Genomic DNA, 137,688 nt, shown 5'->3' with positions numbered 1-137,688 from the left:
AGGCTAGATCCCTGGACCCTGGGATTATGACCTGAGCCAAGGGCAAACACTTCACCAACTGAGCCACTCAGGTACCCCTCATAGAACTGATTTAAATAGTAAATAAAAATTTCAAGTTAAGAGCTAGCAGAGACTTTTATTTTCGGCAATAAGGTTGACTATAGGTCCAGAGAAACCCTTCTGGTACAAAACAAACTAGAAGTGCTAGATAAAGTGTGTGCATGTGTGTGGGCGTGTGCACACGCGTGTGTGTCTGTGTCTGTGCACATGCGTGCACATGATATTTTCAATACAAGGCCAAGCTTGCAAGAAAAGAAAATCCCCAAAATCACAAATCCAGAATGGAACGTGACAAAATCTGGGGCCTGGTAAGGTAGGAGGAGCAGACACAAATCTGCTCCTCTCCAAAGTCAAGGGACCCAAAAGGTAACATCGTTGGGTAAACATGAAAGAAAAAACCCACCTTGCTGAGAGAGAGAATGAGATACTTGCTTGCCTCAATTTATTAAGAACGTATAACTATGCTGCAGTTATATGCACCTAATAACATAACTTCAAAATCATAAAGAGAAATAATGGGAAACACGGACAAGTCCAGCAATATAAAAGAATATTTAAATCACTTCCCTCTGGAATCGGTAGTTTAAGCAGGCAAACAAACAAATAAACAACAACAACAACAAAAATCAGTAAGTGTGTAGAAGATTTGAACAATATAACTGACAGGCTTAATTTGATTGAATACTTGGATTTCTCCAGTCAACAACTGGCAAACACACTTCTGCTTTCAGGCACACACTTACCAAAGTGACCACATATTAGATCACAAGGCAAGTTCCGACCAATTCAAAATAATCCAGCAGACCTCATTATCTGACAGCAATATAATTAAATTAGAAATCAATAATCAAGGGGCGCCTGGCTGGCTCAGTGAGAGGAGCATGTGACTCTTAATCTTGAGAGCTATGAGTTTGAGCCCCACGTCAGGTACAGAGATTACTTAAAAATAAAATCTATGGGGGATGCCTGAGTGGCTCAGTCAATTATGCGGCTGCTTTCAGGTCATGATCCCAGGGTCCTGGAATTGAGTCCCACAAAGGGCTCCCTGATCAGCAGGGAGCCTGCTTCTCCCTCTCCTTCTGCCTGAGGCCTGCTGCTCCCTCTGCTTGTGGTCTCTCTTCCTCTCTGTCAAATAAATAAACAAATAAATAAAATCTTTTTTTTTTTTAAGATTTTATTTGTTTATTTGGCAGAGAGAAAGATCACAAGTAGGCAGAGAGGCAGGCAGAGAGAGGGGGAAGCAGGCTCCCCACTGAGCAGAGAGGCCGATGCAGGGCTCAATCCCAGGACCCTGGCATCATGACCTGAGCCGAAGGTAGAGGCTTTAACCCTCTGAGTCACCCAGGCACCCCAAATAAATAAAATCTTTAAAAAAATAAAAAAATTTTTTAAAGATCTTATTTATTTATTTGAGAAAGAGTGATAAAGAGAGAGAGAACACAAGCAGGGCGAGTGGCAGGCAGAGAGAAAGGGAAAGGCAGACTCCCCGCTGAGCAGGCAGCCTGATGAGGGGCTCCATCCCAGGACCCTGGGATCATCACCAGAGCCAAAGGCAGACAATGGACTGAGCCACCCGGATGTCCCTAAAAATAAAATCTTAAAAAGAACTCAATAATCAGGGCGCCTGGGTGGCTCAGTGGGTTAGGCAGCTGCCTTCGGCCCGGGTCATGATCTCAGGGTCCTGGGATCGAGTCCTGCATCGGGCTCTCTGCTCAGCAGGGAGCCTGTTTCCTCCTCTCTCTCTCTCTGCCTGCCTCTCTGCCTACTTGTGATCTCTCTCTGTCAAATAAATAAATAAAATCTTTAAAAAAAAAAAAAAAGAACTCAGTAATCAAAAGACAGCATAAAAAGAGAAGACAACCCCATGCATTTCAAAATGTCAAAATGTACTTCCGAATAATTCATGAGTTGAAGAACTCCTAACAGAAATTAGAAAATATTTGGAATAGAATATCGAAAGTATTATGTAGAGGGCACCTCAGTGGCTCAGTGGGTTAAGCGTCTGCCTCTGGCTCAGGTCACGATCTCAGGGTCCTGGGATGGAGCCCCACATCGGGCTCTCTGCTCAGCGGGGAAACTGCTTCCCTCTCTCTCTCTGCCTGCCTCCCTGCCTACTTGTAATCTCTCCCTCCCTGTCAAATAAATAAATAAAATCTTAAAAAAAAAATTATGTAGAAAGCTCTTGGCAGACAGGGCCCTAAAAATGGCAGGATGATGTGACTGTAGTTTGTGGAGGGAGAGGTGTGTGTAAAAAAAACTTGACAGTAGTTAGTTCTAAGGTCAAAGGAGGCGTGAAAACCAAAGGACGGAGTCTGGAGGTAACAAATGAGTCTGGGAAGAGGGGACCCAAAGGACGAGTTACAAACAACAGCCCTGCCAGCGAAAGATTATTCCGGTCCTATTTTCCTAATGAGGCTCCTGAGGCTGTTACCAGTGGGACAACTCAAGCTACCCAGTTAGAAAATGGCACAGCCAGGATTCAAACCCATGTTGGCCGGCTCACTTTTCCTGCTGCCCCTGAGGGAGGAAGGTAGAGACAAGCTTTTTGGCGAACACCAAGAAGGTATTTGGTCCCCTGTCAAGCTTTGGAGTGTGTCTGATCTAAGAGGCCATAGACCACAGCTGTCACCTTCATTGGTCTGTCTGTCTGTCTGTCCCAGCCAGCTCTGCTAGCCCACCCAAAGTAAAAAATGTTGTTTTGAGGGAAATTTCGTTTTTGAAGTCACGCAAACTAGGTCAGATGAGGCCCCAGCCAGCCAGCAGCCACATGAAAGGTGGTGCCTGTGTGCTCAGAGTTGCTGAGCTAAGACGGAGGCTTAGTGGGCTGAGGGAGCCAGTGGGAGCACCCAGGCCTATCAGGACTAGGGGGCACCTACAATGGGGAATGAAGCCTGTACTTGGCATACAGTAATTGCTGATTAAGGGTGCATTTATGGGAGACATAATGAAATACCAGGCATTGGGTCTGTGAGAGGGTCTCATTTATGTTGATCCTCTTCGTAACACACTGTAATTGGTGTTATTAGACCCATTTTTTTTTTTTTAAATGGAAGGGGAGATGGGGACTCAGAGAGTGACTTGTCCAAGGTCAAGAAAATGGCAGAACAAAGACAGGTCTGGGGGCACAGTGCCCCTGGCTGCTTTCGCTGGAGCAGGGACAGCCAGCTCTGGAAGACCCCACCCCAGCCCCCACTGCCAACGAGCCAGCTGACCCGCCAGCCAGCCAGCTGACCCCCTGGCCACTGTTATGAAAGCCAAGGCCTTGGGCCAGCAGCTGAGACTCTATACTCATTATCCAATGATGATTTATGGTGGGCCCACAGCGTACCAGGCCCCAGAATTAGTAGAATAGAATTCTCTAATTCGATTAGATTGGAATTAGACCCAGGCCTGCCTGGGAAGAGCCTACAACAGGGTGCATGAGGGGAGGTTCTGTGTGCCAGAGAGCTAGTTAGTGAAGAAACTAAGCTTAAACCCATTTCTGAGGGGCATCTGGGTGGCTCAGTCGTTAAGCATCTGCCTTTAGCTCAGGTCATGATCCCAGGGTCCAGGGATAGAGCCCCGCTTCAGGCTCCCTGCTCAGCAGGAGGCCTGCTTCTCCCTCTCCCACTCCCCCTGTTTATGCTCCCTCTCTCTCTGTCTCTTTACCAAATAAATAAAATCTTTTTTTAAAAAGAAACTAGGGGCACGTGGGTGGCTCAGTGGGTTTAGCCTCTGCCTTTGGCTTAGGTCATGATCTCAGGGTCTTGGGATTGAGCCCTACATCCAGCTCTCTGCTCAGTGGGGAGCCTGCTTCCTCATCTCTCTCTCTGCCTACTTGTGATCTCTCTCTCTCTCTGTCAAATAAATAAATAAAATCTTTAAAAAGAAAGAAAGAAAGAAAGAAAGGAAGGAAGAAAGAAAGAAAGAAAGAAAGAGAAAGAAAGAAAGAAAGACTAACCTTAAACCCACTTCTAAAGGGCATCTGGGTGGCTCAGTTGGTTAAGCCACCAACTCTTTGATTTCAGCTCTGGTCATGATCTCAGGGTCATGGAATAGAGCCCTCCCCACCTCCCCCCACCCACCCACCCTCTGGCTCAGCAGGGAGTCTGCTTGTCCCTCTCACTCTGCCCCTCCCACCCACCCCCACGCACATGCTTTCTCTCTCTAAAATAAATAAGTAAATCGTTTCTAAAATAAATAAATCTTTTTTTAAAAAAGATTTATTGGGGCACCTGGGAGCTTAGTGGGTTAAAGCCTCTGCCTTCGGCTCAGGTCATGATCCCAGGGTCCTGGGATCAAGCCCCGAATTGGGCTCTCTGCTCAGCGGGAAGCCTGCTTCCCCCTCTCTCTCTGCCTGCCTCTCTGCCTACTTGTGATCTCTGTCTGTCAAATAAATAAATAAAATCTAAATATATATGTGTGTGTGTGTGTATATATATATATATATATATATATAAAATTTATTTGAAAGAGAGCACAAGTCGGGAGAAGGAGCAGAGGGAAAGGGAGAAGCAGACTTGCCCTATCACAGGACCCTGGGATCATAACCTGAGCTGAAGGTAGACACTTAATGGACTGGGCCACCCAGGCACTCCAATAAATAAATAAATCTTTAAAAAACAAAACAAAAACCCACTCCTGAAATTTGTGGGTCAAGGGCCAGAAGTCCACTAGAGCCCACTTACAATTCATCTAAATATTTAAAAGTTATAAACCAAGCCAACACAAATAAATAAGTTTTATCTTCTTACCCTGGTAAGAAGAATATGCCCAAGGACTTGAAAACCCAAATTCAAATAAAAAATTCTAGGACTGGGGCACCTGGCTCTTTCAGTCGGTGGAACCTGTGACTCCTGATCTGGGGGTTCTCCCAGGAACTCCTGATCATGAGTTCAAGTCCCATGGTGGGCATGGGGCCTACTTAAAAAAAAATTCTGTGGTGCTTGGGTGGCTCAGATGGTTAAGCGTCTGCCTTCGGCTCAGGTCATGATCCTAGGGTCCTGGGATTAAGTCCCTCATTGGGCTCCCTGCTCAGTGGGGAGCCTGCTTCTCTCTCTCTCTCTCTCTCTCTCTCTCTCTCTCAGGAATAAATGAATAAAATCTTTAAAAAAGAAAAATAATAAAATTTAATATAATTTAATAAAAAAAATTTTAAAGCATTCTAGGACTATTCACTGGAACATGACGGTTCCCTTTCCACCCCAGGTGCTGTCCTGCATGAAGAGGAGCCACAATCACACACACACACACACACACACACACACACACACACACACACCAGGCCACATATCCAAGCCCCACCCACACCCCCATAAACAGCACCCTTACCCACATATACACACCAACTCTACAGTCTGTCCTTGGAAGAATAAACCTGGGACATAGTCTGTGCAAGCCCTGGAAACAGGGCTAGGGGCCCTCTGGGCAGGGAACCCCAAGACCCCAGGTACCTAAGACATGGTCAAGTTCTATGCTCTCCCAAAACAGTAGCCTCTAGCCACATATGACTACTTAAATTTTGACTTAAATTATTTTAAATGAAATAAAATTTAAAAAGTCAGTTCCGAGGCACGTGGGTGGCTCAGTGGGTTAAGCCTCTGCCTTCGGCTCGGGTCATGATCTCAGGGTCCTAGGATCGAGCTCCACATCGGGCTCTCTGCTCAGTGGGCCTGCTTTCTCCTTCTGCCTGCCTCTCTGCCTACTTGTGATCACTCTCTCTCTCTCTTAAATAAGTAAAATCTTTTTAATAAATAAATAAATAAAAAGTCAGTTCCGGGCCCTCTGGGTGGCTCAGTCAGTTGGATGTTTGCCTTTGGCTCAGGTCATAATCCCAGGGTCCAGGGATCGAGTCCCACGTCAGGCTTCCTGTTCAGCAGGGAAACTGCTTCTCCCTCTGCCTACTGCTGCCCCCTGCTTGTACTCTTCCTCCCTTTTTCTCTGGCAAATAAATAAATCTTTAAAAAAATAAAAATAAATTTAAAGTCAGTTCCTAAGTCACAGTGAGCCACATTCCAATGCTCAATAGCCACATGTGGCTAGTGGCTACCATACTGCACAGGCGCAGATGGAGAACAATTGCATCATCACAGAAAATGCCATTGGACAGTGCTCTCCCAGTGGGCTCCTCCCCTTCTGCGGAGGAATAGAGCTGGAGGAGGCCAGAGCTGGACCCCTCTTTCCCAGATACAAGTGTAGAACTACCAGAAGATGTCAGAAAGTCTTCACAGAGAGAGTGACAGTAGAGCATTTGACCAAATTAGTGGGAGGGGGTAGAAAAGGGCGGTGAACGGCCCCTCAAATAGAAAAACCCTGTGCAAAAGTCCAGTGGCAATGATAGGCTGGGAGAAACACAACAGACTGGGTATGACTGGAATGCAGGGCGTGGACCTAGAAGGGGGAGGATGGGAGTCTGGAAGGATCCACTGCCAGACCTCTCAAGGTGTGGGAGCCATGCTAACACGATGAGTCTGAAGCCTCGTCATTGGTGGGATCAGGCGTAGCTTGAGGGACTGGACCAGCTGGGCACATCGGAAAGAAATGGTAAAACTGAAGACCAGTTACAGACTTAAAAACAAAACAAGAGACCAGGAGAGAAGCGGAAGGGAGATATCTTTTAGAGGAAAGATAATGGCTTTGATGTAAGGGTGAAAGCTCATGCTTGAAGCTTCAAGCTCGTGCTTGAAGAGCAGGTGACAGAGAGCGAGTGAGTCAGTGGAAGAGAAGTAAACAGTTTCTTAGAAGTGGGATTCTTAGAAGCTGAAGGGCATCCACAGGGCCAGTCCAGACAGAGGAGTGGAGATTCAGGGCTGCACTACTAAGTGGGTGAAGAAGAAAGGGATGTGGAAGCCACTAGGAGCCTGAGCTCTGGGGCACCTGAGTGGTTTCGTGGGTTAGGTGTCTGACTCTCGATTTCAGCTCAGGTCTTGATCTCAGGGTCGTGAGTTCAAGCCCCTCCATGCTGGGTGTGGAGTCTACTTTTAAAAAAAAAAAAAGAAGAAGAAGAAGAAGGCGGCGGCGGCTGAGCTCTCCCACGGAGGTAAACAAGCCCCGAGACCCAGCTTTGGATTAAAACTAGGAGGATGCCTCCACTGAGGTTTCAGGAGGCCACAAGAAAAACCAGGACCTGCCGATTTCCCCAGATAAACCGCCTTCCGCAGGACCGACTCCCAGAGCACCCAGCAGCCACAAGCTACCATTCTGTCATTTGCTGGTCATTTGAGGATGGGTGGAGGCTGAGGCAGCCCAGCTCCGGGAGGTTTCAGGGAGGAAGAAGAGTGAGTCCCAGGCACTGTGAGGCAGTCAAGAGGGTAAGGACTATGAAGACACTGGACAGGGGCGCCTGGGTGGTTCAGCAGGTTAAGCTGCCTTCCTTCCGGTCAGGTCATGATCCCAGAGTCTTGGAACTGAGCCAAGCATGGGCTTCCTGCTCAGCAGGAGGCCTGCTTCTCCTTCTCTCCCTCCACCTGGTTGTGTTCCCGCTCTCCCTTTATTTAAGATAAATACAATATCTTTAAAAAAAAAAAGACATTGGACAAGTACGGTGTACCTAATGGCCTTCAAAAAGAATAATGCTTTCAACAGGAACTGCTGAATTTCAAAGGCAGTTTGGAGGCAGAAGGGAGAAAGGGGGAGAAAAAGGGGGGGCAGAGCCTGAGCCTAAGTCTATCTTCAACAGAAAGAAAACACACATATAATTAATAGTGTCATTCTTAACCTGTGTTGAAAATCTGATAGGAGTTTTTACAGATAACTCCGGGGGTTAGTCCTTAGAAATTCAGGATTCAGGGGCGCCTTGGGTGGCTCAGTGGGTTAAAGCCTCTGCCTTCGGCTCAGGTCCCCCTCTCTGTGCCTGCCTCTCTACCTACTTGTGATCTCTCTCTCTCTCTCTGTCAAATAAATAAATAAATAAATAAGAAATTCAGGATTCAGCGGTTCCAAAAACCCCTTAAGGTGGAGATCCCCGGGCGCCTGGGTGGCTCAGTGGGTTAAGCCACTGCCTTCGGCTCAGGTCATGATCTCAGGGTCCTGGGATCGAGTCCCGCATCGGGCTCTCTGCTCAGCAGGGAGCCTGCTTCCTCCTCTCTCTCTCTCTGCCTGCCTCTCTGCCTACTTGTGATGTCTCTCTGTCAAATAAATAAATAAAATCTTTAAAAAAAAAAAAAAGGTGGAGATCCCCATCCCCAAGAACATAATGTTGCTTACGCAATATTTCCAACAAGAGTGTGGGGCCTGACCAGACAAAGCCAAACTGAGGAGCACTCAACTAAAAGAAAGCGGGGGAGGGGTGGGGGAGCTCTACTCTGAAAAATTGTGAAAGATGGAAAAAGATAAGGAATTTCTCCCAATTGAAGAGGCTTCAAGAAATGTAACGTGTGATCCTAGTCTGGATCCTACGGAAAATGCTCTAAGGGACCTTCACTCCATCGATTGATAACGTTGGAATATGCACGGTCAATTAGTTACAAGCATTGGATCAAGGTTAAATTTCCGCAAAGTTATGCAAGGGAATGCCCTCGTTCTTAGGAAATAGCCCTTGAAGTATTTTTGAGCAAAGGACAGTAATGGTGGCCACTCTCAGTTTGGGAGGGAAAAAATACACACACACACACACACACAGTGAGAGCTGAAGCAAACAGGACAAAATTTTAACAACTGGTGATGGCATACGGGTATTTTGGTATATGGTATATTTTAGCGACTCGGTAAGTGGTATGTGGAGGATTTTTGTCTAGTTCTTGCAACTCTCCTGTAAGCTTGAAATTTTTCCAGATAAGAAGTTTAAAAAAAAAATGTTAAAAAACAAAACAAAACAAAACCCTTCTACCCAAACCGGAGGCTCTGAAGTTAGGGACTTTTATCCCGCTCTTCCCCAGCACTGTCCCTGGATCGGCCCCGTGGCAGATCCTCGGTCGGGATGCTGAGTCTATCCGGCAGAATCAGGGGCACAGGTGGTGACTGGAAGGGCCGAGGCCGCCGCTTGGGGACATTCCTCGCCCCCGACATTTTCTGACCTGACAGCTGACGCCGCCGAGGACTTGAGCCCAGTGACTCACCCGCGGGGCTCCCTGGGCGGAGGGAGAGCCCCGCCCCGCAAGGAGGGCCCCGGCCAGCAGGTGCCGCTGTTGAGCCAGCTCTGGCCGACCCTGGCGGAGGCACAGCCGGGACCTGGAGGTGGTCAGCCCACCGGGTGTCTTCCAGATCTCGGCGCAGGGGTCTGTAAGCCGGCTCGCTCATCCTTGCCGGGGTCTAAATTCACATTCTCAAGCCCTCAGCTTCCCCGCACCCCTTCACCCACCGCGGATGCCCCAAAACTACTCCCTAGGATGACGCCTGGTGGAGGAAGGGAGAGGATAAGCAGGAAGAGGCTTCAGTCCTTGGCCCTAGAGTCTGAGTAGCAAATTAATCCTCTCTTTTCTTGGCCCCATCTTTTCTTCTTCCTACCCCTCCCCCGTTCACTCCCTCCTCCTTTTTTCCCTCCTCTCCCTCCTCTTCCCCTCCTCCTCCCCGGACTCGAGCAGCACCAGGCTTTCAAAACAAACACACACCCCTCCTCAACCCGTCCCCAGCCCGCCAGGGCCTTTCGCAAGAAGTTGTTGCTCCTGGACTCCAGTTCCTTCTGCTGGTCTGGGAATCCGGATGGAGCTGGGGAGGGGGTATCAGGGTGCCGAGGCGGGCCGGGAGAGGCCCTGTGGTGGTTCTTCTTCCTGGGTAGAAAGGAGTTGCTCTCCCACTGCCTGGCTGGCTCACTTGATCTCAGGTCGTGAGTTGGAGCCCCACATGGGGCATAGAGATTACTAACATAAATTAAGAAAAACAAGGACGGGGGCGGGGGGAGGGAAGAAGGAAGGGAGGAAGGAAAGGAGGGAGGGGGGAGAGGGAAGGAAGGAATGAAGGAAAGAGTTGCTCTCACACAGCCCCTCCTACAGCAGAGTGGGCTGGGCTGGGGAGGTGGGGTTGTGGGAGTCCTTCCTGCCTGCGACGGTGGAGGGTTCGTTTACTCCCGCTCTCTCCTGGCTTTCCCAGACTCAGGATGAAAGGGGCCTACAGCGGTCGTTTTATCCATCCCCCTGGTTCCAGGAAGGACCATAACCTTGTGAAACTCTCCCAGTGCTCCATGTTCACTAGTTCTTTTTTTTTTTTTTTTTTTTTTAAAATTTTGTTTATTTATTTGACAGATTACATGTAGGCAGAGAGGCAGGCAGAGAGAGAGGAGGAAGCAGGCTCCCTGCTGAGCAGAGAGCCCGATGCGGGGCTCGATCCCAGGACCCTGAGACCATGACCTGAGCTGAAGGCAGAGGCTTAACCCACTGAGCCACCCAGGCGCCCCTAGTTCTTGAACAACCCTCCACCGAACACCAGCTTTGTACAAGGTCCCAGGAGCTTTCCCTGATGCCAGCACCTAAACCTCATTAGGACCCCTGGAGGTGGGCGCTGTGCGGCTGCACTGACTTGTCCAAGGATCCAGTTCAATGCAGGGCTCTGCTGTGGCTCCTTCTGACTCACCCAGTGGGACCGACCTCCTTTAGCTTTGGGGTCACCACGGTACCTCGAACAAGGTACTTCCAGCATGTGTCTCACCGCCTCCCAGGGATGTATTTTGTTGGGTCCGCCACCTCTGCCAGACAGGGCTCCAGACCACAGCGGCTGGAGACCGTGAAGCTTGGGGGCCCTGCTCTAGCCCTCACTGGGCAGCCTTGAGGAAGTTTCTTAAGACCTTCAAGATCAGTTTTCTGATCTGTAAAACAGAGATAACGGCCATACCCTCCTCATGGGTTGGATGTGATGGGAAAAAAAGAAGAGGCCCTATAAAGTGCCTAGTAGAGTTTAGCTTTAAAAAGAGAAGGCCTGGGACGCCTGGGTGGCTCAGTTGGTTGGACGACTGACTTCGGCTCAGGTCATGATCCTGGAGTCCCGGGATCGAGTCCCACATCGGGCTCCCAGCTCCATGGGGAGTCTGCTTCGCTCTGACCTTCTCCTCGCTCATGCTCTCTCTCACTGTCTCTCTCTCAAATAAATAAATAAAATCCTAAAAAAAATAATAAAAATAAAAATAAAAAGAGAAGCCCTGGGGTGTCAGGGCAGCTCAGTGGGTTGAGCATCTGGCTCTTTTTTTTTTTTCCCCCTTCTTTAAAGATTTTATTTATTTATTTAACAGAGAGAGAGAGATCACAATGGGGGGGGGGGGGGGAGCAGGCTCCCCGCTGATCAGAAAGCCTGATGCGGGCTCGATCGCAGGACTCTGGGATCATGACTTGACCCTAACGTAAAGGCTTAACCCACTGAGCCACCCAGGCTCCCAGAGAATCTGGCTCTTGATTTCAGGTCAGGTCATGATCTCAGGGTCCTGGGATCAAGCCCCACATCAGGCTCTGTGCTCAGAAGGGAGTCCGCTTGCAATTCTCTCCCTTCCTCCCTCTGCCCCACACTGCACTCTCTCTCTGCCTGTCAAATAATAAATAAATCTTTTATAAATAAATAAATAAGCCCATCCCCACCATGGATGTGGAGCAAAGGAATTCTCACAGTCAACTGGTAGAGAAATTTAGCAGTTCCCTTTCCAGCTGAATAAATGCATTCGGTAGCACCTGGCAGTTTCGTTCCCAGATACAGGGCCAAGAGGTAATCTTTATACCCAACATGGGGGGCGGGGGGAGTTCAAATTCATGACCCCAAGATCAAGAGTCATACACTCCACCAGCTGAGCCAGCTAGGTGCCCCCACAGGAATTTTAAAGTGCCTACCACGCCAGGGGCTCCTGGCTGGCTCAGTCTGTAGAGCATGCCAACTCTTGATTTCAAGGTTGTGAGTTCGAGCCCCACACTGGGTGTTGAGATTACTAAAAAAAAAAAAAAAAAAAAAAATTATTGAACTTACCAAACAAAACTACTTACCATTACATGTTATTTACACATACATCCCTAGGGAGTACAAATAGTAGACATACAGGGGGAGATGATAAATACCAAATGCAGAACAGAGGTACCATTTGAGTGGGAGAGAGGGGACTGAGATAGGCAGGAAAGATTTCACAGGTTTTTCTAGTTTTCTTAAACCAGGTGGTTCTTATCATAGCTCTTCATTTTATTATTCTTATTGCTTTATACTTTTCTGATTGCCCGACATATTTCATAGTTAAAAATACTTCTCGGGGGGCGCCTGGGTGGCTCAGTGGGTTAAAGCCTCTGCCTTCAGTTCAGGTCATGATCTCAGGGTCCTGGGATCGAGCCCAGCATCGGGCTCTCTGCTCAGCAGGGAGCCTGTTTTCTCCTCTCTCTCTGCCTGCCTCTCTGCCTACTTGTGATCTCTGTCAAATAAATAAATAAAATCTTTAAAAAAAAAAATACTTCTTGGGGCCTCTGGATGGCTGAGTGAGTTAAGCATTTGAATCTTGGTTTCAGCTCAAGTCATGATCTCAAGGTCATTGAGTCCCACGTTGGGCTCCACGCAGAGCATGGACCTGCTTTGGATTCTCTCTCTCTTTCTCTCTCTGCCCCTCCCCACCCGTCTCTCTCTCTCTTTCTCTCTCTCTAAAAATAAGTAAATAAGGGGCGCCTGGGTGGCTGAGTGGGTTAAGCCTCTGCCTTCGGCTCATGTCATGATCTCAGGATCCTCGGGCTCTCTGCTTGGCAGGGAGCCTGCTTCCTCCTCTCTCTCTCTGCCTGCCTCTCTGCCTATTTGTGATCTCTGTCACATAAATAAAATCTTTTAAAATAAGTAAATAAATAAATAAATAAATAATAACAAAACATAAAAATACTCCTCAGTGTCAAACAAAAAGGGGGAGGGGCAGGAGAGGGAAGAAATTGTGTCTGATTCATTTTTGACTTTCCAGCGCCAGCCTAGTGCTAGGTAGTCCATAAATATTTGGTGAATGAGCACCACTGGGCCAGTAAAAGCCTCAGAGCCAAGGTTCATGTCCAGTCTTTCCACGCCAAATCCCAAGTCCAGGGCATGCCCCACCACACCCCTCCCCCACCCTGCCACAAGTTGGGGGGCACCTGTGGAGGGGCTGCAACAAAGGAGCCCCCGCCCTACTCAGCACTCTGCATATCTATACTGAATTACAGGAAACAGAGAAGCAAGGCACAAAACAACTTCACTAATCCGCATTCTGCAAATTCAGAATCACACTGCCCAAGTCCTTTCCTAACCTGCTCTTTATCCGAAACCTTTTAAGACTTATCTGTATGACAGCTTGATGCTTTCGTCTTTTTCATATTAGCCCACTCATCCCTTCCGTGGGACAGAAAAGGGGGCTTTCTAAGCCAAGGTTTGGTTAAAAGAGGATAGGATAGTGGTGCACACATCCGGCTGGGAAGCGAGAGCAAACAGCCAGCCCCCAGCTCGTGAATTCTTTGCGCACAAAGAGATGCCATTAATTGCAGACGCATTCTATCTGTTTGTTAGGCCCTGTGTGGAATGCAGCCTCTGAGAACAGCACTTCTCACCACTCAAAACCCACCCAAGCATGCCCAGCCCCGAGAGGGGCTTCTAGGAATGCAAACGATGGGCTGCCGGGGTACCAGTAAGCAGACTTAACAGCATAGCGAGCACACACAGGGCGGGGACTCGAAGGCTTGGAGGGTTGTTTTTAAGGAAAAGAAATAGGTCCAATCCTGTGGGAGGCTGATTATCTGCTTCCCTCCAACCAGAGCTAAGAGTTTAAAGGGTTTCAAATGACACCGGTGTGGCTGAAGCTGCTGGAAGCCCGTCCATGCGGTCGTCCACATCACCAAACATCGGTCTACACAGCGAATCTTCACCCTTAACTGATTTGCGTTAAGAAGCACGGCCTCTGGCATGGATGGAGGCAGTGGCGTCCTGCACTTGGTGTAGGAAAATGATAATTCTCTACAAAAACACTCCCGCTCAGACTTCCCATTCTGATTGTCCTCTTGCCACGAGCAGCAGCTCCCCACCCCCGCAGGGCAGGCTGAAATCAATGGAACAGCTCTTCATTCACTCATTTAATCAATTTAATATTTGATTTTTAAAAATTAATCTGTGCCCGCCATTGTGTCAGATGCTAGAATGGCAAAGATGATTAATAGGGTCCCTACCCTTAGGATCTCAGAGTCATGCAAACAAATAATTAGGATTCCGGGTGATTAGGGCAATGACAGAGGGAAATTCAGAAGGGAAGTCCCCAAGGAGGGCAGGGATGGCTGTTTATCTTCCCAAGCTCCTCACCTCTCCTCCCAAAGTTGCCCAACAGCTGCTTTCTGAGCTCATTCCTCGGAGTCTCTGCCCTACTGTTCTCTCTGCTAGTGATGTCCTTGCCCACACACAGATGACTCTGGCCCCTCGCTTCTCCCCCAAGTTTCAGCTCCAAAGGATAAGCCCCAAATTCAGGTGGCTGGTTCATCGGGAAGGACTCCATCAGGGAGGAAAACCCTGGAGATCATTTTTAATGTTTCATTTCCTGAGCAGAGAGGTTCCTTCTCTCATTCTATAGGCCTTTCTGTGTCTGAAGTATTTTGGCATAATATATTTGCAAAAGAGATCCGGTTCAAGCTACACCTCCACCTTGATTCCCCACCTCCTGCTATGTTTTCTTGTCAAGAATCAAGCTCACAAATTCCTACTGTCAGTCAAAAGCAACTCTGTGTTTCTACAGATGCATGGAAATGATTGTCACCAATCTAGGATTCTGGGTGCACCCCCCCAGGGGGCAGAATGCAAGTGGGGTGTGATAAGATGCTAGGGCTTCGGGGCACCTGGGTGGCTCAGTGGGTTAAAGCCTCTGCCTTCGGCTCAGGTCATGATCCCAGGGTCCTGGGATCGAGCCCCGAATCGGGCTCTCCACTCAGCAGGGAGCCTGCTTCCCCCGCTCTCTCTGCCTGCCTGTCTGCCTACTTGTGATCTCTATCTGTCAAATAAATAAATAAAATCTTTAAAAAAAAAAAAAAAGATGCTAGGACTTCAACAGTAAACTGGGTGGTGCATACATGTGTGTTTGTTTGATGTCTAAAATATTGTATATAGGGACGCCTGGATGACTCGGTCATTAATCGTCTGCCTTCGGCTCAGGTCATGGTCCCAGGGTCCTAGGATCAAGCCCTGCATCAGGCTCCCTGCTCAGCAGGAGCCTCACTTCTCCCTCTCCCACTCCCCCTCATGCTGTGTCTCTCTCTGTCAAATAGACAAATAGAAATCTATTTTTTTAATAAAATATTATGTATAATAAATAAGACATTTGAAAAAGCAACTTTGTCTGGAGTGAGAAGGAACGGGAGGGAAGAAGAGGAAGAGAGAAGGAGTTCAGAGAACTTGGATAAGGAAGAGCAGAGAGTGGCTCTCTGCTAGGCATGGAAAGTACACGAGTAATCAGGCTTGACTTGCTGGTGTAGAGCAGAGAGCAGCAAAAAAGGTATAAGGTCATGTCTCACTGTAGAGAACTATATGGTGGTGGCAGAGAGCATGGAAGCAGGCATTGGACCATCTAGGTTCAAATCCCAGTGCAATCTTCTATTAGCCTCACGGCACTGGGCAACTTACTTCAATTCCCTCACCCCAAAAAATGTCTGTGGCAATCAGATGAGATGAAGTGTGTGAGGTCACACTGGCTGGTATCCAGCAAGAGCTGAATTTGATTGTTAACTTGTATTATTACTTGTTAGTCATGTGACCATGAACAGGTCACTTCTGTCCTCCAAGACTCAGTCTCTCCATCCGTGAAATGGGAATCCTATCATATCGCCCAAATACACTCTTGAAAGAAAGCAGCTTGAACACTCCAGGCTACTCAGGGTATTTGTGAGCAAGAGTTATAATTAAGGAGCGCCTGAGTGACTCAGTCAGTTAAAGGTCCAACTTGATTTCTGCTCTGGTCATGAACTCAGGGTCATGGGATCTAGCCAGCCCCGTGTGGGGCTCCACGCTTAGCTGGGAGTCTGCAGGACATTCTCTCTCCCTCTCCCTCTGCCCATCACCCTGCTCTTTCCCTCTCTTAAATAAATAAATACATACATACTTTTTTTTTTTTGAAGAGTTAGAATTAAATAATGAGCTATAGCTGGAATGATCACCCAGCTTGCTCAGTTGGTATAACGCACAGGACTCTTTTTTTCTTCTTTTTAAAGGATTTTTTAAAATTTTATTTATTTGTTTGACAGATTACAAGTAGGCAGAGAGGCACACAGAGAGAGAGAGAGGAGGAGGCAGGCTCCCTGCTGAGCAAAGAGGGGAGGCTCAATCCCAGGACCCTGGGACCCTGAGCCTAAGGCAGAGGCTTTAAACCACTGAGCCACCCAGGTGCCCCTTTAAAAGATTTTATTTATTGCAGCACCTGGGTGGCTCAGTCAGTTGGGCATCTGCCTTCAGCTCAGGTCATGATCCTCGAGTCCTGGGATTGAGTCCCACATCGGGCTTTCTGCTCAGCAGGGAGCCTGCTTCTCCCTCTGCCCCTCACCCCACTTGTGCTCTCTCTCTCTCAAATTAAAAAAAAAAAATGTTCGGGGCGCCTGAGTGGCTCAGTGGGTTAAAGCTTCTGCTTTCGGCTCGGGTCATGATCCTGGGGTCCTGGGATCAAGCCCCGAATCGGGCTCTCTGCTCAGCAGGGAGCCTGCGTACCCCTTTCTCTCTCTCTGCCTGCCTCTCTGCCTACTTGTGATCTCTCTCTGTCAAATAAATAAAATCTTAAAAAAATTCAAAAAATAAAAAAAATAAAGATTTTATTTATTTGACACAATGAGAGAGCTAGCGAGAGAGAGAGAACATGCAGGGGGAGTGGCAGGCAGAGGCAGAGGGAGAAGCAGGCTCCCTGCCCAAAGCAGGACTCAATCCCAGGACTCTGGGATCATGAGCTGAAGGTAGACACAACTGACTGAACCACCCAGGTGCCCCTGAACAGGACTGTTGATCTCTGGGTTGTGAGTTCAAGCCCCACATTTGGTGTGGAGCCTACTTTTTTAAAATAATTAATTAATTAATTAAAAATTCTTTTAAAAGGGAAGAAGAAGCTATAGGTTAACACAAGAGAGGATAAGGTCCATGAGGACAGTGAGTATGTTCATCAGGCCTCCTGTAACATCCCTAGTGACCGGCACAGTGCTGGGCACCGCATGGACACCCGGAGTTACCGACTGACTTAAGTCCCCCCACCACCCGCCCACAAACAAGATATGTTGAAATCCAGATCCCCAATACCTTAGAATACAACCTTTACATAGGAAATCAGGTTGAAAGGAGGTAATTGCGGTGTCCTTCTATTTTACTATATGTGCTGCGAGAGCGAGCACAAGGGTGTTCTCATACAAAGGGGACATTTGGACACAGACAGACACGCAGAGATTGAAGTGATACAGCCATAAACCAAGGGACACTACCGATGGCCAGGCCAGCGAAGCACCAGAAGCTAAGGAGAGGCAGGGAGCGCTTCTTGCCCTGCAGGTTTTGGAGGGAGCCCGGCCCTCCCCACGCCTTGGGTCCGGACTTCTAGACACCAGAGCCATGTGAAAACATATTTCCATTGCTCCAAACCACCCAGTTCATGGTGCCTTGTTCCCGAGGCCCTAGAACACCAAACAGCCAGTGAGTATCTGTCGGAGGGACGGTACGGCTCCTGGTGTGTCTAGAGAGACATGCCATCTCTTCGCCCACAGAGGAGGGTGTGGGTGCCCAGACAGGCCATGGAGAAGGCGCCTGTCCTTGCTCTGTGTGGGCAGGGAGCCGCTGTGGGCAGAATAAGGTAGGATTTAAACCCGGGGAAGAGTCTGTGCTCTTCATTTCCACCCTGGAGTAGCCCAGGGGCTCTAGAAAACCCTCCTGGCCCAAGCTTCCAAGGGGCCTCTTCCTGTCCTCCCTCTGCTCTGGGTGAGCACAAAGAAATGGGGCTTAGTTTCCCAGTAAAAATGGAAGCAAGGATAGCATTTGATTCTGAAAGTCCTGGCAAACACACACACACACACTGGCGCTCTCTCTCTCTCTCTCTCTCTCTCTCTCTCTCTCTCTCTCGGCACTTGTTCACAGCTGGACGCCCATAGCAGGAGGCCTGGGTAAACTCCCAGTCTGGAGCCCCCCCCCCCCGCCCGCCCAGATAGGGCAGAAGTCATCATCATGCACACACGCCGTGGGCGGCTTTGCTGTGGCCGCGGCCAGCCGTGAGGCAACAGATCCTTGCCAGGCGAGATTTCAAAATCTGACTGCTGGAGGGGCCCGCAGCATGTTTTCTGCTCTTACCTCATAAGCCCTGGCACATCCATGAAGGCCAGGAGTCTCGGGAGAGATTGATGGAAATACATCCTTCATCTTTTTTTCCTCCCCCCAAGATATAGTTATTTATTTGACAGAGAGAAAGCACAGGTCACAGAGAGAGAGAGAGGAGAAAGCTGGTCACAAACAGACAAAGAGAGAAAGAGAGAATCTCCAGCAGACTTCATGCTGAGCATGGAGCCTGAGGCAGGGCTTCATCTCATGACCTTGACCTTGAGATCATGACCCTGAGATCATGACCCTGAGATCACGACCAAAACCAAGAGCTGGAGGTTTAACAGACTGTGCTATCCAGGCGCCCTCATACCTCCTCCTTCTTTAATCCGAACTCTGTCTTCCAGGGCTCCCCAAACATCCCACCTCCTTGTCTGGCATATGCAAACTGGAGGTCATGACCTAGGAGTCCTCCTGAGGATGTGGGCAAGTGAGAGGTACCCCACACACGGGTTATGTGGCCACAGACAGCGGGGCATAGAGAATGTTTGGAGTGCTTAGAACTGTGGTTCTCAGCCCGGGCTGCACAGGAGAATCCCCCTTAAAAACCCTGATGCCTGGACAGCATCACCAGACCAATTATATCAGAATTCCCCGGGGAGGGCAGCACCCAGACATCAGAGCTTTAAAATGTTTTCCCAGGTGATTCCAATGGGCAGTGAGGTTGAAGAGAAATAATTTGTTGGACAAAGGAGCTGGGCAAGGAGAGGCGAGCTGTACTCCAGCTGGATGGAAAGCAGCGGGGAAGCGATCATCTCAAAAGGCTTCTAGAAAAGAAGAATGGTGGTTGCCAGGGGCTGGGGGCGGGTGGGATAGGGAGTTATTGTTGAGTGGATACGGAGTCTGAGTTTGGGCAGATGAAAAGAAAAAAGTTCTGGAAACGGATGGTGGTGATGGATACGGACAACTTGAGTGTACTTAATGCCACTGAACTACACCCTTACAAACAGTTACAGAATGCAAGAGACAGAGTTGCGGATTTAGAAAGGAAATCCAGCCTCAAGATTGATGTTGAATTAGGAGATGTCTAGAAATCTCTTGAAGATACCTACATCTATGTCGATATCTGCTTATCTATCTGTATCTTTGTAGATAGATAGATGATAGGTAAATAGATAAGAGACATGCTTTGCGGGGTAAAAAAAAGATGTGCTTTGGGGAGGGGATCCGGACAAAATGCTTTTTTTTTTTTTTTTTAAAGATTTTATTTATTTATTTGACAGAGAGAGATCACAAGTAGGCAGAGAGGCAGGCAGAGAGAGAGAGGAGGAAGCAGGCTCCCCGCTGAGCAGAGAGCCCGATGCGGGACTCGATCCCAGGACTCCGAGATCATGACCTGAGCCGAAGGCAGCGGCCCAACCCACTGAGCCACCCAGGCACCCGTTTTTAAGATTTTATTTATTTATTTGACAGATTGAGATGACAAATAGGCAGAAAGGCAGGCAGAGAGAGAGAGAGGAGAAAGCAGGCTCCCTGCTGAGCAGACAGCCCGATGTGGGGCTCGATCCCTTGACCCTGGAATCATGACCCGAGCCGAAGGCAGAGACTTTAACCCACTGAGCCACCCAGGCGCCCCAACAAGCTGCTTTTAAATGTACTTTATAAAACAAAAAACAAAAAACAAAAAACAACTAAGGATATCCAGGGATCTTTAGTAAAAAAAAAAAAAAAAAGTGTAATGAGACAGAATAGAGCTATCAAAGTATATTATGCAGCATAATAAGTTTTTTTAAGATTTTATTTATTTATTTGAGAGAGAGAACGAGCTGTGGAGAGGAGCAGAGGGAGAGAAAGCAGCAGACTCCCCACTGAGCAGGGAGCCCAATGGTCTCGATCCCTGCAGCCGGAGATCATGAGCTGAGCTGAGAGCAAATGCTTAACCAACTGAGCCACCTAGGCGTCCTGCAGCATAATAATCTTTTTTTAAGATTTTATTTATTTATTTGACAGAATGAGAGAGATCACAAGTAGGTAAGAGGCAGGCAGAGAGAGAGAGAGGAAGAAGCAGGCTCCCCACTGAGCAGAGAGGCTCCCCGAGAGCCTAATGCCGGGCTTGATCCCAGGACTCTGAAGGCAGAGGCTTTTTTTTTTTTTTTTTTTTTTAAAGATTTTATTTATTTATTTGTCAGAGAGAGATTACAAGTAGGCAGAGAGGCAGGCAGAGAGAGAGAGGAGGAAGCAGGCTCCCTGCTGAGCAGAGAGCCCGATGAGGGACTCGATCCCAGGACCCTGAGATCATGACCTGAGCCGAAGGCAGCGGCTTAACCCACTGAGCCACCCAGGCGCCCCTGAAGGCAGAGGCTTTAACCCACTGAGCCACCCAGGCGCCCCGCATAATAATTTTTTTAAGTGTGGTTACTTTGTCACTAAATGAGATAGGGGGGCACATGGGTGCTTCAATGGGTCCAAAGTCGGACCTCTGATTTTGGATCAGGTCTCGTAGCCTCAGGGTCCTGCATGGAGCCTGAACTGGGCTCCCAGTTTAGCAGGGAGTCAGCTCCGGGATTCTCTCTCCTGCTGTCCCTCCCTTCCCAGGGCCCGCACATGCATGCACGCTCATGCTCTCTCTCTCTCTCGCTAACAAATAAATAAATCTTTTTAAGAAAATGAGTTAGAGGGGCACCTGGGTGGCTCAGTGGGTTAAAGCCTCTGCCTTTGTCTCGGGTCATGATCCCAGGGTCCTGGGATCGAGCCCCGAATCGGGCTCTCTGCTCAGCAAAGAGTCTGCTTCCCTTCCTCTCTCTCTGCCTGCCTCTCTGTTTACTTGTGATCTCTGTCTGTCAAATAAATAAATAAAATCTTTTAAAAAAAGAAAATGAGTTGGAGAACTAGTAGAATGGAAAACTCACAAACGGACATGTGAAAGTAGTTTATGATTAATGTGGCATTTCAAATGGTGGTGAAAAAAATTTTTCGAGGGTGTTAGGACCACACTTGTGTAGACATTTGTGGGGGAAGGGGCAAGGCCCCCAGCACCTGGAGCCTGGGGAGGGGGGAGGAGAGGCAGCTGAGGAGTGCTGCCCAGGGAGGTCAGGAAGCTAGAGTTGCTCAGGGGGCATTGCGAGTGGGATGAGTCCCAGGAGACATCCCAGGAGATGCCTGTGGCTACAGATACAGCTGATGGGAATTACAAGAGAGGACAGTTGGGCTAGGGGCCCAGAGGAAAAGGATCTTCCTTTCAAAGGCCCAAGGAGGAACAACTGAGGCTGGGATTGAGAAGCAAAGGAAGGGGGGCGTCTAGGCAGGACAGTGGGGCCTGAAGACCCAGTGGGAAGAGAGGGAGTAGGCCAGACCAGCAGCCACCGGGCTCAGTTTCAGGCACAAAGGTGCGGACCTGTGACCAGATCCTCACGCTGTGGTATAGGAGTCTGAGCGTCTGATAGGGTGTGTGTGGACAGAAGGTGAGCCCAAGGGATGGGGAAGGAAGGCAGAAGGGGTAAAAGCCAGGGGAATTATGAGCCCATGGAGACCCCTTTCCCTTCCTTTCCTCTGGAATGACAGGCTGTGGCAGAGGCCCGCTCTGGATGCCCCACGTGGCTCATAATGTGTCCCTCATGACTTAGTCTTTCTCGAACCTTCCTCTCAGAGCCCCTGCAGTAAGGACAAAGCAGGACAGGGCACCCATGCCAGTCATCATGAGGGCTGATCTGGGCAGCCCATCTTGGATGGGGTCCAGAGAGGATCTCTGGGGCAGGTGGGCTCTGGAATGTCCGCACCCACAGGCAGCCAGGACACTGCGGCCAACTGGGAACCAGCTGCTCACCCTGTCCCACCGCCAGGCAAGGCCTGTGCTGTCCCCTCCCTTCCCTGGGTCCACAAAGGCCTTTCTGTTTTGGGTCAGCCGTGGAGACATGAGTGAACTGAGTTCCAGGTGAAGGCAGCAATGGTATCTTATCTTGGGGAGAGGAAAGCCATGCTTCCCACTCCCACCTGCCCTAAGGGCTCAAGGTCCAGGCAGCCCCCTCGTAGCTCCCCCAACAAAAGCTGTCATGGTAAGCAAGCCAGAAGAGAAGGCAAGATGGAAATGATCTCCAAAAGATAAGGGAAGGGGGTGGCCAGAGGAACTCCCAAGAACCATCTTGGAATGGAGCTATTCCCTTCTTGATTACACAATACCCTGCAAGTAGTAAACATTTATGGCCACTTCTATCTGAGAGCATTCCTACACTACTGGTACTTTGCTAAACCTTAACTTGCTTTATCTTTCAGGAAGACAGGAGAACACAGCAGTCAATGGCTCGAACACGGTCAGGCAGGACTGGCTGTGAGCTTCTCAACCTCTCCGAGCCAAAGATGCCTCATCGCATGCATCTGACCCCAAACCGCCCAGTATGAATCACACTGTGCCCCAGACCCACCGGCACTGCCTGGACCCAGCAGGGAGGAGCCAAGAGGATCATGGAGGTGTTCCGTTTTTCAGGCCAGGCAGCTACTCCCAGATACAAGCCCCCTGGCCATGGATAGGCCCTGGAGGGCCAGGATCCTTGACTGGCCTGAAGCATTGCAGCCCCATCCCCACTATGCCCTTGAACAAAGGAATGGAGGCCCCTGAGTTAAAAGCAGAACTGGGTTGGATCACAGGTCTGAGCCTCCCGGTACAGTGCTCCCTCTACAACATGTCCTCAGGTCCTCTCAGGTCATTTCAATTCCAAGCCCCAGGAGACCAGTCTTCCCCTCTTGGCTTTACCACCAGCATATCCAGAGTAAGTAAACCCATAGAAAGAGAAGGCATATTGGTGGTGCCCAGGCTAGAGAAAGGTGGGAGCAGGGAGTAACTAACCGCTTCATGGGGGACAGGGGTTTCCTTTTAGGGTGATAAAGTCAGAACTAGAGAGAGGCAGCAGGTGCACACGTTGTGAACGCACTAAATGCCACTGAATCGTTCACTTTAAAACAGTTAGTTTTCTATTATGTGACTTTTACCTCGATTACAAATAAAGGTACCCAGGGGCCCCTGGATGGCTCAGTGGGTTAAAGCCTCTGCCTTCGGCTCAGGTCATGATCCCAGGGTCCTGGGATGGAGCCCCGCATCGGGCTCCCTGCTCAAGAGGGAGTCTGTTTCTCCCTCACACTCTCCCACTGTGCTCCCTCTCTCTCTCTCTCAAATAAATAAATAAGATCTTTGAAAAAATAAAAGAAAAAGAAATAAGGGACTCTGGAGCTAAGAGATTAAAGGAGGAAGAGAGCAAGTGCCAAGGGGGGCAGGGAGGTGAAGAAGGGCTGAGGTGGGGGGGGCATTGCGGGAACAGGGTGGCTTGAGGTGGGGAACAGTAAGAGGGAAGGTGGTCTAGACAATGCAGCCGGTTGAAGCGGCAGAGTTTGAGCCTTGGACTTGGGAAGCCAACTGCCTGCAGGGGAAAGGGAAGAACCAGGGAGGGAGGCAGACAGGCACTAACAGACCTCAAGCTGTTTGCTTCCTCTGAGTGTGGACTGCAAGCTCCAGGGTGGGTGTGGGCAGGGGCCTCATCATTTTGGCTGTTTCTAATGTTCAGAGCAGTTTCGTCACAGGTAGATGGTTCTTTTAAAAACGCTGGTGCCAAGGGAATGATATCAAACACATTAAGCACCAGGAAGATTATCTGCCGCCCACACCAGAGAAGTGGGGATGGCACTGGGCTGAGTGTGTGTGTCACTCAGGGTGGCAGGGGGGCTGCCCGACTTCCCAGGGCCCAGAGGGCCTGCCCAGAGTCCCGAGGGGGCAGCACCTTCCCAGGGCCCAGAGTCCAGAGGGGGCAGCACCCACCTGGGCCTGAGGGGGGGGAAAGGATTGGGTGAGCACCATGGGCTCCTTTGTCAGACCCAGGAAGGATAGTGGGGGCAGCTACAGGAAGTGGGGGGGGGGGTGAGGAGTTCCCTCCGGAATCTCTCCCCCCACTTCCCTCCCCTGCGCTTGCACAGCTCCTGCACATGCTCAGTGTGCCCACGAATTGGGTTGGCTGGGGGAGGGCATCGGCTGGCACCCCCACTTAAAGGGCCAGTGCCATCCTTGCTTACACCCAGCAGGAGCAGTGGGAACTGGCCCCCCTCTTCCCGCATCCTGATCACTTCACCTCAGAACCCCCTCTTCACTTCCTGCAGACGCCTCCTGCCCCCTCTCTGGACACAGGAGTTTCCTCCTGAGCTGGAAGGAGTCCCTGATGGGGAAGAGAGGAGGAGGTGGGCAAGGGTACGCAGAGGTGGTGGGAAGCTTCGCTCCCGTGGAATGTATCTGCCTCTGTGGGCTTCCCTCTCCTGGCCCAGGTGACCAAGGAGATCCTGGAAAGCAAATGGGCATGAGGGAGGCAGACACTGAACATTTGTTCTAGAAAGGCCTGGAGAGGGAATGGGAATGTGTCTAAGCCCCAATTTCCCCAGCTGAGGAGGTGTGTCTGTTGTGGCAGAGGTGGGGTGCGGGCCAGGGAGGGGGGGTGTTGCTGTAAAGTTGGAGCTTCTGTCACTGCTGTGGGGTAGAGAGAAGCGCAGGCCTCAGGACCAGGCAGCCAGAGAGGGGAAAAGGTGAGAGAAGTAAGAGGGGCCCACACTTGGCCACCACCTGCGGCAAAGCCACCCCCCAACCCCGGTGCTGCTCAGCCCTTGGGCTCCAGGGCACTGAGGTCAGGGAACAGATCTGGGGAGGAGGGGCCACTGAGTCTCCTTCACCGACCCCTCTCAGTAAAGACACTTTCCTTGCTCACACTTTTTTCTTTTCTTGCCCCAGCCTTGGGAATATTAACCCAGCTTGAGAGAGAGAGAGAGGGTGCGAGTCTCTCTCTCTCTCTCTCTCTCTCTCCCTCTCTCTCTCTCGGGGGTGGGGCAGACCAGCAGGAGCTTTGCCATCTCCAGGCTCCTCGGCTTCTGAGCCAAGAAGGGCGGATCTCCTCACCTGTCCCGCCCAGCAGCTCTTGCCTACTCAGGGCCGCCCTGGCCCAAGCCGCCTCCAGGCCACACCCCCAGCACCTCTCCCTCCCGTCACACCCCTCCCCCAACCCTCCTGCAGCCCCCTCTGCAATCTCCTCACCCCTCCTCATCACAGCACACCACCGGGTAAACAACCTTGTCCAACCAGGCCCAACCTCTGCCTCTGGGCTACCAGGCTCCTCACTGAGGAATGCGGCAGCTAGGAGGCTGCCTGGGGCTGCCAGGGCCTTGGGGGGCGGGGTGGGGGGCGGCCTTCGGATCCCCAGCTGGCACCCCAAGGAGGAGGGCAGGCTAGGACTTCAGAAAGCCTCTCCCACCTGCTCTGCACCTTGGATTTCTCATCTGCAAAGTGGGGACAGTCATTCCTCTGGTCTTTCCTGAGCTGCTTGGGGATCAAAGAGAGGAGGGCTAAAATCTGCAGCAGAACCCCATCCCCACCCCACCCCACCCCCACCAGGGATAGGAGATTCTGCTCTTTTCTTGAAAACTGTCCCTTCCTAGAATCAGTTCTCGCCTCGCTTCCCTAGCTGAAGGCGCTGGCAAGGCCTGGGTGTGGCAGGGCAGAAATGAAAGTTGTCCAGACAACACACAAGGTTCGTCAACATTTCCACCTCAGCAGATCAGAGGCCCGAGCCCTTCTCTTGCCCAATGTGGCCTGTCAAGATGAGCCTTCCTGGAATGGAAGCTAGGTTGGGCTGGCCAGGTCTCCGCCCCTCCCCGCACATGGGGTGTGTGGCCGAGGGACACAGGCTCATGGGTGAGTTGGCTAACTTCCCTCTCCACCACCCCAGCCTGAACTCGGCAACCAATATGGACGCAGGCACAGTGATGGAAGTGACACGGGTGTCTGGGGAAGGGTGGCCTGCGGGGGCGGGGTGGGTGGGGGGTGGTGGTGGTGCTGGATGAGCTCATTTCAGAGCCCAGTACTACCTGGCGCGTGGCTGGGACCTGCATTGGCCCAGCTAACTCAGCTGTCGATCTCGCAGACAGGTGAGGGGCTCCCCTCGGAGGGAACGAGGGAATGAGGGAAGGGACCACACAGGTGACTAAGCTAAGAGAAGCAGGAGGCACAGAGCGGAAGTGAGCAGTGGGAAAGCCAGGCCACCAGCTCTGCTAACTCCAGCCCGCCCAGGGCTTTTTTCCCATTAGGAGAAAACCTCCCTTGGGGCACCTGGGTGGCTTAGCTGGCTAAGGGTCCCACCCTTGATTTCGGCTCAGGTCACGGTCTCAGGGTCGTGGGAGCCAACCCTGCATCTAGGTCCCCACTCAGAGCGGAGTGTACTTAGTCCTCTCCCTCTGCCCCTCCTACTTATGCATGCATGTGCATTCTCTCTCTCAAATCAATAAAATCTTTTTTTTTAAAGATTTTTATTTATTTATTTGACAAGCAGAGATCACAAGTAGGCAGAGAAGCAGGCAGAGAGAGAGGAGGAAGCAGGCTCCCCGCTGAGCAGAGAGCCCGATGTGGGGCTCTATCCCAGGACCCTGGGATCATCACCTGAGCCGAAGGCAGAGGCTTTAACCCACTGAGCCACCCAGGCGCCCCAATAAAATCTTTTTTTTTAAGATTTTATTTATTTATTTGACAAGCAGAGATCACAAGTAGGCAGAGAAGCAGGCAGAGAGAGAGAAGCGGAAGTAGGCTCAGAGAGCGTGATGATGCAGGGCTCGATCCCAGGATCCTGGGATCATGACCTGAGCCTAGGCTTAACCCACTGAGCCACCCAGGCACCCCTCAAATCAATAAAATCTTAAAAAAAAAAAAAGTAGAAAACGTCCCTTGAGGGCATACTTGTAAGTGTCCTTCCAGGAGGTAAGGGGGCAAAAGTAATGACGAACATCTTGCCCAGCCACTGGCTTCGAGGTATGGGGCCAGGGGGCTGCCAAGGACAAGGAGAGGCAAGCTATCCGGCTTGGCCCTCCACGCTATGGGGAGGACAGGGAGAATGCAGGGAGCCTGGGAACAAAGCCTGCCCGAAGCCCTCCTAAGTCCCAGCCCTGTCCCTTCCAGGGACACCCGCAGCTCCTCACAGCAATCTGGCATCTTAAGTCAAGTTCTGGCCCAACCGGGTGGTTCCTGAGCGCCCCCCCTCCCCTTGCCTCATCCTCCCTAATACCTTCAGAGCAGCCTGATTGTTCCCGGACACACAGAGCAGAATTCAGGCATCCTGGAGGTCTCGGTGGTTCCCCAGTACAGAGGTGTGCTGGCCTCCCAGGCTTGGGGAAAGGCAGGGATTGGGACCACAGGCCCAAACCTCTCTAGGACACAGTATGCTCTGATTCTCAGAGCAGCCCCAGAGAAATCAATCCTAGCCACTCCCATTTGGGCTCGTGAAAATCCTTTAATTTCTTTGTGAAAAATAAGAAGACATCAAAGACCAAATTACAGAAATGACCAGGTGGAAGGCTGAACATACTTTCGCTGTTCTCAGGGGCCACAGAGGGGCCGGAAGTGGTTTTCATCTGTCACCTGCCTCCCGGAGCCCCAGCTGGCCCCAGCGTGTCCTGAAACGGGACCTGATCCTGGCGCGGGGTTGGGGGGGACGTCCTCCCACTAGGTGCCTGGCTCCCCAACGGGGCCGCCGCCCTCTCGGTTCCACCTGGCGTTCTCCTGCCGCAGCCGCTGGTTCTCTGTCCGGAGCCTCTGGACCTCGGCAGCCAGCTCCTCCACCTGGCGGCAGGGTTCCCGGCCGGAGCACCCCTGCAGCTGCTGCAGCCTCCGGGTCTCCTCCTCGGCCTGAGACAGCCGCCTCTCCAGATCTAGGTAGTCTCGAACCAGCTCCTGCTTGCTGCGACCCTGCAGGCTCTCCGTGTGGTAGCGCTCGTAGGCCTCGGAGAAATCCCTCTGCTGGAACTCGCCGTGAGCGCGGCCCCGGCCGTCGTCTTCCCCGGCCTCGCTCTCCCCGCTGGAGCCTGGGTGGGAGGCCCCGTGGGGCACCTCCAGGTCTGGCTCCTCAGGGTCGCGGTCGTTCATCAGAAACTGGGTGGTGTTGTAGGGCGCCACGGGCTGGCCTTTGGCAAACATCTCCTCGCGCACCCGGGAGGCCCTCTGGCTCTGCCTCTCATCCCGCTGCTGCTTCTCGGCCCAGCTCAACTCCAGGTAGGGCCGCCAGTGGCGTTTGCGCTTGGAAGGCCTCCGGCGGTGCTTCTTCCGGCCCAGCACGGCTTCCACCGAGCTGCCCCCAGGGTTCTGGGTCCGGGAGCCCCTGCTGATCCAGCCCAGGCCACTGCCAGCCCCAGTGGGATCTTCCTCCTCTGAGTGGCTCTCTATCCGGGGCGTCAGGGGCAGGGCACTACCAGGGTCATGAGGCTCAGGGGGTGTTGGGGGGCTCCCAGGAGCACCAGGGGTCTAAACAGAGAGGACAAGGAAGAGTGAATCACAGACAACCTGTCCCTGGCGCGGGAAGCCTTCTGCAACCAACCGGCCTGAAACTGACCTTCCCACAGTTGAAGTGGGGTCCCTCTCTAGCCTCTCGCCCTCTGCAACTCTTTGTTGGTTTATGGGCTCCTGTCTGCCCCCCACCCCTCACCCAACCCTCCTCAAGGGAACTCATGAAAAGAGCGGGCATTCTGCCTGTGTGCCTCACTCCGGAATGGCAGTGCCTCTAACAGCAGCCGTACCGGGCCTCACACAGGAGGCCTACCATAAATACGGTGGGGATGAAGACAGAGAAGGAGGAGACAGGATGGGCAGGGGCTCCTGCTGCACTTGCTTGATGAGCCCTCTTTCTAGAAAGACTGTCTTCCCAACGGACTTGGTTTTGTGGGTAAGCAACCTCAGGGCCCCTCACCCCCCATTCCGCTTGGAAAGGCCCTGTGCTTTGCTTTATGCTCTGCTTTAAGTTCTTGTCTTGAACTTCTTAACAGTTTTTGAGTAAAGAACACTTTACACTGAGCCCGACAAATTACGTCACGGATCTTGCTTCGAGCTATGTGCATGGCTGACTCTTCAGGGCTTGGTGCCAATGTCACCTCTTCAGAGGGCCACGCCCCCCCCCAACCACCCTATCTAAAGATCCCATCTCCCCTTCCCAGGGACACTGCCTTGTGACCCAGTTAACATCCCACATAGCATCTACCACAATACCATTTACCATCTGTCTTCTTCCTATAAGAATGTGTCTTGTCTGTCCAGTCCACCACTGTGTCCCTCTGCATGGCCCAAGGTGAGAGCTCGATGAACAGGTTAAAGGACATAAAGCTCATAAGAGAGGGAGATTCAAAAGACACCAGACAGAAAAAAAAAAAAAAAAAAAAAGACACTGGGACACCAGACACTCCTTTCCGTTGGTCTAGGGTCAAGAAGATGGAATGTATTTTTTCCAAGCAGAAGCTGGTATCAGTTCTTGAAATAAGCAGCAGGAAAGAGGCGGCCCTCGATAGGGAGAGGAAGGGTGAACCTCCAGTCTGCATCAGAGAGCATTCTAGAACTTATCTAGGAGGTGGAAAGGATTCTCTCAAGACAGTGTGTGTGCAAAGCATCTGTTTATCTCCGTCGTGGTAAGGGTGGGAGCACTCGGGGTGGGGGATGGGGAATGAATTGCTCTCTGTCTGTGGTTTGGGAATTCTAATAATAACTGCTACCATTGGCATGCTGATTTACGATGCACACCACGGGTCAGACACACCCGAGCACAGGTCCAGACACTGTGGAGGGGGAGGGTGCAGCCCTGTAGGAGCTGGAGGGGTGTTGTGTGTGTTTGGGAGGCCCTGAGGTTCTCGTCTTCATCTGGGATGGGGTATGTCAGAGTGTGTGAGGCGTTGGTGTGTATGTTGTCTGTGTTGTACTATTACTTCACCTACAGGGAGATCGTCAATTGGGAACAGTCCTTGGCTCCACCAGTGTCTTGAGCCAAGCGAGACAGAGCTTTTGGCCCACACCAGAAGGGGCAAGGCCCCTGGCAGTGCCAAGACAAGGTGGCTTGTGTGTGCACAATCATTCACCTACCCCCAGCCCTCAGCACGTGTCACCTAATGATCCTTCCCCTCACCCAAACCACCCCTGCCCCTCAGCCCCAAGTGCCACCTCCCTCCTGAAGGCTTGTCCCTTCATCGCCATTCCCACTACTGCAGATAAACTATGTGATCTGGGTGAGTCACCTGCCCTCTCTGAACCTCTAACCCCAACACGTCATGAACTCCAAGTTAAACAACTCCAGAAAACACTGGAAGGGGCTACATAAGGTGGGTTAGAGGAGCTGAGTCCCCTCCTCACATACGGGGACTTGTAAACTCTGGGAGAATAGGCAGAGTGGGGAGCAGGAAGAGAGCATGGGCAGAGAAGGTCTGGGTTGCTGTTGCCAGATCAGAGGGTGACCATTCCCGATACAACCCGTCTGTCGCTGTCTCCTGGATGCTCTGTGAATCCCAACCCCCACCCTAAATTATGAACCAACCACTCAAACTCTTTTCCCTGCGTCAGACTTGGTTCTCTGCCTTAACAAAATACAAGGCAGGGTTCCCGTGTCAGAAGGCCCTAAGTTTAAACCGTGGATCTTTTGTTCGTTGGCTGCATGAATCTAGAAAAAGGTATTTCAGCTCTGTTAACCTTAGCTTCTTTGAAATGGATACAGTAATTCCTATCTTGAAGGGCTGCTAAGGATTTCATGAGACCGCACAGATTTGGCATCCTGGCATACTGCCAGCACACAGTAGGAACTCAGTTAGAAATACTGGTTTTCCAGATTGGCCAACACATCTGAGACAAGTGGGCAGGATCCACGTCGGGGCACTCAGGCGGTTGGGAAGGTGGGGCTTACCTTGGCCTCCTCCAGGGCGGCTGTTGACTCTGTGTTACAGTTGGTCTGGCTCGGAGTAGACACCTTCTTCTGCTCCCAATCTTTCAGCAGATGCTTCTAACTAATGACACCAGCCTTAAATAACAGAAAGCTAAGTCTTAAAGGAGAATTTTCAGGAAGGCTGGCTGCTCAGGAAATTTTCACCAAGGCAGAAGCGGCCATTTTGTAGCACCAGACCCGCACAACTTCATTATGAAATGCTGGGCCTCAGGCCTCCACTCCAGGGATTTTCACACCTCTAGCCAGCAAGGGGCCATCCTCCCAGTCCTGTCCCTCAGGCCCCAGGCCAGGGCTTACATCCTAGGCTGTTCTTCCGGAAGTCACTGAGACTCAGGCTGGCAGTTAGGACGCTAGTCCTGAGCTTTGCTCCCCCAGCAACCAAAGGGGTAAAGGGAGGCAAAGATACAGCAATGACCTGCAGAGGCTGGTAGTGGAGGGCGGTCAGTGGCTGGAACAAGAAAATATGTAGCCGGCTTTACAAGGGGTTCTTTCCTCACTGCCTCCAGAGGTCGCAATCCTGACAGCACCCCGCCCACCCCCCTTAGGCTGGGGCTCTCTAAGCCAGCACCTCGAGAAACAGAGACGTGGTCTGGGCCGGGCCGGGGGATGAAGCCTTATCATCTCCTGGGCCTGGCCTGTCTCCCCCTCATTCCTCTCAGGACGGGAAACAGAGGAAAGGGGAAGAAGTCTTCACACTACATGCGGCCGGAAGGGAAGCCCAACTGGAATAAGGATGGACTCCTTGGATGAGGGAAAGTGGTCCGAGAAAGATTTTGCAAAGGCGGAACTGACCTATTTGCTGCCAAGGACTATGCACACGACTATCTATATCTGTGTGTCTTTCTGTGCGACCGACGGCCTGTCGGTGCAGCTCCCAATGCCTCAGCCCTACTTCTTGCTGCAGTTGCAGCAGCTCTGGTCAAGCCGCTCGGGGAAGAAGGCGGGGGGGGGTGGGGGGAGACAGCCTGGCAGCGCGGCGCCTGCTGGGGATTGTAGTTCTTCTAGTTTGGGAAGCCGGATGAAGAGCCTGTCACGACCACAGTCAGACCGAGAACTACAAAACCCATCTGCTCTTGCGCGAGCAGCGTCCCGCGCTACCGGTGCCTTCTTTGATTGGTCAAACTGCCTGCCAATATTTTCACTTTCGTCAACGATTAGCTGTGCGGAAGCACAACAAAACCCGCCTTCCGAGATCAATTAAAGAGTTCATTGATGGCGTTAATCTTTACGGGGCAGAAAATAGATCCGGCTGAGAGGGGCGGGGCTGTGGGTGCGGAGGGATCCTCGGCCTAGAGGAAGGCGACGAGAAGGATCGGTGGCCGCCGCCGCCATTTTGGGCTGGGAGGAGGCAGCGGAGGGACTCGCTGCGCAGTGAGAGCACCCCATGGGGGGTGGTCCGGGCGCGGGGAGAGGCCGGGCCAAGTGCGCTGCTTGAAGTGGTGGCGCCGGGTGACGGCGGGGAGTGGGACCGGGGACCGGGGGTGGGTGAAGGTTGGAGTCTTCCCGGCCGGGCCCTGCCCTCAAACCGTCCCGGCAGCCCCGCAGCCTCGCCTCGCACAGACGGCGGGGTTTTGGGCAATTACCGCGTGTTCCCCGAGACCCCAGTTGGGGAGAGACCAGGTGAAACGACTCCCCTCTGCTATTTACACGGGGGGCGCAGATCCTGAGGCCGAGCTTTGCCAACTTCTTTCCCCACCCCCATGCGGCCTGGGTATGGCGGCGGGGCCCAGAGTTGCGGGGTCTCCGCTTCGACGGGCGAGGTGGGGGCGACGCCAGATTCTAAAGACTGTCGCCGCGGGGGAGGGCGGAGGGCCCAACTCCGGCCCCGCGTCCTTCTGGCGTGGCAAACAGCAGGAGGCCCCGAGGGCAGAGAGCCGGGTGCGCCCCCCCCACCTTCCCACATCCTCCCGTATACACCAGGGCCGTCCCGCGGCCCGGGCTTCGAGAAGGAACAGCCTCCTTCCTACAGTAGTAACCACTAATTCCCCCTGGAACTAGGTAGATAAGAGGCTCGTGGAAACCTTCAGAAGCCCAATGCTTGGAAATCTCTGAGGGCTCTTGCCCTCAAGATTTCTTTCCAGCCCTGATTCTCCGAACGACTTGACCTGGCACGTCCCCAGCCCGTTTGGGAAACTCCAAAAATGTGCTGTTGACACTTCTCTTGAAAGTTTACACCAAAGAGGGGTTGAGGTTTTGCCCTTTACCGGGGGCGGGGGGGGGTGGCTCTGGGAATAAAAATGGAGTGGCCCATTTCGGATGCTTCAGGAACGTCTGTGTGCGTTTTGAAATCTGAGCCATGACTTTACCAAAACTTTTGGAGAAATGGCTGCTCTCCCTAGAGGAAAAAACGAACTAATTTTAACGTAATCTTTATAAGACTACAAATTCTTTCCAGTTTAAAGAACTTTTCTCCCACAAACTAAACAAAATGGGGAGACTTGGCCACCGGTGCATTGTTACTAGGGAACCTCTATTTTGAATTTCCAAGTAATTGAAAAATCACTTCTGTGGATCCCAGATGTTACCAAGATGGAAATTGCAGTTTTGAGCTACTTCATATTTATAGTGTTTTGGAAGTGAGGGAGACATGCTTTGAAAAAAAATAAACACTCAACCTTATATTAATAGCTGTAGCAACTTAAGGATTGAAGTTTGATGTGAAATTATTTTCTTGAATTACAGATTAAACCATCTTGTTTTCTGCTCAAAATCTAACTTCAGAGAGCTTTACATACAGTTTAGGGATATCTTAATTATTTCATTGCTAAAATGTCAGTAAAATTACGCTCAGGTAGGCAGAGTGGACTGAGTAGTGAACTTTACCTTTGAGGGTACCTCGTGATGAATCTCATTGCCAGTCACACATGGTCACATTCCTCAGCCTTTGGCTTTATTAGCAAGAACCTTGAAAGGTTTTTGAGAACCGAAGCTGCCCTCCTCCTATTAATAATTTTTTTCAAGTTGTAAATGACAATTCCATAATCTTATGTATAGTCTCCCCCTACTTCGGATGGTCTCAGAAAAAGTCTTGCAACTGGATTGTGAAAATATGGTCACCATTGACTTGATTTCTTTCTTTCTTTCTTTCTTTTTTTTTTTTTTTGAGATTTTATTTATTTATTTGACAGAGAGATCACAAGTAGGCAGAGAGAGGAAGGGAAGCAGGCTCCCTGCTGAGCAGACAGCCGGACACGGGGCTATATCCCAGGACCCTGGGATCATGACCTGAGCGGAAGGCAGAGGCTTTAACCCACTGAGCCACCCAGGTGCCCCTTGACTTGATTTCTTAATCCAAAACTTGAACCACAAGATGCAGTACACTTGGTTCATACTGTAGGTTGACTTTTGGCTTATGTCATGTTAATTTTACACTTACTCAGATCAAGAGAAGATGAGTTAGGAGAAGCTGACATTAGCTTGGTGGGAGTTAAGTTAAATAGTATTAGGAGCTGAAAGGCGTTTTAAAGATTTATCCTTGTGGTTCTTCTGTTTAATGGAGGAGGATCCCAGACTCTTGTGAAGTAATGTAGTTAAACCTTTGGATGCTACTAGGTGAATACCGTGCCAGATGCAGAAATGTGTTGCTCATTTATAAAGATGAAAGGTTGAGCCGCAGCCTTTTCCAGTCCTTGATAAGGAAAGCTGGGAATAAACCCAGGTTATGAATGCTCCCTTGGTTCTCTTCTGAGCAAAACACAGGCCTGGAAGTTAGGAACTCCCAAGTTCTGTTTCTTTGTGTGCTACCACTGACTTGATTGGCTTGGCCAGGGGCCAAATCCTGAAGATGAGTCCAAACTGGTCATTTTGTTGCTGAATCTGTTGTTTATCTAATGTTCAACCAGACCTTCAACTTTCTTCTCAGCTATCTCCTTTCAGATGAGTTCCTTTGGGGTTTATGACAGTCTGCAGACTTTGCCTTAGTTCCCTGATTTGAAAATAATATCAATGCTACCCTCCACATAAACACCTTGAGGAGTAACTGCTTTTCAGTAGCTGTGTAAACATTTAGTTAACAAAACTTCATTATTTGGGAAGCTAGAACTTCTGCTTCAGAGATTATTTTGGGGGCATTTGAGAGGCCTGCCTTACTGAAAGATGGCTTTGGTTGCCCTTGGCAGCACAAAGGGTGGCCATCCAACTGGACTGAGCAAGGGTCAGTTTCTTAGGGTACCAAGCAGTTGTTGCTACGAAGTCCTGGATGTTTGACCCTGATGGCCAACTCCTGGGGCCTGGGGCCTCTGTGAGAACAGGATTCATTGACTGGTAGGATTGATTCTTTGCAGCAGTCCTCTTCAGGATGAAGATCTTGCTGCTTGATTTGATTTCCATAGTTAACCAGTTTTTTAAATTGTGTTTAGCTCTCACCATCTTTCTCTTTGAATTTTCTTTTAAATTACTCACATTTGCCATTTTGTTAAGAACACTTTTAGGAATAACTAGAGAGGACAGTAGAACTAACTAACTTCTTAGATGTTCCTTTCCATCCTCCAGTTTGGTTTCCTGCCTTTGCCTACCAGTTGTACTGGAGTTACCCAGGTCTACAGAATGCTGTGTTTAAACAGGCTTCAGACTTAAGATTGATGTCCTCCTCCTCTCTCTGGAGGCTATCACAAGTTCTACTGAATATGTCACAAGAGTAGTGATGCTGTCCTTTTCTCAGATACACTTGTGCGTGGGCCACTGGAGTTCCTACATTTTCCTTCAGGAATAACCTTTTTGCTCACTGGAAACCCAGGGCTTTTTAACACTTAAACAAAGTCAGTGGATGTGTGAAATAGAATATGAAGAATGAAAGTACAATTTCTTTCTGAATTTTCTTCTTAAAAAACTTTTAGGCCAAATGTAACTGCTCCTGGTGCAGTGTTAAGATTAAGAGATCACACCAGCAGTTTCAAAAAACTTACCAGCAGCTCAACCATTTGAAAGAATTGTGTGGGTGTGCAAGAGGTTTATCAGTAAACTAGTAGGATTATTTCTGCCCTTGACCTTGTTGATACATCATTTGTGGTAATTGAACCACCTCTAAAGAAAACTCAAGAAGTTTATTCAGGAGGATTTGTGAGAGCTTAAGTATTGATCTGTCTAAACTCCTTTGTTTTTTTCAACAAGAAGTGGAATGAGGTGGTAAGCTTTCCAGTATTCAAAGACAACTGGCTCAAGATCGAATCTTTGCCTCCTAGACTATATATTCTGTCACTCTTGCAAATTATAATTGTTACCCTTCTGGTCAGCAGATCCACTGTGTTCAGGGCCTGAATTTGACATTTTCTTTAATTTAAAAATTCTTCATTTTTAGCATCAACCATCTACACCTTATGTGAGAAAGAATAGTAAAGTAGAATTTTATTCCAGTGTTCTTGTCAAATTTGAAAAATAATTTCAAAAAACAGACCTCATAAACGCAAGTGTACTTGGGTACAAGTACTATTTCAGCTCGAGCCAGTTTTGCCATCACAATGTCGTGAATATTTGTTGCTACCTGTTCTGGATGTGAGTAGCCGGGGGGAATCCTGTGGTGCGTTACCTGATGTTTCACTAAATACAGCCAGCGCTTGATTTCCCGAAGGTGAACTCTTTGGTTGTGGTTTTGTTTTTTGGGTGTGTTTTTGGTTTTGATTTGTTTTGTTTTTTACTTTTCTATGGATTCCCTCTTTTGTTTCTCTTTTTTTCTATAACTTTTGAAGTAACTAGGGTAAAGCATATTGATTTACATTTTCCCAAGTGAAGGATTTTAATTTTACTCTGGATGAAGGGGAAATTAAAACACCAGTAAGGGTTCCTGGGTGGCTCAGTGGGTTAGGCCGCTGCCTTTGGCTCAGGTCATGATCTCAGGGTCCTGGGATCGAGTCCCGCATCGGGCTTTCTGCTCAGCAGGGAGCCTGCTTCCCTCTCTCTCTCTCTCTGCCTGCCTCTCTGTCTACTTGTGATCTCTCTCTGATAAATAAATAAATAAAATATTTTTTAAAAATAAACACCAATCAAATGGGCAACTGCTCTGGTCTTAAACAATAGGGGCTAGCTGAGTTGGTGGAGCAGGTGACTCTTGATCTTGGGGTTATGGGTTTGAGCCCCATATTGGGTGTAGAGATTACTAAAAAAAAAGAAAATAATAATTATGTCAATGGTAGCTTACTTTTGCATGACACACTTTCATGGTGTCTTGTTTAATGCTGATAGCCATTTTGTAAAGTAACCACAGCGACATTTTGGTGATGAAGAATGAGGCTCGGTTGTTTCCAGGGTTCCACTGCTGGTATGTGTCAAAGATATGACTAGGACCCTGTTTTTTTTTTACTCCTAAACCAGCCTAATTTTTAGGTTTTCTGTCTTTAGAAATACCATGTCTGTTTTTTTTTTTAAAGATTTTATTTATTTATTTGACAGACAGATCACAAGTAGGCAGAGAGAGAGGAGGAAGCAGGCTCCCTGCTGAGCAGAGAGCCCGATGTGGGGCTCGATCCCAGGACCCTGAGATCATGACCTGAGCCGAAAGCAGCGGCTTAACCCACTGAGCCACCCAGGCGCCCCCATGTCTATTTTTTTTTAAACATTTTATTTGACAGAGATCACAAGTAGGCAGAGAAACAGGCAGGGGGCAGGGGAAGCAGTCTCCCCGCTGAGCAGAGAGCCCAGTGCGGGCCCCAGTCCCAGGACCCTGACATCATGACCTGAGCCCAAGGCAGAGACTTAACCCACTGAGTCACCCAGGCGCCCCTACCTTGTCTATTTTTTAAAAAGATTTTATTTGACAGAGCACACAAGCAGGGGGAGTTGGGGGAGAGCAGGGAGCCTGATGTAGGGTTTGATCCCAGAACCCTGGGATCATGACCTGAGACAGATGCTTAACTGACTGAGCCACCCAGGACACCCCCACCCTCCCCGCACAGCCCCTCTCCCTTCTGCCAGTCTATTTTTTCTGAATTAAACCAATCCGGGCCTCCCTGGCTTTCCCAAAAACAGATCTGAAGGTCCCTATCTCCCAAGGACCACTTTCTTTCTTTTTTTTTTTTTTAATTAACATATAATGTATTGTTTGCCCCAGGGGTACAGGTGTGTGAATCATCAGGCTTACACATTGCACAGCACTCATCGTCCATAACCCATCGTCCTCAGTGTCCATAACCCATCCACCCTCTCCCTCCCCTGCTCCCCCCAGCAACCCTCAGTTTGTTTCATGAGATAAGAGTCTCTTACGGTTTGTCTCCCTCCTGATCCCATCTTGTTTCATTTTCTCCTTCCCTACCCCCCAACAACCCCCTCCATCCTGCCTCTCAAATTCCTCATATCAGGGAAATCATATGATAATTCTTTCTCTGATTGATTCATTTCACTCAGCATAATACCCACTAGTTGCATCCACATCATTGCAAATGGCAAGATTTCATTTCTTTTGATGGCTGCATAGTACTTCTCTGTGTGTGTGTGCGCGTACACACACACACACACACACACACATCCACACATCTTTCTTATCCATTCATCTGTTGATGGACATCTAGGTTCTTTCCATAGTTGGCTATTGTGGACATTGCTGCTATAAACATTCAGGTGCATGTGCCCCTTTGGGTCACTACATTTGTATCTTTGGGGTAAATACCCGGTAGTGGGATTGCTGGGTCATAGGGTAGTTCTGTTTTCGACATTTGAGGAATCTCTGTACTGTTTTCCAGAGTGGCTACAACAGCTTGCATTCCCACCAACAGGATAGGAGGATTCCCAAGGGCACTTTATCTTCTAAGCTAGCCCCCCAAAAGTTTTCCTTGCTCAAAGGATTAAGCTTTTCAGCCTTCCGTCTCAAAGGTTAGGAAGCGCTTTGTCCTGACTGGATACCCAGGCTCTCTAGGATGAGAAGGGGAACAAAATGAAATTGCTAATGTGTAAGCATGGTCTTTTGAGCAGCCAAGTTAAATGTTTGGTGGAAAGGACTTTAGTGAAAGGTTAGAGATCCTCGAGTGATTTGAGGATCATCGGCATCACAGCCTGCCCCCCCCCCCCCACTGTTAATATAAGTAATTCAGAGTCTTCTCTATCCTGAGAGCAGTATGCTACTCAGGTGTTTCAACGTAGAAAGTGTTAATAGAAAACAAATTTCCTACAAACCTTATCATTCTAAGAACATAAGTATAAAGTGCCTTTGGAAGCAAAGTTCAAAAATTTGCCTATCTCAAGGTAAATCAAAGTCATTTGTGAGTTACTTGAAACTATAAATATATATTTTTTAAGATTTTATTTATTTGACAGAGATATCCCAAGTAGGCAGAGAGGCAGGCAGAGAGAGAGGAAGAAGCAGGCTCCCCGCCGAGCAGAGAGCCCGAGCACGCTGTGCTCGATCCCAGGACACCAAGATCATGACCTGAGGTGAAGACGGAGGCTTTAACCCACTGAGCCACCCGGGCGTCCCACTATTTCTATATTTTTAAAGACTAGACCGAATTTGTCTCCTGAGAGTAAAACATACTTTTTTTCCTGATGACAAATGTATGTATAGAGTGTTTTTAAGACTGACAGTGGGGGAAACAAGATAATTAAACTTAAGTCCATCTTACTAATAAGTTCTGCAGTCAGAGGTGATCACTGCCGCATCCTGTAGTGCAGTCAAAATGAGGCTTCTCTGCATATAAAGCCAGAGGGCAGTGTTGCTGCTGTTCTACCAAGCAGCCGTGTTTCTGGGACTACTGCATGACATCATAGCAGAAGGAAAATTAAAAACACGAAGAAAACTATTTCAAAATAGACATTTAATGTAATTTTTAGGCCGAAAGAAAAATCGATCATACATTGTCTTCAGTGGACCATCTGCCAGAATAGGACCAGTTTAGTTCAGCTCTGAAGGCCCTGAGTCAGTTCTTAACCGGCATAATTCCCCTTGATTCATTGATTTGTGAATGCTTATGAATCATAAGGTGCATTTCACTCCTGAAGTTCCTGCCACCTCCACTATTCCATTTAGATACAAAAGCAAGCTTTCCAGTGGGAGTTTTGTGTCCCATCCTCCACAGCCCCCCCCCCTTTCCTGCAGATGTTCTTAACCTAAAGGAGTTTGACAAAGTCTCAGGATTCTCGTGAACCCTCACCCCCAGAAAAATATACATATGACCCAAGTCTACACAGACTTGGGTTCATAAATCCCAAGGTCCCCTCTAGATTCTAAGGCCCCAAGTTAAGGAACCCCTGTACTAAGGACACGAGCAATGCATTTGCCCTAGGGAAACACTGACACAGGGTGGGTGGAGATGGGCTAGATTAGCCATAATGAGGAAGGAGTAATCGTACTTTTTTTTAAAGGAGATAGAAGTTTATTAAATATACCAAAGGGAATGACAGGCAGGACTGCAAAGGAGAGATTGTCTGCCAACAACCTTGATTTCTTATTATTTTGATTTGGGGGCAGAAATTAATTCCCAGGGTCTCCCTGCATTTTCTTTTTTCTTTTCTTTCTCCCTGCATTTTCAAAAATGGAAGTATTCCAGACCCTAAGCAGCTATTAGGAGAGTGGGACTAGTGGCTGCACAGAGAATGAATGAATGTACAGGGTTCCCACTTGTCCCATAAGGACTTAATTTAGCTCCTCAACCAGAAGCTTTACATTTGATTTGCAGTGAGGGGGGGGGCGGAATTTCTAATTTTGGTTTGACCCTCATGAAAAGGTAGACAGCTTCTGTTCTAGTTTGGTTTTTTTTGTTTGTTTTTTAAGTGTAGGGAGCACTTAAGTATTAGATAATTAGGGTAAGTCCTTGGAATGCCCCAAACAACCATTTCCCCTGTAAACCCAATACTCCCTACCTCTGAATGTCTTAATAAAGAACTGCCACACAATTTTATCCAACCATTGCTTGCATAGAAATGCAAGGGGGTTACCAGGAGCCTTTTTCAGACATACAGAAACTTGTTCAAGCTTTGTTGGGAAAGTGAAGGAATCACTAAAAACCTATTTGTAGGAATGAAATGAGACTGTCAGTTGTCTAACCTAACAGACTGCCAAATTAGGTTTACAGTTTTGTTAATAGACTTTCAAATGGCTGTTGAGAAGCAGAATTAAATTTTAAGCTTCTGATTTTAGCCACTTTGCTCCCCAAACACCCAACACTGGTTTCTCTAGCATCAAAAAAGAAAACCAAGGCACTAGAAAGTGAGCACACTTAAGTTTTGAAGATAATTAATCTTTATATTTTGCCTGAACTGTATATTTAACATACTAAAACCCACTGAAGAGGAAAATCAGCAAATTGAAAATTGTCCCATTAAAGATTTTTTGCAAACTGACAAATTTAATGATTTCTTTACACCCCCAATGCAATCACTTAAAATAAGTCAGCACAATTTTGAATAAGCTCTAGAAATCACACTGAAACTATGTTACATTTACAAATATTAAATTTATTATAGCTAGAACGAATTTAATTGTTCTCAGATTTGGCCACCTTAGCTCCGTTTAAGGAGGGGATTTTTAACAGAAAAATGCATTATAACTTGGTCAAGTTACTTACACATTAAAAAGAAAAAGAACTTCTAAAAAGGAAAACAAGAAAAGCAACCCTGCAGTTTCACATAATTAAAGAACAGGAGAAAAGCACGCAAGCTACATCATAGCTAAATTTACCAAACCAACCAAAGCCGGGGGGGATTTTCTCTTCTGATTATTGTCATAAAAAGGTCCACTGTCTTATATACACATGTGTATAATGTTACATTCCATCACTGTAAAAAGTCCCCTTTGACCCCTCCCCCAAAAAAGTTTCAGTCTAGTCCCCAAACTTGGACAGCGGCGCTCGCTCCTGCTGCCGGTGCAGTTCGTTCTCCGTCAGCAGCTGGAGGTTCTCGGCGCGCAGCCGGTCCAGCTCTAGCTCCAGCTCCCGAACACGCGCGTCCTCGCCGCCCAGGCGATTGCTTTCCAACCGCAGCCGGTTATTCTCGTCCTCCATGCGCGAGAGGCACTTCTCCAGCTCCAAGTACTCCTTGATGAGCTCCTGCTTGCTCATGTTCTGCAGACTCTCCGCGTGGTACCGCTCGTAGGTCTCCGAGAAGTCCCGCTGCAGAAACTCGCTGCCGTCTCCTCCCATCCCGTCGCTGCCCCCATCCTCCTCGCCCGCTTCTTCCATGAAGTCCTCGTCGCTGGTGTCGTCGGATTTGGCAGCGGCCCGCTTAGGGTAGAGACCGGTTTTGAGATCCGGCTCCTCCTGGTCGTGATCATCCATGAGGAACTGCGTTGTGTTATAGGGTGCGACAGGCTGACCCTTGGCGAACATCTCAGCTCGAATCCTTGAAGCTCGCAAGCTCTGTTTCTCGTCGAACTTTTTCTTCTCTTCCCAGGTCAGCTTGTAGTACGGTTTCCAATGCCGCTTCTTCTTGGAGGGGCGTCTCCTATGCTTTTTCTTGCCCAGCTGTCTCTGCTGCTGTCCCCACGCCTCCTCGCCCCCTGCAGCAGGAGCCCCCAACTTGTTGGCCTCGGAATCATGACAAGGCTGGGCGAGAGACTCGGCCTCGGGCCTCGGTTCTCCCGCAGCCTCCGGCGGGGGGGCTCCGCCAGCGGACAAGTCGTCCCCATTCTGGCCCTTCTTGCCTGCTTGCGGACAGCTAGGTTCTGGACGGACCGGGGTCTGCAGGGGAGGCGGCTGCGGCTCCAAGCTCCCTTCCCCCTCCTGCCCCGGACGGCCACCCAACTGGGGGGACGCTCTCGATTGCCACCTACTGTCCTCCTCGGGCACCCGCTCCTCCGCTCCTGGGGGGCGATCGGGGTTCCGCTCATCATGAAGAGCAACAGCACCTGTACAGTTGCTAGTTTGAGGCTGGTGCTGGTATTCTGACAAGAGTGGCTCGGCCATGGCTAATAGAGTCCTCTTCTCGAAGTTTGAAAAATTTTGTCTGTAAGTCCGTAAGGAGAAGAGAAGGTTTCCTTTCCTTTTAAAAATGTCCAGCAGAGTCCTCTTCGGTCTGTAATTCCTGCAGTGACGCCTTTAGCCAGTCCTTCTGTAAACAAACTCCAATTGCAACTTGGGAGAGCTCAAGTCAGTAAAGGGTTAAGTGCCCACAGCGCGGCCAGCTAGCGGGTCCAAAGGGGTGCAGCAGCAGTAACAGTACGTAATGTGCAAAGGGGGTGGACCTCAAGCCTCTCCGCAGAGCGCCCCCACAATCGAGGAGTTGGTGGGCGAGGAGATGAGGTTAAGTCCAACGGGTTAAACCCAGCCCCGAAAGGGTTAAAACTACCCGATGACGCTGCCTCCGAGGGCCGAATCCACAAAGGGTTAAATCCCCTGCCGCAGAGCCCACAAGGGGTTAAAGTCCCAGAGCCGCCTCCTCCCACTTCCACGGGTGTCGCTCCAACCCGAGCTCCCAGTTCCCTAGGCCCGGCCGGAGCCTCAGCTGAGGACAGACAAACTCATCTCCCCCTTGGCTCGATGCTCGGCTCTGCTCAGATCTCCACCGCCTCCTCCTCTTTTCCTCCCTCCCTCCTCCCCCCTCCGACAGCAACTCTTCCGCCTCCTCCCCCCAACTTCCCCTCCCAACCTGCCTCTCCACCTGCCAACTTCCAACTGCTGTCTCCAAGCCCTCTGCGCCCCTTTTATATAGAAGCCTGTCCGCCCCGCCCATGCGCATGCGTAACGGAGTCCCCATGTCAGGAAGCTGGGAGTCGTAGTTCCCATCCCTCAGGCCCGCCGTCCTAGCGCGCCGTGCAACGTAGCCAATCCCAGAACGCGCAGGGGGCGACTTCCAGGCCGCCTCCTTCCATCTCATAGCCCTCGCTAGAGAAACGTGGGTGACCATTGGCCAGGAGTCGCACGACTCGCCGAAGAAGGAAAGCCAATCGCAGAGAAGATGGGGCGGGCTTTGGACCATACCATTCTGCTTCAGGAATACGAGAAGATTCGATGGCCTCTGGGGGCCTACACAGAATATTTTTATGAAAAGGTGCGTTTTAAAGGGTATTATCGTATTCTTTCCTCAGCGGAAGGGTTCCGAAGGTTATAAACATTTGTTAGCTAAAGCAAAAATGGTTTATCCCTAAAAAGTAGTCCCTACAGTGTAAAAGAAGATTAAATCCTATAAAGAGAGATGTTGGCCTTTGGCTAATAACTCTCGATTCTTAAGATTACAGGAATGGGCTGCAAGATGTGTGTGGTTAATGCCTGGGGCTGACATTTGCGGAAGGATATTGTGAACGCATTTTGTAAGACGAAAGCGTATGAAGAAGTAAACAAATGAAGAATAAAAAGTGCCGCCTTAAAGGGACAGTGTGACTCCATTAGCGCAGCAACCTCGGACTAGGCCTCGGAGGATGAGAAGGCAGGTTCGAGTCCCGGGTGACTTACATCCTCTGGCCTTGGGACCGCTGGACGAAAGTGGCCGAGCCCCAGCCCAGGCCTACTTTTTCAGGGCCGCGGCCGCCCGAGGACCAGCGCAAAACGGTGGGCCGGTGGGCCGTGACCGAGCCTCTTGCCTGGGTGGGGATTCGGGAAGCGCAGGGTGCACCTGGGGCTCTCATAAGACCTGGGGTGGGAAGGCCTCGCCGCCCCCGGGGCTTCAGCTTCCCTCGAAGAAAATGGCCTCCTGGGGCTTACTTGGTCTCTTCACTTCCGAGCTGACTGGGAACATTTCCTGAGCTCAGACAAGACAGTCTGGGCCCGCTGATGGACCTCTTTGGGGGGAGGCGGGGGAGAAGGTTCAAAATTAATCCTGAGTTTAAATAATCAGCCATGGCTAGCCAAGAGAGAAGGGCTCTTCTTCATCAGTTGGCGCTGGGCAGCACTGGGAGGGAACGGAACCAGACGCTTCCCCAAAGAGGAGGTCTTGCCTAGAAATGAGGGCAGGGGAATGCTGGCCCAGGACTTTGGGGGTAGACTCATGGGATAGGGAAGGTGACATAGTCTCCTTGAGAAAATTCTCCAGATTCCGAGCTCCAACCTGGAGAACAGGGTCCTGGAGTAGCAGCCCAAACTCTGCTCTACTCATTTAGGCCTAAAATCTCAGTGTAGTAACAGACTCTCCCTCTTGCCACACACCCCTGACCCATTCATATTTCTTAATAGCAACATCTTACATTCAGACCTCTTTCTAACGTACAACAATTCTTTACGCAGGATCACTTGACCCCACCACAGCCCAGTGAGTGAGGGTAGGAATGATTGTCTCCATTTTAGAGATAAGAAATCTCTGAGACTATGAGAAATGAAGTGACTTGTCCAGGGTCACATGACAACTAAGTGGCCATTCTTGCTAGAATGAAGGCCTTTGTGACCCTTGAGTCATTTTTCTTTCACAAAAAAATTCTTTTTCTCAAGAACTTTGGAATTAGTTCCTTTCCATTTCCAACAGCTTTAGCTTAATTAAAGCCCTCATTTCTTCATTTAGTAAACATTTGTTAGGAAGAAACAATGATGAATAAAATGCCATCCTTGCTGCTCATGGACAGGCCATTAAACCACTCTGAGCCAAAATGACAAATGAAGAAAATCCTGGCAAAGACCTTGTGAACCAAGCTGCTCAGGAGTTGGGAATTGTGGACAGGATTCGTGGGGGACATGTCTTCTTGGCTCCCTCAGAAGGATGAAGGGTTTTCAGGCCCAGTAGCAGGAAGAAGGGCATTCTGTAAAGAACAAACACGGTGTCCAAAGAAAGGACTCATCCAGAACTCAGGAGTGTTTTCATGGGGAAGTGGTGATGCGTATGCCCCAATGGAGAAGCAAGCAAGAATGCCAGCTGTTTTGAAATTGACCACTCCAGTTCCTGGGCTTCCAAGAACTCCCTGCATCTGAAAAAGCTGCTGTTCTTTGTCCTCCTTCATCAGTCCTGTGAGCAAGAGCTGCCCCTCACACTGAGAGCTCCCTGAGGAAAAGAGGTTTTACAGAGAACTTGAATGGGAGTCAGAGATCTCTTTAACTCCTAGAGGACTCCTGGGTACCCTCATTCAGGGGGATTGAGAGGTACAGCTGAGCCCAGCCATCCTCAGTTGACTCGAGAGGGCTCATCTGTCACATGTGGGGAATGGTGGGCAGAGTGATAGGTTGTGGAATTCTAGAATTCCGTCACAGGCACCTTGATAATAGCTGAGTTTTAACCCATTGCCAAGCATTTTACATGACATGGGCATGCCTGGGTGGCTCAGTCATTTGCGTCTGCCTTCCAATCAGGTCATGATCCCAAGGGTCCTGGGACTGAGTCCTGCATGGGGCTCCCTGCTTGGCCGGGAGCCTGTTTTTCCGTTTGCCTGCTGCTCTCCCTGCTTGTGCTCTCTCTGACAAAATATTAAAACAAAAAACCCAGGACTGCCTTAATGATAATCTTCATCCTTATTTCACAAACAAGGCAACCCAGCTTCAGAACAGTTAAGGATCTTGCCCAAGTCCCACAGCTAGTGTACCCATTCCTGCATCCCCAGCATCACTTTGGCCCCTCTCTTGCTCCATCTGTAACACAAGGGTTTATTCAGTCTCTCTGCCCGTGGACCGGACCATAGAGCACCTGGGCCGGTGTCAAGGTGGGGACGCCCTCCCCACCTTGAGAGGAGCACTGACAGAGTGACTGAGGCTTCCAGTGGATCAAATGATAGCCAGCCTTGGTAGCGGTCAAGGCCAGGGGCTAGGGGCAGATAGACGGGAACTCAGGAGTTTAAGGGTCTCCAAGAAGGGGCTTTCAGAACTGTTTCTTCCTCACCAGGGGGAGGGAGGTCCTGGGGCCCTGGCGGTGGAGCTGCAGGGCCCAAGGCGCTGCTGTGGCCCTCTGCTGTTGGGGCCCTTGGCCAGAGGCCTCTCCCGCGCTGAAACTAGAAGGCGCTCAGAGTGGCGGATTAACCGAATACTGGCCACTGCTGGGGGGTGGGGGGGTAGCAGGGCGAAAGGGGAGAGGGAGCGACAGGGCTGTCGCAGACCACAGGGAGACCAAGGCCGCCAGGCGGTGAGAAAAATAAGTTCGGAACCCGAGCAGCCGGCGGCACCCACAGTCTGTGCCCACGCGGGCGCTCTGCCCACCTCGACGGGGGCTCCCGCGCCCAGCCCCGCCCCCACTCCTCAGGGCGGGGCGGGGACTAGGCCCCCGCTGGGTCTTGGCCTTCCAGAAAGTTCCCTGGGAAAGCCTGAGCGCGGAGATCACGGGCGGGGGCACCGGGAGCGAGCAGCTGTGGAGGGGGAAGCGGGCGGTGGGCACTTCCGGGGCGGGGGGCGGCCCGCGCTCCGGACAACGAGCAGCCGCCCTTCTCTCCGGGCGGGGATGGCCTCCCTCTCCTCCGCACTACCCTGCTCTGCTGGGCGCGGGGCGGAGCCGTGCCTTGGCCCCACCCCCGGTGACAGCGGAGGGCCCCGCGCCCCTCCCTCGGCCGCCCCGCCCGCTCTCCACCCCTGCCCCCCTCGGCCCCTGGCCCCTGTGCTCCCGGCTCCTGAGCAGGACTCTTGGGACTGTCCTGGGGGCACTAGGGGAGAGGCAGGGAAGAGGCTTGTGCCTTACGCGCCCGGACCCGGCTTCCGGCCTCACTCCATGGGGACCCAGACAGTAGAAGATTAAGGTCTTATTTTATTTAGTGAAACATTCATTTGTAAGTGAATCTTCCATGAAGATGTCCTGAGTGTGTGTGCGCGCAGGGGGGGGGAGGCCGGCAAAACGGAGCTCACTCCCCTCCCCTCCCCCCCGACTCGGCCGGGCCTCCTGGCCTCCCTCCCTCAGCCTCTCAGCCAATCATTCTCACGGGTCCCAGCCCAAGTCCCAACTCGCCCAAGAGCTGGCCCTCCACCGGGAGAAGCTGGGGTGGGAGAAGAGTCAGGTGACCCAGAGGGAGGGGAGGGCAGAGGCTGAGACCGGGCAGCCCCGCCCCCGAGTCACGGCCAACCCTGAAGCGGGGACGTGCACCACTCCCACACCCTCCCCAGGGAACCGGGCTGTTTGGGTGGGAGGGGAAACGCGTCCGTGTGAAGTCGCGGGGGAGGATGGGCTCTTAAATGCCCCCCGCTCCCCGCCCAATACGGGAGCGGTGCATAGGCAAACACTGGTTGCGGGGGGGGGGGGACAGAGTTAATGCTGTTCCTTTCCTAAACCCTAGGAAGGCTCAGGGCACAGCAGGACAGGGGGCTCATAGCCACCTCAGTTGGCTGCAGAGACCCTTCCACTGAGAGTCACCTCTTCTGGGTCCGAAACTGTCGGAAGAGCCACTGGACGATGAAGGGCCACAGGAGGAAGAAGAGCAGCGTGGGACCCGAGAGCCTGAAGGGCCATGGCCGGGCACTGGGCGGGGTCCTCTGCTGCCAAGAGGGAGGGAGTCAGGGGCCAGCCCAGGCTTCAGCACCGACTGGGGCCTCTTGAGGAACCTGCTTCCAGAACTAAGTGGGAGCTTCGTCTGGGGGACCTGCCTCCCTAAGATTGTAAGAACTGGGGCAAAGCAGGCACTACACCCAAATCTGCAGAGATCCTGCAGTTCCTAGTGGGTCCCTGACAGCCGACCTCCAGTTCCCTCCCACATCCTCCTCCCAGGACAATCCCAGGTGCCTGAGAGACTGGCTTCTAGGCTGTCTCTTCCGGGCCACTGTTCGTATGGCTTGAATGCCCAATATGATAAAGGATGTACCACATATTTCAAACGGTGCTCAGATTTTTGTTTCTCAATATCATTCTCTGCTAAAAAGAGCCAGGACTCCTTGGAGAAGTGGCTAATTCCAGGTCTGGAGCAGGGAAGGTCGAGGTGAATGTGGGACATCTTGTACCAGAAAGCAAGGAAGCTTTTAAAGATTAATGAGGTCACGTTATGAGAACGTAAGATCCAGCTTGAAAGGGTCTCCATTGACCAAAATTGTGACAATGTAAGCATCACAAAGAATTAATTTCTGTTGATTGAAATACTGAATCTTTAAAATCCATTAGTCCATAATGATATGCAAAGAGAAAGTTGGAAATTTGTCACTATTGAGGTAGCCGTTAAATCAACTCCTCACTTTAAAATAGGTAATTAAAAAGGAAGAATTAAGCCTTTATTCTGCCTTTCCATAAAGCACTGAGCTTCAGGGAAATCCTGGATGACACACTACAGAAAAGTGACACCTAAGATACGATAAAGGAATAATAAGGACGTCTGGGTGGCTCAGTTGGTTAAGCAACTGCCTTCGGCTCAGGTCATGATCCCGGACTCCCGGGATCGAGTCCCACATTGGGCTCCCGGCTCCACGGGGAGTCTGCTTCTCCCCCTGACCTTCTCCCCTCTCATGCTCTCTCCCACTCTCTCTTTCTCAAATAAATAAATAAAATCTTTAAAAAAAAAAAAAAGGAATAATAGAATTTAAAAGTCAGTATGTTTTTGCCCGAATAAATTATTGATCCAGGCAAGGATTATCCATCAATTGTCAAAAATCGCAGGGCCAGTGGAGTGAATGGGGGAGCTGGACATTTCCTTGGCTCCAACAGTGATGGGACCCAACTCTCACCCCTTCATCCATGCGAGTGGTCCATGCGAGAATCATTCATGGCAGGACATCCACACCTGTGTCCCCCCGATGTGAAGAACATCACATCTGACATAATCTGGTCATGTAAACTTAGCCAGCCATGAGGATGTCATCGGAAAGACCCAAAAAGGAACATTCTCCAGGACCACAGCACTGGCCCAGACCTGATAAGTCAGGAGCAGGGAAGCAGGGCAGGTGTAGATGAAAGGAATCTTAACGGACAGAGGAGCCCATTGCAGCACGTGCCCCCCGGGGACTGGACGGACAGAGCAGCTGGCAAAGGCCATTTCGGGACTACTGGGGAGATTTCAGTTTGGAGCGAGGATTTGATGGTATGAAGGGCTTGGGTGTGCTAAATCGTTGTCGTTTGGGCTAGGTAGTAGAATGTTCTTATTTTTAGAGCTGGAAAACCAGCTCTTTGGGGGTGGAAGTCTTTAAAATCTTCGGCATGTAAAATTAGCTAAATAAAGGTCATATTAATGAGAAGGCCTCGAAGGGGTGGCCCTTGAAAGGTGAATCTGAGGCAAAATCCCTACCCCCTGGCTGCCACCCACGGTGTCAAGGGGGTCAGGGGTCACTCAGGTGAACCCGAACTTCCATCAATTCATCAGTCTCCTGCCCCCATGACCCCAGGCGTCTCAAGAACAGGCCCACTCGGAGTCCACGGTGAGTCCCGGCTTCCGAGGGAGACAGACCTGGGGCGACTCCCAGCTCCATCACTTGGTGTTAATAATAATGGTAATAGTATACAGTGGAGCCCATTGGAGAAGACCTTCCTGGGGAGGAGTGGTGGTGGTGGGGCATTATCTCATTTAACCCTCACAGCAGCTCTGTGAGGTTCCTCTAGGCTGGATTATTATTAGATTCCATTTTCTCTCCTGTAAAAGGGAGATGAAAAGCAAACCTAGTTCATCGGGTTGTGTGGGTTAAATGAGATAATGTTAAGTCCTGTGTTTGGCACTCAGTAAGGGCTCAGGGAGCTGATGGTGCAGGCGCCCAGGAGCCCAGGTGTAAGGGGCAAGCAGATCTAGAAGTAGAGGGGAGAAAGGGAGGGGTGCACGGGCTGAATTGTTTGGGAGCAAACCCTAAATCTGGGTCCTGACAAAGGGACAACAGGGACCTCTAGCCCCGGTGCAAACAGCAGGCACATCCTGGCCTTCCAGACTGTTGCAATTAGACCTCCTGGTCAGTTGCTCTTCCGGCAGAGGGAGGTAAGAGCAGGAAAGGAGGGCCCTTCCCACTCTCCCTTCCAGGGTGGGAGCACTTCAGTCCCCTGGACTGTGCTGCCTGTGATAACACACAAGCCACACCACTCTCTGCAGAAGTCAGAGATGTGGGCAGCTGGGGAGTTAGGACAAAAAGACGGAAGTGGCTCCAAGAGAGCCCTGGAGTAGAGACCCACGGCATTCTGCCTCAATCATGCCCTGGGCCTTGGGGGCAGCTCACCTGCTTCGGGAGGCCAGACATGCTCTCCAGGCTCTGCAGTCTCGCCTGGACGTCCTGCATGCTTTCTTGCAGTGCCCGAACTGTCCCCACCAGCCACGTGTCCAGTTCCTGGGGCCCCAGCACGCTGCCCTCTGCCCAGCACAGACACACAAGGAAGGGGACTCAGGAAGCAACTCAGCTAGGGACAGGATGGTGGCAGGGCAGGGCAGGTCTGGGGCAAAGTAATACTAGAGAGCAATCCCTTGGAAAGTGCCCCTCTTATAAAGTCCATCCGAGTGGCTGAGTAACAGGTTCCCACGGGTTTGAATCCCAGCACTGCCACTTAGCTGTGTGACTTTGGGTAAGCCAGAAACTTCTCTGAACCTCATTCTTTCATCTGAAAATTAGGGGAAGAGGACATTGCCTTCACAGGGCTGCTTACTCAGAGGAATAAAGGAGATAATATTTATGAAAGTGCCCCTTAAGAGGCATGGCACACGGGAAGTTCTAGAAGGAGATAAAACAAAAATCACTGTCCTTTGACAGTCTCACATGGGAAGAGGACACAGAGAGGGGGCCGGGCAGGGACTTTGTCCATCCAGGCTGGTGTCTGGCTGTTTGGCAAATGCCCAGTGCCAGACTTTGACCTCTGCCCCAAGAGGGCAGTCAGGGGAAAGCCAGAACCAGAGGGAGAGGCAGAAGGGGGTGAAGGGTTGGCAAGGGCTCACCTCTCTCTGCAGGGAGCCTGGAGCTGTTCCGGGTGTCAGTCTGTCCTTCAGGGGCTCCCTTCTGCTCTGTCCACACCTGCTGAGATGAGGCACAAGATGCCAGGGTGGGGGTCGAGCAGCCGGAGGACAGTGGGGTGGGGAAGGCAGGGAACCAGGGGTCGTCTCACCAGCTCAGGCTCCAGCTGCTCCAAGGAATCACAGAAAACCTCAGAGTCCAGGTCCCTAGGTGGCTGGGACTCTGGGCAGGGAGAGAGGTAAAATTAATGACGAAAGGGAGGCCATGGAAGAAGGAGAGGGGTGTGCGATGGGACAGAGGCACATGTCCAGGGCACACTAGAGACACTGCCACAAGACGCAGAGATGGGTCCCAGGAGCAAGGTCCCGAAAGTGGAATCCCAGAACCTGCCCCTGGGCCTTTACACGGACAGCAGTTCTCAGTATCTGTGGGCATGGGGTGTGGCACCCAGCCTTCTCCCCTTACCCATCCCATTGAAAGCCCCCCACCCACCCCTCTTCTGGGTTTGGCTCTCTGCCCCTCCTGCCCAAGCACTGACCTGGACTTGGGGGTGCTGGTTCCCTGGGGAGGCAGGGAGGCTCGGGGGCAGCCCCAACATCTCCATTCAGGGCCTGCTCTCTCCAGCCTGCTGAGACACAGCACCCAGAGGTGGGGGTAGGAAGAGTCTGGTGCCTCCCAGTGAGACTGGCCCCTACTCCCCATCCGTCATGAGCTCTGTCTGAGACCCACTCCATCAGGGGCACTGGTTGGACTCCCTACAGGGACATCACCTGGGGCCCTCTGCCCTCAAATCCCCCTCCAACTGAGCAGCAGCCCCCTCCGCCTGGACCTGGGGAAGTTCACTCAGCACTTGTGGTGCTCACAGCCTGGAGGCCTGACCTGTGACCCTTCTCAGGAAGGTTTCCGGGGGCCTCGGCATATCAGGGATCACCTGGTACAAGGGCTCGAAGTAAGCAAACATGTCCTCTGCCACCTCGCCCAGGGGCACTGTGTCGATCACCTGTGGGGGAGGAGGTCTGTTGGGTAGGGGCTGGTCCCTCCTACCATTGTCCTCCTATCCCCCCTTGAGCTGGATCTCCTCTGCCCTGCTCCTGCCCTGTCATGCCCCTCCACCCTGTGCCCAGTCAGGGACCAGAGACAGGCAGGGCTGGGGACAGAGCACGAACGTGGGAATTCCTACAGGTGTGTCAATGTGCAGGAAACATAATGGGGGTCAGTCCCAGAAGGGCAGAAGACAGGCCACCTAGCTGGGACCTTGGGGACAGAAAGAAGCCCGAGGCCTTTCCCTACCTTCTGTGCCACCAGCTTCATCTCAGTGATGTAGGCAGACATGGCCTCCTCCCTGCTCATCTTGCCCAGGCTGTTCCAGGCATCCCTGAGGGCAGAGAGCTGTGAGAGGCTGGTTGGCAGCTGAGGCTTGTTTGCCCTGCCGGTAGGGAGCTCACCACTTATAGCGTCCAATTGGGTCCCAGAACCCGGGCCGGGGGACCAGGCAGGGTCCCATGGTAGCTTGCTTGTAGTAGCTGTAGAATCTCAGCATCTCTTCGTAGGACGGGCGGTAAGAGCCTAGGCAGGCGGGTGGGAAGTAGAAGGCAGAGCATCACCCCTAACTCCAAGAGAGTAGAGACAGCACCCCTAACTCCAAGAGAGTGGAGACAGACCTGGGGCCACTCCCAGCTCCAACACTTTTGGAGGTGGGGGGAGAACCACCCTTGTAATGGGCAGAGATGGCGAGATGAGATCCCCAGAGTAGCCCAGGCACGTACTTATCTGCATCAACTGCAGGGACCCCAATCTTGTAGACCCACAAAGGCAAGTCCCCGTACCCTCACCATTCTTAGGCAGGTTCTGAATGACACGGACAGCGGCCTGAAACTGTTTCTGGTAGTCCGGTTCTGGGCTTTCATTCTCGGTACCCATACCCAGTGGCTCCGAGCTCAGGGGACCCACTTTTGAGTGATTCTGCAAGAACAAGCCTCCGTGTGAGCAGACCTCCACGGTCCACTCTGGCACACACCTCCGGACGCCACTGATCACTTTCCAACGGGGCGAGTTAAGCTCTAGACCTGAGTGAGACACCCCGGGAGGTCTGAGAAGGCTACTTTCCCAACCCCAGGGGAGCGTGGGTGGGGCCAGGGTGGGCGGAGAGGACCCTGGTGGGTGGGTGGAGGCAGGTGCCACGGGTCTCTGTCCCTCCCTCTGTAGATGCACTTCTCCAACTCCTAAACAGGAGAATGGGCAAGCCAAGAGAAGTCAGGGCGGGGTCAACAGTCTCCCTCTCTTGTCCCCCACCCGCTCTGCCCTGGGGTCCCCTACCCCAGCCGCTCGGCTGTCAGGCACTCACCCTGCAGCGCCCACTACCCGGACTTAGGTCCTTTGTCGCCACTAGCCAGAGGCTTCCGACTGACCTCCCGGCCCAATCTGACCGGGATGTGGACGCAGGGGGGGAATTTAAACCAATGAGAAAGCCCGTTTCAACTTCTTTTACTATACCCAACCACTCAGCGTTGTCCTTTCAAGATTATGCAAATAGTTTAGCTGTGCGTTTCCCAATCAGCCGAGGCGTATCCGCGGGCCGGCTCCCCAACCTTGTGGGGACCATAGGCGGGAGGAGGCGCCACCTGGTGGACATAGTAAAACGACGCAGAGTCCTCGCGCCCCCTGGTGGAAGCCTGCGTCGTTCAGCTGAACCCAGGACCGGCAGAACCGACCCACCCAACTGAGTTCCTCAGGCCCTTCTAGGCGCTTGGGATAAAAAAAAAGGGAGTCATGCCCTGGAAGAAGAGGGGGTCCTGGAGGGGTTCTGCATGAGGGGCATTGAAAGCTGAGTTTTGGAACGCGTAAGTGTAAGCCAAGAGAGGAATGAGGAAGGTCATTCCTGGAGGAAGGAATTGCAGGACCAAAAATGCAGAAAGAATATCCCGGGAGGGGTGAGGACCGAAACCAGGATGCTGGATCTCTCGGTCGAGGATATCTGAAAGTGGTCTAGAGCAAGTAGGTGGCAAATCTAGGTCCTGAGGAAGTAAGCTTTCTTTTTGAGATGCCATGCTCTTGGCCGCCGCCGAGGGGCGGTGTGCGCCCGGCTCTCCGCACCCAACCTGGGTCAGCTGCGGCAGACAACGCTAACACTGTTGGTCTTCTGCCATCCCACCCTTCGAGCACAAATATTCTGATGGTGTCACATGAGACGGCCACTGGGACTCACACCCGACGTTCACCCACAGGTTGATGTCAAGGACACCTACACAGGGCACGGCGGCCTTCCCCGGGGCAATCGAAAGCCCGCTGCGGCGCCAACCTATCCAAGCCTCTAACCCAGAATCGGAGTTCAGCCGGGGATTCTAGACTTAGTGCTTCCCCATCTTCTCCACTTCGAGACTTCTGAAACCGAGGGGCCAACACCTGGTCTGGCGCGGAGAGGGTTAATCCTATGACGTCATAGCCAGAGCCTTGCTACACCCACCCATCCCTTCTCGCTCCCCCACCCCTCCGGTTTGGGTTGCCCTCCCGCCTGGCTCAGCTCTCGGGGTTCTCTCGGCTTTCCCGGCGGGCCCGAGGACCTTCGGCCCAAGATGAGCTGCGCCGCAGCCTCGCTCCCCTGTCTGGCTTCCTTCTGAGCTCCCGGAGAGGCAGGGAAGGAAAAGGTGGAGAGGGTCCCGAAGTCCTCCCCGAGTCAGGATCCAGAAAACGGAGAGAGTGTCTGTGCCAGACGACAACCCTCGCCCCTCCGCTGGCCCCTCAACCCCCGAATAGGGTCTTGGGTCATCGGTGGGGCCGGGAGCCGAGGATCGCTGGGAGAATGGGGAGGAGGACTCAAAAGCGGGGGACGGACACGGAGATTCGGGGTGACTCTAGCCGGCCCCCTTCCTTTCCCACACCTCGCCGAGGACACACCTCCCGGGCTGGGGTCCCCGCCCAGCTCCCCGCCTCGCACCTCCCCTGGCGCCGTCCTCGGCCCCGCCCCCTCCCTCCGGGTCCCTCCTTCTCCCGACCTCGTCCCTCCCTCTCTCCCTGCTCCCGACACCTCCTCTCCCCGACTCCCTCCGGACGCCGCTAAGTTTCTCCGCTCGGGACCGCGCTCAGAGCCGGGGCCGGGCCGGAGCGGCGTCCCCGCTGCCTTGTCCCCGCGCGCAGAGCCCGGCCCGGCCCCGACCCCACCGAGCCATGCTGTGCGGCCGCTGGAGGAGCTGCCGCCGCCGGCCCGAGGAGCCCTCGGTGCCGGCCCAGGTCGCGACGTCCGTCGCCCTCGCGCCCCCGGACGGCGGCAGCAGGAGGCCCGGGCTGCGGGCGCTTAAGAAGATGGGTCAGTAACCGACGGGGGCGGTTCGGGGCGGGCGGGGACTGCCCGGGGGGGCCGCCTGGGACGGCGAGGGTGTGCGGGCGAGCTGTCGTGGGCTTCCCAGGCAGCGAGGGTCGGAAGGTTGGGGGTCGCACCTGTGGTCATCCGACGTTCCCCCGCCCGGCGAGGCGCGCCGGTGGCCTTTGCTTCCCACCAGGAGGCGCCCGCGGGGCGTGCTGGAGTGGGCGTCGGGGCGCGGGGCGCGGATTGGGGTCCCGGAGGACCCGGTGAAATAGTGGGAGAGACACGCTGGCGGTGTCCCTCACCCAGCTCCCCAGAACCCTGTGCCTTCCAGGGTTCACGGGCGTCCCCGTGCTTCCTGGATTCTTGGCCGCCGTTAGGGGGACAGGGGAGCTGTGGAAGAGGCCAGCCTCTCAAACTGGTCCTCCAGCCCTGCAGCCCCCCCAGGGTTTGCAGCAGCCCCTGCAGCGACCAGGTAGTACTGGTCGAACTGGTGAGAATACTGTCCTTGGAGTGAGAAGGACAGATGTCCCTCCCAGGTTCAGGAGAAGTGACTACAGGGAAGGAATGTTAACTCCCAGAGTCGGGAGGGGGGGCACTGGGTACCTAGGTGCCATCACTCAGTCTTCCTCATTCTCCTGAGAGGCACCTAGTATAATTCCCACTTCACAGATGAGGAAACTGAGGCAGAGAAGTTGAAGAATTTGTCAGTGGCCACACAGCTAGTTAAGGGCGGAGGATGGCATGGGAGGCTGTGGGCAGCCACACTGCAGCAGAGACCATCTCAGAGCCTGGGCAGAGTGTGACTGCCTGGCTGATTAGGTGGCTTGAATGAGAGGTGTGCGAGTGTTTTAGAAAACATCCATGACCGTGAACCTGAAATGGTATGTTGCAACCGCTGTTGGTAAATAATTCATGATGAAGAGGTGGGTGTGGGGGAATAGGCAGGGCTGCCCAGGAGACCAGCGTGAATCTCCAGGCAGAATTCGGGGTGCCGATTGCCGGACTTGCCTTCTCTTTGTCACTGCCCCCCACCTTGTTCTTATTTCTACCTCCTGTCACTCACTCAGATCTGAATGGACTGAGCTCTATGTTCTGAGCTCGGAACCTGGCACTCTCCCCGAGGAGACGTAAGACACATGATCTCTGCCCTACCCTCCAATCATTCATGCACTGGGCAGACATTTACTTAGTGCGTATAGTAGGCTCTGTCCTGGGATTCAGCAACAAATAGGACAGACACAGTTCTGGCCCTTTAGAGAGGGGAGGCATCAGCAGGGAGGTCAGACAATGAGGCAAAGAAACAATTCTAGGAAGGGAGAGAGCAAATCAGGTGCCGGGGAGCCAGCGAGGGCCCTAGCTGGACCCCAGAGCCAGAGGGAGACTGGAGCTAGGTGTGGGGGAGAGGCAGGTGGGGGCCAGATGCTCAAAGCCTCTCCTTATAGAGTTATGGACTTGCCCTGGTGGCAGCAGGAGCCCCAGAGGGTCTCAAGCAGGAGGAGGGAGGCAGGGCTCCTGGAGAGTGGGGGGCACGTCGGACGAAGGCAGGGATGAATCAGGGAGAACCATAAGAAGGAGGTTGAAGAATCCATTGGTCAAGCCATGGGGATGCTCAGACTTGGACCAGCGCAGCCGAGTTGGGTTCTAGAAGAACCACCTAGGAGGCGGGCTGGGCTGGACTCTGCGGCTGGTGGGATCTGAAAGGTGTCTGCTGGGTGACAGTGTCATTCTCTGGGCTAAGGAGCGCTGGTGCCTTGGGGAGGGGAGGGCTGTGGGGAGCTGAGGGGACCACAGAGACATCCGGGGCTGGCGCTGGGCCAGAAAAGCAGGGCTGGCGGATGCTGGGGGAGGGCTGGGGTGCTGCTTCTTCATTCCATACGCTTCTGCTCAGCCCTATCAGCATGTGATGGCACTGTGCCAAGGCCTGGGGCTGCGTAGGTGAATACCACAGCACTTTGCCCTCGGGGGGCGCACAGTTTAATAGCCGGAGACACTCACAGACAGGTCATACCTCCAAACCCAGGACTCAGCCTCCTGGCATGAGTAAAGCCGCACGGGAGCTCAAGGCATCCCATCCTAGGGACACTGTCAGGGCACGTGTGGGTGTCAGAATGTCACCTGGGCCACCCTCCCCTCCCACCGCTACCCTGTCCTGCCTAGTGACTGCCGAGAGAGGAATGTCCAGTTTCTGGGGAATGCCCCTTCCCCAGGCATCACTGATTCCAGGAACAGGGTGGAGACAAAACCCAGGTGTCCTGGGGCCCACTTTGAGGCCACCAAGGCCAGGCCCACCACCCAGGGAGCTCCCACCATGGCAGCCAGCCGCAGCTCCTCCCCAGGTGGCTCTCAGGGCTGTCCCCATCTGGGTCAGGGCCAAACCCCCCAGGCTAGCAGACAACAGACTTTATTTCAGGTCCTGTCAAGAGACAAGGGCAGGGAGCGTCTTGGAGATCAAAGGCTCAGAGGGGCCCACAGGAAAGAAAGGTCTTCTCAGGCCGAATGGGGAGCTGGGACAATGGCGATGGCCATCGCAATGGCGGGGGAGGAGGAACACCACTCCCACACAGACCGGGAGCCATTTGTGGAGCCTGGGGCTCTTCTCCTGTCCCTTCCTCCTCAGCGGGGGTGGCTGCAGGCTTAGCCTGTCCCCAGAAAGCCAGGGAATAGCTGGGGAGAGTTAGAGCACCTGCCAACCCAGGCACAATGCTGAGCTCGTGTCTGGCGGGAGCCTACTTAACGCTTGGCATCCTGGGGAGAAGATGCTGCTGATGTCCTCGTGGGGCAGATCAGCTGGGGCTAGGGGATGACGTCACCAGCCTGGGGCCCACATGGCTAAGAGACAACCGCTAAGGCCTAGGTTTCAATGATGGCTCTTTATTGCCAGAGTTAATGATACGAATTAACACCTTTATAACACTGAGCGAGGGCTTTTCACATATCAGCTCATTTAATGCTCACAATTGTATGAGGTGTGTGGTACCATGAGCCTCATCTTACAAATGAGAAACTGAGATTCTGAGATGCTGAAAGCTGGGAAGCCGCTGAGCGAGGATTCGAACCCAGGTGTCTGGCCCTGGGGTCCAAGCTCCTGTCACAATGAGGGAGTGAGTGATTTGTGTCTGGGCATGGCCCGCCTCTCCTCTCCCCTGCAGAGGCTCTGCCAGCCCCTAGAGGTGTCCTCATAGGTGTTACATAAAACCCAGGACGGCCAGTTAAACGTGAGTTTCAAATCAACAGCAGATCATTTGGAACAAACTTACACGAAAACATCACTTGTTATTTATCTGCAATGTGCATTTTTTTAAAAAGATTTATTTATTTATTTATTTGACAGAGAGAGAGAGAGAGAGATCACAAGTAGGCAGAGAGGCAGGCAGAGGGAGAGGGAGAAGCAGGCTCCCCACTGAGCAGACAGCCAGATGCAAGGCTCGATCCCAGGACCCTGAGATCATGACCTGAGCCAAAGGCAGAGGCTTAACCCACTGAGCCACCCAGGTGCCCCTGAAATGTGCATTTAAATGGGCATCCTGGATGTCACCCACCAGCCCTAGCCGGCCCTATCTCCCCAGAGCCCCAGTCTGTGCCGGCACCCGTCAGGCCCCGCCCCGGCCCCTAATCCTCCCCGGGAGCGTGGAGGCCTGAGTGGGCAGAATCCTGTTCCCTTTCGTCCCCGGCCTGCAGGCCTCCACCAAGTGCCCCAGCGGCCAGAGGGTTCTCACTATGGCCTGCCCAGCACTTCTCCTGCAGGGTGAGTGGGACTGCCGTGCGTGCACTTGGAAGGTGGGAGTCCTGGCAGGTGTCTGGCCTGGTGGGAGGGAGAACTGGGTGGCCGTCCTGCCTAAGCCGGGGCCTGCCAGGCAGGACGAGGGGGCTGTCCCTGTCATGCCTTGTGGCCCCCTCACCTCTCCTCCTCCTTCGGCTCTGGGGAGGCCCCCCCTCCTACAACCTTTGCCTCCAGATCGGCTTCATGCATGTTCTGGCCCTGCCCGGAAGGGTGCTGCCACCTTCGGTCGCTGTGTGTCTGGCCAGCACTGCCTGCCTTTCCTGACTGTGTTGACTTTCCAAAGAATGTTATGGACTCTGGCACTGAGCTTGGCCGGGCCTTCACCCTGGGTGTGGCGGCCGGCCTCAGCGAGGGGGACGTGCTTCCTACCTGCAGGGCTGGGGCTGCCTGCTGGCCAGAGGGAAAGGATGAGAAGGTATTGGGACCCTCACCATCGTGTGTTCCCTCCCAGAACCGTCAGGAAAATCTTCTCTTCCTCTCCTCCCCCACTTGGCATGAAGCTGTCGGTTGCTGTTCCCTGCATGGCTCACATTCCTGCTGGAGCCCCGGTGCCCTTCCTGAGTGTGCCCTAGTGCAAAGCACACACGTGCACACACACCCTAAATGCACACCCCCCCACACACACACCCCCTTGCTCGAGACCTACCACTTTCATGCCCAGCTGCCTATGCATTACCCTCTTGTCTACACTCGCTGTAGCCCCACAACACACACACCCCCACCCTCACCCCCACCGCTGGCCACCACACGGCCCCTGTGTCCTTCCTGGGCTTGGGGGACCTACGCTATTGTCGGCACACGCAGCTTGCCCTCTCATAGTACCAGTGGCCCGTCTCTGCAAACGGGGGAGGGCGGTTTGAGGATCAGAGATGGACGTGGCTTCCCCACGGTCCTTCCAGCTCAGTTGCTGAAATCGCCTCCTCCCCCTTGGCCTTGGCCACCGACATAGAACGGCTCAGGGCTCAAACCACACACACACCAAACCGTCCAGGTCGAAGGTGATAGCTGGGAAACGGGGCTGTCCATTCCTAGCCTCCCCCTGACCCATCTCTGGGGGCTGAGATAAGCGGTTGGCCTAGAGAAGGTGTCCGAGCCCCAGCTGACCGCACTGAACTGGGCTGGAGAAGGGCGCCGTGGGGAACCACGAGCCTAATGAGGACAGATGGGTGGGAATACCTAGGTCCCTCTCCCCTCCCGGGCCACTGCCTCACTTTATCCTAATTTAGCGAGTTCCCGCTGTGGGCCAGGCCCTCCATGGAGGGCACCTGCACATTAGCTCATTCAAGCCACACACGGCCCTTTGGGGGGTTAAGCAGCCCCCAGCTCTCAATGCGTTCTGGGTCCACAGCCTTACAGACCCAGGACCCTGGATGCGTTAGCCACTCTGTGCCTTTTGAACAGCTTTATCGAGATGTTAACTCACATATCAAACAGGTCACCCATTTAAGCATCCAGTGGTTACTGGACTATTACGTTACTAATTTTTGTTTTAAAGATTTTATTTATTTATTTGACAGACAGAGATCACGAGTAGGCAGAGAGGCAGGCAGAGAGAGACAGAGAAGCAGGCTCCCTGCTGAGCAGAGAGCCCGATGCGAGACTCGATCCCAGGACTCTGGCATCATAACCTGAGCCGAAGGCAGAGGCTTTAACCCACTGCGCCACCCAGGCGCCCTACGTTACTAATTTTTAAAGCTGTGGTAAAAAATGCATTAAGTGGCGATTTCAATGGCATTAATTACATGCACAATGTGAGGCATTCACAATGTTGTGCTCGCTCCAAAACTTTTCCATTATCCTAAACAAACAAACAAAAACCCCTCTGTAGCCATTAACCCGTCATTTCCCCCTTCCTCCCTTCCCGTAGGCCCTGGTAACCTCTAATTACACTCCGTCTCTGAAATTTTTTTATTGAGGCGTATGGGCCATATATAATCGGTCCGGATGAATTTGACTATTTTAGACACCGCCTATAAGTGGGATCATACGATAATCTGTCCTTTTACGACTGGTTATTTCACTTAGTGTAATGTCATCCAGGGTCATCCGTGCAGCCTAGATCAGATGTCCCTCCTCTTTACGGCTGACGAATGTCCCCCTGTGTGTCTGCCCCCACCTTTGCTTCTCCGTTCATCTGTTGATGGACATTTGGGTTGTTTCTATCTTTTTTGCCTTTGTTCATCCCCATTATTCTACTGTTATTTAATGATTGTTCCCCTCTGTTTGGTCAAGGTGGCCATGACACTGGCCCTGCCCAGCTCCACGTTCAAGGCAGAGATGTTTAGATTAGAGAACCCACGGGAAGCACTAGGAGCAGGCAGCTGGTACACCTGCTCCAAGCGGGTACGAATGAGGTGGAGGAAGCATCTGTGGGTTTGGGCCCTGGCAGGGCCTATAAATGTTGACTGGGTGCCTGGGCAGAGAGCCAGGTGCCTTCCAGTGCCTCTGCCCAGGGCCTGGGCCCTCCTCCTGACCTCTCTCCCTGACCTCCCTGGGTCCCACCCTTCCTGTCTGGAGCCCTAATCCCTTCCCTACCCCAGGGCTCAGAAGCTGAAGCAATGGGGAAAGAGTATCACCTGCTCTGGGAACTCAGCACCGGGCTCAGCCCGGCATTGAACTCTCATTCTATTTGGCTTTTCCAATGGATGCGTGTTTGGGAGCATCGTGAGCCAGAGACCAGTCCCAGTCCCCGCTGGGCGGGCAGACTAGAGTGTCACCCTTTCCCCCAGCAGGCTCCTGGGGAGCTGGGGATGAGGGCCAGGGGCAAGGGCCCCCCTCAACATAGGAACCTGTCCCAGTGGAGAGCTGATCAGAAGTTCTGGATCCCTGTCTTGATGTCCTGTTTGCAGAATGCTCTGGACAAAGCAGGACCTCGGTGACTCACCTCCATTTCCGGCCTTAGTCATTCGCCAGCCCCCCTTCTCCCCCACCCTCCTCAACTATGGGCTTGGCCTCAGAGGACTGGCTGGGTCAGGGGAGGTAGCCCCAGCTGCAGAGCCTGGTTGTCATGGGAATGAGGGGTTCCTTTCCCATAGCTGGGGAGTTGGGGGGGGGGCTCAGTTGTGGTGGCTCTACAGGGTCCCTGAGTGTCCTGCCACTCAAGCCATTGCTTCTCAGGCTGAGGGAATTCAGAAGTTGCCCAGATGTGGGTGCAGAGGGCTGAGGGTCTAGTGAGTCTCTTGGCCTGCTGTGGGCCACCTTGTAGCTCTTTGTCTGGAATGACAAGGTTTCCGCCTCCCCTTCCTAGCCCGGTCTGAATTCTGAGAGACCCTTTGGAGCCCTCAGAGCCACAGGCTAGCCCCAAGGGGGACCGTGGGCTCCTCTGGATGGCAGGCTTCTCCTCCTGGCCCTGAGACCCTGACTGTCAATCACAGTCACCCTCGGGGTCACAGGGGAATTTTTTTTTTTTTTAAGATTTTATTTATTTATTTGACAGATAGAGATCACAAGGCAGAGAGGCAGGCAGAGAGAGAGAAGAGGAAGCAGATTCCCTGCTGAGCAGAGAGCCCGATGTGGGGCTCGATCCCAGAACCCTGGGATCATGACCTGAGCCGAAGGCAGCGGCTTTAACCCACTGAGCTACCCAGGTGCCCTCACAGGGCAATTTTTAAACATCGATACCCAAGTCCCAGCCCACACCTGCTGGACAAGAATCTCTGGGATGTGGGGTTTGCCACCTTCTCCGGGCAAGTCCGATCACTGCCAGGGTTCAGAAACCATCCTGGCCCACAAGGAAAGGCTAGATAGGGTAGGGCTAGGGGTAGAACGTGCTTAGTTCCCCAGTTGTCGGTGGACATGGCTTGTCCTCCCCTTTCAGAAAACCCTGGCTGTGAATCTGGCTCTGGGATGAGCACCGAGATGTGGATATAAGACTTTGTCCCTGTCCTTGGGTTTATTAAAGTTCCCTGAAATTACAATTTAGGTGGGATGCTTTAGTTAAAGTAAAAAATGCTGTGGGTGATTGGGGAGGGAGAATGCCCATTTGAGGACAAATCAAGGAAGGCTTCCTGGAGGAGATGGTGTCTGAGCCCGTCCTTGAAGGAGTCCTCTGAGAGTCAGAGAAACAAGAAGGATCCTACAAAGGCTCCCAGAGAGAATGAAAGAAGGCTCAGGGATTTAGACTTTAGTTGCATGGGTCAGAGTTCCCAACACACAGGGGCCTGGGAGCCACAAAGCCTAATGCCACTGTCCTGTTTCATTTGGCTCACACAGTGGTAATTTAGGGGGTTTTGTTTCACTTTGATTTAGTTGCCAACATTGAAAAATCCAGAGGCTTCACATACAAACCCAACTTCCTGTTCTCTGGAAACTCTGGGCCCTCATCTGCCGCCCCCCTCCTTCCAAAGGGCATGGACCCTCCAGTTTGCCGCGTTCGCACTCTTTCTGTTGTCCCCTGGCTCGTAAACCTTCGGTATCGACCTGTAACGCAGGAGAGCAGGCTGTAGTAACACCAGGACGGGTGGCATCTTAGCTGAAGTTCAGATTTTGCAGCTCAAGGTCGGGGGCTGTTGTGGTCTTCACTGCGTGCGTAGAGAACACAGGGCCCTGAGCGGTCACGGTTCCTGCCACCAAGGCTGTGTAACTCAGAAGTGACAGAGTTGGGATTTGCCTCCCTGGGCCCCTGAATTTAAATTCTGCAACACGCCCCCAACCGTGTGAGCAAGCAGGGATGGAGGAGCAGAGGGGTTCAATGCAGTGGCCACGGGGACAGGTGCTGGGGCCTGACCTCCGGGGTTTGAAGCCTGCGTCCACCCCTTTGTGGCCATGGAATTCTGGCAAGTTCCTTAAGCTTCTCTGTCCTTGTTTTCTCGTGTGTTCGTGATTGGGGGCTCGTGTGTGGTAGATGTTTTGCAAGCATTTCTTCCTGCTAAGGAAAGGGAGAACCCATGTGGGGTGAGGTGGGATTGTGACGGTGGCTGGGCCCCAGGGAGTGCCGAGTGTCACAGCAGACCATGCTTTCAGCTGGACACAAAGAGGACACCTGGATATCAGCCCCAGGCTGGCCTTGGCAGGGCTGGTCCTGGAGTCGTTGGCCTGTGACCCTGGAGCCAGGGTGGCCTCTGCTATCCTCCCTTGCCTTGGGGAGTGCGGAGGTGAGGAGCTTGGATTGCAGCAAGAGAGATTTAGGTTAGATAGTGAGACTGCCTTCTTGAGGTCAGGGTTTCACATCAAAGGAAAAGGCTGTGGGTGGCAGATTCTGGTCTTGAAGTCTAAAGACCGGGATGGAATGGAGTGGCACAGGGTGACCTTGAGGGAGGCGGAAGGGCCAGGTGCTGCCTGAGGGACTGCTCTGCTCTAAGGGCCTCTGGAGGCAGCCGCTTAACCAAGACAGAAGGTACTGGTGTCTTCCCCACCACCCCAGGGCTTGGGTGGGACACACCAGGTGATACCTTGGGGCGGAGGAGCTGAAAGGCCAAATCCAGTCCTGGGGACACGTTAAGCTAAGCAGAGGAAGAGTGGCCGGTGAGGGCTTGCAGGGCAAGGCCGCTGGCGGCTGCCGGCTGGGAAGAGGGTGGAGGGAGCCAGGGGCCAGGGAGGGCCCGACATCGTGGTCAGGCCTCCCGCCCCCCCGCAGGCCTGACGGAGGACGAGGACGTGCGCGCCATGCTGCAGGGCTCCCGGCTCTGCAAGATCCGCTCGCGGACGTGGCACAAGGAGCGGCTGTACCGGCTGCAGGAGGACGGCCTGAGCGTGTGGTTCCAGCGGCGCATCCCGCGCGCGCCGTCGCAGCACATCTGTGAGCTGGGTCGCGCGGGCTCAGGGCGGGCTGCCGGGACAGCGGTCGGGGGACAGCGGCCCTGACCCTGCCGTGCGTGCCCTGTACCCTCCCCCCTCAGTCTTCGTGCAGCACATCGAGGCGGTCCGTGAGGGCCACCAGTCTGAGGGCCTGCGTCGCTTCGGGGGCGCCTTCCCGCCGGCGCGCTGCCTCACCATCGCCTTCAAGGGCCGCCGCAAGAACTTGGACTTGGCGGCGGCCACGGCGGAAGAGGCTCAGCGCTGGGTGCGTGGCCTGGCCAAGCTGCGCGCGCGCCTCGACGCCATGAGCCAGCGCGAACGTCTCGACCAATATCCTGCCCAGCTGCCGGGGTCCGGGGAGCTGAGGGGGCCGGGTGCTTGGGGACCCCAGGGCGAGCCCCAGCCCCTGGTCTTCAGAATATAGGGTGGCGCCGTGGCCTCCCGTCTCTGGGGAGCCCAGCCCCGGCCCGTGGAGGCCGCGGGCAGAGGGGAAGTACAGCCCCTGGACCCGGGAGCCCCACCCCGGGGTCCCGGCAGGCACCTGGTGGGGCAGGCGGTGGTGCCCAGGCTTTTGCGGGTATTTCCTGAGCGCCCACACCTGGATCCACGCCTATCTGCACCGTGCAGACTCCGACCAGGACAGTAAGATGAGCTTCAAGGAGATCAAGAGCCTGCTCAGAATGGTGAACGTGGACATGAATGACATGTATGCCTACCGCCTCTTCAAGGTGGGGTCCTGCCCCCACGCTGACCTCTGAGGCACCCACCTCACTAACCCCCGGGCCCTTGCCCTGCAGAAAGGCCATATCTGGGCCTACTTAGCCTTTTGCACTCCTCTGAGGGCGCTGGGCCAGGATGGGCACGGCGGCCCAGAACTTCTTCCTCAGGCAGAGAGCCCAGGGGTGGGAGGGACCCTCCGCTCCCCCAGAGAGAGCAGCAAAGCTGTGCTTTTCATTTTTCCACGTCTGCAGGCACCCTTTGCACTCATGGCCATGCACGGCTTGCACACGGGTGTGCAGGCAGGAGTCAGCTCACGGACTCACGTGCCCACCCTCCTCCACTGTGACATATGGGGCACCTCTCCACGTGGCCGGATACACCCCACATGTGGGAGCACTGACAGGGGTACATGGGGGTGCTCTGGGCATCAGAGGCCGGATCGGAGCTCATGACAGACGCCTGTGTGGGTGGTGACTGTCTGAGCCACCTGAGACACAGAAAGACACAGGAGCCATGGCACCTGTCCACCTGAACCCACAGCAACACGGGGACTCCTCCCTGTGAAGTCATTTATCTGTGGCTCACTGACCATGGGCGTGGGTCTGGGGACGGAAGGATGGCCCTGCACACACAAACACATGGGAGGAGGAATTATGGTCGGTCCTGCCCCTGGGTCACTGCTTTTCCTCCCACATCTTGATTTTGGGGGGTAGGTCATGGTGCAGAGGGACAGGCACTGAAGCCAAGAGACCCTTCTTAGAATCCCAGCCCAGCAGCGGAGCAGCTATGTGAGCTGGTGCGCTAGCTCCCAGTTTCTCTACCTATGGACTAGGGGGTCCCCGCCTGCCCAGCGTGGTTGACGACGGGTGTGTCGGTCGGTGCGGGCCCGCTTTCCTCAGGTGTCCTCCTCCTCTGAGCCGCTCCGCACTGCCTTCCAGGAGTGCGACCACTCCAACAACGAACGGCTGGAGGGGGCTGAGATTGAGGAGTTTCTGCGGCGGTTGCTGAAACGCCCTGAGCTGGAGGAGATCTTCCATCGGTACTCAGGCGAGGACCGCGTGCTGAGCGCCCCGGAGCTGCTGGAGTTCCTGGAGGACCAGAGGGAGGACGGCGCCACGCTGGCCCACGCCCAGAAGCTCATCCACACCTATGAGCTCAACGAGACAGGTGGGGGCCTGACAGACGGGGTCGGGGTCAGCACGGTCCTGTCTTGGCATCTGTCAGGTCTGGGGGCTTCCAGCTACAATTACTAGCTGTGGGTACCATCTTGGGCGGGTCACCTTTGGCTCCTGGAGACACAGCTACCACACCAGTGACATGGCATAGCAGCGTACCTGCCTCACGGGGTTTGGCTGAAGATTCAATGGCATGACTTGTGGGGGCTCCTGGCCGTCTCGGTTGATAGAGCGTGTGACCCTTGATCTTGGGGTTGTGAGTTCGAACCCCATGTTGGGTATAGAGATTACTTTAAACAAATAAATGGCGTAACTCATGCAGGGTCAGTAGGTGGGTACTCGTTATTAAGCCGAGTGAGCTTTGGGGCCCTGTGGGGCCAGACACGGGAGTCCTCCCGGTGACCTGACGCTCTCTTCAACCCATCTTCGCAGCCAAGCAGCACGAGCTGATGACACTGGATGGCTTCATGATGTACCTGTTGTCACCTGAAGGGGCTGCCCTGGACCCGGCCCACACATGCGTGTTCCAGGACATGGGCCAGCCCCTCTCCCACTACTTCATCTCCTCCTCACACAATACATACCTGACAGACTCTCAGATCGGGGGGCTCAGCAGCACGGAGGCCTATGTTAGGTACTGTAACAGGGGATGGTTGGGGTGAACGCATCTGGAAGCCCAGCTTGGGGCGCTATGGGGCTCAAACCTGGCTCAGCCCGTCCATTGGTCCGTTGCTCTGCTCTGTGGCTTCCACATGACACCTCACCCGCTGTTCTGTCTGCCTGTCCACAGGGCCTTTGCACAGGGCTGCCGCTGTGTGGAGCTGGACTGCTGGGAGGGGCCAGGAGGGGAGCCCATCATCTATCACGGCCACACTCTCACCTCCAAGATCCTCTTCCGAGATGTGGTCCAGACTGTGCGTGACCACGCCTTCACTGTGAGCTCCCAGGACCCCCATGCCCAGCCCCAGAGCCTCCCGCAGTGACCCCAGCATCCTCTGTCCTTCCAGAAGAACCCCCCCCCCGCCCCCTGCCCAGAGAATCACTCACTCACCCAGTGCCACTGGGACAGCTGGCCAGTGGGGTAGAAGAAAGCTGAGTGAGAGGCTCCCTTCCTCCACCCCCATGTTTAGTAAATGCAGCAAAATCACAGAATGTCTGGAAGAAAACCTTGCGGGTAGGGAAGGACGTTTGAATCATGACTCCCAAAGAGAAGGGCACGAAAGAGAAGTTCAGCCCTGGAGTCTGCATAGTTGCAACTCCTGGCAAGCTATGCACGAATCTTACCCTCAGTCGGAAGAGTGTGCGACTGTTGATCTCAGGGTCAGGAGTTCGAGCCCAGCGTTGGGTGCAGAGATTACTTAATAAATAAATAAATAAATAAATAAATAAATAAATAAATAAACGCACTTAAAAATTACGGGCTATGGGGGGTGGGGAGTGTGTAGCATAAACAATATGGCCAATGTCATTGACACATAAAGGGCATTTAAACAACAAAACCATCCCTGCCGCTGCCCTCAGCTTCCCAGACATTCTCCCCTTCCCCAGAGACCCCAGATCTGGCCCCTGTCCCCCCAGGGACACACTGGTCCCCAAGTCTGCCCCACGTCCCACCTACTCAGCCCCCGGGAGTGCCTTTGCCTGTCTGTCCTGAAGGGGGTTGGGGCCAGGTGTAGTAGGGGTGCTGGGAGCGGGAGGGGGAAGTGGCTCTGAGTTGCTGCCTGTCTCCCCACCCCCCAGCTGTCCCCGTACCCTGTCATCCTATCCCTCGAGAACCACTGTGGACTGGAGCAGCAGGCCGTCATGGCTCACCACCTGCGCACCATCCTGGGAGACGCGCTGGTGACACAGGGGCTGGACATGCAGAACCCTGAAGAGTTGCCATCCCCAGAGGTAATGAATGTCCCTGACTCTGAGCCTGGGTGGGGGAAGAGGGGGCGCCAGTCCGTCATCCGCCCCTGCCGGGCCACCTCCGTGGGCCACCTCCATGGGCCACCTCCGCGGGTTGGGACCCCATACCTCTCTCTGCCCAGCCCGCCCCACTCAGGGCTCTCCATGCCCTCCCCCTCACTCCCCCACCCCACTCTGCCACCCTGCCTACAGGGTCCCCGCAATCTCCGCCATTCCCACCTCCAAGGCCTTCGTTGATGCGTCTTCTCCAGAAACTCTCTTCCCAGCTGTCTGCCCTTGCCAAGCGCCGCTGGCTTAGAATTCTAGCTCAGGGTGGACCACCCCCTCCTGTGGTCTGAGGAACCTCCTTAGCTCTCCGGCCTGGGTGGTTCTCCCTCCCCAACCCAGAACGTTTTATCTGCCTCCTCAGAACATTTGTGTTTTTCTGTCTCCTTGAGAAAACTCTCCTCCTACTCTCAATCCAAATATGCCCAGAACATTGACTCATCTGTGTGTGTGTGTGTGTGTGTGTGCGCACGCGCGTGTGTGTCTGATTTTATTTTTTTTTTATTAGCACGAAACAAACATGGTTAAAAAAAAAATCAAGTTGTACAAAATTGTATACAACGGAAAATGGGTTTTTGTTTGCCCTTGTCCTACTTCATGGGAAGTAACCATCTTTAAGTCTCTTGTGCGTCTTTCCAGAATTTTCCTGTGTGTATAGACTTACGTGCCGAACTATCTTCTCTTTCAAATGTTACACAACGAAGCTTATGTGATTACATGTTCTAGAGTCACTTTTTTCCTGGGAGATCTTTTTGGAAGAGGGCTCCTTCTCTTCCGGCTCCGCGCTGCGTCATTCATTGGAAAGGCTGCTGTGTCATATTCTTTTTGGAGGGACCTCCCCAGCCAGTCCCCTGTTGATGGCTCTAAACATTGTTTCCCATGGTTTTTCCTGTTAGAAGCATCCCTCCTCTTTGTGTGGCCTTTCCTGTGCCCCCCTGTCAGCCCCCCCTCACATAGAGGTGTTTGTGTGACTGATGGGGCAAGAGGAAATAATCCTTCCATATGGGGTCCCTACAGCAGCTGAAGGGCCGGGTCCTGGTGAAGGGGAAGAAGCTGCCAGCTGCTCGGAGCGAGGATGGTCGAATTCTATCCGACCAGGAGGAGGAAGAGGAAGAGGAAGAAGAGGAGGTGGAGGCTGCAGAACAGAGGCGGCGGGTGAGGGGGGACCGGTGAGGGGGACCAAGATGGCTGGGGCAGGGAGGAGCTGCCTGGGGAGGGGAAGGGAGCTAGGAAGACAGAGGGGCTGGAGCCGGTGGGCGCCGCCTCTGAGGCTTATCTCCCAGGCCAAGCAGATCTCCCCAGAGCTGTCGGCCCTGGTCGTGTACTGCTGTGCCACCCGCCTGCGGACCCTGCGCCCCAACCCGGTGCCACCCCAGCCCTGCCAGGTCAGCTCCCTCAGCGAGCGCAAGGCCAAGAAGCTCATCCGAGAGGCAGGTAGGAGCCGGACATCGGGCATCTGGGGACCAGAGGCGCCGTGGAGGTCTGCAGGCTCCTGGTGGGGGCATCCTGGAGTTGGTCAGGAAAGGAGACTAAGAGGACTTCAGGGCCAGTGAAGGGGTCAGGAGGTCCCCGGTTTGGGGCTCAGGGAATGAGCGCCTGGGCCGTCCTGGAGGGAGGAAAGAGAGTCCAGGGAGGAGGGAGCTGCTGTCCGTCTTTGCTGGACTCGAGCCTAGTGGCAGGGCCAGACATAGTCGGGAGTGGTGGTGCAGGGTGATCGGTGGGCCGTGGTGGGGGCTGAGGGAGCCCCGCAGAGGGCGTGAGATCAGGGAAGGACTGGAGCAGGGGATACCTGTGAAGACCCCAGACCAAAAGTGAGGGTGGAAGCAGCCAGGTGAAGAAGGGGGAGGGGTTTCGAGGCTGGAGGAGCAGGTCCGGGCGAAGCCCTGGAGGCATGACTTGCAGGAAGGATTCTGGGGACCCGCAGCGCTGCTGGAGGAGTGCATGGGGGGGGGCAGGACGAGAGCCGGGTGTCAGCCTGGGGCCCCCGTTCCAGGCACTGAGAGGGGGGAAGGATGCGGGGATTTGGGGCTGGGATGCAGTGTCAGGATATGGAAGGGGGTCCTTGGCCCTCTCTGGGCTTCAGTAGCCTCCTCCGGGAGGTCCTCTCAGCCCTGCGGCAGGGGGGTCTGGGGGCAGGGGAGTTTAGCGTCAGTTCCCAGCTTGTCCCTAGAGTTGGGGCAGAGGAAGTTCCAGTCCCTGGCATTAGTTGAGGGACACCCAGTCGTCCCTCATTATCCCTCATCACCCAGGACTCATCGTTGTCTTGCCCCAACTCTCCCCCAGGGAACAGCTTCGTCAGGCACAATGCCCACCAACTGACCCGTGTCTACCCACTGGGGCTGCGGATGAACTCAGCCAACTACAGCCCCCAGGAGATGTGGAACTCAGGCTGTCAGCTGGGTGAGCGGGGACAGCAGCAGGACCAGGGACGGGCAGGGGGGTGGCCTCCAGGAAGGGCAGGGGGGTGGCCTCCAGGATGGGCAGGGGGGTGGCCTCCAGGAAACTGTGAGAGGCCTGGGCAGGGGTCGGGCCACACAGCTTTCCAGAAGGTGGAAAACTGGGTTCTCTTGGTAATAACAATGATTAAAATAATTGTCAGGAAAATAAGTGGGAAAACAAATCTGAGTCATTTCTTCCGGACACTGTGAAAGTCTCACATTTTTTTTTTTTTTTTTTTAATATGGAAGTTCAAAACATCTACTCCCATGTAACCCCTCACACACACACGCTCCCCTGAGTCACCACTGACAGGAGTGGGCTCTGGAGGGATGCTAAGCCCCAGCAAAGGAGCAAAGGAGGGGAATATGGTCTCCTTGAGCACAGATATGGAAACCACAGGCTTCCTTGGGTGCGACTCTGGCCCGGGCCTATGCCCAGCATCCCCCTCTGGCCTGGGGGATACCAGCGATCAGGTGCAGGTGACAAGGTCTGCGTCCCTTGGCTGCCACGATGCCATGATGCCCCCCACAAAACGCTGGTAGGGGTGGGCAGTGAGACCCTGAATCAGAGTGGTGAAAGGAGGGTCCCTAAGAGCCCCTGCCCTGACACCGCTATGTCCACAGTGGCCTTGAACTTCCAGACGCCAGGCTATGAGATGGACCTCAATGCCGGGCGCTTCCTCATCAACGGGCAGTGCGGCTACGTCCTGAAACCCGCCTGCCTGCGGCAGCCAGACACAACCTTTGACCCTGAGTGCCCTGGGCCCCCCAGGACCACTCTCACTATCCAGGTCAGCAGCCTGCACTGGGCCCAACCCCAGGGTCACGGCCAGTTCTGGAGGGGTCCTAGTCTGCCGGGTGCCAGCCTGTACTACCAGAGAGTGGAGGCCTGGGGATGGCTTGGGGTGAGGGCAGGCTGAGTCTCAGCCCCGTGCAGGGGGGTCCGGGCGAGTGCTGAGGGCAAGGGGCTCCCTGCCCCAACCAAGGGGCCAGACCGAAGCTCCCCTTCATCCCTGGCAGGTGCTGACAGCGCAGCAGCTGCCCAAGCTGAACACGGAGAAGCCGAACTCCATCGTGGACCCCCTGGTGCGTGTTGAGGTCCACGGTGTGCCCGCAGACTGTGCTCGAAAGGAGACCAACTACGTGCTCAACAACGGTGGGTGGGCGTGCCGGGGGCAGTGGGGGTGGGTGGGGGAGGGGGCAGCTGGCTCCTGACTGCCACGCCTGCGCCCTAGGCTTCAACCCCCGCTGGGGGCAGACCCTGCAGTTCCAGTTGCGGGCTCCGGAGCTGGCACTGGTCCGCTTCGTGGTGGAAGATTACGACGCCACCTCCCCTAATGACTTTGTGGGCCAGTTTACGCTGCCTCTCGACAGCCTGAAGCAAGGTTGGCGGGGGATGGAGCGGGAGGGGGGGGTCTGGGCCTCTGAGATCCTGTTCGCCTGGGCTCGGATGTCCTCTGAGAGTGTGCCCTGAGCCCAGGGGTGGGATGCGGTTTGCGCCCCCGCGGTCCTGGCCCTGCTGGGTGGGGGGTGCAGAGAACCTGACACGTGGCTACGCTCTCCACAGGGTACCGCCACATCCACCTGCTTTCCAAGGATGGGGCCTCACTGTCGCCAGCCACGCTCTTCGTCCACATCCGCGTCCAGCGCTTCTGAGGGTGGGAATGACCTATGCTGGGCCTCCGCGGGCGCCAGGCTGCGTCCCTTGGCAGAGGCTCTCTCCCCCTGTGGAGCAGAGGGGTAGAGGGAGACCCAGCCCCTCCAGCCTGCTCACTTTGCCCACTCCACTCTGGTCTCAGCGGGGTGCTGGGGACTGCTTTGGTCCCCCAGAGAAAAGGCCGTGACCCTGGAGCCTTGAGACGGCCCCAGTTCCTCCGATTCTTGGCCCACTCCCTCCCTCATCGTGGCTCATGAAGAGCCAGACCTGTTGCTGCCAGATTTGGGGTGGACACCGGAGCCTTCAGCTCTTCTCTAACCCCCAGGGGGCCTGGTCCAGCCCTCTTCTTGCCCCCATCCCACCCCAGGCATTAGCCATCCCCCGAGCTCCTCCCCTCACCAGGCTTTCCTGGGTTCCTCCCTCGAGCTCTTGAACTTGAGCTCCCTTTTCTAGGAAGCCTGGAAGCAGGTTTTAACTTGTGTCATAGAAGGGTGCTGGAGAGGACAGTAGAACAAGACTATTGATTAAAAAATAATAATAATAAAGAAGCCAGTTTATTTTACTACTGCGGTACGCGGAGCACCTCGGGGCTCAGACCCACAGGCCCCCGAGGAGGGATGAGGGCAGAGTCCCGTGGGCCCCCTCCCCCAGCAGGGCTTGAATTTGTCTAAGCCAGCCAGGGAGCTGGTGGGGTGGGAGGGGCGGAGAAGAGCCCTAGCTCAAAATAACCTGACCCCTCCTCTTGGCTTAGTGCTGCTTCCAGCATCACGAGACTGTGGGGACACCAACTCACAAGCTCCCCCTGCCCGGTCACCATGAAGGGCTTGAATGGAAAAGGGGGATTTGGCAGGAGTGGGGGGCTTCTGCCAGGGAAGAACTGTTATGGCCCTAAAAGGGGATGGGGACAGGACTCTGAGGGACCTCAATAGACCCCTGCTTTCTGGGTTCAGATGCATCCGAGGCCCCTGTCTGTTCAGTAGATGAATCCGAGACTCAGGGCTCTCCTTCCACGACAAAGGCCCAGAAACCAGCCTGCTGCTCTGGGCTGCCTGGAGCAGCTGGGAGAGGGTGCCGAGACACTGGAGGGCAGAATCCAGACAGAACCTTCCAGAAAGGGGACTTTCTGAGCTTCAGGGTGGAGCCCTGGCATTTTGGGTTCCATCAGGCATAAGCACCAACACGGACTCGGGACAGAGCTTGAGGACAGTTTCTGGCTTGGGGCTGGCACTGGGCTGGGGCTTGAATGGGCCTCACGGACCCCAGGGCAGGGCTGGCTCTCCTTCCTGCAACCTGTGACCCAAGGCAGGAAGTGAGAGCCTCCGCCTGCCCTCCGCACGCTGAGAGCAGCGTTTGGTTCTGATGATCCGTGTGTCTCATAGAGGGTGCTCCCACTCTGAAGGAGCCAGAAGCCTCCCTACGAAGGAACCACAAAGGCCTGGGCCAGGCAGCCCAGACACATGGTTCTCAGGGCCGCCAGGAGGCCAGGTGGCTGGCCTGCAGGCCTGAGGAGGGAGGCCCGGAGGAGCAAGGTGCCACGAGGCGGAGTCCAGTTACGGTGCACACAGAACAGTTCGGGTTGTTCTGTCCCCCCAGGGCCCGCTCAGGTCAGGGCTTGGGGGAGGGTCCTGTGTCGGGAGAACACTAGACCCTGAGCTGAAGCCCCCACCCCCCACCATCCTGCTTCTCTTCTCTGGTTTGGTAAAGCACGAGGAAGGATTTCCTGCTGGGGTGAGACCCCAAAGCTGGGAAGTCGGCCTTGGAAGGGCAAGTCTTCGGTGCAGGAAGATGGGTGGGAATGACGATGGAGGGTGGAGGCAAGGAAGTCACTTTTAACTCCAGAGGTCCCGCCCACAGGGCTGTGTTCTCAGCCCAAATCCAAGGGTGGGGGCAAGGCCTGAGCTTTGAGGGGCTAGAATGACGGGTGGGAGCGCACTGATGACCCTGGGGGGAGGTCCTGTGTCTTCAGGCTGCAGCCCCCGTTCCCTGGAAAGGGGCTCTCTCGGAGGCACCAGCCTTTTTAGGTGGCCTAAAAGCAGCACAGGGTCAGGGAATGGATGAAAAGCTCCAGAGGAAGAGAATGGGGTGTGTGTGTGTGGTGGGGAGATGCGAATTCTAACTGCAGTCACTGGGGCCCTTCCTCAGAGAACCATTCGGTAGGTGTGCAGTAGGTGCACACCTACCGAGTGTAACACTGGTGACCGGCAGTGTTAAAAAGCACCCCCAGGGCCTAGAAGGGGAAATAGGGAATCTGGATGGGGGCATAGGGCAGTGGCTGACTCCCCCCCCCCTCCAGAGGGGCCACTGCTGCCCTGCACTATTGGGGTGCTCTGCTCCCAGCTGTGGAAGCCGGGGACTGGCGCCACTGCCAAGGGTCCCTGCGGCTGGCCCAGGGCCCAGTGGCTCCTCTGTGAACCTGGGTCAGTCCCGACTCCTCACCCCAGGATGGGAGAAGTTAGGGGAAAAGAGCCAATTCCGCCCTGTGAGGAGACCCTCGCCCAGGGAAAGTACTCCAAGCTGCCTCCAGGGGATGCTCCCCAGCAGCTTTCCTTGAGGGGCCCTGCCACCCTCTGAGAGGGTGCTCCAGCCAAGCCAGGTCCCCGGCTGGTTCCACTGCCACCTGCTGACCCGAGGAATTCGAGGGCAGAGAGGTTTGGTTCAGCTGCTTCCTTTATTAGAAACAAGTGAGATGTAACCAGTGGAGCTACAATGCATTTGGTACCTCCTCCCCCACCCTGGAAATGGATGCCCCTCCCACAGCCCAGGGACAAGCCCAGACAAAAGTGAAGCTTCCCCCTTCTCTGTTCCCACGTTTGGCCCACCTTGCCTGGAGTCAGTATCTTTGAATTGAAAGACTGTCCCACACAACCTCCCAGGCGACAGCCTGTTGGCGGGCCTGCCCTCACTCGGCAGCAGGGCAAAACCGAAGCTGACTTGCGTCTCCTCTGGTTCTGGGGCGGGTTGGTCAGGCCACAGGAAGGCCGCGCCCCTGGCTGGGTAGGCACTGGTCGGGGATGTGTTCGTCGCCCACCCCTGGCCTGACAGTTGGGTCCTTACCCTCTCCCAGATGGCAGCTTCGAGAAGCTACCCAGGCTTTTGGGCTATCCTTTCAGTTGGTTAAATGCTGGTCATCTTTGGGCAAAGAATTCAGACCACAGGGACCCCCACGCCTGGGCTTCATTGAGCCGGCAAGGAAGGGGGTTAACGGCAGTTAGATGAGAGCTGCAGGCAAGGCCTGAATTTCCCATAAACTGGGTGCTGAGGGGGCTTGGTGTGGGCCAGCCTTCAAAACGGACGTCAGCGTCTTTGAGAGTAGGCACTGGGTGGGGGGGTGAGCCCTACACATACCTCCACCCAGAGCTGAGGCCTCCTTTCTACCCAGCTCTCTCCCCACACGGAGATCAGAGGCCGTGGGAATGTGCCAAGGGGTCAAATGTAGTCAATCCAAAGGCAGGAGGTACACATGTGGAAACATGGAGTCCAACAGCCCAGCGGTGCCAACAAGGAGTACCGGGGGCGGGGGGGTGGGGGCCATGCCCGGGAGGCCCTCCAACCACAGTTGCCGGAGTCAGGTCCCAGGTGAAGAGCTTGGAGGCCTCGGGGTCATTCCCTTGTCTGGTCCACGCCAGCCACGGCTCCACCATCCTGTGGGGCTCCTTGTGGGGAGGCCCTGAACCCCAAGCAATGGTTCTCTCTGCGCTCCCTGACCCGAAGTCCTGGCAAGGGTGGAGTGAAGAACCTGGGAACTGTTTGGACAAAAAGGAGACTAAGCAGGCATCAAGCTGACTCCTGTGGGCCGGGGCGACAGTGCCGAGGGCTGGACGAGGTCCCTACTGTGACATGACAGCAGAGTCCGGGGAGCAGGCCACAGGGTCTTGGAGGGAGTCACGGGGGCCTTTCCAGGAGATGCTTCTTCTAGAGCAGGCTCAGACTCCATCTGTGACCTGGTCAGCCGAGGCAAAGCTCACTCCGGTGCAGCCCCAATCTCAGCGGCAGCTTGGCCCAGGGCCAGAGCTGACCGAGCCTACAACAGGAAGCCTTTCCAAGTTCCAGGTCTCGCCCAGGGAAGGAGAGAGTCCGGCACTTCGTTCTTTGATATCCTCAGATGCATGCACAGGGTAAGCTGCTCTGGGAATTTGGGGCGCGGGGTGTCCGATGTCAGCCAAGGCTGTAAAGGCAAGCCCTGTCTCTCCGGCTCCTCCCGTCTGTGGAATGCAGTGCACATCTTGCTAAGAACAGCAGCTTCTTTGGTCTGGGTATCTTGGAGTCAAGGAGTCAAAAGTCAGCTGGGATGGCTGGTGCATGCAGTCTGCAGCATGGGGGAGAAGGGACGCCCCTAGCGGCCGCCGGTGATAATGCAGGACAATGGGGCCGCAGGCTCCAGCAGCAGTCTCTACATAGAGTCCGGCCCAAGCACTTTACTCCAGCTCTGGGGACTCTGCACAAGTTAGCCTCTGGCCATCCCGAAGCCCGAAACTCCACTCTGTCAGCCTGCAGAGCAGGGCTTCAGTTAGTGGGAACTGGCTAAACCTGGCCGCCTGGCCAAAGCTTCCTCCCCCCTGCACGTAGGTGAAGGCAGCCAGGAAACCGGCTCACGCGCACGCCCCACTCTCCTCCCGTTTACCTTCTCCTCAAGCAAAGATCCATACAAGCCTGCATGGGGCTTTCTGGCAATTCCAAGACCTGATCCTCCCAAGGCCTACATGGACAGCCACGTGATCTGAGGCTCCGTCACTTCTGGGGAGACTGGCAGCATCAATAACCATCACCATCACCACAAAAATCCACAAAACCTCATTAGCGAAAATCAGATTCAAACCACAGCAACACGCCATCATTTCTGTCGTCAAATCCAGACCAGTGTCTGGCCACCGCTCCCTGCTACCACTCGCAGGCTGCGCATCTTGGAAAGAAGCATAAGAGATAGCCAATGGATCGGAAGGCACAGGCCAGGGGCTGGCGGCTGAAGGGGTCTGGATGTCATCCCCACGCCATCCTTGGCCAGCCACCCCAGGGCTATCTGGGTGCCAGCTCTTTGCCCTCTCTAGGACGAGCTCAGCAGGGATTGCACTGGTCCGGTTCTCCACAAGGTCCCAGATGCTACAAGGAGGTCAAAGGTCTCCTCCAAACTACCAGTCACCCCAGGCAGTGGAAAAAACAATGTTGCGAGGGACTCATCCCTGTAAGGCTGGCAACAACAGTGGGCTAAGGAGCCGCTTAAAATCAGCTGGCAGGATGACTTCCCACAAGGAGCAGGGCGAGGATGGGAGTTCATAAATGAACTCTGCTTCCTCAGACAGTCCCTGCTGCCCAGTGACAGGATGTGGAAAAGGCCCGGCCTCTATGGAACGGCCGGAGTCGGGTCCCACCCAGGACGCCACCTGCGGTTCTGCGAGCTCCGAGCCCGCCCCAGGCTCTGCACCGTCCCTCCACCTTTCCCTGCCTTCTCAAAGTGAATCATTTCGGCCCATCCAGAAGGGGGACTGGAGAAGATTCCCCACATCCTCTTTCTCCTGCTCCCCCAAGAAAAGCCAATGCCTGCTTTCAGAACAAAACAATTCACTGTACCAATATGTGTTTGTCTGCCACTGTCCTTGGATTCTAAATCTGATGAATGATCTGGATTCAGTTTTCATTAGAGACCGAACATCCTTGTACATTTGGAACGTGAAAGATATTTAAAATATTTATATATATATAATATATATATATATACTTTTATTATTCACCCGTTAACTCCATAATATGCCAATCACGAGCTAGTTTTCAGCAGTTACATTCCCTTGATCACGGCTGCAGAAGGATGTGATTAATTGGAAAACAGGGAGACCAGAGTCACGGCCAGAGGTGACATCGCGCAGCCTACGCCATTGCAATACAATTGTCAAGTTCAGCGGCGGTTTGGTAAAGCCGGTTCAGTTCTGTCCCCTGTGCCAGGGATTCTCACGTTTGTGAAAAGGACCAAGTGGTGGGGTTCCATTTCCTGGTTTGACTTCTCAGTGGCTTTATCCAGAATCTCACTGGCAACCGATTACTGTAACACCAGCCCAACCTAGGAGAGCCAACGGGGAGAGGCAGAGTTGAGCTGACAGTTGTCCCAAGTCTGTCCCCTTCCCTTCTCCCTCCACACCCCACTTCAGAAGTCCCAAAGGACGGAGTACCCTCGGTGCCACTGGGCTGTGTGAGCAGGCTCACGGGGAGCCTGGACCTTTCGCTCAACCCCTATGAGGGGCTTCCTACATCCCTCAGATCCTTTGAGGAAAGCAACCGCCAGTCCCAAGGCCTCTGTCCAGCTCATCAGTCACTGATTTTGTAAATGCTGAGGACTCCACAGGGAACTGCTGAGGGTGACGCTGGGATGAGGGCAGAAGCTCAGAAGAGGAAACCCCTCAGATCCTTAGACTAGAACCTTCCTGGCTAAGTGCGGGCGGCAGTCCCCTGAGGTGGTCCCAAGTACGCGGCTGAGGCGGCTCACCTCATGGGGGAGAGAAGCTGGAGACAAGCTTCTTGGTTTTGTGTGGCTCTGGGGCCTGTCTCCTTTGCCCCCCTCACACCACCTGCTGAAGGGGAATGTGGGCCCTGCCGATGCTGGGGCTCAGACCCGTGGCCCCATCTCTGCTGGCGACATGAACCCCCTGAGCCCAGCTGCACTGCTGGGCCCAGACGTTACCTTCTCCGCTCCCATGCTGGGGCATTTCCAATTGTAAAGGTAATACTGCAGGTTGCCGTCCCCTATGCCGAACTTGAGCTTCTCCAGGAAGGTTTTGTTCTCCATGAGATCCAGTGCATTGAACACGTCGAACCCTTTCTGCGGGGCAGCAGGAAGAAACAGGAACGGGTGAAGAGAGAGAGAAGCTGCCTTGCCTTCCTGTCCGTTTCTACCACATACATCCCAGCTGTGCGGCGAGGCGCCCGGGAGAACCATCTCCCTTCGGAAGCCCCAGCTGCATCCGTGTTCGAGCCGAACTCTGCCAGCGCCTGCTCTCCAGGCTGGTTCTCATGACTCTCAGAGCACCACACCACCGGGCCCCTAGTGGCCACCAAGTGCATCCTTGTGTCCTTGGCGCCCCGGTCACTGCTCCTGTGGTTCTGTGTTAGGCCTCCCTAAAACACTGGGCACCGGCACAGGCTTCTCCGGAGACCAAGCCCCAAAGCGCGTCCACTGAGAAGCTGGCTGCTATCAGTGGCTCAGCATCTGTGCTGCCCCTTAACTCCCTGACACCCCAACTACTAGGCCTTCACTGTGTCCCCTGGGCTTATGGCAGCTGTCACGCTGCTCTGAGACCGTGACAAAGACACTTCCTAAATCTCACCCAGTTGACCAGAAGGTCTTGCAGGGCACAGGCTGGACGGGCCACCATCTGGCCAGCCCATGTGGACTGGCCTCAGTTCAGGTAGGACCCACGAAGAAGGGCTGACTGACGCTGACCTCTTCGGGGGTCAAAGCAGCCTGGGCCCCACCCCCGCCACGCGCTACTGTCAGCCGCTCCCGTGACTCACCATGACAGAGACCCAGCTCCCCCTCCCAGGCTGGGGAAGTTGTGAGAACCCCTCTCCTCCCGGAGCAGGCCTGGCTACTCAGGCTCCTTGGCAGCGCCTCCCATGAGAACGAAACTCACTGAAATAAATCAGGAGTTCAATGCCTTCGCTTCCCGTGGACATTCCTCGCTCCCTCCTCGCGTGGAGCTGCTGGCTGAGAAGTGCTGGGCCCCTTCCTACGAGGAGCGGGAGGCCGAGCAGGGCCGGAAGCCCCGGCCTACAGGCAGCTGTGCCCACCACGGCTCCCACTGCCCCGTCCCCACGCCTCTCCGGGCCCTCCGGTCTCCTCACCATTTTGGCGAGAACAAGAGCGTCGCTCATGAGGTCTAGAAGAGGGGTCTGGGTGTGGACGTTGTAGAAAGAATAAGCAGCCTTTAGACTCTTGTGGGTTGGATGGTTCATGATGGTGGAGGGAAGCGTATAAAAGCTGAGGAAGTCTGTCACCTCACCATTTGCGTTCTGAAGGGAAAACAACGTAAGGAGGCAATGTCACACAGGCCTGGGGACGCTGCCGCCGGGAAGAGCTTCCTACGGCTCTCACACCACCCTCAGCAGCTCTGCCCCCCCAGATGACTGGGTGCACACCGAAACAGGGGGCGCAGGCAGGAGGGAACACACTGGCCGAGGGCACCTGGGGACAGCAAGGACAAGAATCCAGGCCGGACTGCGGGCTGCCCCTGCAGAGCGCTCCCTGTGGCCCACATCCCCGCTGACCCTGGCGGGCGCCACCATAAGCAGAGCAGGCGGGTCTCCAAGGCTTACGGAGGAAGAGGGGCCTAGTTCTCTCTACCCCGTCACCCGCGCGGGGACTGGGGGTGGGGCAGGGGCAAGAAGGGCTCACGCCAAGTCCAGAGGGGATACTGTTAGCAAGTACAAGCTACGGCTTCCTCTCTGCAGGGAGGACCAAGCCAGGAGGCTCAAGGAAGTCTAGGAGGCCAACGCTGGCATCCATGAGTTGGGCCTCCGGTCCCCGAGCCGCTGGAGGAGAATGCCTCTCAGGGGCCCAGGACTGCCCTCCCCGCTCACCTCCACCACGAAAGTGTCGATGATGTTCTCCTGGGGGTAGAACCAGTGCTCCACCTCCTCCTGGCTCATGACTGGTGTGAGGTGAAACTGCTTCAGGTACCTGGTGAGGAGCTGGTGTACTACTGGAATGTCCTTTTTTTCCATTGGTCGCAGTCCAGCTGTCTTGGGCGTCTGGAAGGCAGATAGATGGGACAGTATCAGGTATGCTGAACGTGAGCCTCTGGACTCCCCGTCAAGTTCTGAAGGCACTGGAACCTTCAGACTGTCTCCCTTCCTACCCCAACCCTGGAGGCATCCACCCAGGCCGTCAAGAGAGAACCCTCAGTAACCCCTGGCAGGGGCCTCTCACGGCCCCCACATGCTCAGGAGCGAGTCCTGCCTTGTCAGGATCTTCAGGCCTCTCCCTCCTAGTGAAGGCCACCCTCTCTGGCTGAGTCTATTGCTTCCATCTCTCATCCACATAGCCCAGGCCACTTTCCGAAGAAAACACAACCCATCCCGCCCCTCCCTTGCTCTAAACTCCCTAATACAGAGCAGGAGACCTTCCACCCTCTGGACCAGTTGGCAGCTCTGTCCTTCCTGTCCCTCTAGCCCAGTGGGTCTCAAAGGGGCTGATTCTGAATATAGGACAATATTCTGAGATATCTTCAGTTGTCACAACTAGAAGGGGTGCTACCGACATCTAGCGGAGAGAAGCCAGGGAAACTACCAAACACCTTATAACGTACAAGACGGTCCCCACAACACAATTACCCAGCCCCAAATGTCAATGGTGCCATGAGGGAGCAAAACCCTCATGGATGTGCTGGGGTGGGCACAGGCCCGGGCTACCCACCCACCTAGCAAAGCCCTTCTTGGCTCCTCTTCTCCAAACCCTCGCCACCTTGTCCCACTGCGCTGCAGCTGATCTGTCTATGCTGGTGTCTCTCCACTGGACTAGGAGGAGCACTTCACAGACCAGCTCCTTGCCTAGGCATGCTGGAACCCCTGGGCCCAGCAGAGTTGACACCCCGGGCCCACTTTGTCTGTCTGCTTGGACCCTGCCACACCAGTCTGCTTCCAGCTGGGCCTGCTGCAAGTTCAATTCTGAAAAAAAGCACCAAACTCCTGGGACTTCATCTTAAATCAGGATCCCAACCCACAGCTGCTTTTTCTTAAGGCAGGCTTCCGTGGAATGAACCCATGTGATGTTCTGGAGTAAATACGGGGTCTCACAGAACATCCCCAAAGACTCAGGACACAAGACAGGGTCAGCCAAATCTGGAAGCAGGGTGGGGTTACAGTTTATACCGCTCGGTTACCGTGTGATTCAACTGCTTCTCTGTAGAAACTAATTTTTTTTTTTTTTTAAGATTTCATTTGTTTATTTCACTGACAGAGATCACAAGTGGGCAGAGAGGCAGACAGAGAGAGAGATGGAAGCAGGCTCCCTGCAGAACAGAGAGCCCGATGTGGGGCTCGATCCCAGGACCCTCAGATCGTGACCTGAGCCCCGAAGGCAGAGGCTTTAATCCACTGAGCCACCCAGGCGCCCCTAGAAACTGCTTTCAAAGAGCTGTTCCAGGACCTCAGCCACCCAAATTCCCCACTAATCCTGGTATCTCCGGGGAACACTTACTGACCTCATTTCTACATGGCAGCTCCCACAAGGACACCTCAAATTCTGCACTGAAAGGGGCTCTCACTCACAGGCGGGGAGATCCAGAGACAGTCTTCTGGCTACGACACTACTTTAAGAATGCCCTCTGCCTGCCTAGAACTCACGATAAATCTGTCCTCACAACAAGAGGAGAAGACACCCATCATAGCCCCCCGAATCTGTTTTCTGGGGCGGCATCTAACTGTTACAGTCTCTCAAAACAGGACACGGCTGACCCGGACTCGGTGCTGGACCAGCCTGATCCCAGGGTGATTAAGCCAGCCTGATAGCCGACAAAGGCAGGCAGGAAGCCCCCTGATCGGTGGGCACCCAAAAACCATGCTGACCCTGGAAGCTCTGCAGGAGGACAAGCGACTTTGAGGTCATCAGGCTCCCAAAAGCAGGCACAAGCAGAGAATGAGAAGTGGCATTTCTTCCATTGGAAAATTAGGTAAACTGAGACCCAGAACAGAAAACCAGCTCACTCCAGGCTGCCTACTCCTTCAACTGGCCAGACCTGGACTGGGGGGAGTGAGATTAGAAATCTGGGCAACCCTCCCAGGCTTGGGTCACCCCTCCTTCCCCTCAGTGACAGAGGCTGGAAAGACACTCTAGCTTATTTACACAGGCCCTGGGCGGCGCTGCGGTTCAGTGAACAGGTTTTTCTTTCTATTTATGCCTCGCTCGGGCTCCAGTCACAAAGAATAGGTGTTCTCTGAGCTCATCAAAAGCTGACATGGTAGCTAGCCCAGGTGCAGACACAGGAGAACAGAGAAAGCCAAACTAAAATAAAACCTTTGCTATAGACAGCAGAGATAACAGGGACAGAAAGTTGAGGAATTAGGAAACTCTGAGTTGGGTCACTTTTCTGATGCTCCCCCATTCCCACGGCCCCACCAAAGCCTTGCTGCGTTCCTGCTGAGGGCCAGGCTCTCAGCCTCTCCTGCTCCCCCACCCCCAACCACCGTCCCGGAGCACCACTGGCCTCTGGCAGTCGGTAGAGCTTCATGGTACGCTGCATGGTCATATTTCTGCTCAGGTGGGAGAACTTCACTTCAATCAGCTTCCGTGGGTTTAGGGACCGATGCCAGTACCTGTGGGGGACACCAATATCCTATCCTCAGAGAATTCTGGCAAGTCCCACGGAGAGCGATGGCATGGTACTCTCCAGATGGCCAGCAGGTGGCGTGAGAGACACACCAGGCCCCAAGAGCACCCCGGGCCAGCGCTGGGCTCTCCAACAAGCCCCCAGTAAATTCACAGCTGCCACAGCTCTCCCTCAATTTTCTGTCTACTTTTCTTGCCCCAATTCCAAAAGCCAAATCCATCTCAGTTCTCAGAATGTGCATCCTCCTCCTCCCTCCTCTACTGCATTTGCCTGGTGTTTCAATTCTGAAGTTCTTGAAGCAGAGACTGTTCAATTGCTTAAAACAACTTTCTGGGGCAGAGGCTGTCCTTGGGTCCCGCTGGGATCAGACATGCTCTCTTTGGCCCACGGAATATTCAAAACAAAATGAAGCCAACCACTTAAAACTCCTGGACATTTACTATCAAAACTCAGATTTGGGCTGGTCCGTAAAAACTTCAAAACCCCAACAGAATGACCCCCACTTCCAAAAGGCGGGAATCAGCAGGACTGGAGAATGGTGAACCCCTCTGGTCAGGGCACCCACTCTCCAGTCTGTTCCTACAAACTCCCCCTTCACTCTTCTGTGCCCTGCACCTGGCTCCCGTGGGCAGACACCAACCCCCTTATCAGACAGGAGAGAAGCAGGATGCTCCTGGGCCAGACCAACTGAGGGCCAGAGCCACGTCTCAGAGATGCAAGCTCCTCAGCGAGAGCCGGCACAGCCAAGACCGGGGAGTGCCTGGCGGGAGACCTTTACCTGCAGGTGCCGACAGGCTTTGGTAATACCACCCCGGCAGTGTAAACAGCTTGGAAAATGCCCTCGAGGTGAACCCGCCGGGTTATCTCCCGGATCAGGACTGGAGCCACCCTCTTGGAGCGCAGCTTCTTGTGGACACACAGGAAATTGATCTCCACCATCTTCTTCTCTCTGGAGAGAAAGGAAAACCCCCCAGGGACCGGCTTTTAATGAGGAAGGTAATCCCTTCAAGATCTGGGAGCCAGCGCAACGTTCCCGCTGCCCCCCTGCTCTGCAACACCAAGCAAGGAAGCCACTCCTTTCAACCAGACCCCACTGTCAGAGGGAGGTGGGACTCAAGCCAACTTCTTTATTTGGAGGCACCACCAGGACCTGCTTGGTGAAACCCCACGAGCAGGATGCGGAAGTCCCCCCTATAGCTGGCAGGGCACCTCAGAGTTAAGTCAAGGGCTAGCTTGGAATGTCAAGGGTTCTGACACCCACAGGAATCTCGATCTTGAAGCCCAGAGGACTGTGGTGGTTGGTTCTGATGTTTCCAGGGAAAATGGAGAGCAGAGGTCAGAGGCCCCAGAATTGGATGTTGAGTCACACTGGCTGGGGCCCACTTCTGAAGTCGCTAAAGTGCGCCAATGTGTGACAGGCGTTATAAGCGCCAACAGGCCCCGTGCAGATAGCTCCCCGGACCTCACCGTGGACCCCATCCAGCCCAGATCACCAACAAGAGAACCAGCAGCAACTCAGTGCAACAGACAGACAGTTCCTGTTATGAATTTCTATTCCCAGGACCTGAGTTCCTTCCCTTCACCCTTTCTTTCGTGGAAGGTATGCATATCTTTTCTACCCCGCTCCCAGACCAAGCAGGATGGTGGCAACGTGGGGGGCGGTTGGCGCTGGTGCTTACGTGTCATAGATGTGGATGTTTGCTGGAATGGCACTGATGAACCCAACTAGTTTCCGACTTGAGACCACTCGAACCCCGCAGTGCCACTGGGGGAGCCAGCCAGGCGGCCGGAGAGCCCTAGAAGAGAGACAGAGGCTGTGGCTGCAGGAGACCAGTGTGCTGGCCCGATGGTTTGCGCTCCACAGATGAGTCTGTTCTCACCTCCTACTCTACCTCTCTGGGGTTAACAGCTAATTCTCTCTAGGGCCAAGCCCTCCTGGACACACATGGGCCCCTTTCTGCAGCTCAGCCCACCTGCCCCACTCACCCACCCAATCCAAGGCTGTCATACTGAGGACTTTGCACCCGATCGAATTTCTTTGTGCTCGCTCACTTTGCTCGCTTAAGCCAGATGACTGGCTCAGAGTTGGAGAGTCCCATGGTTGTGAGTCGATCATGGAGGCCCCTGAGCTCTGGTTTCCATCTGCCCTCCAGGCACCATCACCCCCTCTTTCTGCTTGCCCAGTCTTCCCTTTCAGGCAGTCCCTCTCCAGTCCAGCAGGGCCATTTTCAGATAATCAAGCATGCTCAGGAACTGGAGAGAAAATGACTTTTTTTTTTTTTTAAAGACTTTATCTATTTATTTATTTGACAGAGAGATCACAAGTAGGCAGAGAGGCAGGCAGAGAGAGAGGAGGAAGCAGGCTCCCTATGGAGCAAAGAGCCTGATGCAGGCCTCGACCCCAGAACCCTGGGATCACGACCTGAGCCGAAGGCAGAGGCTTTAACCCACTGAGCCACCCAGGCACTCCCTCTTTTTTCTTTTGAGATCTCATTCCTCCTTCCCTTCTTACACCAAGTCACCATATAACACTCTTCTTCTAGGAACCAAATGCCACCAAATCCTCCCTCATCCAGTCATTCTGCCTTAAATAAGGTTTCGATACCTTGCTCCACTAGAAACAACTTTCCTTCAGATGTGGGAACTCAAAATGGACACCCTCATTTGCCATTCAGAGGCTGGTTCTTAACAGGGAAAGTAGGCCCGCCATGGGGTCCTGCCACCCGCCCCGCCCGAGCCGCCAAGAAGGCCTCATGGCTCACCACAGCAGAAAGTCCGGGGAGTAGTCAAATCGGAACATATTGTCGTCGTCTTCCACGTAGTTCTCATTCAGGAGGCCATAGAGCTCTTTCAGCTGAGGAGAGACAAGTGGCCACCTCAGAGCCACCCTGCCATTGTGGGGGGCTGTGGAGTAGGGGGAGGCAACCCTAACTCCCTGGGGCTCTAAGCTTTCCAGAAGGACAAGGCAAACTACAAAAAACCAGGTTTCATCTCATTCATCTGTTTGTTTGTTTTTTTAAGGACTTTTTAAAAAAAGATTTTATTTATTTATTTGACACACAGAGAGAGATCACAAGTAGGCAGAACAGCAGGCAGAGAGAGAGGGGGAAGCAGGCTTCCCGCTGATCAGAGAGCCCGATGCGGGGCTCGATCCCAGGACCGTGGGATCATGACTTGAGCCGAAGGCAGAGGCTTAACCCACTGAGCCACCCAGGCGCCCCTCATAAATCTGTTTTGCTCCTGGCATGGCAGGGACTCTTTTGGAACAAGCACCCTGGCTGAACTAGGGAACCGAGCCCCCGAGAGCCAGAGCGGCAGACTTTAGTACATACAGCGACACAGTAAGAATGGCATCCCGCCACCCAGCCACTCCATCGTAAGATGGAGAATGAACACACAGATGAACCAGACAACAACTGCCCGCCAGAAAGGTAGCGCCTTGGGGAGCTACACAGCTTAACGCTCCAACCACCTGAGAAGCCAGAGACTATTTAATGCGGCATCTTGGGGATGAGTGCCCGGCTGGTGAAGTAGGTGACTCTTGAGCTTGGGTTTGCGAGTCTGAGCCCCACACTAGGCGTAGAGATTACTTAAAAAATAAAATCCTAAAAAAAAATATGGCGTCTTGGGCAGGCCTCAGAGGCAACAGATGGGGGCCAAGGTGGGGTGTGTGTGTGTGTGCGTGTGTGCATGTGTGCACACACGCATGCAGGTACACACGCGCGTGTCCTCTCCAATCTGCTTGGATCGGCTCTCAAGAAAGTCCCTGAGGAAGGCCTGAGGAGCAGCTGTCTCCACATGACAGCAGGGCTCACGTAAAATGGTGCCCAATCCACAGAGCAGCCTGCCCAGGCCTACTCACCACACCACGGTCCCCCAGGTCCAGGGCATCCCAGGTGAAGCCCTGGGGCAGGGTGTAGGGCTCCTGGCGGATGTTGTCTTTGTCAGGCTCCACGGGCCCATGGGTGTTCACCACTTCTCCTGGAAGAAGAGCACAGCTGTGAGCCTCACCCTCTGTCTTGGGGTGGGGGGGTGGGGAACTCAGCTCAAACATCGACCCCAGCAAATTCCTCCTGTCCCTAGGAGCCCTCCATCTAGAAGAACACTTTGTGCTTGGCAATTGCAGACCGTTTCTCCAGCTACCCTTAGTCCCCAACGGAGAGCCAACTCGTAGCAAAGCCTCAGAACAATCACTGAGATCCAAGGTGGTTGGTTTTTTTGGAAATTCTTTTACATCTCCCTTTGGTTACTAAATGGCAAACATTTATCTTGACTCATTTGGCTTCCTGCCTTCCGGCTCGTATAAAAAGGACCATCATGGTCCTGGCCCAGGCCCATCAACCTGGATGGATTTATAAGGAGTTGCAACAAGGCTGCTTTTGTGTCAACAGCAACAACAATGTAGGGGGCCCACTGCTGAACCAGACGATGGCAGAGAGGCGCCAGGCTCAATCTCGGCCCTGCCAGCTTTGGCCTTCAGCAATGTGGGCCAGTTAACTGCTGCTGCCAGCTTGGGCCCTCAGTGTTTACAGAGCCCTACAAGTGTCTTTAGGCTGAATCAATGAATCTACACAATGCTGCCGGGAAGTTACCCTCTGCCACGCCCCCGCCCTGGATGCCGCCCTTCCTCTGTGCAGTGTGGGGACAGTGCTGGGGGCGGGGAGGGGTGGGCTCAAATGATACGGCTCTGATGCCCATGCATGAGATACACCTGAACAAACTTGACCACTTATTTTTGGCCCTTGGAATGATTTGGTTTCCACATTCAGAGCTCATTCATATTCACACTTGGAAGAATGCAATGTTTAGTACATTCTGAAAACGGAATCTTCAAAAGGGACCAACTCAGGACACTGCTTGCTCCCAGCATCCGGCTCTGTACACACTCGGCACTCAATTCAGGCCTTCACTGACTTGCAGAGCCCTGGCCCAAATATGTCATTCCAACGTGCTGAAGGCAGCGGTAACGGACCCGTGGAGCAGGTGTAGTAGGAGAGACCACCTCAGGCTGTGAGGTGAGGACAAGGCCATTAGGACTGACCGTCTCACTCTCCCTCACTCAGCACATGTACCGAGCACCGACCCACGTCAGACACTGGGCACAAGTGCACAGCAGTGAAAAGACAAGGTCCCGGTCCCCACAAGATGGACCACCTTCTGGGGAAGTATTTAGTAAGTCATTACCAATGTGTTAAGGGTCACAAACTGGAAAGTGCAGGCAAGGAAGCAATCAGCCACCTCCTATTTACCATCTGGCTTCCCAGGAGATTTGCTTGGGAAAGAGGTTGTATTTTTCTTCCCTAGTTTAGAAACTGGCCTTTTGATTTATTCATAAAATAGCCCTAATGAATTAATTTAACATAAGTCAATCCACTTCCAGTCCACTGCCATGTGAAATGTTTGGGGCTCACAAAGCCGAGAGGTCTACCTCCTCAGCAGGTCCCAAGGACCTCTCTACCAGTCCTGTGGAGGTGTTGGTTGGTCCCTGCCGTGTACTGAATTTATACCTTTTTTCAAAATACATTTAACTTCAAAACCTCTTTCTTATTTTTTCCTAAAATGATTTCCATGGACAAGATATTCGTAGTCTTCCCCACTGTACTACAATCATTGCAAGGCCAAATCTTTCTCCCTAGGCTGGTTACCAGGGCCTGTGCAATGAGCATTTCCACTCACTCCTTCACCACGTGTTCTTGGAATCCCAGGGCACAGCAGTCCTGGGGCAGGAGCTCGTGTGATGGGATGGCACAAGCCCTGGTCACCACAGGCCCCGACAGACAGGTGAGCAGGCACCTCCCCCGCAGCAGGAGGAGGGTCCCTGACCATGATAAGCCAGCTTTCCTAGGTCATCTCAAGGCTCTTTGGTATCTGCAAGCCATAGCTGACAAGGTAGAGTTCCAGAACTCTGGGGGGCCAACGGAGCTGGGGAGCAGCCCTAGGCTCCTACACTGTCCTGCCTGCAGCTGCCACCTTCAGGGAGAAGCGGGTCTTCCACCTTCTCGGGGCTCTCGAGCGCCCCCTGCTGGGCAGGGGTGGGAAACTGCCAGAGAATGGTCAGGGTACATACAGCCAAAGGTCACTAGACCACCCGGACCCAATAACCAAGTAAGGATGCTGGGAACTTTAAAAAGAAATCTTTGTACTTTCAGAGGGTTCCTTTATGTACATTCTCCCCCCAAAATTCTCTCTGCCTTTCAACATCAAAGATCCAAAACCACGTACCACAGCAACCATGAGCGTCTTGGAAGCAAAGAACATGAGATTTGGGAGACTGGAAACCAAACGGACAGGGCAAGGAAGAGGGTGAGAGTGGGGAGGCTTCTCTCTCACAGCCCAAACCATGTACCAGTCTGAGTTCTCCCTTGGGTAGTTACTTGTACAAACGAGTCTAAGAATGGCAAAATTCCAATCCACAGAGGGGATTCAAAGTTTATTTGAGAACAGAACTGCGTGTGCATTTGGGAACACAGAACCATCACGGTCACACAGCCTAAAACAGCTGCTGTTCAAAAGGCTCCTCCATGGCGAATTTAGGACTGTAAACTACAAAATCCCAGTTAGCGGTATACAACCTAATCACACCTCTCCCGACAAGGTGAGCAGTAAACAGTACACTTGAAAGGCTTCTCAACCACTGGTGGGGAAGATCACGGCAAGAAGAAGCTGTAAGACACACTACCCCGAGGAAAACTAGGCTGGCACCTCAGCCAGGTGGGCCAACCGAAGCTTCTGATGTGGTACTCCCTGCGGGTCGCCTCACGAAAACAAAGGAAGCCTTCTTTTAGGTCTGACCATGGACCTGAAAGGCAGACTGGTCAGGTGCTAAGAGCAACAGCTCTTTCCCCGGGCCCCACGTCACACACAGCCCAGGAGGCACATCCAGAAGAAATAACAGCTGAGCTCGTTCCACCTTCCTGAGGGCATCAGGGCTCCTGTAGCAACCGTGTGGCTTTGTCACAAACTTTCTGACAGTGAAACTGGAGACCCTACATTTATGGAAGGAGAAACGGAGGCAGATAACATAGAGTAACTGGACTGATGAGGACCAGCAAGAAGTCCATGGACCCCCATTCATCGCTGTGAAGAATGGAGCTAAGTTACCCATTTGCAAATTCTTTTTCTTTTTATCCCTTTTTTTTTTTTTTAAAGATTTCAATTTATTTATGACAAAGAGAGGCAGTGAGAGAGGGAACACAAGCAGGGGGAGTGGGAGAGGGAGAAGCAAGCTCCCCGCTGAGCAGGGAGCCCATACGGAGCTCAATCCCAGGACCCTGGGATTATGACCCAAGCTGAAGGCAGATGCTTAACAACTGAGACACCCAAGGGTCCCCCATTTGCAAATTCTTAATGAAAAATAAAATTGGACCAAAACTCCCAACACCTATCTGAAAACTGGGCCAAGATGCCTGGCGGCCACCACAAAATGCCTCATCAAGCATTTCACTCAGAGGGGGCGTCGCTCTTGATGTTCTTCCTGCTCCTTGGTGGGGAGTGGTCACGGGGACCCGCTCCTGGTAATGCCCTACTAACAGCATTACTGTGACCCACAGCCTTGCTGGAGGGCTCCACCAGTGGGCCTGGGACCTGGCTGACCTGGGCAGCCTGACAGACAAGGCAGATGGGTCGGGAGAGGGTTCTGGAATAGTGCCTGCTGCCAAATCACCACCCCTCACCCCCCAGGCAGTGCTCTGCTTTCCACTCCCTGTGGGGGCGCACCTCAGCTTGCTTCTGGATGGTGACTAAGCTGTCCAAGAACCGCATCTGCTCTACAGCAGTGCCTGAAACCTGCGGTGTGGACACAAATGCCCTCAGATTCCGATGCCACAGGTCTGACGGGGGGCCTGAGAGTCCGCATGTCCACAACTCTTAGGCAATGCGCACCGCGCTGGTCTGAGGACCACACTGAGTAGCACTGACCACCTCTGGAACAGATCATCTCTGTGGGCACAGCTGCTCCTTTCCCCTCTCCAGTCTTTGGCCCTGCCCTGCCCTCACCCCCTCTTCCCCATCAAACGTTCTGGAAGAGAGCAGTCACACACACAACCTGAAGGCCACTTACATTTGGTATCTGAACGCATGTCTTCTCAACACACTTACTTTCTCAGTCACAGAGAAAATGGGCATTGGGCCATCAATAGGCCCAGAATCGTAGTGCAACTGCTCCTGAAACTTCTCAACAGTTAGGTCTGAAGTTAGCCATCAACGTTAGCTGTGCCTCAGTCTCAGAAGGTGTCTCTAACTCTACTGTGTCGATCTCTCTAGAATCCTTTTAGCTTTTCTGCCTGTCCCACCCCTTTACGAGCTCAGTAGAGCTTTTTTAAAGGGTGCCAACCAAACCTGCAGACGGCATTCCGGGGGTAGAGCCATCACTGTTGAGCAAACTGTCAGGTGACGCGCAGTTGGGAAGCATGCACTGGCTGAGAGACAAAGGCAAGGGACTGGGGACTCGGCCCACCCCAGGGCCAGATATCTGCCCGACAAGCAAGAGGGTCTCTCTACAAAATCTCTATGGGAAGACAGACCCGTGGGCGCACAACCCCACTCAGCCTGTGGCAATACAGTTTCTTTGTAGATTTATAGTACATGATACTGGACTAAAGGAATCCGTGCTTGTTCTCGATACGTACTCCTGTGAAACAATAAGGTCTCTGAGCATTAGTGTTTCCTACACTGCATTTTAAAGACTACCCTCTAAAAATAACCACCAAGGAACTCCAAGACTCTTCCATCCTCACCCCACAAACTCAGTGTGGCACCCAACACAGGGGTAAGACACATCCCTCCCCATCGCCTGGGGGAAGAAACCACATACATACCCAGTTTGGGGACGGGCTGCGTGTCCCAGAACTGGTAGCTTCGCTTGCTAGCCTCCTCCATGGTTTTGGCAGGCCCCTGACCCACTGAGAAGAGTTCAATGGCCTTCTGTATTTCCTGGATCCTCTCGGCTGGCAAAGAGTTCATCTGGATGAGACCAAGTTGGGGAGAGAAAAGGCTCATTATGTTAACAAGTACTTTTGATTAATCACAAGTGCAAGAGTTAAGGGGTATAACTCAAGGAAGGGGTGTGGTTCCTCCATCCCAATCCCAGAGGTCAGATGTCATATGACAACCAGCGAGAGAGTGGTTGGCGATGCGCTCTCCGGACGGTGGGTGCTTATCCTTCTTATCCTCTTTGTTTGGTGGCCAAAGGAATACAAGTTCAGTGTAAAATTTCAAACAATGCAGAAATATATACTATATATAGAAAGTAAACAGCCAACAATCCCACCTCTTAAATATAATCCTTATCATCAACAGTCTTAATTTAGGAGGTAGGGTGAAAAGAGATAAATATAATTTCAGGCTTTTTTCCATGCAAGCTCCAAGCACACACACACAATTGTCAAAAAAACAGAATTGGGTCAGATGTTATTATTCTATATGCTGTTTGTTCTTCCTTAAAAACTATGTCTTGGCGGGGGGCGCTTGGGTGGCTCAGTGGGTTAAAGCCTCTGCCTTCGGCCCAGGGTCCCGGGATCAAGCCCCTCATCGGGCTCTCTGCTCAGCGGGGAGCCTGCTTCCTCCTCCTTCTCTGCCTGCCTCTCTGCCTACTTGTGATCTCTCTCTCTCTGTCAAATAAATAAATAAATGAATTAAAAAAAAAAAAGAAAAGAAACAAAATCTCTGTCTTAGGGATGCCTGGGTGGCTCAGTGGGTTAAGCATCTGCCTTCGGCTGGGGTCACGGTCTCAGGGTCCTGGGATCGAGCCCCACGTCGGACTCTCTGCTCGGCGGGGAGCCTGCTTCCTCCTCTCTCTCTCTCTCTCTGCCTGCCTGTCTGCCTACTTGTGATCTCTGTCATATGGATGAATAAAATCTTAAAAAAAAAAAAAAAAAGCAGGCCTCTTCTCTTCCCAGGGGTGGGGACTCAGGACAGAAAGAGCTGAGAACCACCGCTCCAGGTGGAGAGCCTGTCCCTGCGGGGTGGCTGCCGGGCACCTAACACAGCCCCTCGCCTACGTGCACCGAGGGGGAAACATGCTCCACAGACGGTGTAGAACCTGCTGTGGCTCCTAAGGGACCCAGAGCAGTTTCATCCCCTCGGTCAGAGGCAGCAGAGGGCGGCAGAGGGCTCCACCCCCTCCGTCTTGAAGCAATACCAGTGGAGATGATCAGCCTGAATTGCTCTCCGCACTGACCCGCAACTCCCTCCTCTGAAAAAGCGACTCTCGGTCACACGGAACAGAGCCTCCTTGTTACCTTCACGGGCTGATCCTGGGCTGAGTCTGTCTCACTGCCTTTCTCTTTCTTCTTCTTCTGTTTCTTTTTCTTCTTTTTGGCTCCAGTGTCATTGGCTGGACTCAAACCACTGTAAGACAAAGTAAATACTGATGCAGGGTTTTTAAAAAATCATCTGTTTTGAGCTACACCGACAAAGAGCTTTCTGTGGAGCCAGACTTTCCTTCATCAGGCCTGCTCGCTTCAGGAGCTGACCAGAGAATCCAGTCCCGGAGGGGCATTTGGAGGACACCAGCAGCTCGCCGCACGCCCACCAGCTCTGGGGGGTGGGAATAGGGTAAGGGGGAGGGCTGTGCGAGAAATGTCTGGATGGACCTTTTCCATTCTGGTTTTTATTTTATGTCTCTTTTCTTCAGATTGCTAGAGTGCCGGCCCCAAAGGCAAATGGTAATTGTTAACAGTGGCAATTCATACCACCAACGCGTCCTGGGAGCCCTGGATCTGAAAACGATGACAGTCCAAAGCAGTCTTTTTGGAAACCCTTCCTCACCCCCACTCCCACCCACCCGGCGCATCAGGCTGAGTGAGATTTCTCCAGCTGGATCGAAAGCTCAAGGCAGCACTGCAAAGGGAGGAAAGGAGGAGGAAAAAGGCAGCTCCACATTGCCGAGGTCCGTGTCCAGGCTAGCGCAACCGTCGTGAGCACTGCCTGAATCAGGCCCGCAGGGCCTGGGGCGACTATCAGCCGGCGCAGACTGGGGGAGGACCATGGGCAAAGCCCGGCACCTGGGATCTGGGGACAAGAGCAGTGAGGCACCCAGCCAGTCCTGCCACAAAGTGACTACCTGAAGCCTGCCTGTCTGTGAGCCAGTCAAGGGGACAGGCCCTATGCCCATGACACAGCCCACGAATGCAACAGTCAACAGTCTCGTAGCCGCATTTAAACATCTCCTACAGCGTTTCATTATTGTTTTCTGAGGCCTCTGATCTTTACGGAGACACAAATCACATTATACTGTGTTTCTTTCCCATTTTCCATTCATTTGCTCCCTAATGTCTTCTCCCAATGCTTACTGATTTCTGGGTTTCCTTCCTTTTATTTTACCTTTGTATTGGGTTTTCTTTATTTTACTGATGAGCTTTAAGCTCACCTTGCAGCTCAGCTTTCTTAACTATGGTTGGACAGCTGACCCTTGAACAACACAGGGGTTAGGGGCACCAACTCCCGACAGTTGAAAATCTGTACACAACTTCTGACTCTCCCCAAATTAGCTATTAATACCCTACTATTGATGAGGCCTTACCAATAACATAAGCCAATTAGCACAGATTTTCTAGTAGTGTATATTATACACTGTATTCTTCAAATAAAGTAAGCTAGAGACAAGAAAATATTATCAAGGAAAGCCGAAGCAAAATACATTTTATAGTGCTGTACTGTTCAAAGTTCACATGTAGGGGCGCCTGGGTGGCTGAGTGGGTTAAGCCTCTGCCTTTGGCTCAGCACATGATTCTCAAGGTCCTGGGATCGAGCCCCACATCAGGCTCTCTGATCAGCAGGGAGCCTGCTTCCCCCCATCTCTCTGCCTGCCTCTCTGCCCACTTGTGATGTCTCTCTGTCAAATGAGTAAATAAAATCTTTAAAAAAAAAAAAAAAAAAAAGCTCACATGTAAGTAGACCCATGCAGTTCAAACCCCTGCTGTTTAAGGGTCGACTGCAGTTGGTTTCTGCCATGTCTGCACTGATTTTGGCATTGTCAGCCTGAGACTAATGTCTAATGTTACTCTGCCACCCTCCCTGGAAATCTTCCACTGAAAAGGGAAAGTCAGTAGTCCCGCCCGAGAATCCAGGGAATGCTCATCTGCAGGATGAGCTAAGTGCAGGGCTTTGGCTGTATATTCTAGATAGCCAATTTCCAAAGTGTTAAAATAGTATGAAATACATTTCTGCACCATTATGATAAATTCCATTTAAGCTTTATTTTCTAATTCAGAAAGTGTACCTGGTCTTAAAATGTCTTGGGGTGATTATGAATATTGACTATCCTCTCATAACAAGCGGTACTGTATAGGGAGAAAACAATCTGCAGCCATGAGCAGCCACCACCTGTGGGAGATGTACCTATTCCTAGGCCTGGGAGGAGCGCTGGCGTCCAGACTTCATGACCTTACACTTGGACTAAAAAGTTACCTCCAGGGGCGCTTGGGTGGCTCAGTGGGTTAAAGCCTCTGCCTTCGGCTCAGGCCATAATCCTGGGGTCCTGGGATAGAGCGAAGCATCCAGGCTCTCTGCTCAGCAGGGGGCCTGCTTCCTCCTCTCTCTCTGCCTGCCTCTCTGCCTGCTTGTGATCTCTGTCTGTCAAATAAATAAATAAAACCTTAAAAAAAAAAAAAAAAGTTACCTCCAGCCTGTACTGGATTTCCCTGATGTGGTCACCTTTCCGCATCACTGTAAACTCTAGTTGGCTGTGGGACTCAGCTCTGTGGAAAAGCTTTCCATACTAGAAAGCATGTCCCTCCCATGCAAGAAAGCCCACAGTGACAGCTGCCTCTTAACCAAGAGGGTATTGAGCCCAACTCTTCCCTACGCCCATAATCCTCAGTCCCCAGCTAGCTCACTGACTCTTCTCTCGCCCCGCCCTGGCGTAACTAACTGCCTGCACCCGTCTGCCAGGCCTCCCTGACACAGGGAGACTATGAAGTCGGAGAAGCTGGTAAAGGCTGGAGGTTACTTTAGTCTAAGTATACCTCCTAGGTATTATCCTAATGGGACAGAGAAGGCATACCATGGAAGGAAAACCAGTAGCATTCAGAGAGGGAATAAGGTGAACCCCTTAAAACCAGATGCTCTGCAAAACCCCCAAGGCCATGGCAAAGTATAGGAACCAGGAAGTCTTTTATGGCCTAAAGAAAACTTTTCCACTTAAGTAATTCAATGTTGTTATCACCTACAGGCCTATTTATAGCCTATAAGAACTCTATGTGGGGGGTCACCAGGGTGGCTTTGTGGGCTAAGCCTCTGCCTTTGGCTCAGGTCATGATCTCAGGGTCCTGGGATTGAGCCCCCGCATTGGGCTCTATGCTCAGTGGGGAGCCTGCTTACTCCTCTCTCTCTGCCTGCTTCTCTGCCTACTTGTGATCTCTCTCTCTGTGTCAAATAAATAAAATCTTAAAAAAAAAAAAACGAAAAACAACTCTATGTGTTTTTTAAATTCCAGGCACAGTCTCATTTCAGTCTCAAGAGTATATGGAGCTTATAAAATTTAAAAACTGGTTGATGTTAGGAAACAAAGCAGTGTCCCACTGTTGATACAATGTTAGAAGTCCATTTCAGCTTACTGAATGAGTTACCTCGACCTTGTCTATGAAGTACCATAAAAATATATTTTTAAATAGCTCTACGGTTAAACAAGTTCAAGGCAGAGTTGCTGCGTATCAACCTTTCAGATGCTTACTAAACACATTTTCACATAAGGGAAATAGAAGTTACTTTTCCCAACTTCAGAAATCTTTCCAAGTAAATCGCTAAGAAACGACCTTCCTGCTTTTGCACTGCTACTCAGTGGAGACACTTAAAAGCAGCCATCGCCTCATGGACGCCCCTTGTGTGGAAGGATCTTCGACTGAATTCTTGTTCTCTTTTATGCATCATCAATATACGTGCCTGACAAACTGCAAGACCCACACTAAACCCAGAGAGCGAATTTCACTTTCCTTGTACTGCCTTGAATTTGCACACGCAGCTACTGAGCAACAGTCCTGTTTCGACTTGTACATCAAGCACAGGGACAGATGAAGAACAAAGGGAAGTTAAAGACGAGCGGTTCTCACCGAGCTGCCAGTACAGAGCTACACCCACAGAACGCAGTATGAGCTCACCCTGGTCTCACAGGCAGCAACCCAGACAGGGGGACGATGGACGCAGAAGAGTTTTCTTTTTTTCCAAAAATTTTATTTATTTGAGTGAGAGAGAGCGAGTGAGCACACGCAATTGGAGTAAAGGACAGAGGGAGAAGCAGACTCCCTGCTAAGCAGGGAGCCAGATGCAGGAATGACCCCAGGTCTCCCAGGTCCTTGGGATCATAATCTGAGATCATGACCTGAGCCAAAGGTGGATGCTTAACGGATGGAGCCACGCAGGTGCCCCAAGAAGAGATTTCCAAAGAGCTCACCAGGGTTTAGTTTTCAAGGTGATTATGGTAATTTTAATTATTCAAAAGAAACCAAGCCTTGAGAGTAAGTCTTCAAGAAGCCTCCCAGAGGGGCGCCTGGGTGGCTCAGTGGGTTAAAGCCTATGCCTTTGGCTTGGGTTCTGATCTCAGGGTCCTGGGATCGAGCCCCGCATCAGGCTCCCTGCTCAGTGGGGAGCCTGCTTCCTCCCCTCTCTCTCTGCCTACCTGTGATCTCTGTCTGTCAAATAAATAAATAAAATTAAAAAAAAAAAAAAAGAAGCCTCCCAGGAAGCAATTTCGAAGAAGAGTTTCAACTTGGATTTGGGGAGAACCACACCAGGAACCCACTGAAGCAGGCTAGTCCTTCTCTAAGAATTCACATCATTTTTAAAGGGACCTGAAGTCCACACCCAGCAGGTGGGTATCCCAGTGTGCGCAGGGATTCTGAGAACTCAAATAGCCATCTCTTAGAGAGTACTCTAAGCCTGCCAGTCACCTTAACACACGCCAAAGAGATGGGCCACAACCATGGAATACAGAAAATCGAAGTGTGACTTTGACTCATTTGGTTCCAAAATAATGAGCGAAGAATTAGTGGAATTTGCCTTCCTGGGGAAAAAGGGGTCCCTACAATGGAAATGGACATAGGAGTTCACATAAGAATTTTGAAGTCTACACTCTGAAGCTGATCAACTCAAGTCATTAATGACCAACCTGGCAAATATGGAACAAATTAGCAGAAAGACAGAGTCAGGAACAGGGAAGACAAGAAATAACAAATGTCATTAAAAAAAATTTTTTTTTATTTAAGTAGGCTCTATGCTCAATGGGGGCTGGAACTCATGACCCCAAGATCCAGAGTCTTATGCTCTACTGACTGAACCAGCCAGGAATGCCAAGAAATGTCATTTAAAAAAAAATTTTTATTTATTTATGTGAGAGAAAGAGAAAAAGAGAGAGGGGCACCTGGGTGGCTCAGTGGGTTAAAGCCTCTGCCTTCGGCTCAGGTCATGATCTCAGGGTTCTGGGATGGAGCCCTGCATCAGGCTCTCTGCTCAGCAGGGAGCCTGCTTCCACCTCTCTCTCTGCCTGCCTCTCTACCTACTTGTGATCTCTCTCTGTCAAATAAATAAATAAAACCTTAAAATTTCTTCCAAAAAAAAAAGAGAAAGAGAGAGCATGAGAAGGGAGAAGCAGACCCCCTGCTGAGCAGGGAGCCCAATGTGGGACTCAATCCTGGGACTCCAAGATCATGACCTGAGCTGAAGGCAGTCGCTTAACCAACTGAGGCACCCCGGTGCCTGAAATGTCATTTTTTAAATGAAGGCCAAGATATTCTAAGTTCAAACACAAAAATCCCATGGGTGCTCTGCTATAAAGTCAGGGCTCTGGGGAGGAGAAAGAAAATGAGCCTCAGTGCTGACTTCTAGAAACAGAATGCAGTACCAGGATGTGTGAGTGGGCGGGAGGGAAGGGCATGCTGACAGACGAGCAGCACCAGCACAGAACTTCCAGAAAACACGACAAGCAGGAAGGGTCCATAACACAGGCCTCCCCTCCACCCCACCAGGTAACAAAATCCATTCAAAGGGACATGACTGGGGAACAGAAGGCTGTACTCTGGGGGAGTACGAGCTCAGCCACCAGGCCTGGAATGCCTGTCAGGGCCACCCAGCTTATCTTGCTGTTCAGAGAAGCAGAAACCAAGGCCCAGACACGTGAGGTAAACTGGTCACCAACTAACCAACTGGTGACCAGGGACAAGCCACTCATCTCTAACAACGTGGACCGTTCCTTCCTGAACACCACGGTCTTGTTTCTGTGGGAATTTTCCGAGTCTCCTCCAAAGCCCAAAGACAGTTTCATCATACAAGGCCCTAAAACAAACTGCTGTGTCTCAGAGGAGCACGTATGAAAGGCCAGGAGCACCCGAGCCACACTTTATCCAGGAAGCCGCCTCTGGCTACCTAGCTCTCCCTGGTATCTGGCTAAGATTATGATCTCCCAAACGACTGAATATTTTACATAGAATAATGGTTTGCTTCCTACCTTCCCAGTAAGATAAAAAATTTCCTGAGCATAAGGACATCTGATACAGATGTTTCCTACAGCAACCCCAGCTGCGCCCAGTGCACAGTTAAGAGTTCAACAAATAACGTGCTTGACTGACGCTTTCCCAGCGTAAAGACTAAAATAAGACCCTGACAAGCTACAGCCCCAAAGAGGGTCAGCAAAACATCTCCAGTTACGTTTCCACATGACAGCTGTGTTAATTGTCTATGAAAAGTGTGGAGGGGCGCATGGGTGGCTCAGTCGTGAAGCGTCTGCCTTCGGCTCAGGTCATGATCCCAGGGTCCTGGGATAGTCTCACATCCGGCTCCCCGCTCAGCAGGAAGCCTGATTCTCCCTCTCCCACTCCCCCTGCTTGTGTTCTCTCTCTTGCTCTATCTCTCTGACAAACAAACAAATAAGTAAATAAATAAAATCTTTAAAAAGAAAAAAGTGAAAACAAGAAAGCTCCACTGAAACTATTTTAAATTGTTCCAAAGTCTTAAACGCAGACCGTGGGTTTAGTTTTGATTATGAGACCAAAGGAAAGAAATTTAAAAAAAAAAAAAAGAGTTCTGAAAATAAAATTCACAACTTTTGGTCACTTATTTCCTGCCCCCGAAAACTGGAAATTAATTCTTTTGGCTAAAACTCAAAATTTCCAGAGAAACCGATTAAACAAATCCTAGGCTCTAACATCCTTTTGATTCTGCTTTAGCATATCAGGAAATCCTTCTGCAAATCCATTTACTTATGAGGTGTGAGAGGTTCACCAACAATCCTCCTGGTACTCAGAAGGCCCAAAGAGGTGAATGAGAGGCATATGAGGGTACCAGGGTGGAAACCACATGGTCTGACTCAGTCTCACTGATGAGTGGGAGTGCAGAGTTTGGGGCATTGCTGTAAGTGACCCTGCAGCCACAGCCATACAGAGGATAGGCATGTAAGACTGAAAAGAACAGCAAGTTGTGGGAAGCGATTACAAAAATTGTTTTACTGCCATCCTCTGCCCTTCCTGGGACAGTTGGCCAGAATTCTGAGGGTGAACAAGCCAGTTCCTGCCATGGAGAATAACTGGGGTTTTTTCAAAAAGGGGGGAGATCACAAAGGCTCTGACACACTAAACCGTTTAGAATGGGACTGAGACAGAAATGTAAATTCCACATCCTCTGGGTTGCTTTGGTGAGCCACACTGTAACCTGGCAACTCCAAGGTCAAATCGGATGCTGTTCAGAGACCATTTTCAGTAATTTTCTGAGCAATGAATGACTCACTGCTAGCAGAAATTTCACACACCAGAACCTCTGCAAAAGATATCTGTCCACTGAGAAGAGTTTAAAGGGGCCAGCCATCTCCATCACCAACTGGCTCCCTAGTCTGGGAAAGTTCATGGGTTACTGAATGGATCCAAAGGCAGGACTCACACTGCTGCAGGGTTGGGAAGCAAGAAATCAAGGCAGTAGGGAAAAAACATCCAGTAAATTTGGAATGGATCCTCCAGGGTGCCCCAAGGAAGAGGTGGAGACGCAAATCCCAAGCTTCACTACCAAAGCTCAATCAGTCTTCATAAGTGAGGTCTAGGAGATAATCCACGGAAAGGGCTTAGCACAGTGGCCAGCACATAGTGATAGTAACAACAGACAACATTTATCAAATGCCTGACAAGAGTGTGACCTCCTCAGCTGCCTCTCAAAGTTGCAGCAGGAGAAGCAGTAGAAAAAACTTTCTAAGCAAGTACCGACCCTGTCCAAGAATTTCAGTTTAAGTTTGGTTTGTTTGGTTGGTTGTTTTGGTGCTCCTAATAGAGCAATAGTCCCAAGAGCACCATCCTTGAGGAGTCAGAGGAGAGGCGTGCAGGGTACAGGTTTCAAACAAGGTTACAGAGAAGAGCTGAAGAAGCTCCTCCTGAAGTCATTCAAGGGGCGCCTGGGTGGCTCAGTGGGTTGAGCCTCTGCCTTCCGCTCAGGTCATGATCCCAGGGTCCTGGAATTGAGCCCCACATCGGGTTCTCTGCTCAGCGGGGAGCCTGCCTTCCCCTCTCTCTCTGCCTGCCTCTCTGCCTACCTGTGATCTGTCAAATAAATAAATAAAATCTTAAAAAAAAAAAAATAAAGTCATTCAATCTGTGGTCCCCAACTCTATGGCCTCCGCAGACCAAGGGTTAAGTGCAGACTTAGTGAAGCTGGGAGATTTGAGAGTGAGCACATCAGTTTAAACAATGTGAAAAATCAGCAAAACTGGTGTGCCAGGAGCAGCATCTCCCTGAAATAGGCTCTCATTTGCTTTTCATTTCTTCTGCTTTCCAGTCTCTTCTCTTTGAAGTGGCTCTTGATTAGTTTCTTTTTTAATTGCCACTTAATTGGGAAATAAAATTAGAACACTTATTTGATATCAGTGATGAGGTTTCTCTTTTCATTTCTGCTTTGATCTAGTTTTGAAAAACCAAAAGCTGAAGGAAGAAATTAAGAAAAAGGGGCAAAAAAGATTTCTTCTTTCCAAGAGCTAGATGCAGCTATAAGCCACCGAATATAAATATGGAAAGAACCACTCTCGGAGAATCTGATGGATAAAACAAAAAGCAAGTAAGGCTGGCTTTATGGCACTTCCTTTCAAAGAGATCGCTGTTTTCTCTTAAGTTTTTTCATGAGAGATAACAGCTCAGGACTGGCGAGGAAAACTTATAAGAACTCGTCTTAACCTGTCCCCATGAAGTAAGAAATCCGATGGGAAAGAGACATCCTTATCAAAGGGATGGCTTACCAGCATCTCAGTGGTATCAGTGACATTGAAAAATAAATTCTAAAAGAATCCTCGGAACCAAATAATATAAAAGCCCTTTCCTGTTCCAATCATCCAAATAAACCTTGTCTGTTAACCCAAAACTAAAATCTACTGGCAGCTAGTAAATAATTTATTCTTTAGTAATGATTCTTGGAAAGCCTTTCACTAAAAACAAAGCAGCAAATTAAAGCATACGGATGGATGGTGAACTGCAGGGGAATTCAGCATTAAGATGATCTTAGTCTGGGGGCATCTGGGTGGCTCAGTAGGTTTCTGCTCAGGTCATGATCTCATGGGTCCTGGAACAGAGCTCCACATGGGGCTCTGCGCTCAGCAGGGAGTCTTGGGATTCTCTCTCTGCTTCTCCCCTAATTCTTGTGCACAACCATGCCCACTCACTCTCCCTCTCAAATAAATTAAACCTAATTTATTAACTGTAACTGATATGTCAGGCAAGTAACTGGGGGAAAAAATGATGCCACCTGCCTTTGTTGAGTAGATTAAAAAAATAGTATATAGAAAAACTGTAGAGATGCGTACATTAAAAAATACAAACACACAAAATAAAACATACACCTACATTGCACGTATGCATGTGCATGTGTGTTTCTATGTATATGTGAAATCTATACTCTTCAAAGTTTATTTAATTATGGTTGTTTCATTAGTGTAAAGTACTTTGAGCCCATCCTGAAAGGAAGGCCTCAGTGAAAGACCTTGTGAAACCTGGAGGATCCCCAGTTTTTGGAGGTATTTCACAAGAAACTGTAGTAAGGCTCACAATGAGACTGAGTTGGTGTAAGAAACTGTGTGTGTAAGAAAAATCTAACACTCTTTGCCTCAGCAAGGAGAAACTCGGCCAACACTGAACTCTGAATTTTAACATTTGCCATTTGTTCATCCATCAAATACTCACAAATGCCCATTAAGTGCCAGGCATCTCAAAGCCATGGTCCCTCTACTCAGGCACCTTACAATCAGGTGAGGCAGGGAATGGACACACGTTATTTGATAAAAGCTACAACAAACGAGATAGGTGATAAAAGCACAAGCTGGGGAAAGGACAGGAAGAGTTGAAGGAAGAACAGGAGGGAGAGGACAGGCTGTATTTCCCATGTTATCTCATTTAATCCCTACAACTGGAGGTTAAGTAACTTTCCCAAGGTTACAGGACAATTAAGTGTCAGAATCAAGCTTTGAACCCAGGTATGAATGAACCCAAAATCCACGCTCTTTAGGCGCCACACTGCTTCCCAAAATCATTTCCTCCAACAATTAATGAGAAAATATTAACTCTACTTCAGATTCTGAGTGCCTTAGCCTGTCCTCCAAGCTAGGTCTTCTGTTTTCACCTGTCACCTCCAAACTAATTTACACAGACCTCTAGATTTGGTATATGTGCTGCCGAAGTGAGCACACACAAACCTCTAGATTTGGTATGCTGATAAATTTGTTCACTCAGACCATATATAACCATGTACAACAACAACAAAACACCGTCAAAGTTTTTTTTTAAGGTTACCACTTTGTTGTACTATAAATAAAACAGAACTTTCTGCCAAATAGTTTTGCAAACTGATTCACAGATCATAGGGAATAAAACCAATTAAAGAGCTATAGATGCTGGTCAAGGTAACAGTTTAGTAGAGAAAAATAAAAGCAACTACACACAGAGCAAAGAAAAAGCTTTACTTTCACTTCTGAAAGGACTTCTGAATTCAACAGCTCTCATCTATTATTAGGATTTCTACTCAGGAGGGCTGCACTTTCCCCTCTTCCTGTTCCTACTTCCTCTTTAAAAGCTCTTCCTTTCTTAGGAATCTCAAACTTCAAGGCTTTTGTTACATGAGATCTGTTGTGAGTTATAGCAAAAAAACACACTCTTATAAAACCAGATCTGACAAACTTCCTTTTCCTCTACATTTTCCTTGTAATTTTTTTAAGCTGCTCAAAGAACATAAAAGCTTCATCTTTTAACCTAAGGATTCATCACAAACAGATTATAAACAACTTAATTAATCCTTTGTTCTTCCATCTCTACAAGATGGTGGAATTTTGTAAAGTTTATCCAAAGATGTCAACCTTTTACCTTTACCTACAGGCCTACTGCTAATATTCCAAATGACTTCATGACTATGAAAGTAGGACTATCACACACACAAACGCACACAGAGGCACAAAATCAGACTACCACAGGTTCACCCAAAGTTATATGTCCAAAAAGTCTTTCATAACTTTCCGTTAAAAAACATAGGGACGAGCTTCAGCACCGGCCACTGTAACAATATGAAAAAAGAAGAATGATAGGGTGTGGCATACAAGAATGAACACTGATCTGGAAACAGAACTCAACTCTGAAACGCCTGATGAATTTCTTCTGTCCAAGCAACAGTTACTAGTAGGCAAGACTCTTGAAGTACAGGAACTGCAATATTAAACCCACTTCTAATCCCTGTCCAAGCTGCACCATCAGTCAATTTCTTGAAGCTTTGAGGTTATTTCACAAAGTAACAGAACAAAGATCCTGGAAAACCTAATTATATACTGTTCAGGAAACTTATAGATTATCTGGAACAATGGGCACCATATACACCAAACCATTGTCATACAGTAATTACACTCTAGGGTTTATAAGGTAAGTTTGTATTTTGAGATTCTCCTGTTAGTGACACTTTACAACATAATTATGGTTTGTACAACCTGATATATTTCCTCATTGAAGGTGAGCTGCAGCGAAATATTTTATTATTCGTTTATTGCTAATCACGTTGTTCACACACATCTATAAGTAACGTTCCCTTTGAACTGTACTGTTAGATTGACCCGTGTTGTGCCATCGAAAACCATGGTCCAATCTGCTCTTTTCCCTGAAGGCGGGTGAAGCACACAAGTGGAACATTACACAGAAGAACTTTTATATAATAAAAGTATTCAATGTCTCCGGCCCTTAATATACTGAGCACCCACCCTGGTAAATGACAAAGACAGCAACCAATCGCCAGGCAGGATACCAATGTCTCAGCCAATTAGAATATGGGGGTGGGGTTACCCTAAGCTCCCGGTGACTTCCCCGCACCCCAGAGACCCAGGTTGTGGGAGACTGGACGGGAATTGGACTCCGAGGATATCGTTACCCCCGGCTGTAGCTGTTGTCCTCCTCGTTCTCGCAATCGCTGCAATGCTCATGGCCGTTTCCGTTCCCTTCCATCATTTGCGGCAGCGGAGGTGCCGGCGGCTTCACTGCTGTCTCACTCTCGTCCGCCATCTTGAGTTGCGAGAACCGGCCTCCGCGCCTCGCTACATAGGGGGTTCCTATTGGACGAGAGGGACTTGCGATATATTCTGGGTTTTGTAGTTTTTGTGTCGAAGGGAGCCGTAGCTAGGAACAGCTCATTCTCGCGAAACCGGAACAAAGTGGACTACAATACCCAGAAATCATAAAGGGAGGCTGTCCTGGGTGGGGAACCGGCACTACCCGGAAGTCCTGGGCGTTCAGCCGCGTTTGGAGGGAAGAAGGGACCCAAGGTTGGTGGGGCCGAAGCTCCGCGACCGGGCGGCGCGTGGCATACTGGGAATTGTAGTTCGATGCTTGCTTAGGGTTTTGGGATGAGGCGCCAAAATCCAAGGTTTGACCTCAGCCTGCCCTTGCCAGTGCCTGGGCCACGGGTGAGCCGTTATTGGCTGCCGTTAAGGACCGTTACCATCACCGGGTAAGTAATGAGGCCTGAGGCCTGTGGGTGCTTCCCATCGGGAGCCCGAATGCGTAGGGCCTTCTTGCAGAGCCTTGGTTGTAAGAAGCCAGATTGGTTCCTGGCCCCCTTTCCTCCCTCGGGACTCCAGGCGGCCTCGGTCGTCAGGAGTTCGAGGCCTTTTGAGAGACGGGGGATGCGGTGTGTGGAGGAGTGATCCTGAGCTAGGAGACCTGACTGCTTAGTTCGGCTTTGCCGCTTCTTGGCCTCCAGCAACTGCTCTCCACGAAGCTCACACCGTTCCTAGGATTCTCCACATGCACTTTTTAATGAGCACTTATATGTCAGAGTCTAGGGTAAGGCTTTTCGTATATCTCATTTAATCCTCTCAACAAACCGAGAAGATGCGTTGTTGTATTATCCCCCTTCGGCACAGACGAAGAAATGTGGCCCAGATTGCTTGGTAAACCGCTCAGTCACAAAGCAAGTAAGTGCCAAAATCAGTGTACAAATTTGGATCTGTCGGCCCTTCGGCCCTCTGAATTCTCTATCACTACAAAAGTTCCATTGTCTGCTTGAAAATAAGTTATTAGAAAGTAATGGTGACGTCTCAATCTAGTTTTAGCATTGACTCAATGCTTCAGTCCCTTGGGTCTCACCCCAGTGTTTTTGAGTAATTGCATCTGAGGCTTGAGGCCAACCCCTGAAGACATGGTTCCCATTTCTAGGGATTTCCCGTTCAGGTTGGATTGTGGGTTGTACGGGAAGGACATGTTCTTATCCTCAGAGAGCTCCATGGCCAGAAAAAGGAATGATCTTTGCCACTGGGAAACTCTCAACGTGGAAAGAGGGAGAAAGTGGGAAGAAACACTCATATGACTCAGGGAGACAAAACAAAATAGAGCTAAATATTGTTAGTTCTTCGTTTTTCTCAGTGGCAGGCACAGAAGTAAATGTGATCCCAGGGGCACCTGGGCGGCTCAGTGGGTTAAAGCCTCTGCCTTCCGCTCAGGTAGTGATCCCAGGGTCCTGGGATCGAGCCCCACATCGGCCTCTCTCTCTGCCTGTCTCTCTGCCTACTTGTGATCTCTGTCAAATAAATAAATAAAATCTTAAAAAAAAAATGTGATCCCAAACAGCAGATAATCCCCACTCATTTATATCGGACTTTAGAAGGGAAGGACATCCACTCAGACTGAGCGCTGTCAGCCACACTCATCTCTCTAGGACCAAGACTGCTGTCCGTATGATTTATTCTATGCAGCTGCAGGCCAGAGGAAGACGCCAGAGATAATGATAAAGCCGCCGTATATGTATGTGTTAGATGGATTTGATTTCTAAATGTTTGGCTTGTAGGTCATGTGACCTTGTAAAGTAGGTAGGGAAGGGGACTTGAGAAAATTGAGCTTGCCACAAAACAACCACCACCACCTCACAATGATACTTAGTAGCAGAACCAGAATCCCGCATCTGGTATTCTAATTCCCAACCCTGTATTTTCTTTTCTCATAGATAAGCAGAGGTTGAACAAAAGCTAATGAAACATGACCAGGGCAGAGTGATTACAGGGTCCATTGTGAAATCCTGCCGTTCTTGTGGTTCAGAGCTTAAGAAAGGCACTGCCTTGTATTTTACTCCAAACTGAGCAGTTTTTGCTCAGTGGAGAGCCTTTCTGGGAGGTAGACGGGCAATGTGACTGTCATGTCCAAGCTCAGAATGTAAGTCCCAGTCCAGAGTTCTGGAATCCAGCACCTCTGAGAATTTCAGAGTTCAAAGGTACCTGAAAGGCAGTTATTCCCCCTCTGCTAGGATCTTTCAAATTAGAATGCTCACTTAGATTTTGTAGAATCTGTTATTTCTCTGTAATAAAATGTGTTATATTTTTAAAAGAAATTGAGTGTATGTGTTCCTTTTTTTAAAATGACTACTGAAAACTTGAATATTGCCACGTGTGATTTTGGAATGTAAGTTTACTTTTGAGTTTATTAATCACGTTGGGACAGTTTCCTAAATTGGGTTTGCGGATAGTGTCTTGGAATTCAAGAGTTCTCATATTTGTTCCTCCCCGTTACCCCCTCTGCCCCTTTAACAGAGAGCCTTCTACTTTCAGACAGTTCTTATTGATAGAAGTTGGCCAAGTTCAGCCTTCTGGAGTTAAATGGAAGCTTATGATCCTGTGTCTCTCTACATAATTATTACATATTCTTCCATTAATATCTGGTTCCCTGAAATTCTTTTTTCCAAGGTAAACTTTCTCAGCTTCCTGAGTGCCTCATCACATTAAAATAGCAGGATTTTCCCACCTAGCCCTGCTGGCTCTTTCTATCCTCCCCATTCTGGCAGAAACACTCTACAAAGGCAGGGAGGTACAGCAGAGCCCAAAGGGTGGCTGAGGAATGGGCCTGTGAAACCCTGCAGATTCTAGAGTTTACTCCTACTGTGGATACCTCTGCTATCCCTTCACAGTTGTTACTGGAGACAGAAGACTACAGTGATTAAGAGAACATACTTCAGAGTCTAACTCTCTGGGTTCTAAGTTCTAAAAAATAAAAAAAAATTTATTTTTTATTAACATATAATGTATTATTAGCCCCAGGGGTACAGGTCTGTGACTCTACCGCTGCCTGATGAGTGACCTTAGGCAAGTCACTTTACCTCTCTGAGCCTCAATGTCCTCACTTATGAGACGATGCAGGCAAAAGTTAGTGAAGTGAAGTGTCTGAGACAGTCAGTATCTACTAAATCATTATATCTCTTCCCAGGAAGTCAGCATTCCCTGTGATGATCAAAGGAAAACTTTCTCACGATGTCCATCACAGATCAAGGCCCTTGCTGTATTCCCAGCTTATCAGAGATCTATTTCTTCTAATGGGCCTAGGAAAGCATGAACCAGGTTGTGGTTCATTTTTCCAACACCTTGGGGGCACTCACCATACGCCAGGCTCCACAGCAGGAACTAGAGAATGAGGGATAGAACAACACAGTCGTTCACTCCACACGTTGGTAGCTACACAGACCGACTGTTACGGTACAGTGTGTGAAAGAGTGGGAACATCAAATGCAGCTCAGCCTGGGGGCACCCTTAGCCTGGGGAAAGAGGTTCTGGAAGAAAAGATGGCTGAGCTGAGTTTTCAAAGGGGAGCCAGACAAATGGGGCAGGGGGTAGGGGCGAGTCCAGCTGACTGAGAGTGGGTGCTCTTTGAGGTCCCACAGCAAGAATTATATGAGCATTTTGGAGACTGAGACGAGAGGCAGGAGTCAGACCAGGAAGGGATGTGGAGGCCATGCTGAGGGGTCGGACTCTATCCTGAGGACTCTTGAAAGCTGCTGAAAGATTTTTAGCTGGAGAGAGAGAGGATGAAAATTTTTAATTTTTTTAATTTTTAATTTTTTATTAACATATAATGTATTATTTGCCCCAGGGGTACAGGTCTGTGAATCGTCAGGCTTACACACTTCACAGCACTCACCATAGCACATACCCTCCCCAGTGTCCATAACCCAACCACCCTCTCCCTCCCCGCCTCCACCCAGCAACCCTCAGTTTGTTTTGTGAGATTAAGAGTCTCTTATGGTTTGTCTCCCTCCCGATCCCATCTTGTGTCACTTTTTTCCTTCCCTACTCCCCAAATCCGTCACATTGTCTCTGAAATGAGGATGAAATTTTTGTCATGAAAAGATCATACTAGGGCAGCAGCCTGGCTGTCCTAAGGAAGAGAGTTTTTCTCTGAGGAACAGGGCTAGTGTGCTCAGTTGTGAATAAGGTGATCTTGGGCAGCTTCCTGTCTCCCCTGGATCTCACTTTCAGGAAGGGTACCCTTCCTTCCTATGATAGCTCCTGACACATGGGTCTGGAATGCAGTGGGTCCAGCCTTCTGTGGCTTAAATCTGTGGGATTTAAAGTGTGCCAGCCATTCCCTGCTCAGTGAAGTTGGGAAAACCAGGTGCAATTTGAAAAAATAACAAGGCCTGATTGGGTATGATTAAATGAGCTGGAGAGATAAGTTAACTGAAGTTTGGGGTGGGGCGGGGGGGTGCAGATCTTTGGGTCACCATTGTTAGAAAGGAGAAAAGCAGACTTTGAACTTGGCCTTGGAGGCAACTGAATTGCCAGATCCTCGGTTATAATTTCTGGGGGCCATGTGGACCTACCCCTGAGCTGGCTCACAGGTGTGGTTTTACTTTTTTGTTTGTGCGGTTGTACAGTTTGCAACCATTTTCTCCTGTGTTCCATGAAGGCAGGGAATTTGTTGGATTTTCCTGTATCCTTTGGGCCAGCACAGAGTGGGCCCTCAATATTTGTTGGATTACTTAATGTGTGAATGAATGGTGAGAAGGAAGGGTTAAAGGCTTCAGGTGTGGAAACATTACAGGGAAAGGGCAGAGGCAGGAACAGGCAGTATGGTGACCCATTGTGTTTGTATAGTGTTTATTGCTCACAGAATGTGCTAGCATACTGTTTCTTTGATCCCCACCATCAACTGTCTCGCCTGACACTGTGCAATGAACAGGGCAGGTGTTACTCCCATTTTACCATGAGAAAACAAGTTCAGTGATGAGTCTGAAGTTTCAGTGCTACTTAGTCTGAATTTAGACTTGAACCTGGTGTTTTAACACTAAGTCTGGTGCAAATAACTATATCACTTTTTTTCTTGGCCTTCCCCAAGGGAGAACATATGGTGAGACATATGTCTAGAGGGGTGATCGGGGCCAGGTCACAGAGGCCCTAAGTTTCAGGGTAAAAAGTTTGGACTTTATCTTTCACCTGGTGACAACCTATGGGAGGTTGTTTTTTTTCCCCCTGAAGCTGTTTAATAAAGGATAAATATTAATGGTATTTGTAAAGTGCGGTATAGATTTAATTGCATATTAATATTTATTTAAAATAAACATACGGAAAGTTAGTTTAATTTTAAGAACCAAGAGTCAAAAGACCAAGGAGTCAAAAGAGTCATCCCTCTCGGACTCAGAGGGTGGTTCATTAAACAACTTGAAGCAGCACCATATTCCGTGTATCGTGCTTAATGCTGAGGACACAGAGGTGACTGAGATGCAGGTCATTGTCAGGATGAAGTGAGACCATGTAAGCAGCTAAAGCCAGTTTATTATTGCTATCCTGAATAAAAGAGAATATGTGTTGGAATCGAGAAAGCCCTTAATGGCATCAGCTCCAAACCACCAAGGCAGAACTTCAGTTCCAAGGATGTACTTGGGTTGAGGGCCCTGTGGCATCCTTCAGCCTTTCCTCTGGGATCATCCCAGCAGAGATGCAGAGCAGAGTTGCAGCTCCTATAGGCCCATTGGACCACAAGGATGCCTACTTAAAAGACAAGGCCCCAGAAAAAAAAGACAAGTCCCCGGCCTGTACACTAGTGCTCCCAATACCGTAAGACGGTGTCTGGGAAAAGCAGGATCATCTGCAGGGGTTTCCTAACAATATGCCCCAAGAAGAGGTTGCTAATTTGAGAGAGGGGAAGGTGTATTCCTATCCCTGTCATTGCCATGGCAGCCACGGTTGGGAGTTGTGTATCCCTCTGATGTGGACAGGAGTAGGGACAAGGTTCAGAACCACAAAGCTAGGTTATCTGTAAATTGTTTGATGCAAAAAGGAAACAGGACTGTTAGATCTGGCCTTATGGAATGGGAATTGGAATTGGTCTTCATGATCCCGCAGGTTAGAAGTAGAGGAGATATTGTATTATCTAAGGAAAAACTTTCTTACTGTCAGGACTGGACTTCAAATTTGGACAGCATGAAGCTCTCTTGAAAAACAGTTCCCGGGGCACCTGGGTGGTTCAGTGGTTAAGCCTCTGCCTTTGGCTCAGGTCATGATCCCAGGGTCCTGGGACTGAGCCCTGCCATCAGGCTCTCTGCTCTGGGGGAAGCCTGCTTCTCCCTCTCCCACTCCCCCTGCTTGTGTTCCCTCTCTCACTGTGTTTCTCTGTCAAATAAATAAAATCTTTTTAAAAAAATAGTAAAGTAAAACAGTTCCCTGAAACTGGGCATGGCAAAGCTTAGATGCCAGATGTAGAGGAGATTCAAATGCTGGATTGGTGTTTGGACCAAATGGGCCCTTTGATGATGAAATGCAAGCCTATTTATTGGGTGATGGCAGCCAGTGGTGTTGACATGAAAAGGAAAGGCTTCAGGGACTGGAGTGGTCAGAGAAAGATGTTGAATTACTTCTTCAATGTATCTGATCCCTACTGTGCTAGGCACTGTTCCAGGCACTGGGGATATTCCTGGTGAAGAAAGACAAGATTCCTACCTTAACGGCGCCTGGGTGGCTCAGTGGGTTAAGCCTCTGCTTTCGGCTCAGGTCACGATCTCAGGGTTCTGGGATGGAGCCCATGGGGCTCTCTGCTCAGCAGGGAGCCTGCTTCCTTCTCTCTCTCTGCCAGCCTCTACTTGTGATCTCCGTCAAATAAATAAAATCTTAAAAAAAATAAAAATAAAAAGCAGAAAGCAGAGGTATTTAGGGAGAGGGCAAGGAAGCAGGGTAAGGACCACCTGCTATATATGTGGCACCGTTAGGTGTTATGTATTTCTCATGCTTTCAACAAACAGCCTAGTGGCCATTTATCCCCACTTTTAATAGCGGAGACGGGGTGAGAGGCCAAGTGACTTGCTGGGCTTGCCCAGACAGAATGAGCTCTACAGCCAACTGACACTGTAAGAGAGCAAACGGATTAACTTCCGAGAAATTCAGCTGTGAAAATTCAAGGAGCTGATGCCTACACAGTGCTCTTAGGACCTGTTGGGCTGGAGGCGCTCAGTTACCTGCCGTAGCCATTGCCAGGGGCCGCACAGCTGGAGGTGGCTGAAGCCTGAGTTTGAAGCTAGGACTTTACGGGGTTTTTTGTTTGTTTGTCTTTTTTCCCTCGGCGGGGAGGGCTCTGGCTCGGAAGGGGGAACCACCCACGATGACCACCTTTCCCAGCGCAGAGGACCGCGCGGCTTCCCGCCCACGCTTCCCGCCGGCCGGACGTCCGGTCCACGTGCGCGCGCTCCCGAGGCCCCGCCCGCCCGCCGGGAGCCACCCAGTAAGCGCCGCAGAGATTGGGCGAGCGGCGGCGGCCCAGACAGGGTCAGAGGCGTCGGGTACGTAGCGCGCCGCGCGGGCGCGTGGAAACGGCCCGGCGCACGGTGGGGGGAGTGGAACGGACGGTGGCGCCCGGGAGGTTGGCGCCCCGAGACTGCTCGGTCCCAGAGAGCTGGGTCCACCCCCGGGGCGCCGCGTCGCGGCGTTGGGCCTGGCTCTGGGGCGCTCCGAAGCCCGTCCGAGGCGCACCGGTGGCTCTGCGCGGTGGTACGGGCAGTGCGCGCCTTGTTTTACAAAGCTCGGCTACAGTGTGTTGAGCAGATACTATGTAGCAGCCCCTGCGTCGAACGCTTTGGCGTCCCTGGCTCATTGCCTTGACAGCAGCCCTGCTACGCAAGGTGTTGTTTCCCCTGTTTTACAGCTGTGGAAATGGACAAAGGTTTACGGCTAGAATTGCGGCAGAAACTGTGGGTTCAAACGCAGGTTCAGTCCAAAGCCGCTATGGTTCAGAACTTTGTGGTCAGGTCTGTTTTATTTTTGTATGCAGCGTCTGCCCTTTCCAGTTTTATGAAGCTGCGTACCTTTCCAGCTCCCAGTTTGCTCATCTGTTACCCATCTCGTAGGGTAGATTAAAAGGGTACTGCTGTTTGGCTGAGTGATCATCTCCGTCTTTCAGACAGGGCTTGGCCTCCACTTTCCTTTTTCCCAGGAGGCTGGACTGGTTATCGCGTTTTAGGGAAGACCGCCCCCCCCCCCCACCTCCCACCAGGCCTGGGTGACAGCATTGAGATTCCCACTCACTCTCTAGTAAAGAGGCGCCCTGGCCCCAACTTTTCTTCCTTCCCCAGGTTCCCAAATGGAGACATTGACACCTCTGTCATTGAGTTTGCCTATGAAGTTTTATTTCTCCCTTAATTATGGGAAAATTTATCACCTGAGTGAACATTGACATTAAGTCCTAATTCTAAAGATGGGGAAATTGAAGGCTTTGAATATAGGCTTTCGGGGATGGGGAGTGTTTGCCGGGGCGGGGAGCGGGGAGAGTGGTGGCTAATATTTACCAGAATAAATCAGATGGATTTGGCTGGATGCGGACCTAGGTCTTGGGCAATACTAGAGCTCTTGACTGATGAATAGAAAGTAGACAGGCCGGTTGGGGTGGTTTTGTCTTCGAAGGGCCATAAATTCCCACCGGATCCTCTTAGGTCTTGTGCAAGGTCTGAATCTGTCCTTCTGAGTAATACATTTAAAGAGTTCAGATCCTTTCTTGGTGCCTTGCCTTAGGAGAAAATAGGGCTGGTAACTGAAGGCAGGTAAGCAGTGAACTTTGGTTTGTTTTCAAAACTATCCACGGGCATGTTTTTAGATAGTTAAAAATTTTCTCTGATATTTGCAAAGGTTATGATTTCAGGTAATTGTAAATATTAGACACTTTAAAAATGAAACTCTTATATCAGGCATGTAAATCTGCAATGGAATTTCAATACCATAGTGATTTGATTTCTCTTATCCTTTAAAAAAATTACAAACCAGTTTAACCTTTGAAATTTTGCATTGCTATTGTTCCTCCAACTTCTATTTCTACCTAATTTCCTCCCCAGAATTTTTTTCTAGTAATACATTTTATGCTCGAAAGCCTTTCATTTGTCGTCCTACTTATCTGCAACAAACAACAAAAAAATTAAAACTAAAACATTGTGAAAATTGTCTTGTGGTCATAATATTAAATAATTTCTCCTGGATTGAGTTTTTATCATTGTAAAACATATAGTTGATCAAAACACCTGTTTTTGATCAATTGTTAAACGTAAGTTTAATTTGAAATGCTTTTCTTAATATGTTAAGTGGAACTTTTAACAGTTCATGTGTGTATTTAAAGTTCATGTATGTTTGCTAGAATGAGCAGAGCTTTAATTTGTGACGAGTAGCGCTGAAAAAGTTGGTTCATATAAGTACGTAGGACTTGAAGGCATTTTGTTGTGGTAACATTACTCAGTTCCTTGAACATCCTCTGAGTTATGGGCCCAAAAACCCCACAGTGATCTGTCATTAAAATCAATTATTTATTTATTTTTAAAGACCCTATTTATTTATTTTTTTTTGACAGAGACACAGCAAGAGAGGGAACAGAAGCAGGGGGAGTGGGAGAAGGAGAAGCAGGCTCCCCGCTGAGGAAGGAACCCGATATGGGGCTTGATCCCTGGACCCTGGGATCATGACCTGAGCCCAAGGCAGATGCCTAATGACTGAGCCAACCCACGCGCCCCTGAAATCAATTATTAATGACCTTCTAGTACACAGTTCTTTCAGGTCCCACTTGAACCTTATTCAAAGATTTGGACGCCACCTGACTCAGCAGAAGCATTGGTTACACAGTCACTGTAGGCAGGCACGTCGTCAGCATGAACACTGATGGTTCCAAGTGCCCCTTGGTGGTGCCAGGGGAATTTTGCACTAGGGACAGTACACCTTAGTAAGAGTTTGGCCTGGGTGGGTAGTTGTGCCTTTCTTTGAAACCTGGGAGATGGGGCAGGGTAAAGGGAGACCTGGGAAAGGAGAGGATGGAGGCATGTTCCAAAGCTGGTCTGTTCCCATTGGTAGAGGCTGTGGGCATTGAGTGGGAAATGTATTCCTCCTACACTGTGCCTCTGTGCCCCTTGGAAGATCTTTAAGCATTCCCCAGGCGTCCTGGATCTACCATGCACAAATATCTTCTTTTTTTTTCTTTTTGAGATTTTATTTATTTGCCAGAGAGACAGCGAGAGAGGGAACACAAGCAGGGTGAGTGGGAGAAGAAGAAGCAGGTTTCCCGGTGAGCAGGGAGCCCGATGGAGGGCTCCATCCCAGGACCCCAGGATCACGACCTGAGCCGAAGGCAGACACTTAACGACTGAGTCACCCAGGCGCGCCACGAATATCTGACTTCTTTTAGCTTTAATTTCCTCACCTTTAGAATGGGCATAAACCAAAGAACTGACTTCACTGGGTAGTTTTACTGATCAGACGGGATGAGGGACATCCCTGGCACATGGACGATGCTCAGATCGTGGGTGACTACTCTTTTTTTTTTTTTTTTTAAAGATTTTATTTATTTATTCATGAGAACCAGAGGCTGAGGGAGAAGCAGGCTCCCCGTGGAGCAAGAAGCCCAATGTGGAACTCGATCCCACCTGGGATCACAAACTGAGCTGAAGACAGACACTTAATTAATTAACCCACTGAGCCACCCAGGCACCCCCACTCTTTTTTTTTTTTAAGATTTTATTTATTTTAGAGAGAGTGTGCAAGTGCTTGTGTGAGCGGGGGTGCAGTGGGGGATAGAGGGGAAGAAGGAAAGAGCCCCAAGCAGACTCTGTAGAGTGCACTGAGCTGCAAGCACAACACCCCCCACATGCGAGCGCGCGCACGCGCACACACACACACACACACACACACACACACATGGGGCTCCATCCCTCAACTCTGCACCCATGACCCCAGCCAAAACCCAGAGTCAGCTGGCCACTTAACCGGCCGAGCCGCCCCAGCAGCTATTTCTTATACTCTAGTGTCCCCTGTCCTGGAAACCTCGCTTTCCTAGCCACTCTCTGCCTCAGTTTCCTCATCTGTGAGTCCAAGATATTGTCATCCCAGAAAGGTAGGAGGGGGAAGTGACGTGGAAAAGGTTTTGTGGTTCTCATGGTAGGTTTTCTGAAGCAGATATGCTGTTATTTTAAAATAGTTAATTTTGAGGGTTGCCTGGGTGGCTCAGTTGGCTGAACGTCTGACTTCAGTTCAGGTCATGATCTCAGGGTCCTGGGATTGAGCCCCTGTTGAGCTCCCTGCTGTTAAGCCCTTCATCAAGCTCTGTGCTCAGCAGGAAGTCTACTTCTCCCTCCCATCCCCTTTTGCACATTCCCTCTCTCTCAAATAAAATCTTTAAAAATAATAAAAACTAAAATAGTTAATATGAAGTTCCTGCTTACCTATGAGCTGGACATTTTTCTGCATGCTTTGTGTATTCATTCAACGGATGTTTTTGAGGGCCTTCTACTTGTCAGGCCCTGTTTTCAGTCCCTTGGATACAGTAGTGCCCAGATTCTGGGGCGACGCATATTACAGTAGATGAACACGTGGATACGTAATGTGTCATGTAGTGATAAGTTGGTAAGTGCTATGAAGAAAAGTGGAACCGTGAGGAGACTAGAGAGTGAAATGAGGGTGCTATCTTACACATTCGGGACAGCCTCTGATAGGGTGATGGTTGGACGGAGGAGGGTGTATAGCCATGCAGCCCTATGGGGGAAGAGCTTTCCGTGTGGAAGGACCAGCATATCCACAGACCCAAGGTGGGAGTACACTTGACACAGTCAAGGAGCAGCAAGGCGACCAGTGTGCCTGGAGGGCTGAGATTAAGGGGGAGAGTGGTAGGAGGTGCTGGGAACAGAGTTGCCTGCGTCCATTGTGGAGCCCCTGTAGGACCCTGTAAGGACTTGGCTTGTGCTCTACATGAGAGAGGAACCATTGGAGGGTTTTGAGCAGAGGCGTGAAATGATTGGACTTGCATTTTTTTTTAAGATTTTATTTATTTATTTGACAGAGATCACAAGTAGGCAGAGAGGCAGGCAGACAGAGAGAGGAGGAAGCAGGCTCCCTGCTGAGCAGAGAGCCTGATGCGGGACTCGATCCCAGGACCCTGAGATCATGACCCGAGCCGAAGGCAGCGGCTTAACCCACTGAGCCACCCAGGCGCCCTGATTTGCATTTTTAAAGGCTCGCACTGGCTGCTGTATCACGAGCAGACAGTTGGGGATCAAGGGTGACAGCAAGAAAGCTCAGATGCTACTGCAAATCCAGGAGCAAGACTGGTGGTGGAAGGACTGAGCCGGATCTCCCTGGGCTGTGAAGGTAGCTGGGAGCACAGCCAGCAGGGGGCGCTAGTGGGTGGGATGAAGATTGTGAGCGAGGAGCCAGGAGGACACCAAAGTTTTTGGCTTGAGCAACTGAGAGGGTGAAGATGCCCTTTGGGGAAGTGAAGTAGCTTGCAATGACTGTGACGTGTCACACACTGCGTGGGGGAAGAGGAGGTGACTGTGATACGTGTCACCTCATTCAATCCTGACAAAACCCATGAGTCGTCATTATTAATCACATTTTTGTATGCAAGGAACGAAGCCACAATGCTAAAGTCGCGCAAGGCCACACAGCTGGTTAAGGACAGAGCTGAGGTCCCAGCTGAGCCCTCTGTAACTCTGAAGCCTCTGAGAGCTGGCATTCCCTGTGATCCTTCTAGCCTGAGCACCGGCATAGTAGTCCAGTGCAAACAGCCTCCCTGGTGACCCGTAAACACTCCCGAACTGATGGGTTATGCTTGGAGAGTGCTTGAGAAGAGTGACTTGTTCCCTCCCCTTCCCTTGCTGTTGGCAGGGGAGAAGGGAGACGGCCAATACCTTCTCTTGTGGCTCCCTCCAGGTAATTGGCAGCTTGGAGGAGGTAGTGACTTAATAGGCCTAGCAGACGAGAACTTGGACTGAGGTTTAAACCGCAGCCTCTCCCCAGTAATGAAAGATTAGGAGGGGGGAAACCATAGATAAAAATAGCACTTATTAGTTAACTGGAAAACAATATATTTTTGCAGCCACTGGTTCCACGAGAAAATAATTGGGTCCCAAGGCAGGGAATGACTCCTTTTCATGAATGATTATATTGATCATTGGAGCAAAATGGATACATCCCCTCTGGAAAGCAGTTCGAAGGAGAAGCGTCTGGCAGGTCAGGCATGTCCAGTGAGAAATCCTGGGAGGCTGCAGGAGGAGGAGGAAAGGAGGCTGCAAGCTAATGAGGGAGCCAGGTCCTGGCCCCTGGCACAGGCAGGTAGGGGCTGTTGATTGGGAGATGCAAAGCAACAGAACCTGCTTCCATGGTAAGTCCTGAGAGCTCTCCCCAGGGAGGAAAGAGTGTCCATTCAGGTATCAGTTTCTTATTCTGTTTAACCCAGGGGGTGTTTTGTTTGTTTCCTCCCCGCCCCCAACCCAGAGGGATATACTGTCCTCAGGCAACATGTTCCCATGGAAAGGGGAGCAGGCTGGGAAGTTGGTTCCAGCCTCCCCCTTGCCACTGACAGGAGATGTGACCCCAAGGTTTTTCTGTCCCCTTCCGTAGTATGGGCTTATTCAGTTCATTCTATAAAAAGCTTTCAAACACTTTCTCAGAACTAATAGGGAACATTGGTGAGTGCTAGGCAGAAGTGTATGCCAGGCACTTAGAATGAAACACTCGATATGTATGAAGTCTTCTACTCTTCACAGTGACTCAGGGTAGGTGCCATTAGCTCCATTTCACGGATGAAGAAACTGAGTCAACGGAAGTCTAAGTAACTTGACCTGTATCACTCACCTGGTACGTGATGGATACTGGATGCTATGTTAGATGCCGGAGACAAAGCATTGGAAAGGGCATGGCTCATGGCCGAGTGGAGCTTATCTTATTTAACATGATGAAACAATCACACAACCATGATGGGTACAGGTAAGGAAAAGAGGCACAGAGAGGTCAGGGGCCTGATTTGAGTGGGGGGATGGACAAGGCTGCTCTGAATGGAGCTGTGATGTGATGTGCCTTCTTGCTGCTTTCAGGTCCTCACTTAGACCTCCTGGGGCCTGATTTAAGACGATGACCGCCCCCAGGGTGCCTCAGCGGCCCAGTCGCTTAAATGTCTGACTCTTAGTTTCAGCTCAGGGCATGATCTCAGGGTCCTGAGATCAAGCCCTGAGTTGGGCTCTGTGCTTAGCACGGAGCCTGCTGGAGATTCTCTGCCTCTCCCACTGCCCCTTCCCACCCACTGGTGTGCATGCTCTCTCTCTCTCTCTCTCTCTCTCTAATAATTAAGTGAAATCTTAAAAAAAAAAAAATGACCCTCGTTGCTCTTGATATGCTCCCCACCAACATCATACATATTTTAAGTATATTGTTTCTGCCCTTGCCCGCCCCCCCCCCAACCTCCCACAGTAGACTGAGAGGCTTTGCTTGGAGGGCGCAGGCCCTCTTGTCTTGAGCAGGGCCTGGTTCCTGATTGGCTGAAGAAATGAATGCAGAATAAACCCAGGGGAGTTAGCTGGGAATTGAGCCGGGTGGCAGGGGAACAGAGACTGAATATTCAGGGACAGAAAGCAGGAGTGCAAGGCATGGATCAGGTTCCTTGACTGAGGGGTGAGGGGGGCAGAGGGGTCGAAGGTGGGCAGGTTACATGGGGGCCCAGAGGCTTCTGTGAGAGTCTAGGAGGATAGGAGGAGAGGGAAGAAGGCAAAGCAGGTTTTAAGCAGGAGAGTGACGGGATCGGAGGTCCACTTGAAGCCATGACCTTGGGCATCTTGAGAGAAGCCAGACAGGAGTTGGAGGGGGTCACTGCAAAGGTCTAGGTGCAGGGGATGGGACTTAGGTTTGGAGGGTGGGCCTAGTGGAGTCGGGACTAGGACAGACAGCAAGGGGCGGCAGGGTTTTGTGTCTGGAGACCCATGAAGCAGCCTACTCTCATTTTTCCGTGTGAGACACCAGCAGAGAAGATTTCAAGAGAGACTTTTTTTAAGAAGAATTTATTTGACAGAGAGAAATCACAAGTAAGCAGAGAGACAGGCAGGGAGGGGGAAGCAGGCTCCCTGCTGAGCAGAGAGCCGGATGCAGGGCTTGATCCCAGAACCCTGAGATCAAGACCTGAGCCAAAGGCAGAGGCTTAACCCTCTGAGCCACCCAGGCGCCCTGAAAGATTTTATTTAAGTAATCTCTACACCCACCATGGGGCTCAGACTCACAACCCCGAGACCGAGTCGCACATTCCACTGACCGATCCAGCCAGGCGTCCCAAGACTAGTCTTCCTTGAATGCTTTTTCTTTGTCTTCTCTGGGCTGTTGGGGCCCAAGAGGTGAAAAATGAAAGGCGGTTTAGGGCAACTCCCAAGATGGAACCCCCCCCCCCCGCCATTTACAGTACACAGCGAAATTCGCTCCTCAATTCACAAGACTACAGACCCCACCTCTGTGACTCAAGTCCCGACCCCCCCCCTTTTTTTTTTTAAGATTTTATTTATTTATTTGACAGACAGAGATCACAAATAGGCAGAGAAGCAGGCAGAGAGAGGAGGAAGCAGGTTCCCTGCTGAGCAGAGAACCCGATGCAGGGCTCCATCCCAGGACCCTGAGATCATGACCTGAGCCAAAGGCAGAGGCTTTAACCCACTGAGCGACCCGGGTGCCCCAACCGAGCCTTTTCTTTACACCCTGCTGTCTTTCCCCCAGACAGGGAGAATGAGGAAGAAAGGACTTGGATGTGGCTCCCCTGGGCTTGGAGGTCCGCCTTGGCCGATGCAGCCAGGCCTGGGATCCTTTCCCGGAATCCAGCTCCCATTTCTCTGGTGCGGGGCACTTGCTTTCTCTGTTACCATGGGACTTGGTGTCTCCTTCCTCCTCCGGCCAAGTGGCTCTGGGAACAGCTTTTGGTATTGGGGAGGAGGATTCCCGGGCCACCAGCGGCCTCATCACTCATTGGTCCCCCAGGCGAACATCTCCTGACAGCTCTGGGAAGTGCCACACCACAGAAGGGAGGAAGAAAGCCCCAGTGAGCATCAGGCCCTTGCTCACAGGTGTGGAGACGGAGGGCCAGACGAGGGGAAGGGGCAGGCATTTGGGGGATCAGCTTTTTGTCATTTATGGAGTGCTCTCCATCCTGGGCCGGGCCGATGAGGAGGCTCCCACTGTCACACAGAATGCAGAGAGACTGGGACCCGGGCTTCCTGACTTACGGTCTATAACCTTCCATTTTATTTTTTTATTATTTTTAAAAAGCTTTTATTTATTTGACACAGAGCGAGCACAAGTAGGGGGAGCAGCAGGCAGAGGGAGAGCGAGAAGCAGGCTTCCCGCTGAGCAGAGAGCCTGATGAAGGGCTCCATCCCAGGACCCTGGGATCACGACCTGAGCCGGAGGCAGATGACTGAGCCACCCACCCAGGTGCCCCTAACCTTCCATTGTAGCAGCGGTTCTCATGCCGCACTGGCTGGGACTATAGGGTGGAACTTCTCTGAAGTTTCGTAGGGAATTCAGATCAGGGCCAGGTTGCGGAGTTGCCGTGACGTTCCCATCGCTTGCGTGTACATGGCGGTGGAATGAGGGGAAACAAGGAGATTCTGAACAAGGACTTCTGTGCCAGAGCAGGAGTGGGGTCGGGCACAGGTTACCAGAGGGGGTCGCTTCTCCGTGGGTCTCCCTGGGGAGGAACTGGGGACGGGTTCCTCAGCCTTCTTTTCCTCCTTGCTAAGCCATGAGGGTCTGTGGGCTCTTCTCTCGCTCACTGCAGCTCCCTCCCTGGGCTGGTCCGTGAGCAGGCCTGTGAGTGGGTCTGCACATGCACAAACACACACACACGCCCAGGCCCCGGGTGAGTACCGTGTGATTACTCTGGCTCCCCTGTGGCTGCTCTGTTCTTGGCTGCTTTCATTTGTTACTGTCTCTTCCTCCAGTTTTCCCGGGGGGCAAGACCTAAAAGTTTTCCTCTGGCTACCCAAGAGGTCCCCGATGCGGAGCTGCGACGCACAGAGGCGCTCTGCCCGCGGTGAGCGGAGGAGTGAGTTGGGCACGGCTTGTTGGATGGGAACAGCTGTTTTTTGTCCAGCCCCTTTCAGCCGGGGGGCCCACGGCCTCCCAGGGCATGTGCTCCTCCATCCCCTTGGCCTTCCTGACAGAGGCCAAGCAGCTGTTGGTCTGTTTCCACAGATGGTCGTAGAAAGCGCAGAGAAGGGAAGCTACTCATTAAGTTACCCCAAGAGGCTGGGACAGAGCGGAGCCTGGAGTTGACATCCATGCTCCAGTGGCTGCTGTAAGACCTCACCCCCTGTTCTGCAGAGGGAAAACACCAGTATGATCATCTAGAAATCATTTTTCTTGGGCTCTGAATTGATTTGCCTATAGCCATAGTCATCGTCCTTATTTTCTCTTAAAGATAAATTAATTTTTCATTTCCTGAATCTGTTAAGGCAGGAGTCTAGACTCAGAGGTGGGAGCCCTGAATTCATCTCAGGCTCCGCTCAGAGCTGTGGCCCTGGGTAAGTGCCTTCCTCTCTCTGGTCCGTCATTTCACTGTAAACAAAGAGGCAGAGTCGATTCCAAGCCTGGGACACAGCAGAGCTATCTCATCACTAGACTTTCCGATTCAGCATGTCTCGGGAGGGGTCCTGGTCCTGTGAAGGGACAAGAGCTGAGGTCACAGGCTCTGCTGGGCCCCCTCAGCCAAGTCTGGCCAAGTTGGGTGTCCAGGTGACAGTGGCTTGCTTTCAGCAGGGAGGGGCCAGGGCCCAGTGGCGAACTGGCCCTTGCCCCTTCCCTCTGCCGCTGTGTCTTCTCAAGTTCCGCTCGCATTCTTCCAGACTGGTCTTCTGCAGAGGAGAAGCAAGCTGACAGCTTTAGGGACAACAGGACAGAGCTGGGATTACAAAGCAGTTGCTGGATTTTTCCATTTCAAAGCTTCAGCTGAGTGAACAAAAGAAAAAAATTTTTTTGACAACAGAACCCTATCCGTAAGTCCTCTCTGTGACAGCTTGGGAGAGACCACCTGGGGGCCGCTCCTGGTCACAGAGGTTAAGGAGAAATGCTTCGCAAATGGTTCAATGACTGAGTTAGGCCTCTCCATTTGGATGACGACTCTCATGGGCATTCTCGTCTCTCCTCTGCTGGCTGCCCTGGGAGAGCGAGCCTGGGCAAATTTTAAACTTCTGGGTTGGTGGTTTTTCTTCACCACCCACACCCGAGCTGACGCCTCCCCCTTGTCACTTGGTGCGTCCTCAGGGGAGGCAAACTCATTTCGGTATAAGCTCAAGCAAAGTGTAATTAGGACAGTAAATCTGCCCTTAAAAAATAATAATAATAAAAAAAATAAAGTCCCATGACAGATTTCAAGGTCCTGGAAAAGTGATTTGATGCTGACGGAGGGATAGGGGAGACTGGCCTTCAATTTTATTTCTTCCAGCCTGGGAGCAAAGTCCGAGACATGGTAACCCTGAACCCTGTTTACTCCAGAAAATACAACGTTACTTTAAAAAAGTCTTTTGTGAGATAGTCTGAGGCTATAAGAACGGGCACGTCACTTCACAAATGTCTGTTTTAGTCTCTGTGCCTCGCGGTGACTTGGGCGTCCGCCTTCTATCCTACGTCTCTGTCCTCACTTCCTCCCCTGGACATTCCCCGTGGAAATGACAGTGTCCTGAGGGCTTCCAGTGCATTTTCTCATTTGGTCTGCAAACAGCCTTAGGAGATAGGTTCTATCACCCCCGTTTTATGGATGAGAACACTGAGGTTCCGAGAGACAGGTGACTTGTCCAGGGTCTCACGGCATCCTAAGTACATGGAGAAATGGGCTCCGAAGAGGCCCCCGAGCCAGCTCAGGGTTCCCTCCCGCAGGCTGTCATCCTTCCCTCGCAGTCCTCTGACCCTCAGGCCTCCCGGCCCCCGAGCCATCGCTTCCTCCAAGCTCCCCATCTGAACCACTTCCGGTTGAGGAGGGAGATTTCTTCTCGGACACCCAGACAGTGCTGGTGCTGGGGGGTGGGCAGGCAGGACCATCTTCCCTGGGAGCCTCAGGGTCCCAGACTATAAAGTGAAGGCCAGAAGGGGCGCTCTGTGGGCATCTGGAAAGTGCTTTGGATTCCCCACAGAGGGACAGGTGTCCCCTTCCGAAGCAAAATTTGCCTGCAGTAGGGTACTGCTGCTTCCAGAAAGCACTCTGCTTAACAGCACCTGACATTCTTCTGCTTACTCAGCATTTTGGTTGCTAAATTTGCACCATGTTGGTTTGTCTTGTTTATGAATGCTTTCTAAAGACTACTGTAGGCCCGTCCTGAAAGAGTTATCTTCTCTCTTAGGATGGATCCAGAGTTACCCAAGCTCAGAACAACACTCTGCCTGGGCAGGCCACATCTCCCTTCCACTCCTTTGCCTACCCGCCCCCTCAACCCCCCGGGCTGGGTCTTCAGGCTCAACACTCATCAGGCCCACTGTTGTCCCCAGGCAGGTCCTTCTGGCATTCCTGGGACGGGGCATCCCAACCAGCCAAGCGTGCCCTACTCCGGTGATTCCTTGACTCCTGGTTCGGCATTCTCACGGGCCTCCTGTCTCCTGGGAAGATGTTCCTGGTGGGCCTCACGGGAGGCATTGCCTCGGGCAAGAGCTCTGTGATCCAGGTGTTCCAGCAGCTGGGCTGTGCGGTGATTGATGTTGATGTCATCGCCCGCCATGGTGAGTTGAGAGGGGCAGGCAGCAGGACCCTGCACAGCAGCTCCCCTATACCCCTTTCTGCCATCGTGTCTCCCTTTTTTCTAAGTCCTTTCAAGGCCTTGGAGGATGGCAAGGCTTTCCCATCGGCCGTGATCTGATTTCCTATTCCCTGCCCCCCCATGTCCCCGTCCCTCCGCTTCACCTCACCCTGTGACCCACTCGAGGGGTTCCATGCACTCTGCTCTCCTTTGCAACTCCTTTCCCTCCTCTCTTTTGGTTTTTGCTCCGAATATAAGAAGCACCCGTGGGTTCCCCCATCCTTTGGCCTCTAGTCCTTTGGGAACCTCCGGCTGGCCTGGAGGCTCTAGAGAGTGACCCAGCCCCCACCTCACGCACAGTGGTCCAGCCAGGATACCCCGCCCACCGGCGCATCGTGGAAGCCTTTGGCACCGAGGTCTTGCTGGAGAACGGTGACATCAATCGCAAAGTCCTGGGGGACCTGATCTTTAACCAGCCCGACCGGCGGCATCTGCTCAACACCATCACGCACCCCGAGATCCGCAAGGAAATGATGAAGGAGACCTTCAAGTATTTCCTCCGAGGTAAGACCCAGGGTGTGGGACAGGGGTAAGGCAGAGCCCTCTTCTTCCGGGGCCAGGGCCCTCCTCCTCTGTGGAGAGGTTGGCCAGGGAGAACGGGAGCTGGCTGGTCTTTGCACCCTCCACGCAGAGCCCCACGCAGCCCCCGAGGAAAGGCACACATGTTCCTCAGCATTTAAAGAGGTTGACAATTGAGTGAGAAGAGACACTTGAGGCTTTTGAGCTGTGATCCCCAGGAAGTTAAGTTGATTTTTCTAGCAGGGTTGGGAGTAATAACAGCTGACAAATGGTGGAGTCTGGAGACCTGAGTTTCAATCCTGGCCTCATAGCTTCTAGCTGCGTGACTTTGTCAAATGAACCAGCCCCTCCCCTGCACAGTGAGGTTAATAATGCCAACCTCGAGAAGCTATTCGGGGGGACTGGGTCCACATCAGTAACCATCAATTGCCACATGGTATGAACCGTGGTCGGAGTCAGATTTGGTGCTTGTCAGGCTGCCTGGGAAAGTAAGCTTGCAGACTGGACCCTGGGGAGGGCCCCGAATGGCCAGGGCAGGGACAGGGTGATGGGGGGGTGGGAGGGTCCTACACAGAGGCTAGTCCTTTGGGATGAGGGCTCAGTGGAGAGAGTTAGCTTGGCGTGTGCTGGGACTGAAAGAAGGGACAGTGAAAAGCCAGGGTCTGCGCTCAGCTGGCAAGAACCTTCTGGAGCTTGGCAGCCTTTCTCAAGCTCTAGCTCCAGTGCCAGCCCTGTTCTTAGGAGGGTTTTGGGCCAGGGTGACCTGATCAGGTGCAGGGTGGGGTCAGTCACCAGCAGTGGAGAAGGAGCAGAGGACAGTGGCTTCAGATCAGGCGGGAGGCTGGCCTGGGGTCCCTGCAGATCCACCTGCCAGCCTCTGGCATAAATGGCTACCAGCCCGGGTGTCGGAATGGAAAGCCTGGCTGCTTCTCTCCCCATCACCAGTCACAGTGCTGAGACTTTGTTCCTGGAGGGTATGGGGGAGCCTTCTAGGTTTTCTCATGGCTGTGATCCTGACCTTATTCTCAAAGTTCTCATGTGGAGTGGGGAACCTCTCCCTACCCCATCTTCCTCTGGCCTGCACCTCCCTTCAGAAGGAAAGAGAGGACTTGACAGACGTCCATGGTGTCAACCTCCCCCAGCCCCATCCCCTTTCCCCTGCTCTGGCCGAGGCCAGAGAAGGCTCAAGGCATCCTCCCTGCTGAACTGTCTTGCTTTGCGTCTCAGAACCTTGCTGCACACCTCCCTCCCTCTCTCCTTCCTCAAGGAGAGTCTCTGGACTCTTTTTGCCTTTGTCCTGCGTCTTGTCTCTGCACGAGGACCCCTCCCGGCCCCTACCCAGGAGCAAAGCCTTCTGTCTCTCCATGATGCCCTTTCCACGTTCGCTCCCCGGCCAGTTGCAAGTACATCTGTAGGGTTTGGAGGCGGTGCGGCGGCTCTCCCCTTCTGAAATCAAGCAGCGGATAATGTCACCCGCTCCAGAGTTCTCCTGCTGTGTCATCCACCCCGCCTCCCCTCTCCCCAACCACCACCACTCAAATAAAAGCCAGAAAGCTCTTTTCAGCTCGATAAGGTGAAAAATGGGGACGACAGCTGTGGCTTCCACAGTCCCAGTTTTTCCCTGATGAGTATAACAAATACAACTGTCAAAGTTGGTATAATCAAACGTCAGATAAGATCACCAGCTGCTGGGGAGGTCTCTGTGTAGGCAGACGGATGTCTTCATAGAGTCAGGATAGTTTGCAGAGCTTATCAAGCAGGAGGGATGCGACAGCTGAATAGCCCTTTGCCGGTGAACCAAAGAGCTGGCCACAAGCTCCCGAGAGGGGCCGAGGAGAAAGGACAGTGTGGGGACAGGGACGGGTGGGGGCAGAGCAGGAACGGGAGATAAGAGGCCCAGAGAGGGTCTGGTCTTGGCTTCTGCTCTGAGCTGGGAGGGGAGAGGGGGAGCGGGAACTGTGGGCCCCCCACTTCTTCCAGGGAATGGTAGTAATAATAATCATCATTTATGGAGCACTTGGGTGAGGTGCTGAGTGGTTTCCAAGCCTTCGCTCATTTGATCCTTACCGCCTTCCTGGGAGGGAAATAACCTTCACACAGATGAGGTTTGTTCAGGGTCCCAAAATCATATGGTGGGAAAGGGGGGGGCGTGCTGCAAACCCAGGTGTGTCATCAGAGCCCATTCTCCTAACCCCCTTGTTCAACTCAAGATTTTTCTTGGGCTTCCCAAGCAGCAGATCCTGGGGACCAGGAGCCCCAGTGGATTGGGTCGTCCACCCTGTCTCGTGTGTGTGTTTGGCTCTGTGGTTGGAAGTGTTTGTGGGGTGGGGGGGGGATACCATGCAAGCCAGGCGGGCATCTCTGGGCAGAGGCAGTGCCCAGCCCTTTCCCTCACAGCTCCTGGACCCCTGCCAGCTTTTTACACACGCACTGGCCCAAAGAGAACTAGGGGTGTGGAGACCGTGGTGTTTGGGAGATGGGCAGCCCAGGTACACGTCCTGTCACCATGGGTGAGGGTACCGCCCTTGACTGGCCTTGGCTTGTATCCGGAGGGCCAGCCATGTGACTTATATTTTCTTAGTCATAATCACCCACCACAACAAGACCAATCCGTGCAGTCCTTGGCTGGAGGCCCGCCTCCAACGTGGAGAAGTCACCTCTTCCTTCCTGGGGCTGCTGCCACTGCCCCTGGTATGAATCTCATGAAGTGTTGGTAGAGATAGCCATGCAGGACTCTTCTTCAACAGGGAGTCACACTTCTGGTTTTTTTTGTGGGTGTTTTTTTGTTTGTTTTTTTTAAGCAAAGATGAGTGAAGAAGGGGCAGAAAGGGCCCAGTTCCTCCCGGAAACTCTCCGGTCTCCTCCAACTCTGTGTTATTTCCTTGCTCATAAATAACAACCGTTTAGGTTCAAGATCAAGGTGAACTCAACCCTTAGTGCCTGCCCTGCTCTCTTCACCAGCTTTGCCTCCCATGGTGCAAGGCGTCCACGGCCAGAGCAGTAGAACATCGCTGCCCCTGATGCTTTGCTGTCCCCCATTCCTGGAACCCTCACCTCCAAACACTCAAGTTCAAGTATCAGAAGCCCTACCTGCATTTCAAGGCCAGTACAATGCCATCCCTCCTGCAAGGTCTTTCCTGATCCTCTTAGGCAGGAACGACCTCTGCAGCATTCTGTTCTGCTTGGCATTGGCACTGGCAAGCGTTCAGGTTATGCCTACCCATATAGGGTCTCCCCCTTTGCTAGGGAGCTCTCGATGGTAGGGGCCAGTGGCTTCTACTCCATCCCCTAGCCTGACACACCATCCTTAGTGTTTGCTTGCAGAATTGAACTGTGGGCTTCCTGGCTTCTCCCCAGGATACCGCTATGTGATTCTGGACATCCCCCTGCTGTTTGAGACCAAGAAGCTGCTCAAGTACATGAAGCACACCGTGGTGGTGTACTGGTGAGTGTGTGTCACATGGCCTGGCCTGACCAAGGCTGGAGAGGTGGGCCCCTGGAGTAAAGCATCTACCTGCAGAATGGCCCACATCCCTTTGCCCTTACCCCACAGGGCCACCAGGAGGCCCTGGGGATTTGGGTGGCTGTGCCCAGAACCTATAGGAACGACTTCTGTATCTGACCGAGCTATTTCCCCAAGTAGGTGCCAAGCGAAGGCCCCCAGGCGTCTCTAGTTGCTTGGGAGGGGCTCCCCCTGCTGGCTCTCGGGGGCACTTCAGCCCAGATGCCCTGAGCTGCCATGTTCTTAATCCCTGGAGCCCTTTTCCCTCCTCACCTTTCCGGACAGCTCCTACATTTACTCCTTCACTCAGTTTACCTTTCAGCATGAGGTATTTAGGGCAGGAGCTGATCCTTCTGAATTACAGAAGAGAAACTCGAGGGGGGAGTTACTTGGGGGGTTGTCCAGGGTCCATCCCGCCCCTCCCGCCCCAGGCAGCCCCTATGAACGGACGTGTGCCAGGGGCGAACTGTCCAGAGTCCCACTAAGGAGGGGGCTTTGTTCTCAGAATCCCTCAGGACACGACGCAAACCAGAATCCGGGTTTGGCAAACAGAGCCAGATCAAACCGCCAGCGAAAATGAGTCACAGTCCCAGTGGGAGTGAGTGTAGATGAGGCTGTAGGATGTGTCCGCCTCCCAGAAACTTCCTGGATGCCACCCACGAGTACCGCACACACAGAGGTGGGCACTCGGCTCTGTGGGTATTTTGGGCCCAGGGCGGCTCTCCAGAGACGGGTGCGTGGGAGGCTCCCAGCGCCTCCGGAGCAAGGCCCGGAGTGCTCACGCCCTGAGCTTCGCCCTGCCCGCCCCCACAGCTGCCCACCGTGGGCTGCCACAGAGGGCCCGGTCTCAGGCATCCTCACGACCCCTCCCCACCCTCAGCCCCCAGCCCGTGTCTCCCGTGGAAACCCACAGCCTCTCCGGCTTCTTTATTCCCTGTCTGTGAGAGGCTGTCAGCGAAGGCCAAGCACACTCCATGAAGAATTTGCCTTGGAGTCTTAATACAACTGGAACTTTGCATCAGAGGATTAAAAAATGGGAGGGGGGCCGGGGAATCTTCCAGCAGAGGTGAGAACACTGGTTCTATCCGCAGTCAGTCGCCAGATGACCCCACGCCCACCTGCCTTGCCGCACTTTCCTTCTGGTTCGGTCTGTTTGCTAAGAGCAGAGGGAGCTGTGGCTCCGGGGGGGATGCGTTGGGTTCCCTGGATAGGGCCGGAGATCCTGCCGGGGCCACTCACCAGCCGGAGGCGCGTTTGCTGGAATCCCAGGTGCTGTTCACGCCCCACTTTCAGGCTCGAGAGAGAAGCCAGAGACCTGGGAATGAGTGATTATTTGCTTTTCATTACGGGGATCTACATGGTACAAAACCAAAGATCCCCTCATGGATTTCTTCAACTATCCAAGTATCCCCGGCGTGTCTGAAATAATAGGGGGCATTTACCAAATCTATGTAATACTAAAATGGGATTGTTCACATTTTTGAGAAACTGGCCAGTCGCAGAGTAAGGGTTTGGGTAAAAATCCTCTTCCCACAAATAGTTTCAGTCCTTGAACTGAGCATATGGGCCTCTCTCTGAGCCTCAGGAAGGGCTGTGAGGGACCTCTGCCTTCACGTTCCAGAAAGCCCTCCAGGCTAGGCCACACGTTCTGAAGGCTGTGTCCTCCCAGGTGGCTCTAAGCCACCTCTGTTCACCCAGATTTCCCCAGCCGCAGGCTCACAGCGTCCCTAAGAGGCAGCCCTTGTTTTTAGCCAGGCAGGAACCGGCTCCATGATCTTGTCAGGACACTGTCCCCGTAACAAAGGAAATCAGAAGTCCAATTTACTTTTTAAGGCTAGTATAGATACCATTCTCCTTCAAAGTCTTCACGGATCGGCCAGCCAGAAATGATTTTCTGGAGCATTCTGGTCTGAACGGCATTAGAATTGACCAGTGTCAGGTTGTGTCTGTCCTTGGAAGGTGTGTCTTCACATCCCTGGAGGCCCTCTGGTCTAGGCCACACCTAAAAGGAGACCAAGCAGTAGTGGTCAGATTCTCTCATCTTGCCTCGGGGAGAGCTCAGGCCTAGCGGCTCAGCAGACAGCCCCCAGACAGCGGAGCCTGCTCTCTCTTGTTACCCCTGAGGGCTCAGGTAGCCATGGAGCTAGAGGGAGCTTAGAGATGACTCCCTTCCAAAGGACAGTCTGGCAGGTCCTGTGTAGCCACAGGCAAGACAGGAAGTTTCCTGAGGAAGGGCCTAGCTGGTAATGTCAGAGTGGGCAAAAGACATACTCTCCGAATTTCCTTTGGAGTCGGGGGACTGGCGGTGTTTAGCTTTGTCTGTGATGCTTCTTCCTGTCCCAAGGATCAGATCCAGCTCTCAAGTCCTTGCTACACGGGGAAGCACCTTGGGGCTGGCTGGTCCCCCTGGGTCAGTGGCGTCAAGCCTGGCAGGCACTCTCTTGGCTCTCGGTGTCCAGGGGAGGGGGTGAGGAGGCAAGGAGAGGGGTCCCTGTGGTAGCTCAGGAAGCTGTGTTGGATGCAGCAGGCCCAAGCCCCAGGGGAACTACAGGAAGCGACCGGCTGGCAGGCACAGGCCTGCCAGTAAAGGTCAGCCATCCAGGGACTCAGGATGTAGCTGTCGCCAGATGACCAGATCTTCCCAGCTTATAACTGGGAAATCGCAGGCCTAGTGGCAAGGCAGAGAGCCCCCAGATGGGGGAGAGAGCCGCTGCAGCCCTTCCCCCTCCTGTTGACACCAATCCACCCGGAGCCCATCAGAGCCCATCAGCGCTGCTGCAAATGCCATGAGGCCCCTGAAAGAGATTGCAGGGGAGGGGCTGCCCACCCCCCACCCCACCCCCGCCCACCGTGGCTTGCTGGTGGGAGGGAGGCTGGGGCCTACAGTGCCTGAGCAGCCCTCCCACCCCTGCCCTCAGTGACCGGGACACGCAGCTGGCGCGGCTGATGCATCGGAATAGCCTGAGCCGGGAGGACGCGGAGGCCCGGATCGAGGCCCAGCTGCCCCTGAAGGATAAGGTCCGCATGGCCCGCCATGTCCTAGACAACTCGGGGGAGTGGAGCGTCACCAAACGCCAGGTCGTCCTCCTGCACGCGGAGCTGGAGCGCTCCTTGGAGTACCTGCCGCTGAGGCTCGGAGTCCTGACAGGTCTCGTGGGCCTTGCCGGCCTCCTCTACCTGCTCACCCACTACCTCCTGCCTTCCCCCTAGCCAGGCCCTCCTGATGCCGGAAGCCCCAAGCCTTGATCTCTCAGAGTCCGGAGCAGGTGGCAAATGCATCTTGTTTCCTCCCAAGCCCGTCAACACACACACACACACACACACACACACACACACGCACTGAATCTGGGCAGAGCCTGGCACAGGGCCCCCCTTCTTTGGAGTACATCGGACCTGAGGCAGAGAAACAGCCCTGTCAGGGGATACCCCTTCCCACCTTCCTAAGGGCCCCTCCCTCTGGAGCCCCCCACGGAATGGTGTCTGCCATGGGGCTTGAAAGCAATGGTGGGAAGCTGTTGTGAAATGCTTGGGGGTGCAGGCAAGGAACACTGTCTCTGTGGCCATGAGCACCCCTCTCCAGGCACATGCCCTGTCATGACCAAAACCTGCGTCCTGGACCTGGGACATAACTGTGGTCCAACAGGATTCTCCCCTAGTGTGGAGCCCTTGGCCCGGATGCAGTGAGGGCTCCTTTGCTGGTAATGCTGTGGCAGAGCCTCTTGGGGGATGACCCCCCCGGCCCACCTTGGCATTTCTCCAGCGTTCCCCACACACGCTCCCCAGCTGCCTCCTGTTGGCCTCCCACGCCTTGTTCTCCTTGCGCTAAACTCTCAGTAGTCCACACGCACGAGGCTGTTTCCTGCCTCTGTGCCTTCGCTGTGCTGTGCCCTCACCTAGAATACCTTTTGTTTTTCTATAGCTGGATAACTCCCAGCTCAAGCACCATCTGGAGCCCCAGGCTGTGTCGGTTGCTGTGGGACAGCCCCCCCCCCCCAGCCGCCGTGTTTTACTTTATTGGTCCCTCCTACTAGACTGTCAGCTGTTCGAGGGCCACGTCTGTGTCTTGTTCATCTCCGTGCTTCTGGTACAGATCCTGACTCGCCATTGGTGCTTAATAAAATAGAGCGTGTTGATCTGAAATGCCCCGCACTGCCGATTTTCCCCTAGCACCGTGGACTGAAGAAGGTTCCCAGACTTGGCTGATGCCCTTGTTATACTCGGCCTCCTCCCACACGAGGCGTGGGTCCCTACTGCCCCAGAAGATTCAGCAGCCATCCGACGTCTGAGGCCCCAGGAGGATTCCAGCTAGGCCCAGGGGTACCGTGTGAGAGGTGGGTAGAGGTTTGCTCACTCCATCTTCCTTCCCCCAAGCAATTGGACCAGCGTAGGCTTCAGCTCTCTCTTGCCACCGTTGGCAGACCTGCTGAGGTGCTGATCCCGCCCAGCAGCCTATTAAGGTCAGAACTGAACGTGACAGGTGCAACAAGGCTCTGGTGGCCATATTCAGTGCTCCCTTTCCCAGAGCTGCTCAGGCCTCAGAGACCAGCTCGTGAATGCATTGCACACCCCCCAGGGGCAAAGAAAGGCTCAGCTAGGAGGTGTCTGGCTGCAGGGTGGGGGCTGGGGCAGGAGGGGAAAGCAGAAGGCAGCTGCCTCCCCAGGTGCCTGGGACCTGGCTAGAGGAGGAAAAGGAGGAAAGGTACAACCCCTTACAGTGCTCTGCCACCCCCGGTCGGTGAGAAAATGACTCTTCACGAATGCCTGTGACCTTCTGGACAGAGTGCTGGATATGTAACACCATCTGGGTGGAACAACTCTGATTCCAGGCCAAGAGGTCAAGGGATCTGATGCAGGTCACAGAGGCCGGCATTGGGCAGCTGAGCCTCTGAGCAGCTCTGGGATCACACTGGGGCTCAGCCTCCTTAATGGGACCTCCCGCATCGTGTTTCTTTGATCAAGTTAGCTTGGTGATGCCTACGTCAAAAGACCTGATAAGTGGAGGGTAGTGAAAGCCCTTTGCAAACTGTAAAGTTCCAAAGAATTACTTTCTTTCCTGCTGAATTTGATGCAAAAACATGGGATGATAGCCAGACTGGTAGGTGTGCAAAAAAGGTGGGCCAGGCTTTCTGGTGCCCTGGTCCTGCCTCGCCTCCTACCTCCCCCCTCCCCCCTCCCCATCATGTCTCCCTCCTCTGGCCTCCCCTTCCCAGGCTTTGTGGCCCTAAGCAGCCTTAGGAGGCCTACTGGGGGCGCCTGGCTGGCCCAGTCGGTGGCGTATGCAGCCGCTGGGGAATTCAAGCCCCACACTGGGCTTAGAGCTTATTTAAAAAAAAAAAAAAAAAAAGGAAGAAAAGAAAAAGAAAAACGAAGAATGAGGCCTACTTTCCCCAGGACTTGACTTCACTGTTAGGCCACTCCTGGGGCTTGCAGAGCCCGGGAAACAGCGGGAGCCCCGCCACGGGAGCCCAGCCCTGCGCCCAGGCGGGCGGGCGGCCTCCCTTCCGACCGGCAGGTGGCAGCACCCTCCCGGGGTTGGGGTCGGACCTCCGCGGCGGGCGCTCGCGGAGCGGTTCCTAACTTTACCCCGGTCGCGCTCCCGCCTCCGCTTCGGAACCGCGGCCGCCTCAGATCCCCGGCCCAGCGGCTGCGGCGGGAACGCGGACGCGCCGCCTGGCCTCGGGCGCTAATTAAAAAGCTGTGCTGCTCGCCGCGTCCTCTTTGCAGGAGCTGCGGGCCCCGCGTCCTCCGGGCGCCGCGGGGCGGAGGGATGTGTCCCCATCCCACCCCGCGAGGGTGACCGGCCCGGGACCCTGGCCTCCTATCCTTCAGCCGCGTGCTCAGGCCCCCGCGCTCCATTCCCGGACTCTAGGCCTTACCCACCCCGCGGAGCCTCAAAGACGCCTGCCACGGTGCGGAGAAAGGGGACAGGCGAGGCCCCTAAAACCGTCCCCATCCCCAGGCTCGGACTGGCCCCAGGATAACTAGCAGAGCTTTTCGGTTTACAAAGCACATTCACGCAGTCATCTTGAGATCTGCCAGCTCGGTGAAGGAGTGAAGGAAGCAGGGCTAGAATTCATGGTTGAGCAAATTATGGTATCAAATTATGGTTTCGCACCCGGCCCAGGTAACCAACAGGCACAATCACCAAGCTTCTGGACTCCCACTACCTGCACTGCCTCGGTACTTGCACCTTGACTCTGTGCCTAGGAGTTAACTGCCAACTCATCTTCAGATGTCCCGTCTCTCCCTTTCCTCAGGGAGGCTGAAGGGAGGGGCAGGGGCAGGTTCTGGACACTCCATAATGAGCCTTCTTGGCAAGACCCTGGATGGGAGAGGGACAGCCATGTCTGCTAAGTGACCCTAGTTCTCACAAAGGCACCTTAGGTCAGGAGGAACCAGTCCCAGGGGCAGGAGAGGGAATGGGGTGGCAGTGATGACCCAAGGCCTTGGGGTCACACAGAGGCTGCCTGGAGAGACCCCCAGAGGTGGCAGAAGAGAAGGAGCATAATGGAAGGGGTAGTGAGGCACTATGTGCTGCTTTCCTGCTTCTTCCCAAGGGAGGTGGTGGTGGCTTCTCTTTATCACCCACAGAGCTGAGGCTACACCCAGCTGCGGCCCAAAGAGCCTCCTCCCTTTGCTTCCCACCCGCCCCTCCCCATCGCTCAGATTCCAATACAATTTCCAGCTAACCAGCATGTCGATAGAACAAGTCGGGCAGCCGGATTGCTGGCCAATTACAGGAAATCATTCTGCTCCACAGCTCAGCGCCCAGGGAGAG

At 52.4% G+C, this 137,688-nt stretch overlaps 7 protein-coding genes across 27 annotated transcripts; 3 read left to right on the top strand and 4 right to left on the bottom strand.

Moving 5' to 3' along the window:
- Positions 1-27,468: 27,468 nt before the first annotated feature.
- Positions 27,469-32,801, bottom strand: HEXIM2 (HEXIM P-TEFb complex subunit 2). 8 transcript variants are annotated; one of them, XM_032321731.1, is made up of 4 exons: positions 32,528-32,801; positions 30,906-31,019; positions 29,241-29,319; positions 27,469-28,495 (listed from the first exon to the last, which is right to left on the bottom strand). In XM_032321731.1, exons 3-4 carry the CDS (start codon positions 29,241-29,243, stop codon positions 27,701-27,703), a joined length of 798 nt encoding a protein of 265 aa, XP_032177622.1. In that variant the 5' UTR covers positions 29,244-29,319; positions 30,906-31,019; positions 32,528-32,801; the 3' UTR covers positions 27,469-27,700. The 8 variants fall into 8 exon arrangements, 7 of the variants coding, with proteins under 7 accessions (XP_032177622.1, XP_032177620.1, XP_032177619.1 ...); XM_032321729.1 differs by lacking the exon at positions 32,528-32,801 and adding an exon at positions 31,737-31,989 and having other exon boundaries at positions 29,241-29,347; XM_032321728.1 differs by lacking the exon at positions 32,528-32,801 and adding an exon at positions 31,737-31,989.
- Positions 32,802-40,611: 7,810 nt separating this feature from the next.
- HEXIM1 (HEXIM P-TEFb complex subunit 1) lies at positions 40,612-43,456 on the bottom strand. The gene has a single exon (XM_032321096.1). It carries the CDS (start codon positions 42,764-42,766, stop codon positions 41,687-41,689), a length of 1,080 nt encoding a protein of 359 aa, XP_032176987.1. The 5' UTR covers positions 42,767-43,456; the 3' UTR covers positions 40,612-41,686.
- Positions 43,457-47,423: 3,967 nt separating this feature from the next.
- Positions 47,424-53,950, bottom strand: ACBD4 (acyl-CoA binding domain containing 4). Of its 6 annotated transcripts, none has more exons than XM_032322790.1 (10): positions 53,874-53,950; positions 53,362-53,491; positions 52,975-53,095; positions 52,820-52,904; positions 52,409-52,529; positions 52,068-52,154; positions 51,681-51,751; positions 51,514-51,592; positions 50,807-50,937; positions 47,424-48,166 (listed from the first exon to the last, which is right to left on the bottom strand). In XM_032322790.1, exons 2-10 carry the CDS (start codon positions 53,447-53,449, stop codon positions 48,041-48,043), a joined length of 909 nt encoding a protein of 302 aa, XP_032178681.1. In that variant the 5' UTR covers positions 53,450-53,491; positions 53,874-53,950; the 3' UTR covers positions 47,424-48,040. The 6 variants fall into 6 exon arrangements, with proteins under 6 accessions (XP_032178681.1, XP_032178683.1, XP_032178682.1 ...); XM_032322792.1 differs by having other exon boundaries at positions 47,424-48,163; XM_032322791.1 differs by having other exon boundaries at positions 51,514-51,589.
- A 1,068-nt stretch (positions 53,951-55,018) lies between these two features.
- On the top strand, positions 55,019-73,843 carry PLCD3 (phospholipase C delta 3). Of its 5 annotated transcripts, none has more exons than XM_032322785.1 (15): positions 55,025-55,832; positions 65,189-65,350; positions 65,451-65,679; positions 65,948-66,077; positions 67,008-67,236; positions 67,677-67,878; positions 68,035-68,179; positions 68,985-69,137; positions 70,218-70,328; positions 70,493-70,634; positions 71,484-71,600; positions 72,263-72,429; positions 72,659-72,794; positions 72,874-73,023; positions 73,206-73,843. In XM_032322785.1, the coding sequence occupies exons 1-15, from the start codon at positions 55,694-55,696 to the stop codon at positions 73,292-73,294; spliced, it is 2,301 nt and encodes a 766-aa protein (XP_032178676.1). In that variant the 5' UTR covers positions 55,025-55,693; the 3' UTR covers positions 73,295-73,843. The 5 variants fall into 5 exon arrangements, with proteins under 5 accessions (XP_032178677.1, XP_032178676.1, XP_032178675.1 ...); XM_032322784.1 differs by having other exon boundaries at positions 70,484-70,634; XM_032322783.1 differs by having other exon boundaries at positions 70,218-70,355.
- LOC116578452 lies at positions 58,396-60,998 on the top strand. The gene is given in 4 exon segments (XM_032322789.1): positions 58,396-58,933; positions 59,511-59,723; positions 59,726-60,223; positions 60,225-60,998. Coding segments are annotated over 4 exon segments (1,044 nt in total). The 5' UTR covers positions 58,396-58,849; the 3' UTR covers positions 60,474-60,998.
- Positions 73,844-75,944: 2,101 nt separating the features above from the next.
- NMT1 (N-myristoyltransferase 1) lies at positions 75,945-107,344 on the bottom strand. The gene is made up of 13 exons (XM_032322788.1): positions 107,252-107,344; positions 106,958-107,135; positions 94,843-94,951; positions 93,421-93,565; positions 88,467-88,585; positions 87,367-87,458; positions 86,284-86,400; positions 85,383-85,553; positions 84,482-84,590; positions 81,858-82,028; positions 81,123-81,290; positions 79,963-80,100; positions 75,945-79,344 (listed from the first exon to the last, which is right to left on the bottom strand). Exons 2-13 carry the CDS (start codon positions 107,086-107,088, stop codon positions 79,324-79,326), a joined length of 1,491 nt encoding a protein of 496 aa, XP_032178679.1. The 5' UTR covers positions 107,089-107,135; positions 107,252-107,344; the 3' UTR covers positions 75,945-79,323.
- Positions 107,345-107,393: 49 nt separating this feature from the next.
- On the top strand, positions 107,394-135,050 carry DCAKD (dephospho-CoA kinase domain containing). 5 transcript variants are annotated; one of them, XM_032322801.1, is made up of 6 exons: positions 114,972-115,867; positions 120,842-121,061; positions 126,585-126,812; positions 127,190-127,393; positions 130,766-130,853; positions 133,829-135,050. In XM_032322801.1, the coding sequence occupies exons 3-6, from the start codon at positions 126,701-126,703 to the stop codon at positions 134,118-134,120; spliced, it is 696 nt and encodes a 231-aa protein (XP_032178692.1). In that variant the 5' UTR covers positions 114,972-115,867; positions 120,842-121,061; positions 126,585-126,700; the 3' UTR covers positions 134,121-135,050. The 5 variants fall into 5 exon arrangements, with proteins under 5 accessions (XP_032178691.1, XP_032178687.1, XP_032178689.1 ...); XM_032322800.1 differs by lacking the exons at positions 114,972-115,867; positions 120,842-121,061 and adding an exon at positions 107,394-107,533; XM_032322796.1 differs by lacking the exons at positions 114,972-115,867; positions 120,842-121,061 and adding an exon at positions 114,481-114,613.
- The last annotated feature ends 2,638 nt before the right edge of the window (positions 135,051-137,688 follow it).

Source organism: Mustela erminea, chromosome 18, assembly GCF_009829155.1.
Source record: "Mustela erminea isolate mMusErm1 chromosome 18, mMusErm1.Pri, whole genome shotgun sequence".
NCBI lineage: Eukaryota > Metazoa > Chordata > Mammalia > Carnivora > Mustelidae > Mustela > Mustela erminea.
This window is presented reverse-complemented; position numbering and strand designations above follow the sequence as displayed.

What these genes read in the sequence shown, in the direction of transcription:
- HEXIM1 (XM_032321096.1), bottom strand. Translation starts at nt 42,766, where the DNA reads ATGGCCGAGCCACTCTTGTCAGAATACCAGCACCAGCCTCAAACTAGC.
- PLCD3 (XM_032322782.1), top strand. Translation starts at nt 55,694, where the DNA reads ATGCTGTGCGGCCGCTGGAGGAGCTGCCGCCGCCGGCCCGAGGAGCCC. An exon ending in AGCACGGAGGCCTATGTTAG is followed by an intron (nt 67,879 to 68,034) that starts GTACTGTAACAG and finishes GCCTGTCCACAG; the next exon opens with GGCCTTTGCACAGGGCTGCC. An exon ending in GAACTCAGGCTGTCAGCTGG is followed by an intron (nt 71,601 to 72,262) that starts GTGAGCGGGGAC and finishes CTATGTCCACAG; the next exon opens with TGGCCTTGAACTTCCAGACG.
- ACBD4 (XM_032322790.1), bottom strand. Translation starts at nt 53,449, where the DNA reads ATGGGTACCGAGAATGAAAGCCCAGAACCGGACTACCAGAAACAGTTT. An exon ending in CTTCCTGAGAAGGGTCACAG is followed by an intron (nt 52,155 to 52,408) that starts GTCAGGCCTCCA and finishes GTGTCTCAGCAG; the next exon opens with GCTGGAGAGAGCAGGCCCTG. An exon ending in TGTCTGGCCTCCCGAAGCAG is followed by an intron (nt 48,167 to 50,806) that starts GTGAGCTGCCCC and finishes CCCTCTTGGCAG; the next exon opens with CAGAGGACCCCGCCCAGTGC.
- NMT1 (XM_032322788.1), bottom strand. Translation starts at nt 107,088, where the DNA reads ATGGCGGACGAGAGTGAGACAGCAGTGAAGCCGCCGGCACCTCCGCTG. An exon ending in TCCCCGGACTTTCTGCTGTG is followed by an intron (nt 86,401 to 87,366) that starts GTGAGCCATGAG and finishes TCTCTCTTCTAG; the next exon opens with GGCTCTCCGGCCGCCTGGCT. An exon ending in CCAGCATGGGAGCGGAGAAG is followed by an intron (nt 79,345 to 79,962) that starts GTAACGTCTGGG and finishes TGGCTCTCCTAG; the next exon opens with GTTGGGCTGGTGTTACAGTA.
- DCAKD (XM_032322800.1), top strand. Translation starts at nt 126,701, where the DNA reads ATGTTCCTGGTGGGCCTCACGGGAGGCATTGCCTCGGGCAAGAGCTCT. An exon ending in TGATGTCATCGCCCGCCATG is followed by an intron (nt 126,813 to 127,189) that starts GTGAGTTGAGAG and finishes CCTCACGCACAG; the next exon opens with TGGTCCAGCCAGGATACCCC. An exon ending in CACACCGTGGTGGTGTACTG is followed by an intron (nt 130,854 to 133,828) that starts GTGAGTGTGTGT and finishes CCCTGCCCTCAG; the next exon opens with TGACCGGGACACGCAGCTGG.